The sequence below is a fragment of the Eurytemora carolleeae genome, unplaced genomic scaffold (assembly GCF_000591075.1).
Source record: "Eurytemora carolleeae unplaced genomic scaffold, Eaff_2.0 scaffold698, whole genome shotgun sequence".
Taxonomy (NCBI): domain Eukaryota; kingdom Metazoa; phylum Arthropoda; class Copepoda; order Calanoida; family Temoridae; genus Eurytemora; species Eurytemora carolleeae.
This window is the reverse complement of record NW_019396861.1, coordinates 8283-152461: the sequence shown is the minus strand read 5'-3', so window position 1 is coordinate 152461 and position 144179 is coordinate 8283. Positions and strand designations below refer to the sequence as shown.

The 144179-nt window shown below is 31.6% G+C and overlaps 9 protein-coding genes across 13 annotated transcripts in view; 3 read left to right on the top strand and 6 right to left on the bottom strand.

Annotated features, from left to right (window-relative positions):
* Positions 1-2190, top strand: part of LOC111709485 (uncharacterized) — a 24927-nt gene extending 22737 nt beyond the window's left edge. The window contains exons 17-18 of the mRNA XM_023483154.1: positions 1659-1708; positions 1980-2190. Coding sequence (XP_023338922.1) covers positions 1659-1708; positions 1980-2175 — 246 coding nt within the window. The 3' untranslated portion in view covers positions 2176-2190. The remainder of the gene's footprint in view (positions 1-1658; positions 1709-1979) is intronic.
* A 788-nt stretch (positions 2191-2978) lies between these two features.
* LOC111709484 (uncharacterized) lies at positions 2979-5819 on the top strand. 4 transcript variants are annotated; one of them, XR_002766871.1, is made up of 6 exons: positions 2979-3160; positions 3433-3559; positions 3888-3951; positions 4173-4257; positions 4465-4682; positions 5503-5819. XR_002766871.1 is itself a non-coding variant. In XM_023483153.1 (5 exons), exons 1-5 carry the CDS (start codon positions 2994-2996, stop codon positions 4571-4573), a joined length of 552 nt encoding a protein of 183 aa, XP_023338921.1. In that variant the 5' UTR covers positions 2979-2993; the 3' UTR covers positions 4574-5819. The 4 variants fall into 4 exon arrangements, 1 of the variants encoding a protein (XP_023338921.1); XR_002766870.1 differs by having other exon boundaries at positions 5393-5819; XR_002766869.1 differs by having other exon boundaries at positions 4465-5175; positions 5393-5819.
* A 2661-nt stretch (positions 5820-8480) lies between these two features.
* On the bottom strand, positions 8481-32993 carry LOC111709483 (monocarboxylate transporter 14). Its single transcript, XM_023483152.1, has 26 exons — positions 32900-32993; positions 28814-28959; positions 28370-28437; positions 27606-27702; positions 26022-26092; positions 25454-25510; positions 24791-24889; positions 23381-23449; positions 22790-22914; positions 20944-21051; positions 20701-20757; positions 20384-20455; positions 19438-19485; positions 17469-17582; positions 17014-17099; positions 14479-14530; positions 13599-13745; positions 13462-13520; positions 13335-13367; positions 13137-13243; positions 11759-11811; positions 11338-11433; positions 10907-11008; positions 10210-10333; positions 9221-9346; positions 8481-8786 (listed from the first exon to the last, which is right to left on the bottom strand). The coding sequence occupies exons 2-26, from the start codon at positions 28921-28923 to the stop codon at positions 8641-8643; spliced, it is 2226 nt and encodes a 741-aa protein (XP_023338920.1). The 5' UTR covers positions 28924-28959; positions 32900-32993; the 3' UTR covers positions 8481-8640.
* Positions 32994-36555: 3562 nt separating this feature from the next.
* LOC111709481 (cilia- and flagella-associated protein 251) lies at positions 36556-43329 on the bottom strand. Its single transcript, XM_023483148.1, has 6 exons — positions 43246-43329; positions 42458-42522; positions 42324-42363; positions 41756-41802; positions 38244-38264; positions 36556-37873 (listed from the first exon to the last, which is right to left on the bottom strand). Exon 6 carries the CDS (start codon positions 37773-37775, stop codon positions 37194-37196), a length of 582 nt encoding a protein of 193 aa, XP_023338916.1. The 5' UTR covers positions 37776-37873; positions 38244-38264; positions 41756-41802; positions 42324-42363; positions 42458-42522; positions 43246-43329; the 3' UTR covers positions 36556-37193.
* Positions 43330-46998: 3669 nt separating this feature from the next.
* Positions 46999-49926, bottom strand: LOC111709489 (uncharacterized). The gene is made up of 4 exons (XM_023483159.1): positions 49862-49926; positions 49152-49298; positions 47918-48032; positions 46999-47817 (listed from the first exon to the last, which is right to left on the bottom strand). The coding sequence occupies exons 2-4, from the start codon at positions 49272-49274 to the stop codon at positions 47285-47287; spliced, it is 771 nt and encodes a 256-aa protein (XP_023338927.1). The 5' UTR covers positions 49275-49298; positions 49862-49926; the 3' UTR covers positions 46999-47284.
* Positions 49927-63255: 13329 nt separating this feature from the next.
* On the bottom strand, positions 63256-71909 carry LOC111709490 (coadhesin). Its single transcript, XM_023483160.1, has 13 exons — positions 71827-71909; positions 70689-70736; positions 70139-70229; positions 69171-69276; positions 68181-68231; positions 67065-67170; positions 66453-66520; positions 66003-66046; positions 65522-65568; positions 64957-65032; positions 64057-64134; positions 63635-63669; positions 63256-63373 (listed from the first exon to the last, which is right to left on the bottom strand). Exons 1-13 carry the CDS (start codon positions 71903-71905, stop codon positions 63342-63344), a joined length of 861 nt encoding a protein of 286 aa, XP_023338928.1. The 5' UTR covers positions 71906-71909; the 3' UTR covers positions 63256-63341.
* Positions 71910-73355: 1446 nt separating this feature from the next.
* On the bottom strand, positions 73356-87198 carry LOC111709491 (coadhesin). The gene is made up of 20 exons (XM_023483161.1): positions 87105-87198; positions 86931-86951; positions 85950-86311; positions 85209-85283; positions 84712-84811; positions 84382-84449; positions 83223-83284; positions 82616-82689; positions 81810-81877; positions 81197-81261; positions 79473-79546; positions 78365-78432; positions 77786-77847; positions 77251-77324; positions 77001-77068; positions 76653-76714; positions 76181-76248; positions 74938-75016; positions 74650-74709; positions 73356-73464 (listed from the first exon to the last, which is right to left on the bottom strand). Exons 1-20 carry the CDS (start codon positions 87178-87180, stop codon positions 73407-73409), a joined length of 1644 nt encoding a protein of 547 aa, XP_023338929.1. The 5' UTR covers positions 87181-87198; the 3' UTR covers positions 73356-73406.
* A 4066-nt stretch (positions 87199-91264) lies between these two features.
* LOC111709482 (uncharacterized) lies at positions 91265-107240 on the bottom strand. 2 transcript variants are annotated; one of them, XM_023483150.1, is made up of 26 exons: positions 107131-107240; positions 106401-106486; positions 105841-105896; positions 105095-105273; positions 104414-104461; positions 103793-103879; positions 103512-103571; positions 103165-103251; positions 102850-102932; positions 102573-102627; positions 102427-102464; positions 101099-101172; positions 100846-100947; positions 99892-99978; positions 99257-99361; positions 98804-98847; positions 98541-98597; positions 97361-97432; positions 96678-96734; positions 96345-96438; positions 95867-96004; positions 94987-95082; positions 94655-94696; positions 93947-94010; positions 93284-93377; positions 91265-93217 (listed from the first exon to the last, which is right to left on the bottom strand). In XM_023483150.1, the coding sequence occupies exons 1-26, from the start codon at positions 107148-107150 to the stop codon at positions 92944-92946; spliced, it is 2199 nt and encodes a 732-aa protein (XP_023338918.1). In that variant the 5' UTR covers positions 107151-107240; the 3' UTR covers positions 91265-92943. The 2 variants fall into 2 exon arrangements, with proteins under 2 accessions (XP_023338918.1, XP_023338919.1); XM_023483151.1 differs by having other exon boundaries at positions 99257-99355.
* A 1854-nt stretch (positions 107241-109094) lies between these two features.
* On the top strand, positions 109095-140548 carry LOC111709480 (uncharacterized). Its single transcript, XM_023483147.1, has 41 exons — positions 109095-109179; positions 109525-109566; positions 109807-109880; positions 110415-110528; positions 110804-110865; positions 111131-111244; positions 111737-111821; positions 112299-112365; positions 112683-112735; positions 112860-113011; positions 113406-113538; positions 114072-114145; positions 114676-114748; positions 115671-115766; positions 116921-117009; positions 117134-117316; positions 117549-117686; positions 118307-118461; positions 118562-118667; positions 118889-119026; positions 119220-119334; positions 119748-119814; positions 120581-120687; positions 120740-120827; positions 122624-122734; positions 123441-123638; positions 124925-125041; positions 125610-125672; positions 127289-127350; positions 127739-127826; positions 130237-130304; positions 130517-130578; positions 130847-130969; positions 131535-131660; positions 133829-133939; positions 134775-134858; positions 135043-135212; positions 135479-135553; positions 136572-136640; positions 140111-140189; positions 140465-140548. Exons 3-41 carry the CDS (start codon positions 109865-109867, stop codon positions 140546-140548), a joined length of 3915 nt encoding a protein of 1304 aa, XP_023338915.1. The 5' UTR covers positions 109095-109179; positions 109525-109566; positions 109807-109864.
* Positions 140549-144179: the final 3631 nt, after the last annotated feature.

Sequence of the window (144179 nt, the reverse complement as noted above, 5' to 3'; positions counted from 1 at the left end):
ACACATTGAACTCATCATTCCCCTTGAAATGGTCAAATATGTGACCAAGATCATTCACACAATTTTTCTTCCGAGAAAAGCTTGATGGATGTAATTCACATAGATTCCATATTGTCATGAAATGTTGCATCAATTTTTAAGACTGTGTCGAGCAACCCCCCGCAATACCCCGATGGTCGCATAATTTCTGATAAAAGTTCACCCCGCCGCCATAAGGGGTAAATATTTTAACTTGAAATAGCAAAACTTGCAACGCTTTGTCTTTGATTTCACATCTCTAACTCACTTGTACTTTTTTTAGTCCTAGACATTCACATTTTTTAACTATAAAGCACTAGCATTAGTTTCAAAGAAGTAATTTGCAAAATTCTCAACGATCATTGTGTAAGACCTGGCAATCTTTGAATCACGGTGCTATTAGAGCAGCGACAACTGGCTCTGGCTCGGCGCTTCTTAAAGTAGACAGGGATACAGGGTGAGAGAGAGAAAATGGCAAGCTAGAGAAACTTTAGCCAGGAGTGTATAACCCCGTACACACCCCTCCACACAAATGGAAAAGAAATAAATGGAACTACAAGAAACATTGAAACACTGTATTAACCTGAAGAATGGAGGTTTTTTACCTAGCTGGATCCAGATTTTGCTACTGGCAGCTTTAAATGTATTCCTTAATAACAAGCCTATTTAGCTGTTATTAAGTATCTGAACTCGTCGGAAGACGTTAATTCTTTCGATTGAATATGCTTCTCTGTGTAAGCATCAAGGGAGCTCAGAACAGTAAGGTTCTTATACAACTCTCCAGTTTCTTGTGGCTAAACAGAACCCTGTGTGGAATAACATGGCAGTACCCCATACTTGGGAAAAAAAGAAGATAATTGTGCAGAGAGGGGGGGGGGGCGTTCTCTTATCCTCTTCCCCTTCCCTCTTGCCAGAAACAAGGAAAATGGAAACTTATAAAGTAGAATCCTCTTAGGTTGTACACCATGCAATATGATACGGGTTTATACTCTGCCGGCTGTAAGGAAAGGATTGCTGTAGACATGGCAGTTTTCTGAAGCACTGTTTCCGAGATGAACTTTCAAGAAGCAAGATTTGTTTGTCAAAAATATCCACTCCTTTCCTAACCATTGTTATTCCATTTGTCATTATTAAGGCAGGATTCTGACACAGAATCTCCTCAGAATTTTCAAACCCCGCTTGGTGCAGTGACATTTTTTCAACCAGCAAGAAAATGGAGGAAACTTAGTTTGAAGTAACTTTCAAATGATGCTGAAAAAAAAAATATTGAAAATTGTAAATTATTCTGATATCTACTCCTCACAAACAGTAACTTTCTGTTTTACTTAATTTGATATTTTTGGCGCCAAGATATCAAATTAGATAATAGTATGAATCAAAAATATTTGTCAAAATGCATTTTCCCCTTATCTACAAGAGAATAGAATGCGTAGATCTAAAAGAGATGAACACAAAACAGATGTATGATCAGATAAAAAAAATATAACGGTCGGAGAAAAAAATATCACTTCTCTTTTTAAATTTTGTTATAAAAAAATTTTAAATTAAAAATAAATTGTTAAAGAAAACAGTGAACCTTTGGAACACGATCATTGAAATCTCGTCAATACTTTCTTTCTCTAATTTTTCTACATATTTAGACGACGGCACCCACCTACACATCAAAAATAAAACTACAAAATATGTTGAGGTAAAACAACATATTTATTTTTTTAACTTTAATTATCAAAGTTTGATACTAATACTGCATATGTAGAGGGAAAAGCTACAAATGGGGATTTTTAAAACATTTTAAAAGAAAGTGTTCTCATGAAAAATAGCATAAGGCTTTTGCTGAAAACAGGAAAGTTTTAGTATTTTAAACTTATTTTTGTGTTAATGTTTAAAAATAATTCAATTGTGATTTGGGGTGCTTTGTGTTATATAAATACTATTGTGCTGATGTTTTTATGTAATTTTAGCAAAATGTACCTGGAGGAATTAGATCCTGATCTCAAGGTTGGACCCTGGACAGAAGAAGAAGATAAATGTTTACTCTTCCTTCATAAACTATTCTACCAGGTTTACTCTTCCTTCATATACTATTCTACCAGGTTTACTCTTCCTTCATATACTATTCTACCAGGTTTACTCTTCCTTCATAATTTATTTTACTAGGTTTAATCTTCCTTCATATACTATTCTACCATTTTTACTCTTCCTTCATAAACTATTCTATACCATGTTTACTCTTCCATCATATACTATTCTACCATGTTTACTCTTCCTTCATAAACTATTCTACCATGTTTACTCTTCCTTCATAAACTATTCTTTCATGTTTACTCTTCCTTCATATACTATTTTACCATGTTTACTCTTCATAAATTATTCATAAGTTTTTTGGTATTATATAAGGTAAAACATTTTAAATCATCAAACAAATAAAACTTAAATACTCATTTACAATGCCCCCCCTCGAATTAATACTAAATCATCTAGAGTTCCAGCTGAAATATATCTTGTAAAACCGAGTGGCGATGTGCGCTTGCTTGTAAGTACCAATAGCCGGCCAAACTGTAATACTGTTCACACCTCCCCCCTGGTAGCCGGCCAAACTGTAATACTGTACACCCCCCCTGGTAGCCGGCCAAACTGTAATACTGTTCACACCTCCCCCCTGGTAGCAGGATAAATGGCCTAGACTTACCCCTCAGATTAACTGTTAAAACACTGACGGTCTCTTTCAATGCCGAGTGATAAAAAATAAGTCTGCGGGATAAGGACAACCACGTAAAGACTTATGGGCACAGGCAACGTCTGGTACTTATTCTACTAACTAATAAAAGAGACTGTAAACATAATATGACCCTCTAAATGTAGAGTGACATGTCCGATTTATAACGAAGAGCTTTGTCTGATCAAGAATGAATTTGATTTCCATGAATTAACTTTTTTAAATGGTTATTTTCTAATAAAGTATCGTTGTGAATGTGATGCGGTTGATCAGATATACTGAAGACTTCCTTTTATTAATAATTATACAGGAGGATGTTCCATCTCTGTTCTACTACAATGACTCCCATGTTTTTGGTTTGAGTGTTATACCAAAGAACGAATCCAACGAACATGATATACCAACCAAACTGCAGTTAGAGAACAGGTTAGCTTCTTATCCCATCCTTAAGATTGGTAGCTGGTACCCTTTTATAGAGGATATATAACTTATCCTCCCCTATATTTAGATTTTTGGTAGNATTTACCTTACCCTATATTTAGATTCTTGGTGGCTGGCACCCTAGAGGAGATATTTATCTTACCCTATATTTAGATTCTTGGTAGCTGGTACCCTAGAGGAGACAGTTATCCTACCCTATATTTAGATTCTTGTTAGCTGGCACCCTAGAGGAGATATTTACTTTACCCAATATTTAGATTCTTGGTGGCTGGTACCCTAGAGGAGATATTTATCTTACCCTGCAAGGAAACTGCTCTACGATGCTCCCATCAAGGAATTACAACAATGAACTTTACATATAACCCTGCCAAACCAGCCACTCAGGTATTTACTTAAATTCACCTACCCCCTTCCCCAACCCCATTCCTATTAAGATATACCCTTCCAACACTCAAACTCCTTTAAACTTAAACCCAAATTTGTTCTCATTTTTTTTCGTATTCAACCGATTAACCAGTCGTTTGCAGCTAATATTTAAAGGACTATTACATGTTTAACTGACCCTGGATTTAAATTGTTACACTCTTAATTCATAACAGACTCTTTAGTTCATCGGATTAACAATCTGTAAGAAAATATGTATATTTTTTATATACCGAAATAATGAATTTTGTAAAATAATGTCCAGTGAACAATCCCTTTTTAATTGTAGTTTGAGACCTATTTAAAGCTGACGTTTACCAACCAGATGAAGAGAGTTGGATTACTTGACGAAGGAATCATTTTCATTTGACAATTTTTTTCGCCATAGCAGAATACATTAGATTAGATTAGATTAGACTTCTCTGATTTCGGATGTTTTTAGTCTTTTTTTTAGTTTTTTTTACGTTAGAGCTGATATTAGGGAAAAACTTCCTGAATGATTTATTTATAAGGCTTTTACAGGGTACTTAATAAAGCAGTCATTTTTTTTGATAAAAACAAAATGGATTCCTAGAAATGGCCGCGGATTTTAACTTCACCCAGATAAAATACAATGGGAGAGGAATTCATGAGATAATCTCCAAACTGGAAAGTGAGAGGTAATAAAGGAACGCTTCAGATGCATGATTATTTTCTTAGGCTTGATTTCCAAATAAATGTCATCTGATATTTTATTGAAACGTAAAAAGGAAATAATTCAGTATTCAACAATCTGATATTCTCGTTTTTTTTTGTTTTTTTTAATGCAAACTTGAATTTGCAGCTTTTCTAGTTGTTTAAGTAAACTTAAGTCTTGTTATTTTTAGGTTTATTTTGCCTCGTGATATTTTCCTTGAGTTGAACACCAAGGAAGACGAGCAGATTACGGGAGGAAAACGCGGGTTTGTAAATGAGAAAATCTACCAGGACGAATAAGCCAAACCCAACCTTGCGCAATTTCGCCATTTTAATATAAACCGCGATTTCAGTCTACTATTGTATCAAATCTTGTTCATTAAGGACAATTTTATGTGGTAACATAATGGTTAGGACAGATCTGATGTTTTTGTGTCATTGTCTTTTACAACAATTAACGGCCATCTTTAAAATGACTTTTCTAGATGAAATTGTCTAAAACAACTCTCAGTTTTCAAGTCTTGTTAATAAACAAGAAATAAGTCACATGTCAGTTCTAGTCCACTACAATCATGTCGAGTACATGAAATATAGCAAAGTATCTACATCTACAGGCTTTGTATGATGTGTTGTATTGTGTTATTGTCAGGTTATTTGTTAAAATCAGTTTGTACAATTTTTTTGTGTGGTGCATTGAATACATTGTAAGCTTGTAATTAATGTTTAAGTTTTTCTTTTTTATCTTTTCTAATTTGTACTGATGAATTGAACCTTTAAATGTATTGAACAGGACACAAGTTATTTTTTCTTCTGGATTCCATATTTGTAACTAATTAAAGTGTATCAACGCTGAAGTTTTTGTGTGCAGTTTAGAGCAGTACACACTTAGAGCTTAGTTTACGGTACAGTGAAAACCAGAAAACTGAAGACGCAATTAAAGCAATAATTAAGTGTGTTTGATGTTGTTACAACGCAAATAGCTTTAGTATTTATTTAATATATCACTTATTGCTATGTCTCATGTTAATTGGATTATTTAGAATCATACATTGAGTCTAAAAGTCGTCTTCCTATTCCAGCGTTTTATGGTTGTCACTGTAATATAATCTGTTTATATAGTCGGACAAGTAGGATCCATAAATGGCGTTACAAGACGCTCGTCTACACTATACAGAATGCTTTTTAAATAGACACAAGATTTATTTTAATTTCTTCTTCATTTTCCATAGTTTTATGGATTGAACCCTGTTCAGTTCCCTCTCTTACAAAGATGTAACGGGAAAGTTTCTATCGACACAGTCGGACGCTTTTCATTTTAGTCATTTAGAAGTTGTTTTTTTATAATCCGCCTAAATTTGTAATTTTAAAAATGTCGGAAAACTTAACAGTCAAGATTTAATAGATTTCAACTGTTTGGTTTATTGTGAATTTATTTCACATTCAGCATTGTAATATAACTAGATATTATTAACTAAATACTTAGTTGACATTTCTACCTATGTGTTAAATATTGTTATGATACTCATTCAATAAAAAGAGAACAATATTTTTTTTGTCACGGAAAGTTTAGTAAGGGTATTATTAATTGGCCAAATTCTAATTGATTCTTGTTAGCATGAGACCTATTAATCACAGTTTCATACTAGTAAACATGTGGTTGTTTCGCCTATGAAAAACGACGAAGAAAAAACGAAAAATGAAACTCTCGTTTTTAATGAAGACCGTTTTTTTTAGTTACAGTTCTTCGTTTCGTTTATAATTTTTGACAATCGTTAACGACCTTTTCATACAAAAAAAAAACATTTTTTTGTCGGAAACCCCTTAGATCAGAAAAAGAAATTAGGTCAGAAAACATTTCAGGTTATTTTTTTCGATGATAAAAAACACAAACAACACTCGTAAATATATCATTCTGAAAAACCGAAATTAATTGTCATAAAACTCAGATTCATTTGCGAAAATGTTTTCATCAACTATCGTTTTTTTAATAAACGATCGTTTTTTTTCAGAGTTCAAGACGAGTGGTTTGTTCGCTGTGACCCATCGTTCTCAAAAACAATTAACAACCCTAAAAGTATTATGCAAAAAGAATAAATCTGAAAAAATTCCCCACAGTTGTATCTAAACTAGCATAATTGACAACCCCTGTTAAACAGCTTAAGATTTGGATTTCTATTTTCTGGATAAAATAATTAAAAGCGTTTGTCATGATTTATTTAACTTCTACTTAAGCTACAGGGTAACCCACAAAGGATGAGACTTCAGAGACGATTCTACGGAATTTACTCTGTTTGTTTCCTTATATTAATAACTCCCTAGTCCCTACATCTGTAAACAGGTTTCGCTCTTAGCCAAATCATTAAATAAGCCCTTAAAAGACAAAGTTCATGGAAGAAGATTTAATTCAGATTAGTAATCGTCATATTTTGATAGTTTCAGGTCGTCTTTATAGGCTCATTCTTTGTGGGTAACCCTGTATTGAATATGGGACGCAGTATGGTTTAAATGTTTACGCTAGAATGCTACTACTATACATAATTCATGTTAAAAGTTAAAACAATTCATCAACATATTATGTACATTGTATACAATCCATTGTGAGAACAAGAAAACTGGAATAGGAATATGGTAATCTTAATGTTTTAATATATTTTTGTTTTAAAGCGAATAGTTATACTAATGGCTCAAAAATGTATTGTAATTGGGTCTGCCCAAGTAATGCGTCTTATGTTTACTAGACTATTTGAAATCATTACTTGAGTTTAAAAGTCGTCTTTCCTATTCTAGTTTTCTGGTTCTCCTTTTACATACAGCTCACTCCAAGCAAACATGCAAGGTAATTAAGGTAACGACATATAAATTCATATTTGACAGTTAATGCATGAAAAACTGATGATTGAAAGGATTGAAATAATGGAAATATATTCACAATATTTTTAACAAATTATGAACGGAACAATTTGCTTGATTTCAACAGGATTATACACAAAGGATGAGACTTCAAAGACGATTGTACGGAATTTATACTGTTTGTTTTCTTTATATTCACAATTGCCTACAACTTTAAAATAGTTTGTTTCTTTTCCAATTTATTAAAGGATCATCCTTTGTGGGTAAACCTGTATATAATTTGCTTGTCTCTTTTTCCGTCTGTGTGTATGCAATGAACGGCTAAACCGATCAGTCCCAATTTTTTGCGGCAACTCACAGTCACCCCTGGGAAAGTTAAATTAAAAAATTTAGCTAGGACAAAATATGAACTTTTTATTTGAGAATCCACCAATTAAAACAGAAAAATCCGCGAATATTTTTTTGGAGTACAACAACAGATGCTTTTGTACGACAAATAAAAAAGATACGATGAAATAAAGTCAAAAGTTAGATATTGCTAGGATTTTATTAAAGCAATTTAATAAGTGAATAAGCTTAAATATGGACTATGGCAACCTTTCAATTATTAAATATTTAACTATTGGCTCTCCTTTACAGTGTGAGCTTCATCACAATAAATTTCTCTAAATATTCACAACCACATTATAAGAATTATGTATTTTCTGCTATATTATTTTCTAGAAAAAAAACAATCTAGTTTTTTGTTCTATTTTTTTTTCTTCTGAAAAGTGGTTTTATGCCGTAAGTAATTCTACATTTTTAAAAAATGTTCAACATGTTGAATGTTTAAAACAAATGTAATCAAATATAAAGCCAGACAGGCCGACACTATACAGACTTACCAACAAAGGATAAGACTTTAAAGGCGATCTCTTTAATTTCGAAGATATTATGTTAAAATATGGTCTTTGATTTTGGATAAAGTATTTTATAGGAGAACTGAATAATTTACCGTTGTAAGCAAAACGTTTAAATCCATAGGAAAACATTAATTTAAGAAAGACAGAGTAAATCCCGGAAATCGTCTATAAAGTCTCATGCCTTGTGGGTAACCCTGTAGCATATCTATTTTAGCAAAAAAAAAATACTTGTAAACGTATCGGAATTTGTATTTACGGCAAAATGTACGGTTTTTAAATGTCGTTTATTAAATAATTAGATTTTTCACAACACGAAGATATTCCATTTTTTAAAAAGCTTATTTATTTAGTCTTCTCTTAGTTTTAACATAAGGTTGAAATATTTTTTTTATTTTTCTTCCAAGCCCAGCCCTTCTAGACCTAGTTTATTTTTTTTAAACAAAATAAGAATTTGATTGAAAGGATACTTGATATATTTTATTACTTTATTTTTTGTATATGTCCATTCTTATGAGACTAAAACCTTCTGGACTTTTAACTAAAAATCCTTTATTTAACATGTTTTTTTCTTGAAATCTAGAACTCTCATAATTTTGCGCTGGAATCCGTGAGATTTTATTCTTCCGATTTCTGGTTGAGTTTCTTCTGTTTTCTTCTCTTAAGTACATCAACCAAACAGCTGATGAGCGCTGCGATTAGGAGAAATCCGCCAGATGCGTAGAAACTTATGTCGAAACTTTTTGTGGCTTCAAAGACCATACCTGGAATTATTGAAATCTTCTAACCTACCTTTTAATATTTTTCTTTAAACGTCATTTAATTAAGAAAATACATTTTTTGGTGAATTTTCTTAATTATACACTGATTACCAGAAAACTGTGGCAAGGATTTTGTAATTGATTTAACGGAAAAATTTCTCTTAATGTCCAAGGCAACATAAAAATTAAAAATCCTTGGCGACATTTTATAACGAAAAGACGAAAAAGACGTGAATTCTGCTGTATTTTAGTTCTAACTTTATACATCGATTTCAAGATAAATCAATCGACTTCGACAGTAGAAAGGGGACAACTGTATTCAACGGTTCGTCATGGTAAAGTGATCCTTTAATTAAACAACTGCGCCCTTAAAAGGTTTCTATCATCAGTTAAAAATTGGAATTTAAATTTTATAATTATAAACGAGGTCAAATTACCGTTGATTGGAGGACCAATCATAGAGGAAGAACCTCTGAATAAAGTAAGGAGGCCAAATGCTGAGGTCAGATTATCTATCCCACACAGTTCTACCAACACTATACTGGTTAGGGAGATGTACGCAGCTAGAAAATATTATTATTATTATTATTATTATTGTTATTTTTTTCAATACAATCATTTTAAATATTTTCATTGTCATTATTAAAACTATAACTATGAATAATGATATAAACGACTGGACCAAATTGGGAGTAGGGGTGGATCGCTTCCACTGTTTTGAAAAAACAATCTTTTCGTTTCAAAAACGACGAAGAAAAAATGAAAAACGAAACGATTGTTTTTAGCAACGATCGCCTTTTTGATTTAAATATCGTTTATTAAAAACTGTCGTTTTTCGTTTTTTAAAAAATGATCGTTTTCAAAAATGATCGCTTTTAAAAACGATCGTTTTTTAAAAAGACCCTTCGTTAACGACCGTCAGCGACGAACCTTCGTTAACGACCGATAGCGACGACCCTTTGTAAACGACCGTCAACGACGACCTTTCTTGAACGGCCTTTAAGAGAGAAAATATATAATTTAGTCGGAAAATCCGGGGTCAGAAAACAACAACAAAAACATTTAAGACAACATTCATAACCTTATCTTCCCAAAAAAAAATTAAATAAATTGTAATAAAACTCAAATTCTTTTGCGAAAACGATCGTTTTTAAAACAATAGTTTTTCGTTTTTTGAAAGTTCAAAACGCTTGGTTCATTTTCAAAAAACGATCATTTCTAAAATAAATCGAACGTTTTTTTGAAAAAAATTTAAACGAAACGAAAAATGATTGGTTTTAAATACGAATAACATAATTTGGGGTAACTTTTTTGAATTTCATTTTTTCATAGGGGTTTAAAAATCCTACGTTGAAACCCGAGCACTTTAAGTTAGTTAATAATATATTTACCTACGAATAGACCAGTTAGTTAATAATATAGTTACCTACGAATAGACCGAAAAGTAGTGCAAGAATAACGAATGAAGTGTAGCTGGCACAGAAAGGGAATAAGAAAACTGAAACTGCAGACAGAACCAGAGCTATGTTTGTTACAACCATAGAGTTAACCTGAAATTGAAATGATATTAAAGTGATTGTTGACGCTATAGTGATCTTCCCTGTAAAACGTAATAAAAACTGATTAATAACGTCAACAGTATTCTTTATGCTTTTATCTGATAAAAATTTTAAAATACATATCCGCGTTTTTCAATCTGAAAATTGATACTTATTGATTTCACATTCGTTGTTACTCAGTTAAAGGATTTTTAATCCTACCATTTAAATCAGTCATGTTATAACTCGATCTTTTACTGAGAATCTCATGAGTTAACTTAGATTGTCCCTTTAAAATAGCTTAACTGTAAAACCTCCGCGGCTTTATTATCAGGGTTACTTACAAAAGTGAGACCTCAAAGTACAAAAACTTGTTCTTGTGCACGCTCAGTTTTCCAACTTATTTGATAAAAACTTGTTTAATTGTAGACCTAATTTTAAGAACCACTTTCAATTGGTACTTTAAGTAACCGGAGATTTCTGTGGGTTTATAGAGTGCCATTGTGAATTGGAGAATCCACTCTACCAATGACAGTTTACGTGAGATTACGTCGCTAGTCTCTTTAAGTTATAATATTAAGTTACCCATGGTAAATCTGAGATCCAACCACTAAGAACCCTGCCGAGTGTATTGGAAATACCGATAACAGAGATTAGGAAGGAAGCATCTTCAACTGATATATCCTCCTGGAATTGTTTAATTAAATTATTATAAAAAATTGACAAACTAATCTTTATCTCAAGCTTATTCAAACTAATCTACTATCTGTACTATGTTGATTGCATTAATGTCATTCTGATTTGTGCGCCGACATAAATTAGATAGAAAGTTTTTTGTTTTTTTGTTTGTAGTGCCTTAACGTTACGCATGATGTTTTTTTTTAAATGTACCTCTGATGATACTTTGATATCTTGATTTTATGGATGCTTAAAACGTCAAGACAATTTTTTTCATTGTTTAATTTTCACGCTGTGAAAAAAAAAGATTTTCATCCTTAAAACATTTTTAAACTTACATACTGTGCTGCCATATTAGGAAGATAGACGAAAGGTGTATAGAATCCCATCATTCCGAAGAAATTTGAAACTCCAATCAAAAAGAACAATGGATCCTAAAAAGATTTTTTAAAATCCTTTATTCTGTTGATGCGCAATAATGTTATACTTTATCCATCAAAAAAATTAAAAAGTAAAATTGTTTAACTAAATTATGATATTTTGTATTGCTTTAATATGTTTCATTGAGATATGCAATGTGATGGTTTGTATGAATTGTGTGTTAATTCTTTTTATAACAGTTTTATGAGGATGATTATAACTACATATAGATAAGTTTACTCACAATCTCAACTTGTGCAAAAAATCCCTTTAAAAATTGAAAGACTAATTTCTAGAATCAGAATAGAATAAGTTTAGATGTTGAAACAACAAAGTTACCTTTAAAAGTTTGAAGTTCATCATTTCTTTTAAAGCCACCAGCATGCCACCATCTGAAAGAAATCAAGATTGATCTCGTTTAAACGTTTTTTTATCTTAACAAGTTTGAACTTTTTATTCTTGTCAACTTATGCAGTGATCGATCCAAAGTGAATAAATACTAAAGTGGAACAGACTAAGGCAACGACGACAGGTTGGGCCATAAGGTTTTAATTGGTTTGGAAATAATTGCATGAAAAATAGACTTAAGAGCCACGTAAATGTCGTCTTCAGTTAGAACTTAATATTTTTCATAATTAAAAATCAATAAATTTTGAATTTTGTATATAGTTTTTATGTAAATGTACTAAACTAGCCTTAGAGGGCGCTTCGCGCCCATCTTCTAAATTAATTGTGAACATGTTCTCTTTGTGTACATAGTAAAACAAAACAAAAATAATTCGCGGATTTTCACAAAAAATTTCGTGGATTTTCAAAATTTTCAAAAATTTAATGAAGATCGAATTTTGATGGAGACAAATATTTGAAATTTTGATCAATTCATAAACCTTCCCTGTGGTGACGTGTCGAGGTCCCACAAAAAATTTGGGCCCGATCGGTTCAGCCGTTTTGACGTTTATTGGATACAAACAAACAAACAAACAGACAGACAAGCAAAATTTATATATAGATAGTCGCTTAATCAATTCATTGATTTTACCTGGCACTTCTAATTCTATAAGAATTTATCTCAAACTACTTAGTTTTGTTCTTTCAAATCTCACTCCTTTTTTCCATTTTTGTAAATTTCTTAAACACATCTATTTGGGGGGTTTTGGCCTAAATACGACTCTCTTAATATCTTTAAAACTATGTCTAGTTATCAAAGACTCATAAATCTGTCAAAATACAAAAGTGAAGACTAAGAGATATATTTCGAAGATCATCATTTTTCGGTATCGCAAATTCTGCATTACTTGTTTTACAGATTATGCATGCAGGCATTATTGTGCTGTCTGAAATATATTATTGTGCAGTAAAATGTCTAAAATTAACATCTGAAATCTTAATTTACGTTAATCTATATTTAAGTTAAATAGAAATTCTAAGTCTGTGTTTGTAAACTAAGAGAGTCCAGTTTCTGTTGTAAACTGTTTAATCAAGTTAAATTCAAATTCTAAGTCAGTGTTTGTAAACAAAGGGAGTCCAGTTTCTGTTGTACTGTACACTCCGCGTACAGACCAATTTATATATATGTATTATTTTTAAGTACTTGGGACATAAAATGAGTTTGGCCCACTTAAGTATTTAATCACTTTGTTATCGATCCCCCTCTTTTACTTCATTGTTTTATTAATTTACAATTGATCAAAACTCTTTTATTTGGTTTAAACCTGACCTGGTTCAATAATGATTTCTGATTGGGTTGACCGAACACTAAAACTGGTTCGACGTTTTCCCTCAACAATGGTTGGTAGAGCTAAGCTGCTGTTTACTAGGCTTCCTCTGTTTCATAATAATCATTATTATCATTATTATTATTATTATTATTATTATTATTATTATTATTATTATTATTATTACTTTTATCCATTACCTATGTATACTGAGAAAACTCTGTTTGTTAGATCTAGAAATATTCGTCGTTTATAAAAACAAAGTTCATGAGTTTAGTATTTTTTTTTTAATGTTTCATTACTTTTAGAAAATAAAGGACGACTTTCCTTAGACCAGAAATAGAGGCATAACTCTGTTTATTTCCCTTCAAACCCTTGAAGGAAGCCTGAAAAGAGAAATATTAAAAATCTGCTCCAAAAACACCAAATCAAGAATTAAGACGGAAAAGCTGAGAAATATTCACCTGAGATTTACTGTTAGTAAACCTGCCGTCCTGTTCCTCCTGTTCGTCCTGCAGGGCCATCACGGATCCAGTGTAAAAAATATCCTTCCGGGCCATTGGCCTCACCGCCAGCTTTGTGGTGCTCCGCCTAACATCTACCCCGGTCATCTAAATTTAATAGAAATCAACTCGGGTTACAAATATAATTCATCCGCTTCAGTCATCAACAAGTAATGAACATCTGCTTCGAACATCTACGGCTAATAAACAGAAATTAGCATACGTCCCAAGTAATAAACATCTGATATATCGTCTATTTAACACATATTAAACATTCGGGATCGAATTTAATGAATTCGAGCTACGTCACTGAACTACCAACGGCCGGTTCAAATTTGAACCTACGATTTAAAGTTAAAGATTAAGGAGGATTTGAATTGGTTATTCAAATTTGAACCATCGACGGTAGACAGTTCAAATTCATTAAATTCGGTCCCTGTACGCTTGATTTTAAAAGTGTTTAATACAAAATAAAACATTCAAGCTAAGCTTTTTTTATCAAGCTTCGTTCACTACCTTTCGCACAAACAGATTAAAACAGGTTTTCACAACAGTGTTCATAGCCTTTTATCTGCTCATGGATGAATAATATATTCTTATTTGTCTCTCTGAAAAGCAATAATTTTCAATCTTTGCTTCTTTGACAATCAGATAGATTTTTGCAACAGAAATGATGTAGGAAACTGTCAGAATAAAGCATGATTTAAGATAGAAAATCATATTTTCCTCATGTTTTTTCTCAGATAGAGGGTTAACGGGTATTTTTTTTAATAGAACACGGCACTCTGTAAATTCACATGAAACTCCGTTAGCAGTCCCTTTATTAATGCTATGATCTTACTTGTGAAATAGATCCTGAACCTGTTGAAGAATATCCAGCTTGAGATCCAACCCTGGAAATATATTCAGGTAAAGTTAGTTCAGAACAAGATCATGGGTATTGGGTATAGTGTCAAATTTATTGGTGAGATTAATAGAATCAGTTTAGTCTCAGAGTTTAGGTTCAGAGTTCAGAGTTATGGTTTAGAGTTTAGGTTTACAGTTTAGGTTCAGTGATATCCGCCATCTCCTTGATGCAGAGAAGTTGGTATCTAATGCTTTTTCCCGTCCTGGTCCTGATCCAGATACAGTTGAGGTTCTATCTACACTGTCTCTGCCTACTCTGCTTTAAGTTCCAGGAATATCCTATGTAGAAATGTCCAAACGTCAACAGTCTTGTCCTAAAGTCAAAGACTGTTGAAGTCCTCCGCGCTGAAGATTGTCTCCATTCCGTCTCTGGCTTGCCTGGGTTACTCTGTGATGTCTCTACAGGTGTCCACCGTCCCCTTGTTCCAGAGCCTAGGAGAAGAGCAATGTTTGACTCCGTCCACCAAGTTTCTTATCCGGGTAAATGTGCTTTCCGAAGACTGGTTTCCTGGGGTAATGTCCAGAGTCATGTGATTGTGAAGTCTCCAGTTCATTTTGGTGCCTGGACGGAGGTTCTCTCATATTCATGGGGACTTGGTTGGGTTCTCCAACCTCTTACCCTTCATTGATCGTTCAACCAGATGGCCAGCGGCAGTTCCTCTTCACTTAACTACAGCAAAAGATTGTGCTAAAGTCCTCCTATGCTCGTGAATTCCTCTGTTCAGAGTACCATTAGTGATTATCTCTGATCGCGGAGCCCAGTTCACAAGCTCTGTAAAGTCTGCACTTTGTAAGTTCCTTGGAATAACTCACTCTCCTACTCCTACTACTTCCTTCCATCCTCAATCTGACGGAATTGTGGAGAGGTTCCATCATCAACTCAAGGTTTCCCTCCATGCTCAACTTGCTGGGTCTGATTGTTTCCATCATCTTCATCCGGTTCTACTTGGCCTTCTAAGTGTTCCCAGAGAAGATTCGTCAATTTCTCCGTCTGAAGCTGTGTTTGGTTCTCCAATAGTTCTACCATACGAGTTCATGGATAGTCCTGAGCTCCCTTCTCCAGAGTATCTTCAATGAATCCAACAGATTACAAAGAATAATCCTGTTGATCCGCCTCATCACCATATCAGCTCCTCCATGTTCAGCTCCTCCATGTTCAGTTCCTCCATGTTCAGTTCCTCCATGTTCAGTTCCTCCATGTTCAGCTCCTCCATGTTCAGCTCCTCCATGTTCAGCTCCTCCATGTTCAGTTCCTCCATGTTCAGCTCCTCCATGTTCAGTTCCTCCAAGTTCAGTTCCTCCAAGTTTGCTCCGGTCAACCCATTTTTTAGTCAGATAAGACACTTCTAAACCTCATTTGTCTCTGCTCTACAGAGGTCCACACCTGGCGATTTCTTGGACTTCTGTTTATTTATATCGTTCTTTCTTGCTAAAGTACTGTATATATTGTATTACCTGGGTAGTTGAATGAATGTTGTACGGTATATATTGTATAACCTGGGTAGTATTGTGGAGTTAATGTTGTACTGTATATTGTATAACCAGAGCCCAAAATTTAAAAGAGTATCGTTGAACAAAACTCCCGGGTTTCCTTTTTGGGGTCTTATTATTTGTGTAGATTTTGATTTAATAGATTAGAAAAAAATGGTAAAATATGAAGAAACTAAATAAAATAATATTTCAAAACAAAAATATCGATATCTACAAAACTGGGTAAACCCATTTGTGAAACCCAGGTTCCAAAACTGGTTTTCATAACGATACCCTGTCTTAAGTTTTGGGCTCTGGGAAGTATAGTGGAGAGAATGTTGTACATGTAAATATTGTATAACCTGGGTAGTGAAGTGAATGTTGTACTGTATATATTGTATAACCTGGGTAGCATAGTGGAGTAAATGTTGTACATGTAAATATTGTATAACCTGGGTAGTGAAGTGAATGTTGTACTGTATATATTGTATAACCTGGGTAGTATAGTGGAGTGAATGTTGTACTGTAAATATTGTATAACCTGGGTAATGAAGTGAATGTTGTACTGTATATATTGTATAACCTGTGTAGTATAGTGGAGTGAATGTTGTACTGTAAATATTGTATAACCTGGGTAGTGAGTGAATGTTGTACGGTATATATTGTATAACCTGGGTAGTATAGTGGAGTGAATGTTGTACTGTATATATTGTATAACCTGGGTAGTATAGTGGAGTGAATGTTGTACTGTGTATATTGTATAACCTGGGTAGTATAGTGGAGTGAATGTTGTACTGTATATATTGTATAACCTGGGTAGCATAGTGGAGTAAATGTTGTACATGTAAATATTGTATAACCTGGGTAGTACATAGTGGAGTGAATGTTGTACATGTAAATATTGTATAACCTGGGAAGTGGAGTGAATGTTGTACGGTATATATTGTATAACCTGGGTAGCATAGTGGAGTGAATGTTGTACATGTAAATATTGTATAACCTGGGTAGTGGAGTGAATGTTGTACTGTAGTTACGATGAGTAATCATAAAATGTGGCGCGGACTGGTTTCTTGTCATTTTAGTTTCCTAGATAAAATAAAAGTGTTATTATCATTATTAAATGTTTATTTCGTACACTATTATTAGAATTAATACAGGATTTATGAAATTCAGTGATGACAACTAAACGAGTCATGGAAATTAGTATTAAGATTTTTACCAAAAAAAATATGGAGATAAATATTGTTGAAAATGTCTCAGAGATCAATTCTGTTAATTCTAAAAATATTCTTTATTCAATCTTTTAAAAAGTGTACTTTTTAAATTTTAATTTTAAAATATGCAAATTGTTTTTGTGTTGTAAGCAATTGTTACAAATTAAAGACATTCAAGGCGTCAATAAGGGTTTAAAAAAAGGTTTTTGTGTTCTTACTGTTTTTAAGGACGAATTCTAACCTTTTCTTTTGTCGGCGATTTAACCGCCGAGACCACAAACTTTTGAGTTGTGGATTCCGAGGTTGTTCTAACTCTAGATCTTTTCCTAGCCGGCAGCTTACTCGGAAAGACGTCCTGAATACATTAAAAGTCTTCCTTTCAGTCGCGGCATTAACTCTTTGTTTTCTTTGAATTGATAGAAAAATGAAGAGTTTTGTCCAAAAAAATTATTACTCTCCACTCCAGTTTGCTAATCCTTATAGTATTGCAGCCCTAAATCTTTATTATTTCAAATAATATGAATACTTCTAGATTAAATTATGAAAATGCTTATCATCAAGTTGCAAAGATATAAGGATGGGAAAATAAAAAACCTTAACAATATTTTTTCATTTGCAAAGCAGATATTTAAAGACATATATTGGGACTTAATTTCCATTTACAATTTAAATTGAAGAATTGCCGAATTCTATGCCATAAAAGGACTTTATTACTCTTTTCTTTGAAAAAAGATCTATGAGTATGTTATCAAAAACGAAAAGAATGTTTGGTCTAAATATTTGTTTGCTGTGGGAAATGGTTTTGTATTTGTATGTGTTACTTGGGTTGTCACATTGTGATTTGTGTGTGAGTATATCAAATTATTAGTGTTGTTTTATTTTTGGTGAAAGCGATTAATTTCCCCCTCCCATGCAAGTTTTACATTTCTTTCCAAAGTAAATACGTTTCAATTTCTTGTGTTTTATAAACTTCCTTGAATTGATCAAACAGAAAGTATGAAATCCTCTGAGTTAAATAAAGCGTTGAAATTACTCCAATCTCTTATCTATCTATCTTTATACTCCACGATCTATCTATCTTCGATATCTATATAATTAACTATCTATCTAACTATGTTTTGTTTAACAGAAACCTTTAGTTTCCTTTGGGCTTCAGGCTTAGGGCAAAATACAAACCACGCCACTATAATTTTGCTAAGGCTAGAGAGGGAGGTGTAAAGAGGGGAGGTTGATTTTTGTTAGCGAGATTTTGCTGGTAATGGTTGAATTTTAGAACATGTATCAAGTTTTTAGATATTAGTTTCTATAGTCTCTAGGCTTTAATATCTAGTATTAGTATCCAAACTCTAGTCTTCAGTATCTAGTTTTTAGTCTTTAACTTTTATTGTATAGTCTCTAGCCTTTAGTATTTAGCCCCTAGCCTTTAATATCTAGTCTATAGCCTTTAGTATCTAGTTTCTAGCCTTTAGTATCTAGTCTCTAGCCTTTAGTACCTAGTCTCTAGCCTTTAATATCTAGTATCTAGCCTTTAGTATCTAGTCTCTAGCCTTTACCATCTAGTCTCTAGTCTTTGGTATCTAGTCTCTAGCCTTTAGTATCTAGTCTCTAGCCTTTAATATCTAGTCTCTAGCCTTTAGTATCTAGTATCTAGCCTTTAATATCTAGTCTCTAGCCTTTAGTATCTAGTCTCTAGCCTTTAATATCTAGTCTCTAGCATTTAATATCTAGTCTCTAGCCTTTAGTATCTAGTCTCTAGCCTTTAGTATCTAGTCTCTAACCTTTAGTATCTAGTCTCTAGCCTTTAGTATCTCGTCTCTAGCCTTTAGTATCTAGTCTCTAGCCTTTAGTAGTCGCTAGTCTCTAATCTCTGGTCTACAGTCTCCTCTAGTCTCCTGTCTCCTTTAGTCTCTAATCTCCTCTAGTCTCCAGTCTCCTCTGTTCTACAGTATCCTCTGGTCTCAATTAACTAGTCTTTATTCTCTAGCCTCTAATCTATAATCTTTGATTTCTAGTCTTTAGTCAATGTATTTAGTATATGTAGTCTAGGATAGTAGGTCTAAAGGCCTGAATTTATGTTTTGCAAGAATGCACAATGATTAATGATTAACACATTTCTTCACAGACAAATCTAGATGGTCGAGAGTGTTTATAACGTAGAAAGGGAATGTGAAGATTTGGGGGCCGGGATGAGTGTTGGGGGAGGGATGTACCTGTACCGACTTGTAGTCTTCTGTAGTCGTTGTATTAGCTGTGACGGACTAATATAAAGGATACACGTCATAATTAAGATTAAGATTAAGATTAAGATTAAGATTAAGATTAAGATTAAGATTAAGATTAAGATGAAAATCAAAAATAAGATTAAGATAAGATTAAAATGAAGATAGAAATTAAGAATAAGATTAAGATCAAGATTAAGATTAAGATTAAGGTTAAGATTAAGATTAAGATCAAGTTTAAGATTAAGATTAAGATAAAGATTAAGATTAAGATTAAGGTTGAGATTAAGATTAAGATTAAGAATACGATTAAGATTACAATTAAGATTAAGATTAAGATTAAGATTAAAATTAAGAATTAAGATTAAGATTAAGATTAAGATTAAGATTAAGATTAAGATTAAGATTAAGATTAAAATTAAGATAAAGATAAAGATAAAGATAAAGATAAGGATAAAGATGAAGATAAAGATAAAGATAAAGATAAAAATTAAGATTAAGATTAAGATTAAGATTAAGATTAATGTGAAGATGAAGATTAAGATTAAGATTAAGATTAAGATTCAGATTAAGATTAAGATTAAAATTAAGAATTAAGATTAAGATTAAGATTAAGATTAAGATAAAGACTAAAATTAAGATAAAAATAAAGATAACGATAAAGATAAAGATAAAGATAAAAATTAAGATTAAGAATAAGATTAAGATTAAGATGAAGATTAACATTAAGATTAAGATTTAGATTAAGATTAAGATTAAGATTAAGATTAAGGATAAGATTAAGATTAGAATTAAAATTAAGAATAAGATCAAAGATAAGATTAAGATTGGAATTAAGATTAAGATTAGAATTAAGATTAAGAATAAGATCAAGGATAAGATTAAGATTAGAATTAAGATTAAGAATAAGATTAAGATAAAGAATATTAAGATTAACCTGTTCCGCTATGGTTGGTAGTTCAATCATGGTTAGGGGTAGAAGTCTATGGGATGGTGAGGAAGTGATGGCCTGGTTAAGGTCAATTTAAACATTTTTAAAAATATCAATAAAAATGTTAACAAAAAAGCTTTTAAAAACTATCTAAAACTATTTAAGGCGTAAAAAAGGTTGATTTAATATTATTTGTATAATCAAATACAGATCTTTTTCTCCAATGTAAGACATTTGACAATTTAGACACTAAATTTAAGAAGGTCCAATGTTCTAACTTTGGGTTTAATTGATTTTTTATTTAAACATGTTATGTTTTTAACCTGGTCGATATGGAGGGATGGCACAGTACTCACTTCCCCATCATCTTTCATGGCAGTCTAACATTATTATGATTAAGATTATAAAAATATTATAGTATAACAATAATAATACTTATAATAATAATAATAATAATAATAATAATAATAATAATAATAATAATAATAATAATAATAATAGTAAAAATAATATTAATTAGAATAGTAGTAATAATAATAATGTAATAATGATAGGATAATAATTACATGGTTTTGACTACTTCCGTCTGGAAGGTTCAGTGTGAATTTTTCCTCTGCGTCCTGTTCATCCATCTGTACTGTTAGCTGAAGAGGACGCATCAAAGCTCCAAATACCTGAATTAAGTTAGAATTATTTTTGAGATCTTGAACAATGTTTTAGAGGCTTTGATATTATCTTACTTTAATCTATAGGAACAGACTGAACACCATTTTAGTACCAAGTCCAACCGCTGCGCTCCTCGAGCGCTGCAACCAGGCCAGGGGGCAGCCATTACAGTTTGTACAAACGAAGCTAAATTTAAGCTCCGTTCTTTTCGCGCTCCCGCCCTCCTCCCTTTCACAAGATATCTTTCAGAAGAGGGGAAAAGACCCTCTCTTCACTTTGGGTCCTTCAGGTTGCTATACCCAGGGCCGGTGAACAGGGTTCACCGGCCAGGGGGAACCAGGTTGACCGGCTGACGACAAACTATTAAGAGCCGGTCAGCAGAGTTGACCGACTTAACCTAGCAGATAGCAAGACAGGTAGGTCAACCAGGTCGACCAGCCTACCTGAAAACTATTCTTACAAAAGTCAGAGGTACCGTCACAGGCTGGTCGACCTCAGGAGGCAAGTATTCAGATCCACCAGGGTAAGGGAAAACCATACAGTTTGGTAGAGGAATACATACTTAATCCTTTCGCCAAATTCAACTACAGGTAAGGAGGACAGAGGCGGGCAGAGTCAGAAGCGACCTGGCCTTGAGTGTTCATAGATGAGGTAAGATAATATCAAAATACATTAAATATAAATAAACAGAGCAATTGATTTTTTGGCAATGAGAGGACTTCCTCTAAAAACAAATTTAGAACAAAATAATAAAACAAAAATATGATGATCAATAAAATAAAATAACTGACAGGTTGATGAGCGCTGAAAACGATGAGAAACACTATTAAACTCAGGTTTTGACTTTAAATACTGCAACCCAATTGTTGATTTTCAATTAAATGGTACAACTATTTGCTTTATAATAGCATCAAATACTCATAAAATTGCTAAAATATAGTCTTTCTACATGTTAATAACAGTTTTATAGGACTCACTGTAGTTAAATTGGCGTGAACTAGCAAATGACCAAAAAGAACTTTAAACAAACACTTTTTATTGGTGTCTTAGTTTTATATTTGCTTTTAATAAACATTCCTATTTTGGCCAAGTTCTGAAATGAAAAACAATTATTTCAACAACTATTTTAAAACGGAAAATCTAGATTTTTTTAAAATCAGAAACTAAATTTAAATTAAATTTTTGTGTTCATACACGAACTATGTTTGTGCTTAAATCGTCTGTCTGTTCGTCTACACCCTTGTTTATTTTAAACCTTCTGTTCATGATCGTCTTTTTAGTTCGTCTGTACCCTAAGTTGTTGGTTTATAACCATCTGACTGTTCGTTTTTAAGTTCTTCAATGTAATATGTTTTGTTTCTGTTAGCATTCTTCCAATATTTCGTTGAGTAAGCACAAGAAAACTCTGGAACAGGAAGACGGCATTTAGACCCCTAAGTTATTACTTAATGATTACTTAATAAGTTCAATAAAAAAGTGTGTAGTGTAAACAGAACAATTTCACTTAATAAGTCACTAGTAAAACTGTATACCCGAACTTTCTTCGAATGTTCGTCTTAATTCATTTAATGATTATTCAATATATAGAATATAAGTTCTGTTTAATCCTTCAAATGGTCGTTTTTACATATGAGCATTAGTGCTTACTGTTATCAAGATAAATTTTTAAAGGATAAAACGCGCATGTAACTTTTTAAATGAAAAGTCATTTAATTTCACGTATACAGTCCCTTTAAATCCACCTACCGCACACTGGAAGCATAAAGCAGCAAAGATAAGGTTTGCTCCTCTCCACCCGTAGGTGTCTAGGAGGAAAGAAGCAAGCGGAGCAAATATAAAGGTTCCTACTCCAGATCCACACACAGATATACCTTTATATTCAGAATTATAATTCAATGAGCTTATTTTAATATTAAAATATTTAAAATTTTAAGTTTTTTTTAACTTATGAAATAAACTTTTTAGAACTACCCACTTTCAAATCGAATTTCCATGTATAAAGTATACATTTTGTTTAAACTGTTTAAAAACTATCCATTTTTATCGCCCGTTTGAAAAATAATTCCTATTTACCTACCTAAAATACTTTCCAATTTATACCCGCTTTAAAATGAATCTCTTTAAATCCACCTAAAAAAGTATCCCTTTAGGAATCCTAAAAAAGTACCTCTAGCTTTAGGAATCCTAAAAATTATCCCTTTAGGAATTCTAGAAAGCTATTCCTTTAGGAATTCTAGAAAGCTATTCCTTTAGGAATTCTAGAAAGCTATTCCTTTAGGAATTCTAGAAAGCTATTCCTTTAAACACACATGAAAAGTTTCCCCACTATAAACCAACCTGTAGCGAGAGCACGTTTCTTTTCAAAATAATATCCAACAGCAACTACCGCAGGTAGGTAAACCAAACCTAAAACAGTAATTAGAATATAATTATTAAGATTAATTTATTTAAAAAAGTTAAATTACTTTTAGTGATCAGGCAGTCAGCTTATTTGATTTATTATTGATGTATTCATTTGATTTCTGAGAGTAAAACGTGGATGTTTTAAATTTGTAATATACAATCTCCAATGAAAAGATTGGGGTCTTCAATTATAAGCTATGAAAATCTAGGGTCTCCGATGAAAAGCTTAAGGTCTCCAATGAAAATCTGGGGACTCCAATGAAAATCTGGGAGTATCCGATAGGACTCTGATGATAAAGATTTTTTCCCAAACTCCGTGAGTGAGAACTTCTCCTGAAGAATGGAGTAAAACCTCAATTTAAAAGTTTATCCACTGGATATGGAATTTCCTTGGAGCTAAGCTAGATCCAAAACAAATGTTTGTATCCTTAGATATGTCTAACTAAATTTGTGAAGTAATTCTAACTAATTTCTTAAAACTATTGTATTTTAAACTTATTTGTCTAAGGTATTCTCTTTCAACTGTTCCAGGATCTATTTTGCAGATTAACTAGAAACCTTAATCTCAGAGAAATAACAATAACAGTTCTTTCAAGAGAAATCATAAAATCTCAGTTCTTACAAATATCTAGATTAAGCAATGAATAGACACACTTTGTAAAATATACTTAGGCCAGTTTTATAGAAAGAACGACAAAACCGCACCGTAGAATCTTTACTGTAGAAACCAACCGTACTGTAGAATCTTTATTAAATCAACTGTACTGTAAAATCTTTATGTAGAAACTGTGCTTTAAAATATAAACTGTAGAAACTTTACTATAGAGTCTTTACTGTAGAAACTGTTATGTAGAATCTTTACTGTAGAAACTGTACTGTAGAATATAGAATGTAGAAAGTGTACTGTAGAATCTTTACTGTAGAAACTGTAATGTAGAATCTTTACTGTAAAAACTGTACTGTAGATATAGAGTATAGAAACTGTACTGTAGAATATGAACTGCAGAAACTGTACTCTAGAATATATACTATAGAAACTGTACTGCAGAATTTGTACTGCTGAAACTGTAGTTCACAATCTAGATTTGTACAGCAGAAGTCACCAAGTTTTGTAATGGAAACCCGCCCAAAATCATCAAAGTCTCATGCCGAAAGCAATCAAAAAGTGTCCATGGGCTTTCGCCTGAAATAGATCCGTAGTAATGAGGTACCTTTATCACCATAGTTTAAAACCCGCACGTTTTCTAGTCTAAGTATAATCGCCGGTAATTTTCTCTAACCATAGTCGTAAACCGCCGAACTTTTCCCCGATAAACCATAAACCAGGTTAATAAACGATCTTACCTAATCCAAAACCGCCGAAAACTCCGTATAACACCATCAGAGTCGGAACATTAGGGGCAAAGATAGAGATAGCAAATGATGTTCCGGCGATTAAACTTCCTGAAATGTTCAGGGGTTAATCCAGATTCTACACAAACAAATCTAAAAGCTAATCGCGAAAAAGCTAATTGTGAACCAACATCTGCAACGTTTGCCGAGTATTTATCAAAAGTATTTCCAGAAATTACCTCTGTGCAGTATTAAAATAGGATAATCTGATTAAATAAGTGAGGTGAATAAAAAGGCGAATGTGTCACCGCATTTTAAAGTTGATCCGACAGTAAAATTTAATGCACAACTTTCGTAGCCAAGGTTGAACTTCTGCGAAGGAATTTTGCAGGGATCCAAGTAGTAAACATTCGACCTTAATATCATTCGGTAGTACTACTGAAATGTTGTCAACTTTGTTAAAAATTCGAAGTTGCAGAGAAATTTTAGTTTCCAGACAAAGCTGGGCGTCGAAGATATTTCTGAGTACCCTAAAAACTAAAAAACTTAAATATTTAAAATAACGGAAAGATTGAGCTGCCTGTGCTTTAGTTTCAAAAAGGAAATTTGTAAAATTATCATAAATTTTTGCGCGAGACCAATTGCAACCTTTGGATCATTGTGAACTTTGTTTACCTGCTATACAGACTGGTCTGCAGCCGTACTTATTCACTAACCCTCCAACAATTGGTCCTAGAAAAAGATTTTTAGAATATTTTTCAAATTTGTATTGGCCATCTTTCTGAATTGATTTTTGATAAACATTTTTTTAAAGTTTCTACTTGACTCTAGCTTGGTCCTATATTTTTGAAAAACTTTCATATTACACATTCTCGATCTAGACTTTGACATTGACCTTGAACTAGACCTTGACATTGACCTTGACATTGACCTTGATCTAGACCTTGATATTAACCTTGATCTAGACCTTGACATTGACCTTGATCTAGACCTTAATATTGACCTTGATTTAGACCTTGACATTGACCTTGATCTAGACCTTGACATTGACCTTGATCTATACCTTTACGTTGACCTTAATCTAGACCTTGAAATTGACCTTAAGACCTTATCATTGACCTTGATCTAGACCTTGACATTGACCTTGATCTAGACCTTGACATTGACCTTGATCTAGCCCTTAACATTGACCTTAACAGTTAACTGTAATTTCAGTTTTGACCCTTTTTATCCTTGTAAATACCTGACATAAGATAAACTCCACAAAGAATACTTCCAACCCAGGATACAGTTGAAGCATCAGAATCAAAATATCTAAATCAAAGATTAGTAACATTACAGATGGAACACTAGATGTCGTCTTTTAAGGTTTAGGGTTATTTCGTTTACAATAACCCTGAGGCAGAAGCCCTGAGGAGTTACGCGCATGCCGCGTTGAATTACAAGACAGAGAGAGCGCATGCTCGTAACTCCTTTGGACTTCTGCCTCAGGGTTATTGTGAACGAAAACCCTCAAAATCTTGAAAAGACGACAGCAAGTGTTTTATCTGTACTGCATGATCTAAATATGTAAATATGTATACACGGTTAGATAAAACCTAAGAATATCTCAAACGACCAATGGTATTTCAAAAAAGCGAATATTTTGCTAAAACGTTAGAACAAAATGTCGGGGATAACATAACAGTGCCCAGAAAAATTGTTGCAAAAGTTATCTTTAAAAAATTTAAATTGCGTAGTAATGTTCTCATATTGCAATATATTCCGTAGTAATGTTCTCATATTGCAATATATTCCGTAGTAATGTTCTCATATTGCAATATATTCCATAGTAATGTTCTCATATTGCAATATATTCCATAGTAATGTTCTCATATTGCAATATATTCCATAGTAATGTTCTCATATTGCAATATATTCCGCGGGATTTTACTATTTTGGTATACTAAAGATGGAATGTTCTTCACCCGAAACCTCCCCTATGATTTTGCATTCATTGAAAAAATACACCTCTAATTTAGGGTCAGGATGCTAGGAAGGTTTTAAAAATTAAAAAATTACGTGGGAAAATGGTCAAAAAATTTGTATTTCTATTTTTGAGAAATAATAAAAAATGTGTTAAAAACGGTACTTTTTAAATCTATATATAATATATATATGAAATTTTCAGTGGCCACACAAATATTGACTTTGCCCTGTTTATTTTGCAGATATGATTAATTAATTAAATTTTGCAAAGATAATTATTTCTCTTAAAAATCCCGCCATATTTGCATAGTTTTGCAGGAAATATGATAATCTTAAGCATACAAAAATAATTTTGGAGGAGAGGGGGGAGAGATGCATTGAAAGCATAAAAGCATATATAATTGGTGAAATTATCACGGGGTTTTGGGACATGACCATAATCTTTAAATTAAGCGTATCTTAAATTTATATTTCTTGGTCTAATTAAACCATTCGCGGTCTGAAACACCAATCTGGAGAAAGGAAAATAAACAAATCCAAAAAAGGAATTGAGTCCTTACCACAAACTCTGAATCTTTAATACCTTTATCTTTGCAGCCAAATGACGTAGACCTGAGAAATATAAGTTTGCAAATATACAGGGATTAGAAAATTTTAGTTTATTGCAAAGATTTATTCCTTTTTACGGGGGACGGTAAAATAATTTTAATAAACTCAACATTAAGATTTAACGACTAAACAATACAATGTTTCCATATTTTGAAAACCAAGAGGTTTACAGGATCGATATTGCCAAATTTAGTGAAAGAAAAATATCGTATAAAACATCATCAACTTAAAACATGGGACAATTACTTACTTGACCAAGGGTCCCAGTAAGACTCCGAATGAATATGCTATACCGTCCAGGATGAGGTTACAGAAAAAACTGGCGAAACAGATTACCCACCCCCAGCCTAAAGAAGATTATTATTTTTATTATTATTATTATTATCTATATAGTAAAACAAGACATTCGTATTCATATATATATATGATGCTAGACTGATTGGGATGAAAGTTTTTGTGGACACTCATGCGTGGCCGGGGGGTGTTATAGGCTAAAAAAAATTAGAAATTTTTTTTTTCAAAATCTTTTTTTCAAATTTTTTTCACGGGCAATGACTTTGACATCCACCATTAGCAAAGGGTGTGAACCCATTCTTGTTGACTGTAGTAGACTTTGACATCCACCATTAGCAAAGGGTGTGAACCCATACTCGTTGACTGTAGTAGACTTTGACATCCACCATTAGCAAAGGGTGTGAACCCATACTCATTGACTGTAGTAGACGTTGACATCTACCATTAGCAAAGGGTATGCACCCATACTCGTTGACTATAGTAGACTTTGACATCTACCATTAGCAAATGTTGTGAACCCGTACTATTTGTCTGTAGTAGACTTTGACATCTACCATTAGAAATGGTTGTGAACCCATACTCGTTGACTGTAGTAGACTTTGACATCCACCATTAGCAAAGGGTGTAAACCCATTCTTGTTGACTATTATTATTATTATTATTATTATTATTATTATTATTATTATTATTATTATTACTATTATAATTTTTTTCATCTACCTCCGTCAGGAGGAGCTGGAACTAGAACCTCAGCGAAATCATCCTCATCAAGATTTTCCAGTTCAGCTCTAGAGAGATAGATAGTAGTATAGATAGATAGATAGATAGATATATAGATAGATATATACAAGGAACGTCTAACTCAAATTTGTATACTGTACTTTCAGGGAGCATCGATAAACTTCTAAAGGGGGAGTATCAAAGCTTTGATAAATGTCTTTTGTTTACTTAAACAAGTGCTATGACAAACAACTTCCTATAAAACACTCGTTGATAAAGTTAGTTTAATTAATTATTCAAATATGTTTGTGGCTCTCCTCAGATCAATATGGAAAATTCTGTTTTTTTTAAGCGAGAACAATAAAAAATAGTAATAGTATTAGAAATGTCTTCATGGTCAAATAAATTATGTTTTGCCCCTAAATTCTTTTTTTTTATATCTACCTTAGCTTGAGAGGGGAATTGAGATCACTGTCCTCATCATCATCATCCTCCCCCTCCTCCTCATCATGGATATCGTCCTCCTCGTAGAACTTGCCAGTCGAGCTCCGCATCCTGGTATTCTAGGTTTCAACCAACCAATCTGAAATCTGCTCAGATATGTTAAAAATGGCGTAAATACACAACGCGTAATTTCGATATCAAGAAATAAATGCTTGATTCATCAATTTTAGTTACACCCAAGGAACTATATACAGGAACGCCCAACTCAGATCTACGCATATTATGTACTGTACACTGTAGGAGGAATGTAAACAATCTAGTGCTCCCACAGAAGTTGAAGGGAAAGGACTGCAGCTCTGATGTGATATTACAGTCCAACAAAAAACAAGTTATAAATATATCAAGTTAGAGCAAATACTTATGATTTTTGATTTCTGGTCAATATGGAAAATACAATAGAAATATATTCTTATTCCACCCCTTGGGCCCTTTTCCCTCAAAAATGATGCGTTGCCCCTGAATTCTTTGTTTTGATCTCCTCCCACTGCAGTACACAGATTTTACGCATCAGATATGGCGGTTCCTGGTCTATATATTTCTTGGTTACACCTGCAGGGTACGATCCCCGGGGGATGACTAAAACTTATCCGTTTGCACAAAAAGGAGATGAATGCACTCGACATTCTTTGCTGTTAATTCGGGGGTAATTAACAGCAAACCAATTCTGACCTCTCGGTTACACTCTTAGTAAGTAACCATCAACCATGGTTAGATTGGTCATGTATATACGTAGTATAATTTTTCTTCGATTTTTTGGCAATATGCCAGAAGCAAATTGTCACAAAATTTTAGATATTTACTTTATGTGTAGTACTTGTCAGTAAAATATTTGTACTTGTATGAGGGCAAGATGACTTTTTTTAGATTTTATTCCTCACTTATTACTTCATCATTAAAGTTTCTTCACAACATATATTTACAAAAATAAAAAAGTTTAAATTGAAATTTATAATTTAACCTATTTTTGAAAACTTTAAATGTATATATAATTCCGGAGTTTACAGTGCATAGTATTTCACAATCAGTTTCTCAAACATTTTTATACTTCATCAAAAATAATTGTTTAGAATTTCCTTGTAAAAAATCATGTGTAGTTTGGGAGAAAAAAGGAAACCGGCAATACATGTTTCTTATTATGAATGTTTCATTTTCTTAATTTAATGTTTTTTCCACTATCCTATATTATGTAGCCTCAATATTAACAAGGAACCGTCAATGTTCCTCGTAATGAAGCTAACAACAATATTTTTAATATAAAAAACTCGCTCCCATGCATGTTTATGTGAAAACATGCACAACAGTTATTTGTCGCATATTCCTATAAGCGATAACACACACCGTGTATGTCTTATTTCTAAGAAAAATCGCGTACAAGTATGCTATCTTATTATATATCATGTAGTTTTTTCTCTTGAACTGCTGTTTCGTCAATACTTGAATAGATAATGATGTTCTTTAAATTTCACAAAATCTAGCTATAAAAAAGAGACCTCTTTTCTTAACATTTCTAAAAATTCCATAGTCCAAAATTCCAGAAAAAGTTTTTCTATCTTGTAAGAATAAGAATGTAACATTAATTTTGGAAAGAGAAAATGAAAAAATGTATCCGTAAACTAAAGGATTTTTTCTTGATTAATTTACAAATGTATATACATGCCACTATCGTAAAATAGTTTTTTTGTAAAATCAATATAAACAATTTTGTATCTTTAATATAATCTCGATACGGAGATAATAAACATCTAGATCTTAAATAAATATTTCATTTTGCATTTCTCAATCATGTACTTTTTAACAGATTTAGCAGTTCACATTTTATATTTAATTGTTTATTAAGGTCAATAGTAAAACCTTTATATCAGGAATTTCTTGGTTCGTTGAACCCATCAATTTCAACATATTACATTGTGATGTTTTGATTAAAATAACATTTTTAGCTGACACCTTTAACGGACAAACCCTTAACTTAGACAGACAAACATTCACATATTTAATCTCTGTCATTAACTTATTTTTTTGTATAAACAATTTCAGCACACGCCGCCACATTATCTTATCTTTAACTAGACCAGGGTGTCCCAAAAAAAACAGAATTTTTTTCCAGAAACTTAGTTTGTGTGATTCATGTTGGATGTTGGTTTAACATGTTTTCTTTAAAAACAATTAAGTTAGCATGAATTTTTTCCAATTGTAAATTGACAAAATTTTAGCAAAAAGTACAACATTTTTTTAATATGTCAAATATATCCGATTTGATTTCGACATATTTGTATATTTTGATTTTACTTTCTTCGATTTGCGTTTTAAGAAATATGAATGTAGTACAAAATAGTCATATGACACATTTATATAAAGTTAAACGAATCTTGTTTATTTTTAAAAAAGATTATTTTACTGATAAATAGATGTTTTTTATCTAATTATTGTGCTACTTTCGTTTGATAAAAATGTGTAATGAACTTGAGGATAAAATTTTTAAAACAATTAAAAGTTTTAATGGAGTTGACATTGAATGGTTACTCATTATTTAAGTCCCATTAAGGACTTTTATTCGATTATGAATTTAATTAAACTTTATTAGATATTTTTATCTATATAATAAAACAAGACATTCGTATTTATATATGTTGCGTATAGTCGGCCAAACTGCTGAACCGATTGGGCTGAATTTGTTTGTGGACACTCATGAGTGGCCGGGGAGTGTAATAGGCAATACAAAATCGAAATTTGTTTTTAAAATATTTTTTTACATTTTTTTTTTCTTCACGGGCAACGTCGGGCCCTTCAGCTATATAATTATTTTGAAAAGATGCCGGTGTAAATTTCAATTTTTGGTTCTTCTGACAGCTTTTAATGCTTCCTTATTTTTAACACTTAATTGAAAAGTGCTTGGTTTTTAAGTTTTAAAACTTTCTGTCATCTTAAATAAAAAGATAAATAAACTTTCTTTTTTAAATTTCTTGAATGGACTACTACTACAAAATCTTAAAGGTTTAAATTGAAGGTCCATATTAAAATAAATGATGCCTTGCACTTGAATAGGTTTAATGTTGAAACAGAGTTGATTCTCTGATAAAAGTACATTTGATCATTCGGAATTTGCAGTTCTAGCAGAATTGCACCATTGTCGTAAAAACTCTTCGTAAAACTTTTCTTATTTATTAAAGTCACTCACATCTGAACTATCACAATCACTTTCAAGTTATCCAGAAAAAAAGGGATTTAACGATATTTTTTGTTTAAATTTTGAAACACAGAAAGTAAGGAATATCCTTTATCGAGATTTTTATCGAAATCAAACAATTTTAAACATCAAAGCTAAATTTTTTGTAAATATTTAAGTTACAAAAATCCAAGCGTGTCGTTTCATGAATTTCACTGTTCCCAGAAAATATATGAAAATTCTAGAATGCTGAAGATTTTTACAAATTTAAGGCAAAAGCCAATAAAAACCTGGACAAACGTGCCTGAGGGTTAAGGGGGTACGTATTCGGGTAAGACTTTTATTGTATTGAAAAGGATGTGGAGTGGGGGGAGGGGTGAAATGCATAGGGGCTTGAGGCTTGGTGGGTGCGACCGTGTGAGAGAAGGGGCGAAAATGGCAAGGGTACAGTATTTTTATCTAAAACTTATCTTAGAAATGTTCCATTCCGTAGAAAGAGTAACGTTAGGTAGAGAACATGACGCACAGCAATAAGAAAAATTAAGGAGTGGGATAGGGTATAGGGGTATTTTTTGGGAAAGGGGAGAGAGGGTAATTTGTCAAAAAAGGGAGGAGAGGGTACTGATGAGAAAAGGTAAGAAGGGGAGGAGGATATTGATAGAAAAAGAGGAAGCCAAGGACAAGGAATGGGGAGAAGAGGATTGAATTATATGGAGAGAGTATGTTTTGGTTTAACTACTAGGAAAGACCGGACCCGACTGATCACACGGAACCGGAGAAAACAAGCTCGCTGGCTAGTGGCTCAAAACGTACACCGTAGTTTAACACTAGTATTCATTTTACTACATGAAGTACAGGGTTACCTAGTTACAGTAGTAGAAGTATAGGGGTCCTTTGTTCATGCAGAGTACTATGAGTTCAGGTTTCTCTCGTTCAAACACAGTACAGGTTTTCCTTGTTAAAGTAACTATAGAAGTACAGGATTCCCTTGTTCTTAGGAGCAGAGGGTTACCATGTTCCAGAGGAGTACAGGGTTTCCTTGTTCAAGCACAGTACAGGTTTTCCTTGTTACAGTACTATAGCAGTACAGGGTTCCCTTGTTCCTAGGAGCAGAGGGTTACCATGTTCCAGTGCTAGGAGTACATGGTTCCCTTATTCCAGCACTAGAAGTGCAGGGTTCTCTTGTTCCAGTACTAGGATTTCAGGGTTCCTTGTTCTAATATAATAGGTACAGGGTTCCCTTGTTCTAGTACTTGTAGCACAAATTACCTTGTTACAGTGCTTGGAGTACAGGGTTCCTATGTACTATGATTACAGAGTTTCCTTTTTACAGTACTCTCAGTACAGGGTTCCCTTGTACTGAGAGTACATGGAAACCTTGTTGAGAGATTCATCAAATAGAACAAGTCACTTTTAAAAGAAAGAAGGATAAATGACTATACTAATGGATACCAGAATGTATGTTACATGATAAAGGCTTTAGATATGATGCAAATCGAACAGTTGTTCAAAGATTTAAACCTTTCATCTAAATAGTAGTCTAAAATTGTATCAACAATCCCTTCAGCAATCCTAGCCAGAAATGCACACAAAGTGTTATTTTTATATTTGAAAAAAATTAAGTAAACTATTCAAATCAAATAAATTTAAATCAAGTCTAAAGATCAAGTGTTAAAAGTTTAAATCTGTTTTTACTGAATATAATATTAATACGATTAAGAATTAATTTAAATTAAAATCTAAGATGACTTATACATATGTAATTTTACTAATATGAGATGAAGAAAAACAACCAATTTTATCAAATAAATGTGGTTTCATTTAAATTTAATGTTTAAATCCATCAGTTTAATATGTTTCAGATTTTAAACTAATTCAGTGATTTTATAAAATCAATAATATTATTATTGAGTCAAATATTTTATGAAATTATTATACAAAAAGAATGTTAGAAATATTTTTAGATTGTTTAAGTTCCGTATAAAAATTAACAACCATACGATTTATGAAATAAACGATACTTAAAATACCTGCTCTAGTAGTTTTAAATATGCATACTTATTTTATCTCCTTATGTTTGATATTTCATATATTTTATCATTACCACAGAAATATATTATTTAATTTAAACATTAATAAAAAAAATTTTAAAAATCCTAAATAATGTAAATTTCATATAATTCCAATTGGCTTTCAAAAAACGTCAAACTAATACTTCTGTATTGATGAATTTTAATAATTCCAACACATCCACAAAATTAAAATAAACTGGATCAGCTGGAACAGAATGGACAGATATTTTGTACCTTTTACATTAATTCACCGGGTTTCGTGGATTTGTTACAAAAAGCGAATAAATGAAAAAGAGGCAAAAACTTTATTCTGTTGAAATTAAGAATGGCTTAACTGTATATTTCATATTTTTAAATCCGTTAACGAAATATTGATGATAAATTAAATGCTATAAAATATATATAATCTGCCGGAATGAGTAGGCGAACTGAACTCTCTCTCTGTTTATTACTTGAACGGGAGAAAGCTCTTGACTTTCTCCCTTTCATGTAATCTCGAATTCCCGCTCAACCAAAACACACCCTTCGTCCGTACTTTCAACTCAGATTATACCAACTGATCTACTCCACCCCCTACCCTCTCCCCTAACTTCCCCCACTTCCTACCTCCCCCAACCTTCCCCTACCTCTACCCAACCTCAACCTCCCTCCCTCCTTCCTTATTTAGATTGCCACAGTCATTTTTTAAATTTGGTTTTCCATTTTATCAATAACCAGACTTCCCCTTATTTCTTCTTATTTAAGTTAATTTTGTTAAAAGACGCTCAGAGATTAAGTGAGGCAGTAAGGTAAAAAAGCCAAGCTTTTGGTTTAAAGTGAGGGCCATATGCGTTGGCTAGAAAAGTAAAAAAAATATCAACAGCTTTTAACCAATACTTTTTGGGGGAAATGTCAAAGGGGTCTCTGGGAAGTAGGAATATGGTGAAAGAGTTTCAGCTTATCATCATTAAAGTCGCATCCTTTATGGTTAACCCTTATAGATATATATTTGTAAAGTAGTAACCTCTGTGCGTTTGATTATTTGTTTGGATGACCGATCATAACTCTTGAACCCCTGTCCGATTTGTTTGAAATTTTTATTGGGAATGCTCTTAGCTAGGTTTTAAGGTTCTAAGTTGAATGGGTCGTCTTTAAAAGAGAAGCAAAGCAAAATTCATGACTTTCGGGTAAACGGCGGGAGTAACAGTAAGCAACCTGGACAGCGCCGAGTTCCCCAAGCTACTAGATACATAGAAAAGATTGCTGATGCTAATGTAAAAGTTACTTAAGAAAAACAAACATTTCCCCTCCCCTATCAAATTATCCATCCCCCCCTCTCGACCCTGAGTCCTAAAACAATACATATATACTGCCTCATTTTACCTGTACTAGACTAAATCTATATTTAGACCTACTTTCAGTCATTTTATTTCAAATATCTTTAGCTCTTTTGAAAGCTAACAAAAGCAGATTGAACATTTTTGTAAAGAAAATTTGCAACGTTTTTGCACAGACACTTATAAATGGAATTTGCACATGTTAGCTTTCTTCAATACACTCCAAGCTTATACAAAATTTTGCATTCGTTGGGTCAAGAGAATTTCAAAAAAATTTATCTCTCATATTTCACCAAGTCACAAAAAATCGCAAGAAATATTTGGATTTTTGAAAATTTAGATTTTTTGAAGGGCTTTCCACAAGTTGATGAAAAGCTAAAGGTTAGCTTCAGAATAGGAAAAAAGAGGGGGGGTGTTAATCACATCCTGACTCCAATTTTCAACGTGAGAGTCAAAAGATGTAAAATAATATTCAAACCCTGAAAGATTAATTCTGATTTCCGGCCAATTTTTATAAAAAAAAATATTTAAAGTGGCATTCTTATCAAAATTTCAGTTTAATGATTAAAAAATTTCCTTAATTTTCCCCCCCAAAAATTTCATTGATATTTTCATTTTTTAAATTTATGCTATATATTCTTATTCAAAAATCTTACAACAACAATTTTGAAAATGATTGAATTGAGGCTGAAAAAAGAGTCAAAACAAGGCTATTTTTTTAATTAAAAAAGTTTTTATGCTTTTACTTATTCATTTTCAGTTAGGGTTTGCAGCGGAAAGGAAAAATGGTTTCGCGAAATTTTCGCATTTCGCTCGCTCACGAAAAATTCGACAATTTTTGCTTTTTCCGCGAAAATTCACTTAAATTTGTTTCACGAAAAAATACAGAATTTTAAAAAATGCAAAACTTTTGCAAAAATTCATCAAAAAGATAGAAAATTTTTCGCGAAAAAGTTTGCGAAATGCGAACGAAAATTTTCGAATTTTTAGCGATTTTTCGCGAAACGTTTCGTTCGCTGCAAACACTATGCACAATGTGGTTTAAAAAACAGAGCAACATTGCATGTTTTAAAGATGTAATAAGAGCAGATTCTGAGATACATTAATTTACGTTTATTAACATATATTCATTACTTATCATTAAACCGGGTTATATAGTTATATCACAAAGTATTTTTTCCCGTTCTTACGAGCAAAAAAAATACAAAACAATTACGGTGAATGTCTATAAGTAGCTTTAAATAAATTTTGAGGCGGAAACATAGGGTGGAAAATCCATAAAAACTTATTTAATAACTTTTTTATTTGAAATTATACAACATTTGAGGATGGGTCTTCCCTCCCTGAAATATTTTTTTTAAATTATTTGTTATTGTATTCAACACAAATAATATTGTATCAATATTATGTTTCACGCTATGCAATCTTCCTATATATAGAATCAGGGGACATTAAATAAAGCCAGAAAAATACCCAGTACATTTTGTAGACACTATGATTCATCTCTTTTTTAAAAATGTGTTAAATGCAACAATGAAAAATAAGTGCCTAAATTTAAAATTGACGATCTGCAATTTGTGAATTTAAAAATTTTTTTAAATTATGTTTTTTTCTTTATTCCATACATGTCATGAGGTTAAAAGAGGGAGAAATAGACTAATATATATCATTAAAAAATAAATGGGAAAATTTATATAATCCAGAATTCATGAATAGTTTAGAAAGTATATTGTTTTGTTTTTTTTGGTTTTTACTCTATTTTTCTGTACTTATTCTTGTTCTTGATATTGCTCTAGTTTCTGCTTTTTCTCTTCTAGAATTTGCTCTGGTTCCTCTACTTCTTCTTGTCTTTGTTTTGGTGCTTGCTTTTTTGATTTTCCATGTCTCTGATTTTTCTCTTCTTCCTCTTGTTTTTTATTGTGATCTTGTGTTGGTCCTTGTTTTTGTTGTTGCTCTTGGATCCATTCAAATTCATTCTCAGGTTCTTTGTCTAAGTTCTTAATTTTAATTTCAAGATATTTTTGGTTATTTTCCAGTTCTTGTGTTTTCTTATAATTTTTTTCTTGTTCTTGTTTTATGTCGTGTTTTTCTTTTTCCATTTCTTTTTCAAAATTTTCGTTTTGTTCTTTTCTTAATGAGTTTTCATTTATACTTAGCAGCACTGTAGGACATCCGGAGAGATCTAGGCATCCTCTCTGGAAACGAGATTTTCTAAGATGTATTTGGAATCCGGATTGATCAGTACAATCCTCAAATCCGACTGGGTCCATATCTTCCTTGAGTCCGGGTACATCCATAAATCCTTTGAATCCGGCTGGATCCGTGCATCCCTTAAATTCGGCTTGATCCATGCACCCCTTGAATCCGACTGGATCTATACAACCCTGAAATCCGGGATTATCAAAATATCCTTCCTTTTGCTGAGATACACTTCGTGCCAAGGACCGATCTGAAAGCACATATTTTTCAGAAATAAAATTGTTTCAAAAATAACGGATTCAAATTTCTGCATTTTTATATGTTACTATACAAGGTTACTCACGAAGGATGATAACGTAAAGACAACCTGAAACTCTTTCAATATGCCAATTTTATGACCTTTTAAATTTACAGTTTACAGTTGCAGGGAATCATATATATGTAAGGAAACAGACAGCATAAATTTCGTATAGTCGTCTTTGAAATCTTATCCTTTTTGGCCGTAGGTAACCCTGTAGAAATGTGTGTTTTTTTGTTATCTATTAAATTTTAATTTTTAACGTTTTGCTTTTTTATCTATATAATTATTTTGAGTCTATTCAAATATGTTGATGCAGTACCTGTATACTTGTAACAAACCCCTTCAAACATTCATTGTTTTTACCATGAAACCCACAAAACTGTGAAAAAGGAAGACGACATTTAATTTATCTTTAATGTGTATTTCATGTTGCTGAAAAGCAAATGAATTTGCCAGTAGCTCTACTACAACATATTAATTAAATTGGGGCAGTGCAGGTACACTGCACAATTACTTTGTTTCCTATTCATTGAATCTTAAAAATTATGGCAAACAATTGTCTTCCTATTCCATAGTTTTATAGGTATTTATTATAAAGAAATGGGTCCAAAATTCTGTTAGACGGAATAAGCTTCAGATTTTGTTGAGCCACTTAATTTCTAGTGACGTTCCATTGAAAGAGAGGCATGATTGATTTACAACTGTAAACATTTGAAAATTCGTGAAAGCAAAACTGATGACGACATCATTATTACTTTTTATCTAAAAAATATAATTTTCCAGCATTAATTTCCTGTCAAACTGCATGAAATTTTCGGAATAGCATACTTAACAATTTCTAAAAAAATCTTACTTTCTAAAATTAACAGGAAAAAAGGCTTCTTTTAGGTCATTTTAGACCTTTTCGGACCAGCCGAAATAGTTTTTGACCAAATAACAACATGACTAAATAACAACATGACTATGAATAAATATTTCTATACTTTATTCTTTCACAAAATATGCTAAATTTTATTAAGCAATGAATCAACAAAATATTTAGTTAAACTGCTTACTTTCAAAACACGCATTACCATATTATACATTTTTAGTGTGGGATTACTGATGAATAAGTAAGGTTGTTAACCATAAATCTACTTTCTAACCCCCACCCCACCAACCACGCAATGTCGTCTTTAACCAACCCCTCCTCTCAGAGAAAATCCAAATCAAAGCAATACTCAGGCAATTTACCTATACTCCAACACAAGGAAAACACCAAATAGTGAAACTTTTAGCCAGAGAACAATCAAATCCACAAATAACTTTGCAATCAATAATAAATTCCACTAAAACAACGGGGTTCATATTTTTAGAAGTATTTACAAATGCTTTAAAATACTCCTTTAAACCTTCCTTATCATCCTGACACAGCTAAATAGTAAGATATATAATCAAACCTTCAATAACATTTATACATTGACATTTATTTTACAATTACTATATTTTTTTGTAGGTTTGAAATATATCCGTTTACCTGATTATTTGCAACTTTGTGTCCTAGTTGAGGAGCCTAACCAACTAGCCATATTACCAACTAACCAACCTAACATCTAATTATCGACGCCCCGTCTAAGTTTCAGCTAAGGTAATGAATAGCCTGCTAGTAGGTCGCATTAAAATCCATGTGTTAAAGGGAGTGTTCACGAAAAATGAAATGGGCTATAGGCTTTATGCGATAAAAAAGCGCTTTTGATCGCTACTAATCTTACTTCTATCTGTTGCGTCTATAAGGGGAAAATTGATAAAGACGTCTCATACCTAAGAGCGTAGCGCCCATACAAATTGAGGAAATTGGAACATACGACTTAGACCGTAAAAAAATCAAATTAATATCGAACAAATCATTCAGATATTACAACCTGTAGTCATCGATTATCTTTCGCCACATTTGTATATATTTGATATTTCATACTAGTTTTGATTTTGTTTTTTAAAATAATATTTAGCTTACAACTTGTTTTTATGAGACGTCTTTAACAATTTTCTCCTTATAGACGCAACAGATAGAAGTAAGATTAGTAGCGATCAAAAGCGCTTTTTTATCGCATTAAGCCTATACCCCCTTTCATTTTTCGCGAACACTCCCTTTAAGATCGAAGTTAATCATACACACATTAGCAATACCAGAGGGCAGAGCTACCCTTAAAGGATAAGATTTCAATTTCAACATTACTTTCTTAATTCAACTACTCAAATTCAATGTTTCGAGTAAAGAAATTTAAGAGATATACGGTCTCTCCGCGACAAGGCAGAAAAGTCATTTGCCTGTAACCCTACATGAAATATAAGAAAAAATAAAACAATTTTAGAAATCAGCAATAAATTAACTTGTCTATATATAGAGGGGGTTTTCATTTCTTCTTCCATATATAAAATATTGATCAGGATTTTTTGGGACACACACACATTAAAAACTTTTATCAACATTGTATAATCAAGGGGAAGAATAGAGACGACAATGACTCTACTATTTTATGGTTACCTCTGTATCAAAACCTCTCTTGTATTCTATGAAATGTCCTATTCATGGTATGTTCTCATTATGCAAAGTTAATCTATAAATATCTGTCAATAAAATTTTCCACCACTTTTAGTCTCACTCTTTATGGGTAACCCTGTATGGTGAATATGATGTGACAAAAAAAAAAGTTCAGCTGCACCGTACGATGATTGCAAATCGTATAAACTTTACTGTAGACTCATCCTTCCTGGATAAACCTTTAAATAGGATTACCATAAGCATAAAAAGGCATCCTAAATTCTTACAGTCATCTCTGAAGTCTCATCTTTTGTGGGCAACCTTGTACATAAAATAACTTTTTTTTAATAATAAGTTTTTAAATATATATAAAAAGAGAAAAAGTTAGACGTCGTAGGTAGAATATATATTTTCGGAAAAATTTATATATTTTCTATGAAAAGTCCTAATTCATTGACCTAAACAACCGAATAAAATCTCGTGCTACAGTAAACATGTTAGGCTATAAGGAATAGAAAGGTTTATGACGAAAAACTATGCTCCTATAAGGAAATTAATTTACCAAATATCATATTGATTTTATTGTTCGAAAACGACCGAATTGTCACTAATTTAGACATCAGTGTGACTTAAACATTAATTTATCTTTAATGTCAGACATCAGTGTTATTAGTTATCAGTGTCACTAAGATATCAGTGTTACTAAACTAGACATCAGTGATACTTATATATCTGTGTTAGAAAGACATCAGTGTTACTGAGATATCAGGGTTACTTAGATATCAGTGTTACTTAGACATCAGTGTTACTTATATATCTGTGTTAGAAAGACATCAGTGTTACTGAGATATCAGGGTTACTTAGATATCAGTGTTTCTTAGACATCAATGTTACTTAGATATCAGTGTTACTTAGACATCCGTGTTACTTAGACATCCGTGTTACTTAGACATCCGTGTTACTTAGACATTAATTTATCTTAAAAATCAGACAGCAGTGTTACAAAGCTAAAAATCAGTGTTACTTAGACATCAGTGTTACATATATATCTGTGTTAGAAAGACATCAGTGTTACTGAGATATCAGGTTTACTTAGATATCAGTGTTATTTAGAAATAAGTATATTATAGATATAGGTTTAGATTACCGTTTTAAACATGTGAATCAAGAATCAAGAACTATTAAAATGGGATGTCTCTTGAAATTACGCCGACAGACAGACCCTTTTAAAAACAAATATAATTTTAAGGTTTAATGTTTCTAAATTTCTTTTTCTAATTGTTTACGAAATGTATTACAAACAAGAATGCCTGAAAGAGAAAATGGACTTCCATGAACTATCTCCTTCTCAGGTCCTCTTAAACAAAAATAAATTTTACGTTATTATAATAATTAATATTAATTCTTTTATTATTTGGTATTAAAGTTAAAACTTCAGCTTTAAAGCTAAAAAAGTATTATTAAACGTTATCGTTTTCCGCTTGAAGAAAAACTAATTTTTCTTTTTGGATCCTTGAATAGAAATTTAAAAAAAATGTCTTAATTGTTTTGTTGGGGTTGTCTGTTTGTTGACCACAGGCCCAGGGACAGTTGATATTAAAAAAATTTGCTTAGAAGAAACTTTTTGTCGAATTATCGAACAGCAAATCCGCGAATTTTTCAATATTATGAAGTACGACGAAATCGGCTTTTAAATCAACAAATAACAGCTAAAAATTTTAACTAGAAAAGTTGATTTTGTTTTTCTCAACATATAAACAAACAGATTTTCTAAGGAAGGAGATCATTATCTCAAAATTTGGAAGCTAAAGATGTTTATTGTGTAATCTAAAAATTTAAAATAAATATTTACACATTTTTTGAATAAAAAAAATATACCTGAAGCATTTCGAATCAACATCTATCTGTTTACAATCACCTACACAAAATAATACAAAAAAATACTGTTTTATTATTTAATATTGTATTCCAGATTCTAAGTAAAAGTAATTTTGTGTAAAAATGTATTTTACCTTTCTTCTTTAATTTGCTTATCGTGATCTCCCAAACTACCCCATAGAAGTTTGAGAAACAAATTCTAAATTTTATTATTTGTTAAAACTGTTTGTTTTTTATTTATTAATTTTGGAAACAAAAACAAAACAAAAACAAAAAAACAAGAGAAGTCTAAAATATTTAAAACCCAAAATAAAATTTTCTTTTTTAAGGATCTGAAGGTTGAATTTTCTTGATTTAGGGGCGTTTTTAATGATTTATAAATTGATTTTGCAATGGAGCAAGTCGGATTACAGAAAAAGAATTTTTTTTAGTTTATATTTTTTTATTAACGTTTTATTTTGACTGAAATCACTCAAGTTCAAATTAAAAATCATGTTTAATTGAAATCTAGGAAAGCTTTAGAGAAGCACTAAACAACTCTTAAAAGCTACGAGGTCAAAAAGTGATACCGTACGTTACCAGTATTTTTTTTTAATTTGTATTTTTAATATGTCTAGATTGGAATGAAATATTTGTAATTTATTATATTTAAAGTGTATTTCAAACCAAATCTAAATTTGAAAAAGAAGGAAGATAATTCCAACCTAAACTTTTGTGCGCAATATCGAACTTTCAAAACCATTTGAAAAATGCCGACATTTTTCCCAAAATTTCGAACAGTTTAAGAAATTTGTCTCCCCCTAAAACTCTGCTTATTATTTTGAACAAAATGTTTCAAATTTGTGATGGCTTTTGAGTATAGAGTATTACTCTATGCTTTTGAGACGTTTGATATTACTGTGAAAATAAATTTTTTTTTTACCTGGATACACAGTAAAGGAAACCAAGTATAAGTATGCATCCTCCTAGTATAACAGATAGTGTAACAACATAAAAAGTTAAAGCAACTTAAAAGTTTTTTTTATAATCTGGGCACTTTTGTCGTTCATCTTCATAATCCATGATTAAAGCAGCTTATACAAAAAATCTCTTATTATACAAATCCCCAAATTTTTTTTAATGGCGCTTCTTATGTCTAAATATTTTAGAGGTTTTGACTACATTTTATAACTATCTGTTAATTTAAATTGGATTAAGAAATAAGTAGTAGCTAAAAGACAACTTGTTGCATTTCATCATATCCGTTAACAGTTTTGGTTCATATAATTTTGTATACGATTTGCTGTCTGTTTATCTGTTTATCTCCTGTAAGAATCAGAGAAATATATACATCGTCTTCCATCTTCTCTTTAAACTCAAAATAACGTAATTTCAACAATTGGTAAATGTTTAATAATATATGGTTTTTTTACAATTTTGATGCTTTTTTCGGAACTTTGTTATCATTTATCAATGAATAAAAGAAAATTGGGATGGGATGAAAACTTAGGATTGAAGGTTGGAATGTAAGTTTCAGATAAAAGGTTGGAATGAAAGGTTGGGATAAAATGTTGGGATGAAAGGTTGGGAAGGAAGGTTGGGATGACAAGTTTGGATGAAATGTTGGGATTAAACTCTGGAAAAACAAGTTTGGATGAAAGGTTTAAATGAAAGTTTGGGATGAAAGGTTGGAATGAAAGGTTGGAATAAAAGGTTTGACTAAAGACTGCGACAAAAGATTTGGATGGAAGGTTTGGGATGAATGGTTGTGATAAAAGGTTGGGATGAAAGTTTGGGATGAAAGGTTGGGATTTAAGGTTGGGATAAAAGTTGGGATGAAAGGTTGGGATGAAAGGTTAGGATGAAAGGTTGGGATGAAAGGTTGGGATGAAAGGTTAGGATGAAATGTTGGGATGAAAGGTTGGGATGAAAGGTTGGGATAAAAGGTTGGGATAAAAGATTGGGATAAAAGGTTGGTATACAAGGTTGGGTTAAAAGGTTTGGATGTAAGGTTGGGATAAAAGGTTGGTATGAAAGGTTGAGATAAAAGGTTTGGATGACAGGTTGGGATAAACTGAATGAATATTTGATCTATGTTTTAAGCTGTGACCAGGGCTTTCAGGGACAATTATATTTTACATTTTTCCCCAAAACTTTCCAAATTTGACAGTGCGCATTTTTTTTAAACAAGGTCGCACATTCTAACGTAAGCCTTTGTTCGACCTGTCCGATCAATATTTTATGTTACAGGGCATGCAATCTTTAATTAAAATCTGTAAAAATCTATAAATATAATAGTCAATGTCATGAAAAAGTCTGTGCAGTAGAAACTTTGGAAAGTTCAAAAGAAGCAGAAATCAAATTATTCTTTTTAATTGTTTAAAAACACAATTCCTTTGATTTTTCATTGTCCAAGCAAAATATAAGAATGAAACTATTGGCTTTAAATTATGAACCATGAAAAATCGATTTATTGATTTCGCGAGTCGCGACTTCCGTTAATATTTAATTTACAATATTTCCCTCCATCTCCTTTGTTTGAATCCCAGTCTTTGACCCATAAAATAAGTTGTGTCAATTATTCGTCAACCTACTTGCATGCATGATTTTTGAAACGATACTCACAAACAATTAAGAATTTATGAAACAAACTAAAATTGGAGAAATCTTTACATCTCCGATAATATTACAAAAAAGGCAGACGACATTTTAGAAATGCCTGGAAAAGGAGAATTTTGTGAGTACTAACTAAGAAATTTTAAATCAGGCTTATAAATTAGTGCCGCAAATTATTAACAATTTTCGTGGGACACCCTTTATTTGAGGAAAGGCATAAGTTTGAGGTCAGTATTTAAATATCGCGTTTTATTTTACTTTTTTAAAGTGGTTTCACAACATTCTGAGGTGTTTATTTTCTTTTAAATTGTTTGTTTGATAAGTTTGCTTTCATTACATTTGACAAAATATTTACTCTGACCACAGATATAAACTAAAACAATTAATAAAATCGTTTTAAAAAAAGTTTTGCATAATTTATCAAAAGCAAACTTATAGAGAATTGAAATTGCTATTTGCAAAGCATTTTAAAGCACCTTCATTTATTTCACTATAAAGGGACTATAAAGGAAAATGAAAAGGGGTATAGGCTGAAAGCTGAGCACTTTAGCTCTTGATCGCGACTCATAAAAGTTATATCTGATGTTCCTGTCTCGAGAAATTGATATAAAACTTGAATATATAAATCTTTATCTGTACTTGAAGAACATTAAACATTTTCATATTTGGAATTTGAAAATTGAATCCTAAATATTGAGAATAAGTTTTTTTTCAAAGCAATAATTGAAACAATTAAATCTTGATTTATACTTGGAAAACTTTTAACATTTTGGAATTTATTTTATTTTAAAAAATTAAATCCTAAAACTTAATATGCCGGTGATTGACAATTCAAAGTCCACCAATCTTGAAATTGTTCACAAGAAATGGTTTAAATGGTCAATCAGCCTGCTGTGCTGCCCATTTTGGTATCTACTTTTTTGGTAGCGGCCAAACTCTGTTACTCGCAAATACCACAATGAATTATAAGAAGAGAGAGATCAGTATATATTTTAGGGTTAGGTTAGGTTTAGACACTTTCTGGGCCGAGCACTGCAGCTAGGACAGGCTAGGGGGCCAAGAACCGCGGCTAGGACAGCCCTCTCCCTGTCTTATAATCATTTGCGGCATTCGCGAGTAACACAGTTTGACCGCTGCCGACTTTTTTGGACAATGCGGGAGGGGAGGATAAAACCGTTTGGAGATATCCCCAAAAAAGTCGAAGTCTAATATTAGTTTTGATGATTTTTTGTATCTAGTTTATTTAAGTTGGTAAATTTTAAAATTTAAATAATGAATTTAAAAAATTTTACTTCCGCTGGCCCTAATTTGAATCTCCGATTTGAATCCTTCCTTAATCTTTAACTTTGAATTGGTGGGTAAGTGACGTAGCTCAAATTTATAAAAATCAGTTCAAGAAAACTAAAAATTACAGAAGAATAAACATGTCAAAAAAATATTTTAGGCTTCTAGGTTTATAGACATTAACAATACCCAATCAATGAATTCAGGAACCAAATTTAATTAATTGTAAAGGTATTTGAACTGGTGGTAGGTAGTTCAGCGACCTCTCTTTAATTCATTATACAATACATACATTTATAAAAACTTACAAACATCCTTTTACATGTAAAATTTGATTCTTAGATGTATTGTTAAGAAGAAAATGCATGAGATGAAAAAATGTGATAAGTAAAATCCGTTGAAACCTTTAAAAAAAAATTACTAACTTAAAATTGATGTTATAAAAATCAGAAAAATTCTGTTTGTTTTTTCGACCTAACCTGGAATTTACAATTTGTTCTTCAAAAAATCTTTTTGGATTTGAACTGGTTTCTTAAGGTGCGAAGAAAACTAAAGGTTTTATTTCACACTTAAGAACAATTAAAGGACATCGAAATCTATAAAATTCTACAGAAACAAACGTTAGATAGTTTCTTTCAATAACAATAGACAACACACAACAATATCAAATACTTGTCATGGTTTTTGTTAAATAATTTTTAAATGAAACGGCACCCTTTACACAAAATATTGTTAAAAATGATATTCATGTTGAGATATTAGGTATTTTATCATGAGACATTTAATTACCCTAGTGCTACCTCTAAGCCTTAGAAATTTAATTCACCAACTCACATTTTTGTAATCCTAGCATAAGCATTTTAAAATTTCAACATGCTTGTTTCACCAGAAAGATCTTTCTGTAGTCCAGTGTCCATTCAGTATAGTTTTCATATTCAATATTCATTCACAGTATGCTTATGCCACTAATAAATGTTTGTAAGGTTTTTAGAAATTTCTGTTACACTTTATAATGCAATGAAGGCTTAGACTTAATTCACTGAAAAAGTGATGAAATTAAAGTTGTATCTGCCACTGTCTATTTATCCCACAAAAATGCCACCATCATCTTGAGGATTGATTGATTGAACATTTATGCGTAGTGTGTTTGGATTTGCCACTAATTGAATTGGTGGCTCAGGGACTACTTGAGTAGGCATGCACCCAATAAGGGTTTGAATCCTTAGAATTTGTGACTTCACATAGGGCAAGGTGAATTCTTTCTCCTTCACTACATGTAACAGGAGTCCAGCAACTGGAAAGCTGAAGGACATATAGAGGGAGATATTTCCATATAACTCTACAGATGGCTTGTTGTTTAGCAGTACTATCAAACCAATAAACCCTAGGACTACTAGACTTCCAATTGTAATGGTTTTACTTAATGAGCATTGAACATATTGCTGGCAGGAGAAGTTGAGTCCATCTTGATGGTTGGAATAGCATCTAATGATGAGGTTAGATATAAGGAATACTGCTAGATTTAGAAGGAATATGGTCATGTTGAATATTGTGCAGTAATCATCACCCTCAGGGGTACAGTTGCTGAAATAGGCCTCTGTTTCTTGAAAAGAACCTGAACAGAAAATTTAGTATCAAAGGAAATATGCTTTTTTTTCAATGCAATTCTATTTAAAAGGGTTTGATATGTTCCTTTGCACTGAAATATGTGTTACCTCTGTGTATGTTTATAAAGTAGAATACCGAATAGATTATTCCACTCATGATAGTTACTGTAAAGTAGGAACCACGCTTCAATCCCTCCTGGTCTAACTCCATCATCTTTTCAAACTGAAACAGGAGACCTTAGTGAAATAAGTTTAAAAATTCAACTCTATCAAATCATGGAATGTCAAGCTCCATCAAATGTTAAAGGAGACTATTACATGATAAACTTAGTTCAATTCTGTCTCAAAACCAACTGGGACATGAAAGTGATCATTATAAATTTACAAAATCTTTTAAATATTATTTTATTGTACCAACTGGCCACTTACATATAAATTTTATATTAAAATCGTCAATTTTAATGAAAACTGTTAAAGATCGTTGTTTCAGTTGATCCGTTTCTTATCTATATATATTTATACTTTACTTGTCTGTCCGCTTGTATCCAATATATATCAAAACGTTGATTGCAAAATTTTGATAATGTGTGAAAAAAAACTTTATTCGCTAACTTTTTGTTGTACTTGTTTTTTTAAGTACAGTAGATAAAAAATCTGTTTGTCGACTAAACTATTTTTTACTCTGTTTCTAACACAAGACCTGGATTACTATCTTTTAATTATATTTTTCTTTAATTACAAAGAATAAGACTACTGCAGGTCAAAAGTGTATAGGACTATAGTCTGAATAAAGTTATTTACGATTTGTTTCTTATAAATTATCATGTTTTAAAATATAGCTTTTTAACATGAGATATTCTTCTTCAAATTATCATGCATTAAAAATGTCCTCTCTCAAATGAAATATGTAAACACTACACATGTGTCATCAAACATGGAATAAATATTTCCGTGATGTTATTTTTTATTATCCTAACTTCAAATACACAGTACTTAATCTTACTTTATTTTTTAAATTGATATCCGTAACTCATTTAAAATGTTATACATGTAAAACCAATTATGTAACACAATTGTAAACATTTAACAAGAAACGGAAAATATAAATAATTACCTTTTAAAATAAGTTTTTTATTGTACAAAGAGAAAAGGCTCACAGATAGAGACACAATCAAAAATTGAAACAGAAGAAGGGCGCGAAGCGCCATACAGGTCTAATGTTCCAAAACTCCTGCTAGTTAATTAAAAGTGCAATTATTCTCTTATTGCAACGCCCACCATTTCTTATTCGGTGATATGATGAAAAATGCATTATGCATGGTAATTATAGTTTAACGTTTACCTCTACAATGAGGCAGAGTTTGAAGATTGAAGCCGCTTGGTAGAGGAGGCATATACAGAGGAAAAAGTATATGTACAGGTATCTTGTAAGCATGGCAATGTAGATTGGAACACCAAAGAACATGTTTCGACAACAGCCCACTCCAACCTTTTAAAAAAAATGTACATAGTTTTGATTTAGAATTATATTGGAACACATATGCATACTACATGCTTAAATAAAGTGTTTTTGATATACAGTATTGATTAGGTTCCAAAAGGACATATTTGGGAAAAGGCTAGAAATGTATTCTCAGATAACAATAATAAATTTTCATCATGTTATTTCTCAAATGGGAATAAAAAAAAAATCTCACATGTATTCTTCACTGGCACGAATTTCTTTTTTTATGATAATAGATTAATTAATATGAAAAACTATATTTACAAATAGGTAAGGTACGGCATCATTAGTCATCATTGGAAAATGGTTGATTGGATTAGTGAAGGAGAATTAAAATTGTATCTTTCATTGATTAATTAAATATTAATATTATAATAAGATATTAATTCTTGGCAGATAATGAAATTGATTGTGATACTATAGGTCTTGGAATCAATTATTTCTATATTTTAAAGACCTGTTGATACAAAATAATATTAAGTACGTTAAACTAAAAAGCTGTAAAATGGGATAACAATACAAAGGTTCCAACCACAAATGTAACTTACAATGATCTGTGCTGTGATGGGAGAAGGCGACCCACACCTATCTCACCTTTGACCTAAATATGACGTAAAAAAATGGTATCTGCAGCATGTGCTTACTCATATAGACTCCGACCCACTCCCGTTACCCGTCCGTCAAAAAGCCTTTACTTATGTATGCTAATTAAAGATTAATTCAGCATTAATTTAAACATCTGCTGACAATATTCTTCTCAAATTAAGTTTTGGAACACTAACAAAAAATTAATTTTTAGAGAAAATGTTTCCTTTTGGCGTGCAATTCAGTTAAAGAATATGTTATAAACATATGACGTTTGTGGGTCGGAGGTAAATTGGGTGTGGGTTAATGTATAACTATACTTAAACTGAAAGGCACACCTTTATTATTTTATGCAAATATTATTGTGAGCCCCTATAACTTTAAGGTATTTATAGATTAAGAGTAAAATATAAAAAACGCACTTTTTATAGTGGATTTTCACAACCATTGCTTCCCTCAGTCAAAATATCTTCTTCTGTTACCAAAAAATATTACAATTAAGTTTATTATATGATATATCATATATATCATCTACAGATCCCATGACGTCTCTAAAAATCTAAACTAATACTGCATTTGTCTATAATTGGCATACAAAGACTTTTTTACGAAAGGGACTACAGGAGTGTGTAGGAATCTATATGGGTAAGCGCATGCCTCAAATACCATTTTGTGACGTCATTTGTGGATCGGAAGTTAAACGGGTGTAGGTCGCCTTCCTCATAACGTCCTGTGGTTTCCAGCTCAGCAGAATGGAAAAATTATGGCTAGTTTTCAATGAACAACTAGTGTATAATGTAGATGCAGACAGATAGACAGAGCATTTTATTCACTTCATCAAATAATGAATAGGATAATGATAAAGGAAGAAAAATTTAATGTATAATGCAACAAAACTTCAAGTTCTGAATAAAACACATTTGCAAAGATAAGAATGGGGACTTCTTGAAGTTTACTTTTTTACCTATTCTCCGAAAGATTAAATTGAAGCATCAGTGAGTTGCTCCAACAAAAATATTTAATTATGTAAGGTTTGCACTTGCCTCCGAAAAAAATATTTTTTCACAAAACTTTGCAATTCAGTGTGTGTAATTTTACATTCTGCCCGACCTATATATATTGGCAAATTTAATCTAGAAAATGTCAAAAGAAACAAATTCTTCTAAAATAATTACTATAGGTAGCAGCATTCCCAGGTAGAAGTAGAAGAGGTCTTCATTGATCAGAACAATGAAGTTCTTTGCTTGATCTGCTGTACTCAGCTTGTGCTTCAGCAGTAAATATCCAAATAACAAAGCAAGAATTAAACAACTTAAAATGAAAAGGAAAATGAAAACATTGTTTCCAAAATCTATGCGAACTTTGAAAGGAAGAAGGCAAGATTGTGAGCTGTTGGTTTTATTCATTTTATTTATTTAAAGAATTTATAAGTGACTTTTAAACTCTTGTAAAGTTTATCCTCAACTGGTACTCTTCCTACTCCACTTCCAGAAATAGTCTCCTCTAACAGAGAAATTGATCAGAGGCGGAATCTTTTGCTTAGAATATTAACTAAAGTTGATATCAACAGCTCAAACTTTTGAATTAAAGGATTTTAGTTTTGTTCCATGTGTTGTGTATACATTAAAATATACCAAGAGATACTTCAAAAACGAATCAAAAAAAATTAGACAACTTAAATAAACCCACCAGTTGGTAAAAGGAGCGTACAAGGAGGGGAGGGCAACCCCCCGGCCGCTCCTGAAGGGGGGGGGGGCTCTTTTAATATTACATCTGCTTGCATTTCCCTTTCTCAAGCAATCTACAATCTACATTGTACATCCCATTGCATTTCACTCACCAAGTCACCCAAACTAAAAGATTAAGAAAAGAAATAAAATTTATTCTGATTCACAATAAAAACATTTTTTGAACATCCTATTTATATATATGTAACTGTAACTATTTATTTATATGTAACTGTAAGTATATAATATAATGTTTGGTTTGAGTACCACAACTTTTAACCTAGCTGTCAATTTGATTTGTCCAGTGTAGCCGAAATATTAATTTACCAAGTGAGATTTTACAACGCTAGTTAAAAGAGGATAATCTAGGGTTTTACATTTTGATTCAAAGTTAAAGAGCTTTTAACTTTTAAGTAAAATGAAAATAACACTAAAAACTACTGACTTCTACAGTTCATTTGAAAGGACAGATGTTCAATAGATGGCAACACATATAATGCGTACACTTTCAGTAAAGCTGTATTTACATCATAAGTGTCAACTCAAATTCTCTGTCTGAAAAAAACTATAAATAATCTAATCTAATCGAGGATAAACCCCCAGATATGGGGAAAATACAGGCAACAAGAAAAGGTAATTTTCTAATGAAATGTTGTCTTCTCAGGATATTAATTTTTTTTCTCACAAATGTCGTATTTTACAATTTTTGGGAACACATAAGAAATATATAAAATTTTAAAAAGTGCCTGAATTATGAAATCAATGGAAAATTTTTGTAGATATATATTAATACAGTGTGTCCAAACAAACATTTGCAGTAGGAGTATTGGGTTCCGAGGCAACAATTTTATTTAAATTTTCACAGTCATGGAAACATTAGAAAGCTTTATATTTCAGATATTTCAAGGCATTCTGTTTATATTACAATTACTTCTTTAAGTATGAAGTATATGAGCTAAAAAATTGATTTCTCGTATTTATCAAATTTAGATTTTTTACATATAATTTTCATTTGTTCATACATAACCTAAAATTGACAAATTTTCGTACATTTTAAGTAAGCTGTTGGTTTGATATTTCTTTAAAAGCCAAAATTTTAGATCTTAAAAATGTTTCGTGGGACAACTTGTATATTATATTTGAATTTCGCCAAATAGATTGTCAAGTACAAAAGATGGCAACAGAAAATTCGACCTACTGCGCACAACGTCACAAGTGTCAAATGTAAAAAGAAAGACTACATGTCCTCTAAATAGTTGATATGATTTCCAAGATTCAGCGTAGATAAATGTCTTCTTTGTTGGAATATGTAAAAAAATATTTACAACTCAAAATTACATATAGTATATTTACTATCGTTTGGTGGCCTGATTATTTTTTTTCTCTCTGTAAACTAAATAGTCTAAGGGACTGAGTGGGGGAAGGGGTGGGGGGGGTTGGCGTCCAGGTGCCAACTCTCTAAGGAAGTAGCATTAAAGTAAATGTTTCTATGTGTATTATAGGTTTACTGTTCAATTTCTAAAGCCAGTTAATTTTTTAAAGAAATAATGAGATTGACAAAAAAAAATCTGAAATAATTTTTTATTAAATTCCAAACATGACAAGCAAAACTATTTACAGATTTGACAGTTTTTATTGTGAATAATCAATTTGCATTCCATACAGTAATATTGTTTTTAAGTCACATATAATATGTCGCATCTGTCGAATGTCATATCTGTAAATTGATTTTCTTTAAAAATGTCTCATCCATAAAATTGTCTCAAATGTCACAAGTCACATCTGAAAAATGTCAACAAAAAAAATTATGAAGTTTACAAATATCCAAAATCATTTTTAATTAAATTTGCATTACAAACGTAAAGAATAACATAATTTTAAAAATTAAATTTGGGCAGGAATTTTTATTTTTTAATTTAATATATGAAGGTATTTATGTCAAGATTTTTACTTGAAGATACGATTTGCTACTGAATTATGAAAAAGTAAAAAGTTTTCCTTGTGAATAATTAAATTTGCATTCCATACTAATAATACTTTTGAAGAACATATTTTTATGGTAATGTTATTTTTATGTCATATGTCATATGTTGCATCTGTCAAATGTAACATCTATGAAATGTCAAAAAAAAAATTTTTACCTATATTTGCTTTCCGTACTTGAGTATTTTTTATGTCATATGTCGCATACTTAGAAAATATAAATTTTTTGTATTTTATAATTTTGTATTTTCATGTAACATTTGACGCTTATATGACATAAAATAAACACTCCCTAAGATAAAATTATCTTCAAAATTATGAAATTTACATAACAAAACCTTTAAATATTTAAATATATATTTTTTTCATGTAAGGAATTTAAATTTTGTAAATCACTCATAAAAACACTCCCGTAAAAAAGTTTTCTCCAAAATTATGTTTTTCTTTTTGTATGGAATGCAAATTTGATCAAAAAATTATTTCTGCTTTTGGTAAATTTCATTGTTTTTTAGACATTTGAAAGATACGATTTATGACATGTGTTATATTTCTTGGATGAGACTTTCTTCAAGTAAAACAATTTACAGATATGATATTTAACAGAAGCGTCATATAACATATCATATAAAATAACATTACATAAAAAATGCTCTTCAAAAATATAAATTTTCTTTTTATAAGGAGTGCAATTTGATTATTCACAAGAAAAACTTCTTATTTTTCAATTATCCAGTAGAAAATCATATCTTCCTTCTTGTAAAAACTTGACATAAAACACTTTCATAAATTAAATTTTAAAAAAATCTCAAAATATTAATTTCTTTAAAATAATGTTTGTTTTTTTTCTATTAATTCACATTAATTCGTATTTTTCTTTAAATGAAAAATTTTAAATAAAACACCTTCGCCAAAATTAATTTCAATAACGTTTTTTTACTGCATGGAATGCAAATTTGATTGAAAATTAATTTCTGTTTTTTGTAACTTTCATTATTTCTTAGACTTTTGACAGATGTGATTTATGACAGATGTGATAATTTTTTAGATGAGACATTTGACAAGTAAAACAATTATGACACTTGAGAGATATGACAAATGATGTATGTATGACAAAAAACCTCCTGTAATAAATTTCTTGAAAATTAAAATTTGCGAAAAATTAAATTCTTTAAAATCATGTTTTTCTTTTATTTATGAAATGAAAATTTAATGACTCTGATTTTTTTGTAGATTTCATATTTTATTAGACATGTAACAAATGATGCCACTTAGGACATGTGCGACAATTTTATGACATAAAAAATTATTTTTATTTTATGTATGGAATCCAAATTTAATTTTTCACAAGGAAACCTTCATATTTTCATTAATTCTATAGAAAATCTTATCTTTCTTCAAATTAAAAATGACACTTATGACATGTGTGACAACTTTATGAATGAGACATTTGACAAATAAAAATTTGCAGAAATGACATTTGACAGATGCAACAAATGAAAACTTCCGTATTTTTCATTAATTCTGTAGAAAATTGTATCTTCTTTCAAGTAAAAACTTGACATAAAACTCCTTCATATATTAAATTAAAAAATAAAAATTTCAGCACAATTTGTTTTTCAAAATTAAGTCTTCTTCATGTTTAGAATGCAAATTTATTTAAATGTATGGATTTTCGGTGATATGCATAATATCTGAAATCTCAAATTGAACTAAAAACTGATGCTTATGATTAAAAGAACAAAATTTTCAATGAATGTTTCATAAAAGTTGAATTGGTTAAATTTCTCAGCTTCTTTATTTTATTGACTGTAAGGGAAAAAACGGAACGGACAGCAAGTAACCAGGAGCTGAACTTTCAATGTAATTTTCTTTTCGTTAATAATGTTGCCATTCAATCTCGAGTGGATATGGGATTTTATTTTTATAAAATACTAATATCTACGTTCTAAAACTAAAAAATTAGAAATTTGAAGTTATTCAAAAAATGATCCGTTCGTTGTTTTTCATTTTCTTTTCATTTATTTTTCATTAAAGTTGTTGGTTGTAATAATAGGGTGTTAAATGTATAATTTTTAGCCCTTGGTAGATTTGTGGATCAACATGTTGATTGGACATTGGACAACTAAGATGGACAAAAAATAACATGACTGATGGGACACATATCGTTTAAAAGATTAAAGACAGAGACTCATTGCTAGGGCTGGGCGCGTTCCTGGTGGAACTATCATTCTTTCCCAAGAACGAACGGAACGATCAAGAACGATCGCATCGTTCTGAAAAAAACGAACGCTTAGAACGCGTTCTTAAAAATGTTGAAACGAATAGTAAAAGAACGGAACGGAACAGGAATTGCTTGAAAAGAACGGTTAAAATTGTTAACACGTTCTTGTTATCAAGAACGCGTTCTAAGTTGGGAATGCATTTTAAATCAGGAATGTGTTCTAAATCATCTAGAAATAGTTAAAGATTTTTTGATTTAATCACCTGACCCCTGGCCCTATATCTTTTCAATCCTATGTTGTAGACCTTAAATATTTCAAACTATGAATTCTGTTGGATGAAATGATTTAAAATATCGAAAGCTTTCACCATCAGGTTGAAAAGTTACAGTGATGAGAAAATTTAAGTTAGTGGCCATGACTCAATTCCTCGTATTAATCAACAATATATGTGCAGAAAATTTGCACGTTTTGCACAAGTGTTGTTTTATTGCACATTGCACAGGATCTGGTGGGAGCAACTTTCCAGATTCATCTCTCTCTGAACCTAAATTTCAAATACAAGGCAAATATCAGGGATTAGAAATTCAGAAATTTTTCCATATACAGCTGTTCTTTCTACTGAAATGGCAATGGGGATGGAAAAGTTCTTTGACTAAGAAAGGAACGAGAGGGATGGAACCGTTCTTTAAAAAAGAACACCAAGAACGGAATGGAACGGGAAGACCGTTCTTCTACTCAGAAAGGAACAGAACGGGATGGAACGGAACGATAAAAAAGGAACAAGAACGGAACAATTTTATAGCTGAAGGCCCTCGTTCTAGAACAGAACGTAACAATTTTAAAAAATTCGGAACGTGCCCAGCCCTACATTACAACTTTATCAAAAACAGTGCCAAAATGTACAGTAAAAAAATAAAAATGGGAACCTAGAGTTGGAGAAAGGAGAAAAAATTCAAAGAAAAAAGAAATAGCAAAGATTGTTAAAAAAGATTATTTTTTGGAATAAGTCAGTGCAAGGGAAACTTAATAACTTAACTTAATAACTTAATAACTTAATATTCTGGTTCAACTTTCAAAGTATGATTGTTAGGAAGAATAGATTAAAACTTGATTATTTGTTCAGACTAACTACAATTTAACTACAGTTTAAATTGGTTAATACCTTGAAAATACATTGCTGTGTTTTCTATCGAAAAACATTAGTTTTTAGCTGTTGCTTTTCTAATAACTTTTTTTATTGTATTCTGCAAAAAATAAATTTTTCTTTTTAAATTTATGGACTTTAAAAATTATAAATGTCGTCTCTTTTCAAATGAGTTGTCACAAACAAAAATTGGGTCTGATCCGTTCACACTGACAGCTGTAGTCTGCTATCTCAGTTTTAAAAAAGTTTAGTTAATATTTGTGTGCTTATCTGTAAACTGTAAACTGTAAACTTAGATTAAATCAAAGAATTTAAGACAGATTTATATTATACTATCTCGGAAACCCAGGGCTGCCAAAGTTACTTCCTCCATTTACCTGCACTTGCTCGATATTACCGGGCTGGAAACTAAATTTTCACTACTAAATTTGACCAACTCAACTAAGAATCTTAAAACCAAGCTAAGGAAATTCCTATGGGCTCCCGAGTTCCCCAATCAAATTTTAAGGCAAATCGACCCAGGGGTTCATGAGTTTTAATCGGACAATCAAACTGAGATTACAACCATATATATAGATGAGCTTCTTTTTGGGCTCAGAATTATAAGATATGATATATAATAATGTAATGTAATATAATATATAATAACAAAACATATGATATAAGTAACTTAAGATATAAAGAAAAAATATGTAAGTTACAAAAAATAAATAGAAAGGATAAGGTTACAAAATATATAATGTTCTAATTAGCCCATATTCCATTGTATTAAACACAAAAGTGGTTCAAATGGATCATAAATTAGTTTTCAATTGTGGTTCAGTAAAACTATTTTTATGTTCATTTGAATCTAAAGCCGCAGCACTCGGCAGGCCTAGCCCGTCCTACCCAGAGCACCCAGATGTCTTAACTAGGCTTAATCCTGAAATCATACAACCTCTTGTCCAAATGAGCATGAAAATAGTTCAAATGTATATGTATTATTTAAGGGTTATGTTTGGTTAGGATACTTACTGGGCCGAGCACTGGGCTAGGAGTACATAAAAAATAGTTCAAATTGACCAAAAAAAAAGTCTAAATGAAATGTTCAAATGAAAAACTCTCTGTAACTGTTTTTATAGATTTTGTTATTTATATTTTGTAACTTTTAACATAAATATTTCGTAATTATATGTTTTGTTATTATATGCTTTGTAATTATATCTCATGTTACTTAGCCTCTCTTTGTTCATCAGGGTTACAAGAAATTACACGAACAGAGCCTGCAATTAAAAAATAAAATGTCAACCATGTGGTTAAGGATTTAAAACCTGGATTGAAGCTTTTAAATTGTTGGCTCTGTTCATGTAATCTAGGCTTATTTTATTCCAGGATTATACCAGACCAGAGATTTATTTTCTCTCAAAATTTTAGAGAGAAACAATTACGCTTAATGTGTAAGTGTATCAGTTGAAAAATAAACTTGCATCAGCTAAAAGCCAATTTTAGAATACTTTTTAATTAAAGATGAACAAAACATATACCCAACAGTCTTGCCTTCTTCCATTCAAAGTTCAATTGGATTTTGGAAATGATCTTCTTATTTTCCTTTTCATTTTAACTTGCTTGATACTTGCTTTGTTATTTGGATATTTACTGCTGAAACACAAGCAGAGTACAGCAGATCAAGCCAAGAACTTAATAGTTCTAATCAATGAAGACATCTTCTACCTTTACCTTGGAATGTTGCTGCCTACAGTAAGTTTTTGATTCATTAGAATCCGGATTCGGATTGTGAAATTATGTTGATCTAGAGATCATCCATAAAGTGAGAACCAGCAAACTTTGGTATAGGAAAACAAAGTTCTTAGTTTCAATTGATTTTCATTTAAAAGGGGCATCCGTGACGTCATCTGCATTTTCTTCACAAAGTACGCTAACACATACACTGTAACTTTGAGACCGGCTTTTCATTCAACATTTAATAGATATACAGTTCTCTGTCCTCAATGATCAGTCAAAGGTTCATAGGGTACCTGTGTGAATCAGGAATGTCTATTTCTTTTCTCTCCTTTCAATAATTCCACTAAAAAACGGGGGTTGAAGACGAAAATTTACAATAGAAAAACTTTATGTTTTTTATGATTTGAATTTGATTTTTATTGTAATCTTTTTTAAAAGATTTTTGAGCAAAAGCACTATTTATGATCTTTTTTTCCCTAATTTTCCATATATCTTTTTCACCTAATTTCGTGTATTGATATTTCAAAATAATTTCTGCTATTTTACATTAATGATCATAAAAACCACTGATGTCTCCAGTTCAGCGTTTTTTACTTTATAGGAACTACTCACTTCATGAAGTGAGCGGTTTACTCCTTTTAAAATCCTTTCTAAGCCAAGAAAATATCTTATAACTTTAAATGCTTTAGGTTTGCGTTGGTTGTTGGAGAACAGTTCTATTTCCGATTCCAGTGTACATTGCCATGCTTGCCAGATATATGTACATATATTTATTCTTCTGTATATGCCTTCTCTATCAAACTTCTTCTATCTTTAAACTCTGTCTCATTGTAGAGGTAAATGTTTAAATAATAATTGTTCAGTTAATTGTCCACAAAAAAAATTAATCTTGGTCTTAAAAATCATATCCTTACAAGGTGAAAAATTGGGTGTGACCATTTATCTACAAAACTTGAGCTTGATGTTACCTGTGACAGCTTTAAAATTGAGACATAAGAACTCGGTCCCTCGATATCAATTAATTATCTCTGGGATTTACAACACAAAATTTCCAAATATTATGACTTGAATTTTAAGCTAAACATGTTTCAAAATTACAAAGTAGTTTTTACCATGGACTTAATTATTTTTTAATAGCTATACTTTTCTGAAGAAAAAACTAAAAACTGCATCTTTATCTTAAGCAACATTATGTTGCGATATTAAACACTTTTGTTTAAGTATGAAAGGATAATGGAGTTTGACCAGGAGAGACTGAAGCGTAGTTCCTTCTTCACAATAACTATCATGGGTCTATACTGTATTCTACTGTATAAACATACACAGAGGTACTGTTTTTATTAAAATATGAAATATGAAAAATACAAACGAAAAGCATTGTAAAGTTCAGCAAATTCTGAATTAATCCTAATCTACTAATGTTTAGGTATATTTACAAGAACTGAGGCCTATTTGGGAAACTGTAACCCTGGCGAGGGATTCGATTACTGTTTGATATTCAACATGATCATATTCCTTCTAAACCTAGCAGTATTCCTTATATCTAACCTAATCGTTAGATGCTATTCCAACCATCAAGATGGACTCAACTTCTCCTGCCTGCAATATATTCAATGCTCATTAAGTAAAACGGTTACAATTGGAAGCTTTGCAGTCCTAGGGTTTATTGGTTTGTTAGTTCTAGTTAATGAAAAACCATCTGTAGAGTTATATGGTAATGTCATCATTTACTTCACCTTCAGCTTTCCAGTTGCTGGACTCCTGTTACATGTAGTGAAGGAGAAAGAATTCACCTTGCCCTATGTGAAGTCACAGATTCTAAGGATTCAAACCCTTATTGGGTGCATGCCTACTCAAGTAGTCCCTGAGCTACCAATTCAATTAGTGGCAAATCCAAACACACTTCGCATAAATGTTCAATCAATCAATCCTCAAGATGATGGTGGCATATTTGTGGGATAGGCATTGTCAAATATTCATTGGTGATAAGTTGCACTTCAATTGTTTAGCAAATGAAACATTTCATTGGATAAATGATGGTACTGCAGTATAGTACAGATCCAATTATTTTACAGCTATAGAATTCAATTTAATAAACAATGCCAAAGCTCCTTTGGATGGACAGGGACAAAAAGTTTACTAAATTAACAGTTCTAAAGTTCCATTAAACAAACAATGCTGAATTAAATAACACTAAAGTGATTAAAGTTTCATTGAGTTAACAGCTCTAACACTAGGATTTCCACCGGAAAACCGGGTTATTTTACGTACGGAAATTCCCAAGTGGACCCCAAGGCATCCGTAGGGGCCTTGATTAGGCTTCAAGGTGTAGGGTTTCCACGCCCTGAAGCCAGAGATATATGAGGCATTAAATACATTTAAACGTCATCTTTAAAAACTATACTTTATATGCTATTTTAAACTCACTTCTTTCAGAAATGGACGTGCAGTTTTGGCTCTGACTTTATCAGGTTTCTTTTGTGCCTAAATTACAAATTCTACTTAAATTTTTTTCGAATTCTCATGGTTTGATTTAGGGTTTCCATTCGCAAAACTTTTGCGCAATTTTGGCGGAACGTAACGCAATATTTTTCTTTCTTTGCCCATCAATTTTGCGCAAAAAAACAACAATTTGCGCAATCATTCGCAAAAGTCATTTCGCGCAAAATTGCCCTATTCCGCTTTTGCGAAACTCAAGTTTTGCGCTATTCCGCAACAAGAGTTTTGCGCAAATCCGCAATTTCGTAAAAATCAAACGGTTGGTGACGGTGTGTGTTTCTTGGAATTCAATTCTGGAAAAATCTTGTTTTGGAATGTCTTCCTATTGGTAACTTTTACATAATTGACCAATGACAATTAAGAAGAGTTCAAATCTCACAATTTTCTCGACAATTTTAGTTTTGGACATGCATATTTCCTAAAAGTGGATTCTTCAGGCATTGGTTACAGTCTTGCATTATTTTTTATGAGATTAAAAAGATTTCAGAAATTTGATTAAAAAAATTTAAGAATACAATTCATACTCATGATTAAGCAAAGCTTTTAAGGCCGGGTCACTTGAAATTATTTAATAGGATTATAATATTGCCAAGTTTCACACTCTCTAATTTCTATTTTATTAATTTTGGTCCCTTAATTTAAACTTTTTGTAACTGGAAGTAACCAATTGAGTGTAGTATAATCGTTATCATACTCGTATGTTAATATTTTTTTTGTATTTAATTCTAAGCTTAGAATATCAATTTTTGACAATGTGCCTAAAAAGTTACATTTTGCGTAAAACTTGCGGTTTTGCGCAAAAAAAATTGTGCAAAACTAAAATTCCGTTTCATGCGCAACTTTCGCAAAAAATATTTCCGGTTTTGCGCAAATTGCGCAAAAAAAATAACGCAAAACTCATTGCGTTTCATGCGCAAAAATAGCGCAAAAGTTCGCAAAAATAAAATTTGCGCGAAAATAGCGCATATTTTGCGCAAAAGATTTAGCCATTTCGTGGAAACCCTAGGTTCTTTAAATAAATAGATATAATAATGTAAACACTAATCAGCTGTACATTCATATGGTTTAAAATTACAAGTATATCTTACATCAGGAGATTCAATAAAGCCTGAAGTTACAAGCTCCTGCTTGAGCCTTCTTTCTTTCAGAGAAGAGGAGCTTTGTTGTTTCCTTTTTTTATTTTGGAACAGGTTACTAAAATAAAATTTTAAAAAAAAATCTCCAGTTTTGCATTGTTGCCGTACCCCAGCAGTCCAGCCCATGTCCATAAGAAACTCCTCTCACGTCGAGCACCTCCGGGAAGTTTTCTCCTCTGTCGTGAGTCATTGTAATTTCTGGGCCGAGCAATGTATATTTTTTTGTGAAGCTGGGGGGAGGGGCAGGGGTCATAAAATTCTTAAAATGTATGATATAGATTTTTTTTTTTTAACATTAGATAAAAAGTCTCCTTTTTCGGTTATTTTTGAGATTTTTTCGTTTTTTTAACATCAGATAAAAAGTCTCCTTTTTTCGGTTATTTTTGAGATTTTTTTTTTTTAACATCAGATGAAAAGTCTTTTTGCGGCTTTCTGGTTTTATATGTCTTTTAGTTTGCTTTTATAGTTATATATTCATATAAGTGTAAAGTCATTTCATTGCACCTACGTTATAAATTAAAGATGAAAAGTCTGCAACTTCGCTTGCAAAATTATTATTCGATAATGTTTTTGATTAGACCATAATCATTGGAAAGCTCTGCGAAAAGCAGTATATTACAGCAATGATACGAAGTTATAATGAGAAAATTTTTCTCTCCACTTTTTGCAAATGATATATACTATTGTTCATTTGTTCTTTTAGTATTGAATAAAGTTGTTAAGAAGAAGTTTAAACCTTGCGGTCACTCTGGTCCAGTGTGTATGATTTTCTAGTCAAATAATGAGAAAATTTAAACAATGACTCATGTATGTTGCTTGAAGTCTTTTCTCCGGCAAGATTGAGGCCTGATGAAGATTTAATGCCATCAAGTTACCAAAGAAGAATAACACCATCAATTTTAGTATAATATTCAAAATCTTGAATGTATATTTTAAAGATTTATTTAAAAGATAGTATATTTAATTTTGATAAAAGATATATGTTTTCACGAGTTAATTTTTCCAACAGTCTACTTTCTTCTGCCCCATTTTGGTGCTTCAGCTAAAAATATAAAAAAATGAATTGTTATTACTCCGATCTATACATAAGGAATGAGATCAAATTCATGAAGAGTTACTGGAACGTTTTTTTGACCTCGATCCAAGAGTGATTAGTTGTTTTTGTTTAAAAACATTAATATTCGTATCAAGGGTTTTCAGAAAAAGAATTTATAGTTGAAAGCAAACCAAATTTTTATCTGTATTGTATGCCCCTCTCTCTCAAGAATGCAAATAAATAATCTATAAAACTAATTCAACTTACTTGGACAAGGGCCACCATCGCATTGCCCATTCTCACTGAAAATTAATTTTTGATTTACAATTATCAATTAAGTTTTTAAGGAGTGCAATGACACTAATTACTTGCCGTAAAATACAAATATCAAATATTAAAATATCAAAGTTCTGTAACATCAGGTTGCAAAGAAAAAAGGACTGTGAAATCATATGCTGAGGCAAGTGTTTGGTTCCTTTAAATTAAATTTACAAATCATGTCTAAAATTTGTAAACAAAATATTTCATAGTATTGATTTTTTTCTTAATAAATTAAGTTAAACAGAATTTATATTTGAAATAGTTATGACCTTTGGTTGCAAAGATACAGGAATCATAAAATCAGAGTTGTTAGGAAAGTCTCAATTCCTTTGTTTAAAATGTAATTTGGATAAATTGTATTGGCTGACCTAGTAGGTCCAGTACATTTGTCCGGACTACAGTTAGCACCATATCCAGCAGCTGCAGTTGGTTTACATTCACGGGTTCTAAAGATATATGTATTAAAGAGAAAGAATTTTTTCATCCTTTTTAAAATAAATCGTTGACGTATTTTTAAGTTACATCACGGGCAGCCGTAGTACATTTGAATTTCCGAGCCAGGTCAACATTTCCGGTCCCAGTTTGTACTGTACCTAGCTCTATGGACAGGACTAGCCGGTGCAACAAGGTTGACGCGGTCAGACTTTATGCTTCATATAGGTTAAATTTACTTTTACTAAAGGGGCAGAGGTGCGTGACATTCCATTAAAATAGGGGAATGACCGATGCACAACGGTGCCTTCATTTTCAAGTTTGGTTAGAGCAAAAATGGTGATATATGTCTTTAAGTTAATAATTTTAAATTGCGGTTTCTCTGTAAAAATGACTGAAGCAGATCTTATGCATCACAAACGACGAACGCAAATTACTGAATTAAAGACTTTTTAAGACAGTAAAATGATGCTGTATTTTTTAAATAGTACAGTTGGTACTCGGACATACGACGTTTAAAATATCAATTGACATTACATTCACAGTCCCTTAAAGAAAAAAATGATTAAACTTAAAACTCGGCATTTACAAAAATAATAGCTGTAGTCTAGATTGAATGCTAAAAATGTTATACAGGGTTAATCATAAAGGATTCGACTCCTTACATTCGTGGTTTGCAAAATTTAAATTTACAGCTTTCATTGCTAAATCATTTTATACATGAATAAAGTCAATATTTAAGTCCGAAGACCCTTTGTGAATAATCCTACATCATCTGTAAATATTCTTAAATAAAAAATTATTTCTTTAAAATAAAACTCAATTTATTCACTAACTTTGATTTTGTGCCCGGACCACATGTAACTGAACATGGCCCCTCCTTCCATGGACTCAACTCACAACAGTTTTCAGCTAGTAAGTAAGTAAGTAATTATTTATTTATGAAATATAACAAAACATACAAAATTAAGTGTTTCAGGAAAAAATATTTTAAAAAAAGTTGCAGGAAAGGAAATTTATTTTTTACATCACATTTGATATAAAATATTATTGCTCGTGCATTCATAAGTCCAAGGTGGTTCTTTTCATGTATAAAAGATCATTGAAAACTCTATATCAGCTGTCAGAAAAGTTTTTAGAACGATTTTAATCAGTGCAGTGTTATAAATTGAAAAACAAACTGGTTGGTACAAATCGATGTTCCTTTTTACTCCTTTCCAAGGAATAAACTAAGAACTTGCATTGATTTGTTTACAAAAAATGTACAGCAGTTTCTGGGAGGAACGTGAATCTTCCTTCCTTATTTGTAAACAAAGTTTCATGAGAGTTCCTGATATATATTCCTCGAATTCCCCTCCGAAAGTTAATGAATGAAATCTAGAATTATAAACTGGATTCTACCTGGAATATCTTTTGTTTCCTCTAAAGGTTGTCCACAATCACAAGGGCTATTAAAACGTTAATAGATAATTTTACGATGTAAGGTTTCCAAACGGTATTTTCGAGCTCAATTTTGCTCGGATTAGCATTTTTTAATTTCTATATCTATGAAACCTGATGTTGTAGACTTTTGATATTTCAAACTAAGATAACTTAATGCAACAGAATTCATAGTTTGAAATATCTAAGGTTCACGACATTCGGTTGCAGAGATATAGGAATTAGAAAATCAGAGTTTGTGTAAAAGACTCAATTCCTTTACGTATGGATCTCTAATTGGATTATAAGATTTGATTATATAAATATTTGCAACTTCAAAATTTGCAGAGATATTAAAAACTCTATCCAGATTCTAATTTATTGAATGACAACGAAATATTTCAAATGTTTGATATCTCCAACAAGGTTGAAGATACATAAAAGGCAGACCGCATTTGCTTACCCTGAATATCCAGCTGCAGGCTTGCATTCTCTTGAACGCTTTGACTAAAATACATTCATTTTAATATAAATGGAAAGAAGCTGATTGCCTGAGAATGAAATAACGACTAAAAAACTCAGTTCAAGTCTTCTTGGGTTATGTCTATTTTGCAAATATCCCAACAAACGATGAAATATCTTTTTTTATGAACCGTGATTTTAATAATTCAAACAGATTAAAATCTGTAAAAACTTATCATTTTTTAATCACTTTTAATCATCTTTGCAGGGACATAAAAGGATTAAATTTGTTTAAATTTTTCGTATTTTAAAACTGTAGAAAGAGATCTATAATATTCACAAAGATGTTGATGAACCGTGCGATTGGGATTAGCTCGATCAATGGGATGTTGACTTTAAATCTAAAAATCTGTATGCCTCCCATCGAATAAAAATGGAGCTATGCACTTACTTGGAAGGGTTGGCACTTGTTTGGAGTAGGAGGGAATTCACTCCATGGACCCAGGGTACAACAAGGTTCTAAAATATAGCTCGGATAAGAAATTGAGTCCAATGTTACGTTAAATTGATAGCTTCCATGTTTTTACTCTGTGACTCCTTGTATTTAAGAGATATTGAGAAGAACATAAATGTTTTGAATTTAGAATATGGAGCTTAATAAATTTATTTTTCCCATACTTCTGTGTAAAGTACGAACAGAGCAATAAGATCATACAGTATTTAACGTAGTGGATTCTGCATTGAAATACCTTAATTAGCTAGTTTTTTTTAACTATTGAACTATGATTGAACATGATACCTGGTACAAAGAGTAGACAAGAAGAAGGGATTAAAACGGCAAAATAATTCTTGTATTATAGTATGTTGTCTATTTTCTTTTGTTCCATATTTTCCGTTTGGTTGTCAAATTGATTTACAAAGCTAGTTTCACTTGTTGCCAAACAATTGTTTCAGAATCTGAAGGCTCTAAACCTTTTAGCTTTAATATTTTAATCGGAGATCTTTGTACAACACAGAGTTGATAGTTTGAAGTGCCAAAGGTTTACAACATGAAATATTTTACCCAAAGTTTTTGTTTTTTCTTCGTTTGGCTCTCCTGAGCATTGAGCTCCTTTGACACAAGGGCCTCCATCGGCTTCTTTACATTCTCTATTCCTTTTCTCTGTTACCTTCAAATATGATTTATTAGTAAAGTTTAGAATAAAAATGTTAAATTAAAGAGTTTGTCAATACAATAAAGGGTTCGACTCTCCATTAGATTGTACAGTAAACTATGGAATTTAAAGACGACTTTAAGACTCAATTTGGGTTATATGTTAGTTCAATGAACATGAGACACGTCAATTGTACAGTCCCATGTATTAAAAATTAGTTGATTTGCATACCTTTGGTAAATCTATTTGCTTTGTAACAACATCAAATAATGTGGTAGGAGTTTATATCGATACAAGGATAACGACTTTATGTTTAAGCTCTGATTTCTAACAAGCTTTATTTCATGACATCAATTCGATCGAGTTATTGTAATAAGTATACTAAAAGATCAAGAAAATAAGGTTATTTGTTTATTTAGATGCGATTTCAAACACAGCTCTACAAAATGGGAAGCTGTGTTCTCCAGAAAGCTTTTTTTAAAATGAAAACAGAAATTAAAAGATGTCGATCCTCATTTTATTGATATAAACGCCAATTTACCCATTCACTATCTTTATCGAATCATTATTGTAAAATCGGGAATTGGAAAAATCTGCTCTTTAACTATGTTAAGGAGTTCCTTATCAGCTTCTGAAGTGAATTAAACAAAAAAAGTTAGATCCAGTTTACATTTGAATTAACATAAGTGAAACTGACTAAATATTTAAAGCATCAGACTTTTTGTAAGATATAAAAACTGTAGAAACGTTTTTAAGATCATGAGCATTGAGCAAAACAATATTATTTTTATAGCAAATAAGCCTTTCTCAAACTTAAACAAACTCAAATGTTCTGATTCCTATATCTTTGCAACCTCATGGTGTGAAAATTTGATACTTTAAAACTTTGATGACTTGATCCGACAGAATTCCTAGTTTGAAATTATCTAAGCTCTACGTCATTGGGTTGCAAATATATAGGGAATAAAAAACAGAGTTTGTGGCAAAGACTCGAATTCCATTATAATATTTGAACCAAACCCAACCTCGCCACAAGTTCCACCGGGCACCCAGGTGTTCCATGGAGACCATGCACACTAAAAATTTGAAAAATATTAGTTGTTAAGTTAATAAAAAACAGTTGAAGAGCCATCACCTCCTCTCTGAAAGCGAGCATGAAAAGTTTTGAGAGTATGGGTTTATACATTTTGCTATGACGTCAAAGTCTGCAACATCCAACAAGTATGGGTTCACACCCTTTTCTTATGTTAGGTGTCAAAGTCTACTACAGTGAACGAGTACGGGTTCTCACCCTTTGCTAATGATATATGTCAAAGTCTACTACAGTCAACGAGTATGGGTTCACACCCTTTGCGAATGGTGGATGTCAAAGTCTACTACAGTCAACGGGTATGGGTTGACGCCCTTTGCTAATGGTAGATATCAAAGTCTAATATAGTCTACAAGAATGGGTTTTACACCCTTTTCCAATAGTGGATGTCAAAGACTCCCATAGTTTACAGTCCACGAGAATACTTTTACTGAAAATGTTCTGTTTATTTGAGAGCTGATTATTTCCTTGTTTGTGCATAGTGGATCTATATTAAGTTGTAATTGAAAAGTCCTATTATTTGTATGTACCACTGTATAATGTGTATAATGAAAGTGTTATAATTAAAGTATAATTAAACCAGCCCATCCAAACACGTCATTAATGGTATTATTATAATTATTCATGAAAACTGTACATTTTAAACATAAACTTTGTGAAGGTCGCCTGCTACTTACTAGGGCTAGGGTTAATACAAAATTGCTAGAATCAACCCTAACAGTTTGTTCATTATATCGATCTACCGAAAGCCTCTCGAAAACACAAAAAAATTTGTTTCAAGAGAATGTAAGGGATATCTATCAAATGATTATGTTCATAGCATCCTGTCCGAAATGCTTCATTAAGTTCGATTTTACGAACGAAATGTGAGGGTTTATTCTAACAGCACGATCAAGATCATTCTTATAACTAACAAAATGCTTACAGGTGGTGGAGTTGTTGTGGTGGTTACCCACTCCGTAGTTGTTGTTGTGGTCCAAGCTGTTGTTGTCGTTGTGGTTGTTGTAGTTGGTTGACCCCAGCCGGCACCACTGAGTAGGGTTTGGTTAAGGTTGATATTGTACAAGGTTACTCAGACATGACTGAGACTATAACGACGATCCCAAACTCATGAAATAGGAAGATTCGGAGATTTAATTCGATGAATGCATAGATTAATAACAATACAGGTAGAACAAGAGATGTCGTCTTTTCAAGATTTAGGGGGTTTTTCGTACAAAAAACCCTGAGTCAGAAGCCCAAAAGAGTTACGCGCATGCCGCGTTGAACGTTAATAGATTGTCAAGTACAATAGATGGCAACGTAGAATTAGTACACTCTCAGTACATCTGTATTCTTACGTCATAATTGTCAACAATTGTATGTTTTCGACAAAATTATTAATAATATTGATAATGAAGTGCTTATCTTATTGTAAAATAAGTTCAATTTTGTGTTCTTTATTTTCCTGTTTTACACTTTTTTTATTTAATCTTGGAAAACATGTCAACTAAACGGAGAAAATATTGTACTCCTTGTTATATTTGACACTTGTGATGTAATGCATAATTAATCCATTTCTCTGCTGCCACCTACTGTACTTGATAATCTATTTAGTTAAATGACAAGAATGATATGTGCTTAACGCCTTTTGGCTTCTGCCTCAGGGTTATTGTGAACGAAAACCCCCTAAATCTTAAAAAATCTAGTGTTTTATCTGTATTGTTATTAATCTATGTATAAATGTAAAAAATAACTCAACAAATAATGAACAGTCGTCTCTGAAGTCGCATCTTTCTTGGACATGCCTGTGTACACCGAAGACAGGTTTCTTGTTGGTGAATAAAAGTTTCTTTGAAAGAAGTGTTGCCAAAATAAAAGTATCTAGAAAAGTACTGTATGCATATTGTATACCCATTATCACTGTAATCCTCTCCAGGTTCTTCTGATTCCCCATCATCACTGTAATCATTTCCTGGTTCTGGCTTTGCAGGTTCTCCAGGGGCTAAAACGGTTCTTGGTTTCTTAGATCTTACTAATTACGTACGCGTCTAACATTGGGCTATCTTAAAGTTTTTTTTTCAAAATTCATTAATTTTCACATAAAAACAAAAAACTTTAAATATTCAGGAGTAAAGGGACTACAGACGTAACTTCAAGTGACTCCAATTTATAAAGCGCCATGTTAGATTCACAACATTATCCGTAATACCTTTATTTGGCCATTTCTACCTTGAAATGTATTTAGTACTGAGAATTTCTGCCACTTTATAGAGAAACCACAATTTAAAATAATTAATTTTCAAAATGACAATGATGTAAACCTCATGCATTCTAGATCAGACAAAGCTTTTAGGAGCCGTGGTGGATAAAACACGCCACTACTTTAACAATAAATGTCGGAAAATTACATCTGCAGTCCCTTTTAACAAACAACAAACATATTTCTTTATTTCTTTGTTACCTACTGAATAGCCTACTGGTTCAGGAGAAGGGGGTTCAGATCCCTTTCCTTTCAACAAATTTCTTTTTCTTAAATACAGCTTTTTAAAAATAAGTTATAAAAATAAATTTTAGAAAACAATTTCTGTCGACCTGAATCTCCCTGGAGAGGGGGGGGGGGACAGGTTTATCTCATAACGGAATTCTATCAGATTCCTGGATAAAAAGTCTCCTTTTTCAGTTATTTTTGAGATTTTTTTTTTTTTAACATTAGATAAAAAGTCTCCTTTTTCGGTTATTTTTGAGTTTTTTCGTTTTTTTAACATCAGATAAAAAGTCTCCTTTATTCAGTTATTTTTGAGATTTTTTTTTTTTAACATTAGATAAAAAGTCTCCTTTTTTCGTGCTTTAAAAATGATCTTCAATCTTTAAATTCCGTATATAAAATGAGAGAATGGTTGAAAAAAGTTATTTAAATTCTATAATTCAACCAAACAAATTTCCTTTTTTTAATTTTAGTGTAAAATGAAAAAGTTATTAAAGAATATTACAAGAATAATACAAGAACCTGCACCTTTTAAGAAAGGAAGGGAAGGAAAAAGTAGGAAATATTTACATAAATTTTTTATTTACAGAGTTGTAAACAAATTATAAGAATTTAAAGACTACCTCCATTGACTTATTTTTTTGTAAAAGCTAAGTAATGATGTGATAAAGTAAGGAATTAAAAGTATCAAACTTTGTCCGAAGCAGATTATTGATCAAACCCATGTAACTTTGTAGTCTTATTTTCAGTTAGACGTTTACTGTACAACATATCAAAATAGTGCCTAAAATGGCAGGTTTAAATTTCTTTGAAAGTCTTTGATGTCCGCCATTAACCCCTCTTTCCTCCCAATAAGCCCTGTGTACGTAAGTAACTCGTTTAAATTATGGTAAAATAGAAATAACAATGAACACTTGCCTCAAACTTCTATATTCGTATCTTCATATCTTTGCAGCCTAGTTGTCGTAGACATTCGATATTTAAACATTTTGGTTTTGTCAAAGTTTGAAATACGAAATATACTATTGGTTTGCAAGGACATAAGAAATACTAAATTAGATTATGAAGGTGTGTGATTTTAACTCTTTTGAAAAATAAAAAAAAGAATTTTTTCCTTTTGTTTCCACTAAATAAAACTTTGAAGAGGCAACATTCAACAATGTAAAGAACAAAAACCATATCATCCCTAACATATCTCTGCAAATAATGGACAACATTATGATTTAAACAGAAAAAAAATATGAACTTTTTTGGACATATTGCGTCCCACAAGTCCTTAAAGTCCTTAATATGTTTTGATTTTATTTTTAAAATAATATTTAGCTTGCAACTTGTTTTCGAACATTCCTGGAAAATATGAAAATGTCGTCTTCATTACCAAAAATCCTCGAATAAATGTTTTTAAAAGTAACTCTCAGATCATAACAATTAAGACATATTATGAAAAATCAACTGTATACAAATGTGGCGAAAAATAATCGATGACTATAGGGTGTAATATCTGAATGATTTGTTCGAAATTAAATTGATTTATTTACGGTCTTTGTCGTATGTTGCATCTTTCTGAATTTGTATGGACACTACGTTCTTCGGTATTAGTCGTTTTTAACAATTTTCTTCTTATAGACGCAACAGATAGAAGTAAGATTAGTAGCGATCAAAAGCCTATACCCTCTTTCATTTTTCGCGAACACTCCCTTTAAAAACTCATCTTTACATTAAGTTTGTGAAACATTTTCTTCAAGATCCACGGTTTGATGAAGATTGAACTTTCTTTACTTTTCACTTACCAATTTTTTACATCAAAGGTACAATACACTCGCTCCAGTCATTGATTTTTAGATTCTTATATCTGTGCAATCTTTGATATTTCAAACTTTGGTTTTTTGATCCAACAGAATTGATTGTTTGAAAATCAAAGTTCTAAGACTTCAGGTTGCAAAGGTACAGTGATAATAAAAAAGTGGATTTGTTAACGTCGTTTTTTGAAAATTTTGTACTTTTCGATTTGATAAATTTGGTAAAATCTGCTATATCGATAATTATAAACACAAATATTCTAAAAATTTGAAAGATTAAAAGAAAGAAAAAAAACGACAATTATTAAAAAATATACTGGCTCCTTCTGTATCAGGAATAACGGATTAGCGTACATGAAGAGAGTTATCAGTTCCATTAAAAAACTACGCTAAAATCTATTTTGCGTAATCGTCTTTTGTTGACAACTTTTTTTGTCAAATATTGTATCAACTTTTGTTTGCGAACAGTCAGTGGAAAAGTTATTTTTTTCTTTTACTTTGTATTCAATTCACTTCTATGCTACCTCTGGTATGCTTCCAAGATTGCACTAATCTAGAAACAGAGGAATCAAATATCTAATTCATAAAGTAAGAAAATTAGTTTAATTGCCAATTATGAGTAAAATTAATTGTTTGATGTTTATTCATGAAAAATAATAATTAATAAGGGTTTATATTTCAATACTTTTATTTCGAATTTTTATCAAAAATTTCACTGAAAAAATTTAACTTAAATTTTCTGTTGGTAACTTTTAATCTGCATGTTATCTTAAGGTCTGATTAATTGATTATCTTTTAATCCATTCAGAAGTCTTTAACGACTTAATAAAAGTGTTGTCGAAAATATGGATTTAATAGATAAATGTATTTCATAAATATAAATAATACAATTATTCTACTTTCTACCATAACCAGAAGCAGGACAGGCTGACTTTTTGCAGGGATAGTTCATTCTGAAAGAAACCCCGTCTTAAAAGGAATTTTAAGTGTTATTTATAAACGGCTTTTTTAAAGCAACTCGTTGTTTTTTTTCAATACAAAAGCCAAATCTCCGTAACTGTTAATCAATTATAGATTACCAGATATGAAAGTTATTAATAGCACTCCTGAAAGATCGCTAGGATTAAGAAATGATCCTTAAACTAAATAAATAATTGCCGTTCGCAAGAAAAAATGTTGCGGATCTATTTATACGGAACCTTACCCAGGAAAGAATTGATCAACCTAGAAATACAACATCAAAAAATATTTTATTTTTTTAAATGCAAAAGTTAAAATTTTTTTTTTAAGTTAGTAAAATTACAGAAATATTTATGAACTTGATCCTTATCAATTTTCACAAAACTGATCCAAGATCCGGGACAGAATTTAGAGAACTGCCATATCGCCGATTCAAATTTAAATCAACGATTCAAATCCTTCCTGAATCTTTAACTTTAAATCGGTGGTTCAAATTTTAACTGGTAGTTGGCAGTTCAGCGACGTTGCCATAGAGAATAGAATATATAAATTAGAGGGGAATCTAAAGAATCTCTCGGTATGAATTTTTTCAATCCCTTTCAGCCTGAAACGGAGTTCAAAGTGTACAAATCATGTAAATGTTGACAAATTATATGCAGTAGAGTAAATTAATACAGTATGTTCCCTAGACTATTCATTTCAATTTCGAATTTTTAAAGCTGTTAAATAAACTTTATAAAATGAATTTGGTCAATAAAAAACATCAAATTTGATTTATATTTACAACGGAAAATCAGCATTTGTAAAGTGGAAGGCATAGAGTCTATTTGAAATGATCATTGGTCAATTATGGAACTAGCCTATTTCATAATTTGATATTCCAGGGCCCAAAAGGTTATATAGCATAATTATGTGTATTGTACACCTGCAGTGTGGAAACAGTACAACAAAATGGCCGTTTTACACTTTTTTCTAGTAAATTCCCATCTAATATATATTCTATTCTCTTTGGACGTTGCTCAAATTTAGTAAATGTGTGCCCCAGGTTAAAATAGATTGGGATTAAGAAAAAGATCTATAAATTGGCGTGAAATATAGAAAGCTAAGTTCATGTTATTCATAGAAAATGTGAAAGAAAACAATAAATAAATGAATATATATATATAAAGTAAACTTACTGATTTGTCCCCTGACAGGACTGCAGGGTACAGTAGTTTCCACCTTGACATTCTCTAACCCTTCATTATTAACTATATTATGCAATTTTTATAATTTTTTTTCTATTTCTATTTATTTTAATTGAAATAAACTAATGTGAATAGCATAATCATAAATTATTTGTTTCTAAGAACTAAGAAATCTATCAATACAGCAAAGTCTCAGATCTTAACTGTTTTATTATTTACGAAAAAGGGTTTGTTTGAATATTGAAAAGCTAAGATTATTTAGAAAGAAATAATTGAAACCTTTTTTGTGCTCCTGTCCCACACGATACATTGCATGGTCCAACATTAACCCAACTACTCCATGTACAACAGTTTACTCCTATTTATAAAAGTAATGAGATTTAAATGACGTTTTTCCGTCTAACGGTCAAAGCAACTTTAAGTGAATTATCATTCTCTAACGCATTGAGGTTCTGATGTGGTTTTTTATATAAATTTAGGAGTACTATTGAAAACCAACATGGACGTCTCGTTGGAGACCCTCTTTCATTTGAGATTCCATTGGACGTTTCGTTGGAGACCTCAAGATTCTTGTTGGAGACCCCATATTTTCATTTGAGACCCCCAAATTCTCTTGAGAGACCCCCGTATTTTCATTGAAGACCCCCATATTTTCATTTGAGACCCAATATTTTTTTGTTGGACACCCCATATTATCGTGAGAGACCCAAATATTTTCATCTGATCTCCAACGAAAATTTAGGGTCTCCAATGAAAATATGGAGGTCTCGAATAGATTCTCACCAACAAAAATATGGGGTCTCCAACGATAATCTGGGGGTCTCCAACGAGACGTCCATAGGGGTCTCCAATGAAAGGGGGCCTCCAATAGTACTCCAATGATGATGATTTCTTTACAGACTCTAAATAGAGAGTGAAATTTTCACGAAAAAAAGGCATGACATGGAATCATTAGTTACTTATTTTGTTGCCCTTTAATGTATATAAATCTTTCTACTATACAGAATTCAGCAAAAGTGAACGATCAAAACTTTGTGCTTGCATCTTGCATATTGGATAATATTTTTAAAATATAGGTAACTGTTAAAAAACATTATACAAAATTATTTTAAACATTTTAGAAACCCCTGAATTACAACTAAGGTTATTATTTTCCTTATTGTTTTCAGTATATTATTAGTACTACTTAAAGATAAATATTATTTGTTTTGACAGCTTCAAAATAGATCATATTATTTCTTTTTTTTCTTATCTTGGTATTAAATGAAGTAATTCTTTATTTGAAAAGATAATTTAATTAGACTGGAAAAAATCAAAGCATGAATTTTAAACAAAAACTTTCATTAAATTGCAAAAACTGAAAGTAATTGTTTTCGAAATAGTTTCTTTTAGTTTTGTTTACTTTGTGTTTTGTTTTCGAACATAAAGTGTTAATTTGATTTTTTACATTTTCTAACGACACTTGTTGTTATTTCCGCATTTACAAACTAGAGATTTTGCCCCCACCCATGAACTGTTTTACCTGTAACTATTTTAGTTTCCCGATCTAAAAGTTTGCTATGCTGCTGACAGAATTCAGCAGGACACATTCTAAACGGAGATATTGAAAGTTGTTGCTAAGAACGAGAATGTGCATTTTTTTGTGAATTTAACGGTTATTTTCGATACTAGTTTGAATGAAATAGACAGAAAGTTGTGCATACAGGAAGGCCTTTGGGTTGGTTGTGCCCAAAATAAAATATATGGTTTTTTTGAAATAGTTCGCATGAAATAGTTGAACAATCCCTTTAAAGAAAAATAATTTTAATTTGCATATATGTACCTCTCAACCCTTGTTACAGGAGAATTAGTTTATTGTAAATTCTAAATAATGATATTATGTATTAACTTGTTGGATGATTAAAAGAATAACATTTTATATGTATTCAAGTTTCATGCTAAAGATTTGTTTAATTTCAAAGAAAAACAATAAAACAATCGTTAAAACAACATACTCTGGACTTCTGGAGTGAGCATTAGATAAAGAAGATTTTACACACTCTCTTTTTCTCTTTATCTAAGAAAAATATTAAATGAAATGAATGAAGTAGAACTAAAATGTGCTTTTCAATAATAAAATAATTTCATTTTTAACAAAAAAAAATGTTGTGGCTATATGCAACCCGACGTAATCGTGAATTGTAAAGGACCAGAGGTAGGAATTAATGAATAACTAGGTACGATGGTATAAATGCATCTCTTGTGTGACTGAGAGTGCACAAGTAAATTAGTTCAACTAGCTTGCCCACCAAATTAACTGCATCTCGCTATTTCTCAAATTCCTAGTATTGAATTTGTATTACCTCTGAATCCACACATTTGTCCTGAGGAGTCGACCATTCTTCCCAGCTAGACCAGTTGCAACATGGAACTATACAGGAGTCAAACTTTTAATTGATTCTGCAATTAAACACCTATCTTCGCATTTTTGTTGCTTGTTTTATCATTTAAAGCCTCTTATGTTAGCAATACATGCAATGATGGCTATACATTGGAAAAGAGGGTCAATTAAAATTAGGTTTACAGTAATTATTTAAATCTCATTTAACTCACCAGCTTTAACCTCTTTAGTTTCAGCATCAACTGGAGGATTAAATCCTTCTTTACAATCATCAACAGTACATGAACTTGTAGAAAAAGAGGTAGTTTAAATAATAGTTATAATATGTCAAAGCGTCATGATTTTAGATTCAATTGTATGTCAACATTTTCTATTTGAATACATTGTAAAACAATAAAAAAAATTTGGCGGATTTTATAAAAAATTTCGTAAATTTTTAAAATTTAATTAAAACCGAATTTTGATGGAGGCTATTTTTGAAATTTCGATCATGCATCTTTAAACCTTTCCCTGGGTCATGCCAGGTCCGACACAAACTTTTGGCCCGATCGGTTAAGCCATTTTGACGTTTATTAAACAAACAGACAGACAAGCAAAGTCTAGATTATTGGGGCCTACAATCATATTTATGTGCTTTAGAACATCATTGACCCATGCTCAATATAACAAGGTAAATCATAACTTTGTCTTAGAAAACAAGGTAAAGGCTAAATGGTTGCCCTTAATCATTAGTTGGTTTGAACTTACACTTGAGCTGCCGAGAATTTTGATTTATTGGCTGAACTCAAACAATTTCGTTTTCTCTTCACCTGATAAATCAATTAATCAATACACCAAAAAGTCAGTTTTCATATACCAATCATCTGACATTAAAAATATCAACCTACCAATTTATCAATTTATCAATTTATTATTAATCAAATTATAACTAAGTCAGATAATCAATCAGGGTATTGATCAATTAGTCAATAAGTTCACATTAATGAATTATTCAATTAATCAATTAATCGTTAAAGTCATTAATGAATTATTCAATAAATCAATTAATCATTAAATTCATTAATTTGTCAATTAATTAGTAAAAAATTAATCAATAAATTAAAAAAATCAATTAATTAAAAAATCAATTAGTCAATGCTGTTCTGTTTCTGTTAATTTCTGTTAAAATTTCTTTATAATAACTTAATTTTCTCACACGCACACTGAATTTCTGACCTGATCCGAGATCGGATTCAATAAATAACGAACAGTGGGTAAGGATAGTTGAACTACTATTCTAGAGAATAAGTTCAACCTGCCACACCTATTCAAACTACTGAATATTACCTGTGAGTCTACACATGTATCTGCTGGAGTTGACCAGTCTCCCCAAGTTGACCAGCCACAACAAGACACTTTAAGACAAAAAAAATATAACAACTAATCATTTCTAGGCAGACACTTTGAAATAAATGCCTCCAAGCTTTGGAAAGAAGGGAAAATAATGTTTCAACCGAGAAGAAGAAAAACCTCTTTTAAATACTTTTGTTCTACAAAATTAGATCCCCCCTAACCGTCTTTTGTTTTCAAGTTCATATATTCTTTACTAAGGCCGTAAAAAATGTTAAAAAACGACGAAAAAGTGAAAATTGGAAGAGGTTTGATTTGAAAGATAACTTTCATGTTTAGAATAAAAATGAGATTTTGAGCTAAAATCAATTTCAAGATTTAAAATAGCTTCAGGAGAAGATTTAAGCGAAATATATAAAATTCAGATTATCATCATAGTATCAATTTCAAAAAGCACCATTTAGCTTGAAATTAATCAGAAAAATCTTCTAAATTTACGAATTAGAATTCAAATTAATAAAAAACCTCTAAATATATTGCTATTCAGAGGCAATGTTATTGTTAAGAGTTTTGCAAAATAATAGTTTTTCTTCTATATTTATTCTAATACTATAATCTATGGAAAGTAAAAGACCAATTTCGAAATTGTTGTCTTAAAAAACTGTAAAAAGCGAGAGCGAAAACATAAAAGATATGATATATCAAAACTTTCTCTGTAATTCTTTCATAAGAACAACAAAAACACTTTCATTAGCTTCAATTTTCATGGATTGTTTTCTGGTTTAGAAATTAGGATGCTTAAAAAAGAGTTGTTCCCACGTTTTTAAAAGTGCTTTTATCCAACAGACCTTTCGGTGTTGGGACATTTCATAGAAAGATATTTTTCTAGAGAATCAACAATTCTCAAAGACGAGGTCTTTTTTTCTTTTTATAGAAATTATTTTCACCCTGCTTATGAATGTCTTATCTTTTAAATGTCATACCTATATGAAATGTCTTTATCTATGAAAATATCCTGTCTCATGGTTTTATTGTCTATAATATGTCCAATGTCCATGTCCATGTCCTAACACCGTTTTTCACTAGTCAAAATCTAATCAACAACCTCCTACAATTTCTTTCGTCTCTGTATCCTGTGCTGCTCCGTGACCTTGGTTACAAGACTCCAGAGTGCATATCCTAGATAATAAAGGAAATCAAGACTTTTTGTTGTACCAACCCTGGGGCTTTTTTTTTCTAAAACTACTTGTCTCTGCGAAACTAAGGAGCTATAAAACCAAATTCTCATAAGGAAATTCTTAAAATACATCTATTTTTAGAATTTGTAAAGAATTAAGGCAATAATTGATGAGAAGAAATGCAAACTGTATAGATATTTTATTTTGCATTGTTTTTTTTTTCTTGGATCTGTTTTCAATTTCAAGATCAATTTCAGATCTTTAATCTGATCGGCCATTTTATCTCAACCCCTTAAAAAGGGGGAAGGATTTCTAGTTAGAAATATAAATTTCAGATTAAACTGGAAAATATGTGATAAATATGCTGTCATTTTTCGTGTAGCTTTTCCAATTTTGGTCTTAATATGAATAAATCCTCAAAAAGCTTTAAGATTGTTAATTCTCTCTTGAAAATTTCAATTTTTGATAGTACCATCCTAAAGTGGTGTTATTTAACAAAATGAGTTAAAAAATAAAATTCCCCGTTAAAAATAAAATCTTGCATTAAGTGTAGTTTTTAAAACAATTTTAAAGAGTTAAAAAATGTCTAAAACATTTAATAACACCTGACTTTTCCTTTTAATATCTTTATTTCTCTAAGGCTTTAAATAATGAAAAGCATGCCAAAAACGAGGATTTTGATAATACTGGAATTCTCCAGCAATAGGATTTATGCCCTAATTCGTTTCTAATTCCAAAGACCGATTTATTTAAAAAATCCCCATAGAAAAGTTTGGTTTTGCTATGCAGTTTTAGAAAAAAATTGTCCCCGGGTTAAAAACACACAAATTACTGAAACTAGTCTAGGATAGTTGAACTATTTATCTGTTGTGGCCGTGAGTGCAGAAAAGAACTATAGTTGAACTGGTTGTAACCATGGTTGTTAAATATCATATTTTCATAAAGAAAAAGAGAAATTGGATGGAGGGGAGGAGGATTAAAGAAAACAAATTAGTCTTAAATATTTTAGAACTTTTTTAGAGAAATCGTGTTCTTCAATCGAAAAAATAATTAAAATACAACATTAAATGTAACAAATATGTAACAAACGTGGTCAACCTTTTGGACATACATAATCAATAAATAATTTAAAGAATAAATTTATTTACATTGGAACTAATACTTTTCATTGAATTTTTTCCTATCTGTTAAATATCAGCAAGATAAATTATTTATTTTAAACCAAAGGAATTGAGTTTTGCCATGAATTCAATCTTCTAATCCCTATATCTTTGCAATTTGACGGTGTAAATCCTTGATTTTTGAAATTTAAATGTTATGATCACACAGAATTCATAGTTTGAAATATCTAAGTTCTACGACATATGGTTGCAAAAAAAGAAATTAAAAAATCAGAGTTTTAGTGCGGAGACTCAATTCCTTTAAATGACACGAAAGATAAAACGATCTGCAAAAATGGTCGGTTTTTCTATTTTTTTTTGCACGTCTTCGCGGTTTTTAAAGTCAAAACTGAATGTTGCAAATTATACTATAAATGTTTCCAAAATCTATTTCTAAGCGAAGGCAAAAAATGTGTATAAAAACAAAGCGTGAAAAGTCAAACAAATTATGCTTGAACTCCTTTCAGTGTTCCTTTGTTATGTTTACTTACATACGATTTGCTGCGTACGGACTTGCAGATTTTGCTGTGCTCTCACATACCCGCTTTCTTGTAACCTTAGAACAAAAATTACATGTGCAGGGTTAACCACAAAGGATGAGACTCTGATGACGACTTTAAAGATAACTTTAGAATGATTCGCCTTTTTTGTAATTAATTATACAAACATTTTCACTTGATTTTGGTGAGAAGGACAGTTCAATGCATAGTTTCACGTAACCATGATTTTAGTAAGGACAGTTCATGCATTGCTTCACGTAACCATGATTTCAAGTTTGAAGGCTTTGTAAATTTCATGCAGTCATCTCTAAAGTCTCATCCTTAGGGGATTATCCAGTGACAACATATTTTTTTGATCCATTATTTATTAGAAGATACTTGTTCAGATAATGTTAATGTTCAGAAAAAATTTAAAAAATTTGAATAAATTTTAAGAATTAAAGTCTTTTGGTGTTATTAAATTGTAATAAATGTATTTGTTTTTAAACAGAAATGCTATACATACGTTGAACTGCAAGTGGAGTAGGAAGACGACCGTAAGAGTCAAGTTCAAAAATTTTTATTTGAAATTAATAAGTTGAATTTTAAGAAATGATTTTGGTACCTGTGAGCTTACGCAGATATTGTTCGGTGTAGACCATTCCATCCAGGTAGACCAGGCACAGCAGGGGACTTAACACCATAAATTATTTTACATAAATAAACAAACCGGCATAATCAGAGGAGAATTCAAGGAAGGGGGCTATGGAGCTAAGCCCCCCCCCCTGGATCAGTGACATGCATGGTTCTAGCGAATTTGTGGGCTCTAAAGGATCTATGTTGTGTGTCTGTATGTTTGTATAATGTGCTAGTTTGAAACCTGGCATATCCCTTAGATTAACTATTTCGGCGACGAGGGTTTGACGATTTTTGAAATTCCTCATTTAAACGCCAGGCACTGCCAGCCAAATGTAACGCTATTAAAAATGTAATACAAATTAAAAATGTTACATTTGTTCCTCTTGGTAACAAATAGTTTTTAGGTGGCGATGTTTGCATAATTTTTTTGTGAAGATTCAATAAATCTCATAAAACTCATTAACTTGTAAACGTAATTTGATTAACGTCTTGTTTGTTTTCAAAATAAAACAATCGTTATAAGTTAAAAAAAATGTGTCGTTCAGATAGGCGGTGGGGGAAACACCCCCCCCCCACTCTCTATGATAAATTTGGGGGACGTCCCGATCCCTGTACAAATTTTTGGGCAAAACAATAGAAAGTAGGCAAATTCTAGTCGGTTTTATTTTTAACACTAAATTTAATCACCCATCGCCTGAAAATATTGTGTCGCCTCTGATTACGTTTTACTAAACAAAGACAATGCTCAGCTGTTTTTACAATCCTTATTTCTGATCATTGGATGATTGATACCTCCTGGCATTATTTTAGTTTCAGTATCATCCAGGGGACCTGGGCCTTTTCTACAGTCCTCAATTGTACATTTTCTATAAAAAAAATGTTTGAAAAATATTCAAATGATATAATAATTAAAATTTTTAAGTCAAAAAACTGAATTCGTTTTTTTCAGTCTAGTCTTTCTAATTTAGAGAGGAATTAAGTCTTCGCCACAAACTTAAATGTCAAACCCTTTATCTTTGCAACCTGATATGGTCTAAACCTTTGATACGTCAAACTTAGATCATTTTAAATTAAAATTTTGTCGAAAACTTGTTTTCACAGCTGTTGCTGATTTTCGATCATTCCTAGAAAATATGAAAATTTCGTCTTCGTTACATAAAATCCTCGAATTTTTATAAATGCATATTTTCAAATGTAACGCTCGGATCAAATAGCGTTAAAAATATTATGAAATATCAACTATACACAAATGCATCAATTTGAATTCGACATTTATAGGTTGTAATTTCTGAGATCCTTATATACGTAACAGAAAAAAAAAATTAGTACCGATCGATATCTAATTCTATTCAATTGGATAACAGAATATACTCCATTTCGTTTTTCGCAAAATACTTACGCTAACATGCTGTAAAACCCAGAAGATGCATCAGAATTCTTACAAACTCTCTTTCTCTGAACCTGCAAAAATCAATACATTTCAATTTTGGCAAACAAGATGACTCTAGATGTAGTTTTATGTGACCCTCCATTTGTATCATCAAGGATCTGGAAACTGATTACTAGAATTTTGGTTTCTGTAATAGTCACTTTTGGATTTATGACAGCAATGAAGAAAATTGAGAAAATGCAACATGTTATAAGAAAGGACATCTTGTATTGTATAACCAGTTTTAAACTGTATTGCGTCGGCCCGAAACAGTTAGTTTAGATAGAATATATATATTATCGCAACGTTGATTATTTACTGTAAAGTGTTTTGAGGACCAATGTGGTAAGAATCTTATATTTATTATTTTTATGATATCGATATTTATCCCAAATATTATAATCTTTGCTACAGTTTTTAATTTTAATTTTTAATTTGTTGATGTGAAAGTAAAATTTGATAAATGTTAGCTCGCTTAATGCTTTTTCTGTGGCTTATAATACTTTTTCGATCTATATTCATTGTTAAATTTATAGATTGAACTGTGTAATACAACTTGAAGACGTATCATGAGCTTTTTTATGGAAAGATCGTCAGGCAGAGCAGCTTCCGGTCAGATCCATAGGAACACCACACGGTATACCTATACTGAAATTTAGGGCAACTGGTATAGTTGCGAAACAACAGGAACTACCCGTGAATAAATAAACTACCTGTAGTAAATAAACTATTGAGTACATGAACTACCTGTGAGTAAATGAACCACCTGTATGTAAATGAAATACCTGTGACTTGTGAGTAAACTACCTGTGAGTAAAAACTTGTGAAGTAAATAAACTGTCTATGAGTAAAAAAGATATCTGTAAAAAAATAAACTATAGAGAACAAAACTACCTGTGAGGAAATAAAAACCTGTAAGTAGCCAAAGTATTTGAGATTGCTATACATATTTTGTTGTTTTTGAGATAACCTAAACTTGATATAGGACGCAGCTGTCACACATGGCTCCAATCGTTGCATGGTCCGGTCTACTGTAATTGTACTATATATACATTCAATCGTACCGACCAGTCTAGACTACACGGTGTAAAGTCAACCCAGCCCAAATGTAGGCTCTGAGGATCTGTACCTGTGAATCTACACATTTATGTTCTGGTAGCGACCATTCAGCCCAGGCACCCCAGTTACAGCAGGTACCTTAAAAACAGACCAATTTTTTCAACCATAAACTTTGCAATACAGTTATTGCCCCAAACTTAAAATGCCTCATCACTTTATTTTTGCAACCTATTGGTGAACACCTTTGATATTTCACGACTATATGATCTAACAGATTTCATAGTTTGAAATATCTAAGATATACAACATCGGGTCGCATAGATTAAAAAATCCGAGTTTGTGGCAAGAGCTCGGTTTCTTTGTGGAAAAGTCTTAAATGGTGAATGTTTTACAACCTTACTTGGTTTGCTCTGGAATTCTTTCAGTTTCTTATTCCCACATCGAACAGGGGGGCACGATTTTCTTCCTTGTTTACATTTTCTTTTTCGGTACTCCTTTTTCTAAATTTAAAAAACATTTCAAAGTTTTCCGTATACAACAAGGACTTAGAGAATAGATGTAATTTCAGGTGACCTTCTAGTTACTTGCAAACCTCTGTCTGATCTATGATAAATAAGAAATACTTAATTTTCTAAGTGAAAATTAGTTCTTTCTAACTCTGGGTTCTCTGTAAAAGTGATTTAAGAATTTATGCTATCAAAGACAATGAAGTAAATTGTTAGATTTTATCACTTCATTGAAACGAAAAATTACTCATTCTTATTTAGATAAAGGAAACCAATGTGAATCGGACATGCCACTCATTAAATTGGGGTTCTGTGAAAATTACATATACTTGAGATTTCGACACAAACAGAAATATTAAATTCAGCTTATTGTTCTTTTTTAAGATGAGACCTGTGAACAACTTGGTGAATTGCTGGCTTGTGCCCAGGGGGACCAGCTGGTTAAACTACAAGCAGAACTTCGGCCCTAAATATTTAAACATTTATATTATTTATAGCTCTGTTCCATAATTAGGAATTTTTGAACCGAATTTGTTTAAGTCTCAAGTTTTAAAGGGAGTGCTCGCAAAGAATGAAAGGGGGTTTAGGCTTACGGCGAAAATATTTCATAATTTTTGTTATTTGTTTTATATACAATGCACTTAAAACGACTTTTTTCCGCTAGGTGTCTCTGCCACGTCAAAGCATTGTCAAAACCAATATTAAATATTAACTATATATGAATGCATCGAAAAATAATCGATGACTATTGTTTGTAATATCTGAATGATTTGTTTGAAATTAAATTGATTTTTTACGATACGAATCGCATATTGCAACTTTCTGAATTTGTATGGACGCTACGTTCTTCAGTATAAGTCGTTTTTAACAATTTTCTCCTTATAGACGCAACAATTAGAAGTAAGATTAGTAACGATCAAAAGCGATTATTTTTTCGCTGTTTGCCTATACCTTTCTTTCATTTTTCGCCAACATTCCCTTTAATGCCATTTTTAAAGTTTTAAAACAAAAAGTCCATCCCGTCAATTTTAGATAAAAATGTCTCTACCGTCGATTCTGATATTGAAGTTTTCAAAAAAGCGTTGTGAATCGTTTCTGGAACTCGTTTAATGAAACTAAAAATTAGTTAAACCTCTTTATAATTCTTAAATCCAACTCCTTTGCGTTGAAGCCAAGAGGGGTGTGCACTGTAATCTTCTCCTTCATGTCCGTTCCCTTCTTTTTCATTCACAACACCCCCTTTTTCTTTCCCTCCTTCTTCCTCTTCTCCTCCTCCTTCTTTTCCTTCTTCTTCGTCATTATCTTCGTTTCCATCTCCATCCTCACCTCCTTCTTCCTTCTCTTCTTGTCTTCCAATCCCTCCGTCTTTCTTCCCTTCTTCTCCTCCGATCTCTTCTTCCACATTTTCTTCTTCTCTTCCAATCCCTTCTCCTTGCTCCTCATTTTCTCCTTTATCACTTCCAACATAGGAGTGTTCTCCGTATCCACTGATACCTGAAATTAAGTTTAAAAAAAGATTAATACAAATATCTACATAAATATTGAAATCAGTGAAATGTCAGAATTAACGGTTTTGTTAAATTTTGAGAGATTTTGTATCGTATTTTACTGAAAGAAGTTTTTTTTTGTGTTTCAGTAAAAACTAATTGTTCTCAATATTTTCGGTACTTCTATAATGTAAACATAGTGAGTTTGTCTCTTTATATATTCGATTATAATTTGTGAACCTCTTGATCGATTTGTCATATATTTTAATTAGGTAACTCGTTAGTAGAACCAAGGGAACACCGCACTGTTTGGTTTTAAAAAATGTTTATATCTTGCTGGGTTTTTAAGCGTTAAAACACAAAAAAATTACTTTTTTAATGAATTTTAATTTAAATACAAGTAACGGTCTTTTTCAAGAATTTTAGGGTTCCTCTGTATATTCGATCGTATATAATATACAAGGTTCATTAATATCATTAATTTGAATTAAAACATGTATATATATTATATATATAACCACCTTGTGTTATCATATGGGAAAATTAATTGTAATTTTTAATTTATTCAAACTATCAAGAAAATGTAAATCCTTCGATTAAAAACCATAGTTTTTTTCAATATGTACCTGTTGTACTATTTTCCATTTCTGAGAAAATGCAATTATTTATTAAAATTTTCAAAAAAAGAGGAATTTATAATTGTATAAAAAAATTATTGCGTTGAAAAAAAAATATTTTTCTGGTTTTTGAAAAAACTGAAAAAAATGTATTTGGAATGATTAAAAATAAATTTGATTTTCCTAGCGTTTCAATCAAATATTTCTTGGTTTCAACATGCATAAAAAAGGCTCCTACAAGGATAAAAGGAAGAATCATCTTATCTAAAACAATATTTAATATGTGTTAGTTCACACCAGATTAAGATAGTTGGAAAAATGAGTGGCATGTTGGATTCACGACGATACTCCGAAAATCTTAGTCTGAATTAATGAGATATCAAGCTTTATAAAATCATAATTTTGAATTGTTGTTTTTCTACATTACAGCTGCAACACGTCAAACTATGTTTTAACATAACTCCTCTTATTGAAGAGCTATTGAGAAGAACAAAATGTTTTGAATTTATAATATGTATCCGAATAAATTAGCTTATCTTACACATGTGCGTAAAATCAGAACTAGAGGAGCAACGAAGTCACTAAGCCGTGACAGTATCAATTGAATTTGACCTTCTCCTCGTGGTTAGTTTGCAGGGGCAAAATTCAAGCCAAACAACTTTTAAAAGGTTTACAAAATGTAAAAAAAAATAATAAAAAAATGTCCGTACTTTTGATCCTGAATTCTGGATTTTAAGTATCAAAAGATATATGTGCAGAAAAAATTCTATGTTCCACAAAAGATGTTCAGTTCATAAAACGATTAATTTACAAAATAAATTGACTTTTCTAAAACATATCATATTACTTCAAGGGGTATTAATAATGTTGTACTTTGACTAGTAACAAAGAGATAGAAACCTTTTTAGGATCTAATTATTCCCTTTCCCATTGTTTCTATTTATTTTTTAATCAATGCAATGTTTAAAAATGTGCGCATTGCATTCACTCATATGACATTTTCATAGCTTATTTTATAAAATTCCTAATTTGCAAGGTCCGTATTGAAGAATCTTAAAAATAAAATACCTTTGTTTTCTACCCTTAATAAATAAAAAAATATTTATTTACATTATTTAAAAAATCAAAAAATCTAAATTTTTAAGTTGTTATTTTTTAAACCTAAAATCTTTTGAACTTAGATGGTCCATACCCTGAAGTCAGAACCGTTATACTAGTATAGGAATTTCGGAATCGAGCATTGGTCGCAATATATTATACTTGGGGTAAAATCTAAAAAAAAAGTTTTTCATCAAAACAAAACATATCGTCGCTCAAGGTTGTACGTAAGGGGAGGGGGGCAAAGGGGACAACGCGCCCCCAGACCAGCCCCCCCCCCCTAGAACTCAGAGCTATAAAACTTTTAAAATCTGAAACTGAAGAGTGAAGAGTGAGGAGCGTGAAAAAATTAATTTTCTGTTTTTTCTGCTAGTTTTTTTTGAAGGAGAGGTAAAGTAGTACCTGCTAGGTAATTGGACTGTATTTGACCTGTGTACCTTTAAAATATCCAAGAAGCAAAATGTTTCGAGTTTATAGTTCAAAAAAAATTTTCGCTTCGCGCTTATTTGCCCCCCCCCCCAGACTTATTTATGTGTACGCCCTTGTGACGTCGCTTTGTTTTTATAAAGCTTAAAACTTTCACTTCATTGGTTTTAGCTTTTTAAAAAAAAAACAAGGGTTTGTTCGTTTTTGAAAAAAACAACGTTCATCCTTACAATTTGTATTACCCTTGGTTTTTGAAACAGTAATATCTTATTATCCAAAGTAGTATGTATGTACGTATTTATGTCACGCTTGTGTGTGTCTTGACTGCATAGCACTCATTGTGCGTCCTTATTTATTGGCGTATTATTAATAGTGCATTATTGTTGTATTCAAATAAGTGCAATAAGTACAACATAAATTGTTTAGAAAGGTTGTTTTGTGTTGTTAATCATGGGATCAAGCCTTTATTATTGATTAGATTTAAAACTCGTCGATATCCTGTGGTGGTTATACAATGCAGGGTCTGGGGATAACTTTAATCGGGGAATCAAACTCTGATTCTCTAGTTTATAAGTGCCGGCTTAGGATCAATCATTCAAAATTGATGATACCCTGCAGAAAAAGGTCAAACTTCAAATGAGGGCATGTTTGGTCTCTAATCCCAAACGAAAAAAGATAAATTCAATAAATTAAGTTCCGAGTATAGGTAGCAACATCATTTAATTTATCTATTTATATATTTAGCTGGATGTCTGTTTGTCATGGCACGATTGTGAATGTGTTAGCTTTTCAGTTCTTTTTAAATTTGATAAACATAAATTTAGTAAATCTAGTTTTTAATAAAACATACATTTAGTAAATCTAGTTTAATAAAACATACATTTAGTAAATCTAGTTATTAATAAAACATACATTTAGTAAATATAGTTATTAATAAAACATAAATTTAGTAAATATAGTTATTAATACAATGCATGCATTTAGTAAATATAGTTATTGATAAAACATACATTTAGTAAATCTAGTTATTAATAACACATACATTTAGTAAATCTAGTTATTAATAAAACTTACATTTAGTAAATCTAGTTATAATAATAAAACAAACATTTTGTAAATATAGTTATTAATAAAACATACATTTTGTAAATCTAGCTATTATTAAAACATACATTTAGTAAATATAGTTATTAATAAAACATACATTTAGTAAATAAGGTTATTAAGTCAAACATATTAGGCCTTTTGAAATCATAGAAGGCGGAAAAGAAAAGGCTGTCCAGATTTTATTAGATTACGCGGTGTAATGTTTTTAATTAATGCCTCTTTATAAAACATTTCGGCACTCATTTCCCGTGATTTTATTAGATTACGCGATGTAATGTTTTTAATTAATGCCTCTATATAAAACATTTCGGCACTCATTTCCCGTGATTTTATTAGATTACGCGGTGTAATGTTTTTAATTAATGCCTCTTTCGGCACTCATTTCCCGTGATTTTATTAGATTACGCGATGTAATGTTTTTAATTAATGCCTCTTTATAAAACATTTCGGCACTCATTTCCCGTAATTGTTATCATTTCCCTGGAATAGATAATTTGAACTGTAAACTATAAAATAAAGATTTTGTGTTCCACTTGAGACAAATATGAACTGATACAAAGCATGATGTTTATATCCCAATATCATAAAATAAATGGCCTTTGATATATAATCCTTTTCTTATTCTAATACATATATTATCTACAGTTAAACGTTTTCGATACAATTCATCGCTAGGACTGGGAGCCGTTACTGGGGAACGTTTTTTAATTATCGAATGGAATTTTCCGTTAAAGATTGTTTAAAATTGAAATTAAGATCAGAAATTAGCAAATTAGGTGCGAACGGTTTTAGGATGAAAAAAACGATCTTTTCTTGTTGACGATCATCACTTGATGACGACCAAAAACGTGCGTAAAATTCAAGAAAATGTCCAGCCCTTTGGTAATTATCGGATATTTGTTTAATTTGATAAATCCAAAAAAACTGATATTAGGGTGTAATGCTAATTGATAACAGGTTTATTTTTTTTCTAGAATCCTCTTTGGCTGTATAGTGTATGCTCGTAGTCGTCGTTGATTTCTCGGGATTTTCCTGACTCTGTAAATCCTTAAATTCAGAAATTTAATGTTTTTAATGAAATTTGAAACTTACATAACAACGTGTCTTTATTATGAGACTGGTGGGCCAAAAAAAGTTTCACAGATATTAAAAAAACATCAATTTAGTTTTGCACATGTTATTGTTTTTTAACAAAGATGTAAGAAAAATTAGCATAGACCTTTTCTAGAGTGCAGTGAAAATTACATTCTCCTTAAAAAGAGTGTCAACGTAGTTTCACTTTTTAAAATAACCTCTTGTTTATTTGCATCCCAAAATCACAAGTGTGCACTTTACAATTTTATCAATAATTATAATTAGGTAGATAGTTTTATTTTCTTAAAGTGTTAAATTCTGTTTTTCATCTCTGACTGATCTTCTGCATAAATCCGCAAGTAACTCAGACAGAAAAACTACAATTTTTAAATAGAAGAACAAACAAATCCTCCTCTTTTTTGGTCTAATGCCGTTTTGTGATTAGGGCATATAAAGCGTCAAACAGTCCCATTTTAATGCAAATGGCTCTAACATATACGACATGTTTTTAAGTACTGCTGAAGCCTCAGGGTCAATAGAAATTGTATTGTCAGTCCCCTAGTTTCTGTTAATTGAATTATTTTTGCAAATATTAATTATTGCTAAGAAGCAGAAGAAATCAAATTGAAAATAATTGATATGTTTTGCTTAAATATATATTTCACGGATGTAGAACAATTAGATAGCTGATATAATATAATAATGCATTAATCCACAGATTATACAAGTGTAAAGAGACTGTAGGCGTGATTTCAAGTGTCCCTCTATTTGTAGAGTTAAATGTTCGATTAAGAAAGGTAACCTTAGAAGCTTTGGCTGATCAAGAATGTACGAGATATCTGACATATTCTGTTTGAAAAAATGGTTATTTTCTACTGTGGTTTCTGTATGAAGTAAATTGCGCATTTCAGCTTTAGAAACAATAGAGAAAATTACTGGAATTTAACACTTTTAAAGCTAGAAAAAACAATGTCTTCCACATTCTTGATCAGATAAAGATTTATAGTTGTTAATCAGTTATGCCACTATTCAAATGGAGGGTCACTTGTAATTGCACGTACCCATTAAACAACTTTTCTAGAAGAAAACCTTTAAGCTTACATTTCAATTAATCGGAATCATCGGATTGTATTCAGTTCTTTTTTTACTTTAAAACTTTCACGTTCTGTGGATTTTCTAACATGTATTCTATGTATAAGAAGGGGTCTAGAAATAAAGCAAGATCTACTGTATGCATAATCAATTAAACAACTTAAATTTTACGTTTGTACAAAGATGTTCTTCTGTTGTCAGTATACTGTAGTGTACACTGTACAATGTACATAAATTCTTTGGTAATCTTATATCAAGCAAGCAAAACACATTAGACCTTTCTTCAAGAATATATACACATATATTTTTGTAAATACAGCTCTTTTATTTTTGAAGAAGGAATTTTTTTAATGCCTATCATATCAAGTATTATTATTTTAAAGAAGAATGATTAAATGACATGCGGGGGAAATGGGGGATTGTTTTCTTTGTATTCTTCTTTATAAAACCGACAGAGCTGTGTATAAACACTGACAACAAATTTTAAAAATAAATATTGTCCGCATCACAAATAGGTAAGCAAACTCGTCGCACAATGCTTAAAATTAGTCCAATTAAAATAGATTTAAAACAACAATATGATTCCTAAATAAAAAAGCTTGGCTTTATTCTTTAATTTATGCAAATTTGTTACGGATTGTTCAGTCAACTTTTGAAATCTTAAAAGATTTTAAAATTTTAAGTAGATAGATAAAAATAAAATTCGAATTGTTTAGTTTTTGTAATTACAATTATATCAGAGAAAAAAATGTCTAAGTATCAAGTATCTATCAATGCACATTTACGGTTTAATACTAGTAGATAAATGTAAATATTACATATGGCAAATACAATTAATATATATTTTATATATTTTAAATAAATAAAGCCCAACAAATCCGTTTCCAAATGATGTTCTTCCTTCCAACCGTTTTTAACCAGTATAGTATTTTTTTGACAAGAAATTCACAGGGAAAAGAAATCGGTAGTAATATAAATTTTCAGCGAATGACTAAATATAATTTTATTTCGCTTGAAATACGAATTTTCTGACAAATCACTGTATGACTTACTGGGCTTTCTAAGCCTATCAGGTCAAAAATTTTAAAAGTGCTCTGAAAAATGAACTGAAATTGGACCCAAATAGCTAAATTTTAGCACTAACATTAAGTATTTTACTAAACTATAACTCACACATGGATAAATATGACACCTGTAAATATAAGGTTGACTATGTTAACATTGTCTATAAATGAGACTGGGCCTTAATAGTAATACTTGGTGCTTCCCTGCGAAAATGCCGCGGAAAGTTGTTACTAGCGAATTCTGACCGGAACGCGCTAACTCCAGATGGCCCGGGAATTGAACAGTCTCCCGCGTTTTCCACGATGATGGCCCCATTGCACTCTCTAGACTCTAAACTGGTGGAAGCAGGATTTCTGTTCAAACTCCTGTTCATGATTTTCAGCCCGTACACCTTCGCTCTTTGGTATGCTGTCACAGTATTTAGACCCAGAAACCTTGAACAATTTTGAATTAAAATATCTAATTTTTCTTTTTCTCCATCAAACTGTTAGAAAGCTTACCTGAGACAAATATATTGGACAAGAAGTGCTAAACCAACCGCTAAACATTTTATCCATGCTTCTGAATATATCTGTACTGCAGCCCAACAACCCCCTTTAAATTAATCAATCAATCAATGCGCTATCATTTATTGTATATTTGCACCGTTAAGGATATTTCGTCAAGAATCTTTTGAAAAAGATAATTTCGTAAAGAATGTTTAGTTGTTCGAACGTAAAGAAATTGGGGGACAGCATTGTGCTTTATCGTACCCTACAAAGAAGAAAGCTATGCACCTGAGTGTCGGAATAATTGATTCTTTCTGTAAAAAAGTTGGAAGTATTTCGTCATTTTTATTCGGTATCATTATCTTGATAACAACTTTTAACTGAAGGGTTTTTCTCAAAATATACCACGTATTTTTGCAGTAAGGAAGTCAAAATTTGAAAATAAGTGCAAGAAATGAAAAATTCAATATAATGATGAAAAAGAACTTGAAGTTCTTTTGTATCTTGAAAAACAACTAATTTCAATTCTTAAATTGACTTTAAATCACTGGTTTAACGGTTTGGGTAGATTTATTGAAAATTAAATGATAAATTTAATTCTTTTAATGAAAAGTTTACATCATAGGAAACAAGCATGGTCGTATAATGCGTAATGTGTATTAATAGATTGAATTCCTGCAGCAAGCATCATAACGAAGACGACACCAGCTGTGCCGATCCAATGCCGTGTTGTAAATCCCTAGAAAGTTATAGATGAAACCTTATTGTCCTTCGGTAGAAATAACATTGGTGCCGTATGTTGTAGCAACGGCTCAGTTTCATTTGCCATAATATTTTTGCCATAAATATTTTTGCCATAATTACATTTGCCATAATACGTTTGCCATTATAGCCAGTGTAATTATGGCAAGTGTAACCATTTTGGCAAGTGTTACTTATGGCAAAAGTATTATGTCAAGTGTAATTATGGCAAAAATATTATGGCAAATGAAACTGAGCCGTAGCAACCATCCAAGCGACCAGATGAGAAATTACTTTCCGAAGTATAGAGTGGAACGTCCCCCCCCCCTCTCGTTTCATTAATATTCAATTGTGCTTTCAAAGGGCTCCACAAAAATCTACGTAGTCTTCAGTATTCAAATTTTAACTTTTTATTAGTTTGCTTTTATGAAATTATGGAAACTAATGAATAAAAAACGATGCTCAACTTTCTATATGCAATATGTATCAATAGTACTATAACTCCAGAACTGGATGCTAATATTTGATCAATTATTTGATGCTTTTAGTAAACTTAACCTTAGTCCATATATTTTTATAGGCTTAAAGCAGTTTTGGAGCTTGTGATTAACTGTAATTAATCATTTAGAGACAATGAAATACCTGCGAGAGGGAAAATTGACTTCCTCTTTCCACCTCATACGCCTATAGCAAAAAATGTCGTAAAGGAATCGAGTCTTTGTCACAAACTCTGATTTTCTAATTCCTATATCTTTGCAGTCCAATGTTGTAGACAATTGACATTTCAAACTATGACTTCTGTTATAATCAAATATTACAAGTTTGAAATATCAAAGGTTTACGACATAGGGTTCAAAAGATAAAGGATTTAAAAAATCTGAATTTGTGGCAAGGACTCAGCTCCTTTCAAGACCCAATTACATTTTTTTCTCAAATTTAATTTCAGTTTAATAAGGAAAATAAATAGATTAAACCTGTTTACAAACTTTGCAGACTAAACTCTCCGGATTGTCTGAGCTTTCAACCAACCATCTTCTCAGGCAATCATGGTGGACAGCAGCCATATCTCCCTAAATCAAAATTTTATCAACCTTTAATCTTAAACACAAACAAAAACTGTTCTACTTCAAATGCATAATTTTGAAAGATCAGAAGACCTATCAACAGTGCTTAGGATCCGGATCCTGATCCGTTGGATCCGCAAGATTTTGGCTTCCTGGATCCGGATCCCGAAAAATATGCGGATCCACGAATCTGGATCTAAGGGGCAAAATATCAACCAAAAACTGCAAGAAAATAATTTTACTCTCAAAACCCAAATCTGAACTATTGAAAAAAGAGATATTAGAAAAATTTCCTGATTTCTGAATGGTTCATCAAGTTTTGGCATAAAAATAAGGCAACAAATTTGAAAATTCTGTTTTGTTAAAAAAATTCAGTAAATTTTATAAAAATAACCTGGATCCGGATCTGCATCAAAATTAAATGGATCCTAAGCACTGACTATCAGTATAACTTTCTTGCATAGGATTAAATAAAGAAATTAGTATCCGTCCTGTCGGTATCCGTCCTGTCGGTATCCGTCTTGTCGGTATCTAACCTTTCTTCCCTGAACAGGTTTAACAAGAAGAGTAAGTATCCGTCTTATCAGTTTCTATCCTACCTTGTATGCACAGGGTTGAATAAGAGAAACAGTATCCGTCATGTCGGTATCTAACATAACTTTCATGGACATGGCTGAATAAGAGAACCAGAGATGGAATTTAAAGAATTTGAGCCCCGGCTTAAATTTAAACCGCCGCTCAAATTCTTTAAATTCGGCCACAGTATTCGTTCTGTCAGTATCTATCCTACCTTGCATGCACATGGCTGAATAAGAGACCCAGCATCAGTCCTGTCGGTATCATAACAGATCCAACACTCTGCTCCCTCCTCCGACCCTGTACTCCGGGCAGTAGAGGAGTCACGAGAAGATGAAGCATGCTCATCCTCCTGAAAACGGACCGGTTAACAATGATTTTTCTTATCTTAAAGTAATTTAAAAATGTAATTTAAGCAACCCTTTCTTGTTAAAAAAGATGCCATAAAAACACCAGAACTTTTTTAACCTTTTATATGGTATGAAGATGGTTTAGAACATGATTGACAACAAATGAAACAAAATTTGAACCATTCTTCGTATTCTTAGAAAAAGATTTGAAAGATATCATTGGGCAAATTGGGAACCATTATTTTCATTCTTTAGCATACATTGATAATTTCTTAAAAGATAAAAAATGTAATTTTTTAAAATAAAAAAGACATGTTCTAGCTTATGATTAAACAATTGAACCTGGTCAAGTATTTCTGTTGTCCCTTCTATCTTATCCTTACTCTTGAAGGTTGTGATCAGTTTTTTAGGATTTAAGATCCAGAGCTGCTCAGGTCTACATTAAAGACAAAATTTATTTAATTTAATTTACTTTTCAATCCATTAAAAATCACAGGCTGCACATATTGTTCACAAATATTTGTGTGACTTTTATATATTTCTCTTCCCTGTTTGGCCAAATTTTGATTTATTTCCCTCCCTTCTCAGGGGGGGGGGGTGAGAATACCTATACAGTATTTACCCCTTCAAAAGTATAAGCCTCAGATTCCATAAATGATTAAATAATTCCCCCACCTTATACAATTCCACAGTACACATGGAAACCACAGAGCAATACCAATCTCCATCACTCTAAACAATAAAACTTTGAAAGGACTGTTGTGGAGAATTCAAGTAAGGCTCTGTTAATAGAGGGGGAAGTCCGATGAACAACGATTCCCTTTATACCTTTAGGCTTTATATGATAAATAATGTGGGACATATCGTCGTTTTTCCAGCTTTTTCAAGCATTGATTCTACAAGAAAAATGCGCTGGTCACGTTTGTAGAGAAGCCACAATCGAAAACGATGAAATTTCAAGAGATAAACATACATATCTAATTTATTCTTGATAAGACAAATTTTTCACGGGTAGCGGTGTGAATCGGACGAGTTTATTCAGCTACTAACTGAAGTTGCCCGTGGAAAAATAAAAAATTTGGAAAAAAATATATAAAAAAATTTTTGATTTTTTTTTTGCCGTCAGAACTTTCAACAAAATGTTAATTCTAGATCAAATTAAATCGGACATTGCCATCTTTGCATGGACGGTGACTTGAAACTACTACGCGTACACAGTCAAGTCAATGTCCTAGCCCTAGAAATTCAGATTTTGCATTAAAATCGATACTCCATGTAATACTCTAAACATGTCGGAAATATATAAGCAATAAAAAAATATTCCTAAGAGGAGGGGTGGAAGGGGAGGGGGGTTGTACCTGAAGATAACAACATGGGTATTTCTAGATGACAAGTCCACTTTCAGTTTCCAAAATTCAGATAAAGTTTCACTTAAATAAATAAATAACTAAATATATGGTTAGGATTGTCAGTGAGAAGTGTATGTGAAAAGAGGTGCCTGTCTAGTGTCCCATAAATGTTTCGATCAGGTACCTATAAAGTTTCAGATTTACACGAAATTTATTAATTATAGAAACTGAGTTTTTCACAGGGAGTAAGGAATAGAAGGGAGAGACAACTGACGCGGTTCGCCCTACCATATGATTATACATGCTTTGCAGACGGTACTCCATTTTATATCGAGCTGTTTGGTTTCTTTAGTAGGGCCCCACAGGAAAAATATGTATTGGCGAAACTGGTGAAAGAAAATTGAGCCAATACATATTTTTCCTGTGGGGCCCTACTAAAGAAACCAAACAGCTCGATATAAAATGGAGTACCGTCTGCAAAGCATGTATAATCATATGGTAGGGCGAACCGCGTCAGTTGTCTCTCCCTTCTATTCCTTACTCCCTGGTTTTTCACCACAAATTCAAATATTTTAGTCTAACATTTTATCAAACAGAAGTCATAGTTTGAAATATCAAAGGTCTACGACATAGGGTTGCAAAGACATAGGGACTAAAACATCAGAGTTACTTTGCAATTATATCTACAGGGTGTAATTGCATCTGCATCATGCATATGCTTTCCTAAAGTTTTTTTTTTTCTTTTTAACATTTACAATTTTAGAGTTCTGGAAAAAATTTAAATCTGGACAAAGGAATTGAGTCTTTGCCACAAACTAAAATTTGTAATCCCTATATCTTTGCAACCTGATGTTGTAAATCTTTGAGATTTCAAACTTTGATTAATAGATCTAACAGAAATCATAGTTTGAAACATGTAAGGTTTACGACATTGGGTTTGTAAAGATATAGGTATTAGAAAATCAGAGTTTATGGCAAAGACTCAATTACTTTCACTATTTCTTCGTCAATTTTGGAGGTAGAAATAGTAGACACATTTTTGAAATCCCAAGACTAGAAGTTCGATCTGAACTATTCTAATTGTATTATTCACGAATAAATACTGTGCAGATCATAAAAAGTCATAACTTAAATTCTATGTTCATTTTTATTGGGAATACAAAAAGTTGATTTAATTTTTTATGCTGACCTGAAAAGAAACCCAATAGTCACCATCATCATCAAAGCTTGAGCCAGCAATCCGAATCTAAAAAAACTATTGCTTTAAAAAAACGTGTCTAAGTTGTTTTTTTTACTAAGACGATCGCCGAGAATAGTTAAATTAGAACAAGGACAAGACAAACATGAAATGCAATTTAAGGAGTCTAAAATTGAAGGGTTGGGTAAATGAACTGATAAATCGTTGTAATCAAAACAAACACCAAAAATTTCGTAGTCGAATTTTTTGCTTACCTTGACTGGTGTAGCTGAGATGTATTGATGGAAGGAGTGACACCCTGTAATAATTTTCATAAAATTTAAATATGATGTAATTGTAAACAATAAAATGGAGTTTTCCCTGTAATTGCGTAAAACCCTGAAAAAAAACTAATAGTAATCCAAGTAAAAATTAGTTTAAAATAAATATATTAAACATGTATGATGTGTGTTGTGTATAAAAATATATAGTTTTTCATTCAATTTTCTTAAGTAAGGTTGATTAAAAAAAATATCGATTTGGTCTGTCAAGATTACAGGAAACCTGACCTTAAACGATTTTATATGAACAATCGCTTCGTTTTGTGATGGTCCGTTAAATCCGGATCAGCACTTCGTGACTAAACTAACCTATATTTTATCAGCTATGTCTGTAGTGTATCAGACTATCTGTATTTTATCAGCTGTACATGTATTTTATATACTGACCTGTATTTTATCAGCTGGGCTGATTGCAGCAGTTGACTGGATCATTCCGCAGAATTTAGTTTCAACCATTGGTTTCTGTTCGTCAATCTGTTCATCAACCTGCAACTATACATTCTATATTAAAACACCAACTAAACCAAATTACCCTTTCATATTTGGACCCTTGATGTCCAAAAATTATAAATGTCTAATTTTAGATTACAAATTACGCTCACAAAAAGAAAAATGTTGTTTATCAAAATCTCAGTAAATATTGAATTTGATCTACAAATCAATCTTTAAAGAAGAAAAAGATGAATTTTGGTTAAACGATTTTTCAACACATTCAAATTCAATTAATAGATAATTCAAAAAGTATTTTTAAACAATAATGAAATACTAATTCAAATAGATTTTCTGAATAATTTTTACAATTCCATCTATTAAATATTAAAGGCCTAAAGAAATACATGGGGTTTTTTATGAAAATGTACAAATACAGCCTAATTTAAAATTTCAATTTGTTTATTCATAAGATAAAAATTTTTTCTTTTGAAAAAACTAAATGTGGCGTTAGTGCTATAATAATAATAATAATAATGATGATGATGATATAATAATAATAATAATATTAATAATAATAATAATAATAATACCTGTTTTGATGACTGTCTTCTTTTCACTGGAGATCTCCTTGAGTTTATAATCTTTGGAACATTTCGTACAGTAAATCCTCCCCTCACCTTTACAGTGCATTTTTAACAAATACATATAATCACAAATATTTCCCATAAATCAACAAATTATTCTACTTTTTGATATACACATATTCTTATTTGAAATATTCTAATATGTTGACTCTTACTTTATGCAGAAATCAAAAGGCCTGAGTGGGACATTTTTTTGAAAAATAAATACCCCTATAATTGTCTAATGAGCCTGTTATCAACAAATTTTGTTGTTAATGTCGTGTATTTTCTTAAAATTCATCTTCAAACCTAGGACCCCAGTCCCCTAAAGTAAGCTTTCGGTGGCAGTACACTGACCACCACCGAATAAATAGTGGGTTATAGCTAGAGATGGGCATTGTTTTTTGAACGATAGAACGTTCAGAGAAATGAAAAAATTATCATTTGTAAACACGAACGAAATAAAACAAATGATTAAAAATCTTTATAACGAATTTAAAGAAACTATAGTTTTTTACCAAAAGAAAGATGTTTTTGAACAAATTTTAAAAACACGATAGTTTTTTACTGAACAAATGATTTTTCCAACAAATTTTTGAAAAAAAACTATCGTTTTTTACGGAACGACCGAATTTACTGAACGAATCTTCAGTGAGAAAACGAACAAAAAGATGGAAAATGAAAGATAACTTTAAGAACACACGAATCAATATTTTTTAACGATTGCAATAAAACGAACAAAATGGGTTGTACACAAACGATGAACGAAAGAAATAAAAATAAGTCGAACGTGCAAATATAGTCTCAAATTGTTTTTTTTGACACTGAACTATTAATTCTGGAGGAAATAAATAATTAGATATAACTTCCAATTTCCTCCCAAAAGCATTTAAATTTCTCCAAATTTCTACAAATACCGACCTTAAAGAATACTTCAACTCCGTAGATGAGAAAGAAGACGACAACAATAAACATGAGTCCGGCATAGCAGCCATTGAAGATGTGAGTGTAGTACTGAACATCCTTCACAAAAATTTAAGAAATAAGTATAGTTCTTGACATTATACTCAAAAATTGGTACGTTTATGATTTAGAGTGTAGTATATTTTGCATAATATTTATTTGTATAAAATGTGCATTTAAAATCAAATCATAAAAAAGCCCAATTTTATACCTCGTATCCAAACCAAAGCATAAGTAGTTCAGCAATAAGCAGAGAATATGTTATTATGTTGAATGTCACAAATCCTAAAATTATTCTTATTATTTACTTAATATAATATTTGAGTACTTCTTCATTTTAAACAAAAATATAATTTTAATTCCTCATTAATTTATATTTCTGCATTTAGCTGATTTTATCCAGAAAACCCCTTGCATCAACTTCAAGACAAGTACACAAACTATTACTTATAACATTTTTAATTTGTCACGACGCACGCATTTTACGGGGTCAGGGGGGGGGTGAGTGGTTTTTTGTCACAACACTCCCCTGAAAATGTTACCCTTTTCCCGTTCATATACTTATCCTTAAATGGATCCTGTAAACCCACAATTTATTTGGATGTCGTCTTTGTTAAAGCGAACTTTTTCGAGGGAAAACATATGGTTAATATTGTTTTTACACAAAATTACAACGGATTTAGGGTAATCTAGGTAATAAATAGATTCCAACAACCATTATTAAAAGATGAGGGGGGGGGGCCGCAAGCACGCCTAAGTATTTTTCAACTCAACATTAATACTACAACAAAGAAACTTCTCTCAAACAAAAAAAAACTCCATATTACTGAACCCCCCCCCCCCCAACGAAGAAATTTAATCTTAAAAGGCAAGATAGAGAGACAATTTTCTTTTTAAAACTTCAATGCCCTGCAAACCAAAATAAAAGAGTTTAAATAACTATTAGTGTTAATACTTTAGACGTTGTTATGTATTAGTGATTAGTATTTACTAATTTGTGTAGAAGTATTTATTCCGAAAAGTTTCAATTTCAAGATATCTCCCCCCCCCCCATTCCCCCAATAAAAGGTATGAAATGTTTTCATTCGCAACATTCAATATAGAGAATGTCTATTTTATTAAAATATAAAAATTTTTAATTAAATAATTGCATATCATATTTCCATTATTAAAGTATTCGATAAGGAGAAATAAAAAAGAAATCTAGAAAAGTTGGGAAAACGAATCGTTGTCGTAACAACTCCAGTGATAATTTGAAGTGATCATGTTGTTGATGCTTATCAAAATATTTGAAATGAATTCCTGCATATTGAAGTTTTCTTAAATATTTACACACTATATTGTTTTTAACTCCATTTCCCTTTTTACGTGGAGCAAAATTTCCCCACCTTTATCAAAGCCGACTTATTTGTATTTACAGCCTATGTTGTTTTCAATTTCTTTTCCCTGGTTACGTGGGGCAAATTATCCCACCCTTCATTAAACTTGACTTATGTGAAACTTCTGATGACATCTGGGGCAAAATCAAATCGATCTTACCCAAAAAAGATTTTGAGAGAAATCTTGGTCTGTCCCATCTGAAATATAAATTATATATCTATATGTTTAAAATACAAACCATTAACTAGACATTTCTCAGTTGCTTTTTAAATTACAATCTTACTGTAAGGCTTTGCCTGAATTACCTGATCGATTCAAGATGGAACACTTCAGCCCAAAAGCAGACGACAAGGGAGGCCCCTATAGAATATCAATTCTTGATATAATTCATTAACATCTTTATATTGTAATTTTAGTTAGGTTAGATGAATTAAATTGTAATTTAAATGTAAATCTAAATTCCCAATTACCTTAATAAATTTTGGTCAAGAAAAATAATCATAATAATAATAATAATAATAATAATAATAATAATAATAATAATAATAACATCATAATAATAAAGGATAGTAAATATAATACCTGAGAGTAGTACAGGATAGTATGCTGACATAAGACTAGCTGATAGACTAGAATCAAGCTTGGGAGACGCAAAATAAAGTGCTCTGAAATATACAAATTATGTATTTATTATAAATTGGATAAATTCTAAATGTTTCTTTTATGGGTATTTATTTTGCTGAAAAATCATCACACAAATCATAAATGTAATAATAACCATGATGATCATTATGACAAGAATGGTATTAATCATTCTGCTAAGGCCAGGGGAGGGGGGAGGGAGGGCAGTGAAAAAATATATGCAACTGTCGAACTTCGAAATACGAAATATCCTACCTGAGACTCGAAGCTAGAAACACGAGAAAATAAAGAAGTTTTTGAGTTGTAATTCTCAATGCTTTGCAGAAGGATGGAGACTTTTGCCTGAAACAGTCGAAATTATTCATCTAATGATAAAATAATTTCAAGTCTACTTCTTGTCCGATTGTGTCTAACTGTCTGTCCGTTTGTCTTCTATGTTTTCTAGAATGATTCTCGATAGTAATACATAGTATATAGATGGAATTTTTTTTTTACAAACTTCCATTTGACAATAAATGCGGAGTCTACGCAATACTGGCATGTATGATTTTTTTGAAGTGTGAGGTAGGGAAATCCCATAAAACTGTGCGAAGGATTTGCACCTGAGGTATTCAGCATGAATACACATCCCCAACTGTATTAGAGAGGTTAGAGCCATCAAACTAAACATAAAATTAAAATGTTATAATTTAATATCTATTTTTAAAGGATTCGTGGCTTTGGCTTTTAGGAGTTTAGCACAATGAACAGAACATACCTATCTTTTATCAAATAAATTACAGATCTAAAAAGAATGTACAATCTCTAAAACAAACAAATGAAAATAATAAAAAAAACTCTAATTTTCCAATCTATATCTTTGGGACTAATTTCGATGACCAACCTGAATATTGATGTGAACGCCACGTGATATGAAAAATTAGCAATATCACACTGCAGACCTTCATATTGGATCATACAGTAACAGGAACTAAAATATTAGCAATATCACACTGCAGACCTTCATATTGGATCATACAGTAACAGGAACTAAAATATTAGCAATATCACACTGCAGACCTTCATATTGGATCATACAGTAACAGGAACTAAAATATTAGCAATATCACACTGCAGACCTTCATATTGGATCATACAGTAACAGGAACTAAAATTAATAAAAAAAACATATTATAAAAAATTTTGATTGTAATCATAATAATCATTTATATTTTAATAATATAATGACAATTATGACATTAATGACAATCAAAACGTAAAGATAATAATAATACTTATATATCTAAATATTAATTAAACATCATATTGATGATAACCATAAAAAATAATCTATGTTTATGATCAATAATCATGATAGCACAGATGATGAAATTATATAAATTTAATAAAACATAAAATATAGAAAACTCAAAATATAATCGTTTATCTCTATAATTTACATTTTGTAATAAGACATCTGGGAAAAATATGAAAAGGTTTACATCAAAGAATAAGCTAATTATACCCGTTGAGACATTCTCCATGGCCCGAGCAATTATCCTGACACGGCATTCTAAATCAATAAGAAGAAATTAAACAATCATTGTTATACTTTATTAAAATAATGTTTAATTATAAATTAACTTATTTTCAAAGCTTTCATGGTTTGCGATTATCAAAACTTTGTTTGAAAAATCTACTTGCAATTGTACTATATTTCAATATTTCAATTACAACTTTATATCAATATAAAACATAATAAAACTTTGTTTGAAAAATCTACTTGCAATTGTATTATATTTCAATATTTCAATTAAACTTTATATCAATATAAAACATAATAAAACTTTGTTTGATAAATCTACTTGCAATTGTATTATATTTCAATATTTCAATTACAACTTTATATCAATATAAAACATAATAAAACTTTTTCATATTAACTTAAAATTAAAAATATTAGATGATCTAAACTAACACGTTAATAAAATTAATTTTTGATGCTTTGGGAAAAGTTAAAAATGACTAGTGATATTTTTCATTCTTTTGATACTTTAACCCTATAACAACCCCCCTCCCCTCCAATTCAGTGAAAAGAAACCCTAAAAACATACATCATTGGGGGGGGGGGGGGGGGGAGATAGTTGTCAAAATAAGGGTTGTGGAAAAAATTATTTTTCAAGAAAATACGTATCCTTGTACTAACCTGGAGTAGTAGTAGTTAGACTGTCTACTGGAGTATCCTAGAAGATGTCTAAGACCAGCGTGAAGACCTTCCTCGTCATTCCCTCCTCCTCCTTCTTCTCCCTGCACCTCCCCCACGCCAAGGATACCAAGGCGCTCCGTCCCTCTCAGATCTCCACTGATCTTTTCTCCGAGAAACTTCTAGAAAACAGGATTTCAAACAAAAGCATCTCTTAAAATCTGTTTAATATCTATAGCAGAAAAAAAACATTAAGATAAAATTATTGAACAATTTTTTTAAAACTCCGAATCGTACGATATATACCGGGTGATGTCTAGAAGAAATTGAAAATGTTGGCAAAATTTACAGTTATCCATTTATACACCTTTTCAAATATTCCCAACACAGGGGGCCCGGCCAGATGGGAATGGAAATCTAAACTACATGTTTGAAATAATTGATTTGATAATATACATTTATAAACGTCAATTTGTTTGCTGGGTCTCACATGACCCCAGGGAAGGTGTGTGGATTGCTAGATATAAAGAAAATTTCTGAATATATAGAATTTGGAAGTGTTTCCCATAAAAAACACAATATTATAAAGTTATAGAGCATAGGGAAACATTTGTGTGTAGAGGGAAGGTGGAAGGAAAGGGATGTGTGTAGAGGGAAGGTGGAAGGAAAGGGGTGTGTGTAGAGGGAAGGTGGAAGGAAAGGGGTGTGTGTAGAGGGAAGGTGGGATATTTGAGGCAAAGGAATCTAACCTGTAAAATGATGTCCAGTCCTCCAGCAATTCCTTCTGTCAGTCTAGGTCCAAGATCTAAGCAAAAACTAATTAATTTTTAATTTTGTCTTTTTGGGGCAAAAGTTAACTTTGATATTTAAAAAAAATTGCTCTGAACTTTTTATTTAAAAATATTTATCTAAACATTTCATTATTTTTTTGATTTATGAGATATTCTGGAATACCTTTTGACCTTAAAGGGACTATTGCGGAATATCCTTTTCAAAGAGAAAAACATAGGTCACCCATTTATTATCATATTGTGACTCGGACATGTCACATGGTCAAATAAAATAACCTCAACATGTCCCTTAAAGTTTCTTTAAAATAGATTAAAAAACTAGAGATGGAATTTAAAGAAAATGAGCCGCGGTTTAAATCCGCCAAAATCCGCCAAAACCCGGTTTAAATTTAGCGCCGGCTTAAATCTTGAAACATTTGATACAATTTTTAAGTGGAACCAACCATATTTAAGCCGCGGCTTAAATTTAAACCGCCGCTCAAATTCTTTAAATTCGGCCATTGGCCTCATTAATGAACCTGACAAGCTCGGCTTATTGAAGAAATCTCTTGTCATCATATATTTCTCCACTTCTCCTCCTTCACCACTGCTTCCATCTTTATCCCTGAAAATAATATATCGATTATCCAAAACAAAATCAGGGTTTATATTCTCCTTATTTTGGTTCAAATAAGGAACAAATTAATTTGATTGGCAATATTTCTTTAATCTAAATAAAGAGCAAGCTAGATTTAAAAAAATGTAAATTTATTTCCTAAAAAAAGTTAAAACAAATAAAAAAGTCTAAATTCAATAGTTAGAAAATATTAAAGTAATTTGAGTAATGAGTATCTTTTTAAAAAAAGAACATGTAAGATTTTGTACAATGTCACTTTTAAATTAGTTTATTAATTCTTCATCCAGAAAAATATTATTTTCTATTACGGGTAAGTGGTAACGATTTAACTCATCTACCCACCAAGGCGATTAGTAGATATAGATTCATAAAAATGTTTTGGTAAATAATAGACAAAATCATGGTTTATTCCACTTTTTCAATCTCTACCCTCCTGGAAACAATAGCATAGCAGCCGTTTTTCAATGGAGGGCTTAGAACCATAAATAGTGCGGTAGTTAGTTACAAAGAGAATAGAATATATATTATCTTTGGTTAGTTATCATAAAATGTTAAGTTTTTTATGTCAAACTGAAAAAGCGAAATAACTGTGCTTATACTTGCAAATATTTGTTAAAGCAATAAATTCTCACCAAATCTTACTGAGGTCCATTGAATTCCAACTGATAAGATTTTATTTCAAACCTTATCAATTCGAAATGTAAATAGACAGAAGATTAAAACATGTTTGTCTGTCGAAATAGTGTATTTAATCATGCTGTAATCAAAATAATTAGCTTTTCGTTTGTAAAGTCAAAAAAACATGTCATTTTTTGGTAACTTCAATCGTTTTATTTTCTGAACAACATCATCAACATTGTGAAATATGTTGTTGTTAATCATCACAAAGAGGCCGAAAAATATTCAATTGATTTTTTTTTCTGACGTTTCTGTCAGCTGACCAGATTGAAGTACTGTGATTGGACGGGAGTAATCATGTGACTTTATATCAGCTGTGTAAATCCACCAAACAGCTTTGCGTCAATAATCAGCCATTTACAGCCTTTTAAATTTTGCCCGCCTTTAAAGCCCATAATCAAAACTAACAAAAAGTCATAAATACGGAACTGACAGTAAGGTTTTACGTTACTGAAAACATAGTTTTGTGAGTGTGTGAAAGGGACTGTCAATCGTAATTTTCCGAGACCCTCCTATCAAGGGGCGATATCCAATTTTCACACAATTCGCGGTAGTGCACCATGTGATCAAATATTTGAAGATTACGTTTTTTTTATTTTGGCTAGAAAAGTGTTCAATTCTGATAATTTCTGCTTTTTTTCTGAAGCAAAAGTTAGATATAATTCCTTAAATTATATTCTTTCAACCTTAAATGCAATATGCGGGGGCGTACTGGGGTAATCAGGGCGGACTGTGGACCAGTGAAATGTCCCTTGGCTCTTGCATAGTATTAATACCAATCCAAGTTCGACAGATAAATAAATTACACTCGATAAACAACTTTCAACGATATTCGCCGCGGGTATTTTTCTCTGATCTCACATCAACACAAGAAGATCAAAATGTTCTTTATATGCGGCTAATATATGACTCTGTAAATTTTCCAACAAACATGGCGCATTTCAATTTACACAATTTTACTAATAAACCGACAATGTTTTTGTATTTATCTGTAACTATGATGAGTTTATTTGTTTCTAAATAATATTGATTTGATCGTTTCATTAATTTTATTCCAGATGGAGTAGAGAATTGTTGAAAACAACTAGGGCTGGTTTAGCTCCTGTTATCCAGAAACGGCCACAACATTTTCAAAATGTTTTTCTACATTTTCCCCCTCTTCATCCTTATACCCCTTGTCTACGCCATACCGGGGACCAAGGTATTGTTCGAGAGAGATAATTAAACATAAACAGTTAGATTTCCCGGAGAAAATTGGTTTTACAAAAAATATAATAATTGATATAATCAGGGCCGGGGGGCGGGGAGGCTAAAGCATCATCATGTCTGGCCGGGTCTTCATAAATGAACAAGAATATGATAACATCTGAAATAAAATTAATATATAAATCCAAAACAAAATATAATGAATTTATTTTGGTTAAATAAATCGTCCAAAAAGTAAATTGAATCATTTAATTTATAAATCCCAGCCGATTTCAACATTCAATTAACCGTAAAATTTGCGAGTTATTACTTATTAGTATGTTTGAAATCGTTTACTTTGAACTTTAAATGCAAAATGTCTGATATTTATATAAAATAGCATATCAGATCTGTGAAAGATATAGAGTGAGAATGAAAGAGGTCGAATTGAAAGAAAGATATAAATAAATAAAATTTACAATACGAAAACTTGCTACTTTATATTTTATTTATAATCCTTAATCAGAAATGTAACATTCTTAAATTTAAAAAAAATCTTTTTAACTTCTCTTCTAATTTCTTGTGTTAAAAGATAATATTAAGTGAGGATAGAGATAACTATTTTTAGGTCTCAGAGGTAAAAACTTCAATAAATGAATCTAATTCGGCGGTTGATCTTAATTCATTCGACGATTATCAATATGAAGAATATCAGGTGAAAACTTATCCAGATTTCCCTCTGATACAGAGATACACTCTGATCCCCAGTTTCCTGTGTATTCAAACTGGCAGAGAGCTGATGATCTTGGGCAACCCAGGTAGGTCAACCCAGACGACCCCCCTCCCCCATCTTCCGTGTCGATTCTGTCTGAAAAAGTATCCAGCCCTGTAAATAAAGCATAAATGAAATATTATGTAAATACGTTCCATTGATCATATTCATGCACCGCTTGGCCCATAGCCTGTTCTGGTTTTTTTTTGTTGCGGGGGGCTCAACCAGTCTAGGACCCACAAAACTATTTAATTTTTTCAAAAATTAAATTACAGAAATATTAAATCTGGCATATCATTTTTAACCAGGGAGATATAGTTTTTAGGGAGAGATTTAGGGGAAAATGGTTTTGTAAACATCTTTACTTTTATTTAACACGAATATTTTCTAGGTTGAATAGTCCCAGAAAAAACGATGAAGACAAATATATTAGGGATATAAAATGGATTATTTAAAATTTATATAATTGAAAAAGAAGACAAAAGTTCCTTACAAAAAAAAATAAAGTATCGATGCACCGTTTTGTTAAAGAGAAAAAATTAAGCCAAATTTACCAAATGGAATTCAAAAGCCCCATGAAAATGGAAAAAAGTGATTATTAAACAGTAATTAGACTAAGATCAAAGAATAAATTTTGATTGAAGTTTTGATATCTATTTTGTTTTATGAACAGTGTTAAACTACCAAATGATATTCTTCAACACTTTGGTTATGGAGCTGGAAATGATCACATGAGCAACATTTTAGGTAAATGATTTCTTTCAAAAAACAAGGAGTGGTCACATTTAAGACAGATCCCCCCGCCTCCAACCCTTCCTTCTTTTCAAAATATTCCAGAATTCTATTGTTGTTTGTTCCATGTTCTAAAAATATAATAAATGCATATTTATATATAATAAATATAATAATATATAATAAATCAGGTAGCGAGAGGTAATTGTAAAAAATAAAAATATGTGCCCGTTCCTATTCAAATCAATGTTGATTGGACGATAACCCTTTTTTAAAAAATCACATAGACACTAAAAAAGAATGTTTTTTATATAGACAGTTTACACATAACATTGGAAACTTTGGAGACCTTACATCATAATGTTATGTATAGCTAGTAACTTTTTTTAATCTTTATGTCTAAAATTTGAAGGTTAATTGTGAAAAAGTAAACTTTTAAAAGTGTTGTTCAGTTGGGTAATTCTTGAAAATATATCAAATAAAACTGACTTTCAAAGTAAGAAGAAATGTCAGTCATTTTGTTAAATTTAGTATAAAGCTAAATATTAGGAGTATCTGCTGCTGATCTACCAACCCTGCACAATGACATGGATCCACCTAGTCCTCCTAGATCTCCTCCTAGAACACCGGCTAGAACTACTACACTTAAACCTGTCGTACAAGGTAGACAACACACAATTTTTAAAGAAAATAGGAATAGCTTGCCTTTTCAAAGTTTTTTTTTAATGCCATTCCGGAATTGGTCATTTGTCATTGTTTATAAGAAGTGTACTGCATTTTTGAAAATTAATAAACACTTTGCTCAGATATTATAATCTTGTTTTGAAGGGGCTGATTCATTTGGTGCACTGGACGCCTTATATAATCTGAATGACTTTTGTGTACTGTACAGACTGCTTTAGCTACTTTGTTGGGAGTTTTCAAGTTTGTTTGTTCAGATAAACGGAGGAAAGATCAGGATGATCTTCTAGCAGACTACCAGGATCATTACAGGGAACAGGTGAACATAACAAAAAATAAGCAGTTTAGACAAAAGTTTTTCTTGAATTCAATGATCCGTTTGTCAAGTTAATTTCTACTTTGAAAAGTAATCCCTTTATTTTGAATATACCATAATCGAATTACCAAGGAAATAAAACCGGCCTGAGTAAAAAAAGATATCTTCGTTTTTGTAAAAAAAAACTATTTGATGCTGCAAACCCGATTCATTCCATCCCAAACGGGAAACAAAATTCTTGGAGAATAACGCGGTGTATCCCTTTAAGGAACCTCCAAGGAAGGTTGACAGTGTCCGTAGGACCGAGGAGGAGTATTATAACAAGAAGGATTTACTTCCTAAACTTACTAAACCTCAAGATCAAGTTGAAGGGGAGAAAAAGGTAAAATATATTGAAAAAACAGATTTTCAAGTCAATCCGTGTTCGAGAATTTACATCCCCAATTTTCGGGGCAATAACGGGGGTTGAAGCGAATTAAAGGTAAAATAAGTGCTTTTTTAATGTATAATAGGGTCATGGCGGGGGGGGGGGGGGGGGGGGGGGCTGTGTGCCAATCTAAAAAAACATTGATCTGGAGCCCCCCATAAACACGTAATGCCTTTAATAAATTACGAAATACAAAACATTCTTACATCATTATTCATTCTCATTATGTTGGGTTTTTATTTAGATTTATATCCATTTAGATAAATTTTATGTTGCTAATCACTAAGGAGTGTCGTTGCAAAATACATTTTCAAAAAACCCAGAAAAAACTTGTGTATAAGGAAAACAAAAATTTAATCTTCTTTAAAATGAAGAGTAAAAATGTAATAAAATCTTTTATTAACTGAGTCTGAGACCTCTAGTGCTAATATTTTTAACTATTTTTAGCCTGCAGTATCCCCTGATGGTGTTGGGTCAAGTAAGAGTAAGAGTATGTGGAGTATGGCTTGGCAGGCTCATATCTATTTCTCAGGAACTAAAAATAAATAAGTTAATTGGACATGTTTTAAGAACAATTTTTGTTTTTATAATATTGTAAAATAGAAAAACAAAACATCAGAAATAAGAAATGTATTTTTTGTCAGTTATATAATAAAACAAAACATCCCTATATGTATATGTTGCGTATTGCCGGCCAAACGGCTGGACCAATTGTTGTTCTGAAATTTTTATAGGCTAAAAAAATTCTATTTTTTTTTCTCAAATTTTTTTCTTTCTTTTTTTCTTCAACATTTTTTTCTACGGGCAACGCCGGCCCTTTCAGCTAGTTTTAAATGAAATACATTTGATCTTAAAGATTTGTAAATATACTGCAGGGTTATTTTAAGTAAAACATAAAGTGGACGTTTATATTTCTCTTTTTCTATCTACGGAAGAGTTTTTTGATGTTTTTTTTTTTATTTATGGAAATAATTATTTTTCTTCCAATTTATTATTGTTTATCTTGAAGGTGTACTGTTTGTACTTCTGGCTCTGTACTGCACAATTAGTATTTGTAGGCTCAATCTTTTCTCTAGGTATTCATCAAAATTTGTTCAAATAAAATTATTTGGATTAGATTGGTCTCGACGTCAATTAACTGTTGAATAACTGATCAATGATTAATAATTTGATTAAATATTTGTTTGATTAAATGATTGCTTGATTGACCGCTTGATTGGTTGATTTTATTAAATAATTCATTAATTTTAATAACTGATTGATTGATTGGTTGTAGTTTGGTTGGTTAATTGATTGTTTGATTGATTGATGTATTGATTGATTGTTTGTTGGATTCGTGAAGTGATAAATACGTGAGTAAGTGACAGAAATTTAAATGTTGATGAATATTAAGATTATTCTCTCGTGGATTTTTTCTCTCTCTAAACCTGTGTATGCTAGTCGTAGGTAATTTCATTAAAAAAATCATTCAATCTTGTCCAACAAAGCTTACAACAAAACTATTACAGAATTTTTTTCCCATTGCAAATTAAAAATCTCTTGACCTTTATTTTAAAAATGTCCGTTGCAGGTGTTTCCCGTGGCGTATTTCTGCTTTGGGATGCATATAATGAGGCTGGAAGCCTGTACGCACCTATTGCGTATATTTTATTGAATATAGGATACCCTTGTATAACATCATCCTTTGCAATACTCTTTCTAGCACTACTGAGAGTTACACAGGTATTTTTTGGAATATAAAAGAAAAAAGGGGGCAGGGGGAGGGGTTTGTACACTTTTAATTCTTTTGCAATTTTAAATGTTTAATTAACCGTAAAGCTATATAGTCTATATTATGATAATGATAAAGAAAAAATGAAGATAAACCTTTCTCTCTCGTGCGATGTGGACTTTTCGGAAGTAATAGAGCTATGTCACCCGGTTTTATTTGATAGCACGTCAACTGTTTCTCTTCACACAGAAGAACATGAATTTATTTTATATCATTCCTAAAATCTAATGCCTTAACGCCATTGTTGGAAGCTCTTACTTTTTTCATGAAATACTACCTTTAATTAAAAAGTTCAGAATTAAGATAAACCCATGGGACTGATTAAAATCTTTTTTTTTTGTTCAGGTTGAACTGTTGAGTCCTTCAGTGCAGACCCCCAGAGCTCTGAGTATATTCTGCTGTGTTCATCTTCTAATCTCTATATCATTAGATATTACAGTTGGTCTAGTTACTAAACTACAATACCTTCTCCTCTTAGGTCAGTTATACTAGAAGATCATTTTAACCCCCCCCCCCTTTCACTAAGAAAATTAAAAGTTTATCTTAAAATGTTCACACTTTTGACAGGTTCTGGATTTATTTATTTTTGTTTACTTCTGAAACATCTAATTCAAGAAATAAATATTATAACAAATTGTTTAGGACAAGGAATATTTATTTTGTGGAGTCTACTCCTATCTGCAGGATACTTCTATATCTACTCTACAATGTTTAGGACAAGGAATATTTATTGTGTGGAGTCTACTCCTATCTGCAGGATACTTCTATCTATATCTACTCTACAATGTTTAGGACAAGGAATATTTATTGTGTGGAGTCTACTCCTATCTGCAGGATACTTCTATATCTACTCTACAATGTTTAGGACAAGGAATATTTATTGTGTGGAGTCTACTCCTATCTGCAGGATACTTCTATATCTACTCTACAATGTTTAGGACAAGGAATATTTATTGTGTGGAGTCTACTCCTATCTACAGGATACTTCTATATCTACTCTACAATGTTTAGGACAAGGAATATTTATTGTGTGGAGTTTACTCCTATCTGCAGGATACTTCTATATCTACTCTACAATGAAAAAGGTAACAATTTAAAATTTCCTCTAATTAGTGTATAAACTATTTTGCATATGATAAATTTGCACCCTGATCTCTAATCGTTCTCCTTAAATCTATTTAATTGAAATATTTTGTTATTATTACTAAAATTTAGGTGGAAAAAATAATCAAAACAGCCAAGAGCTATTTTCCACCTAATTGCTTTATACTTGTACTGTTAATATAATCATCAATTTTGTGATTGTAAACTCTATCTGTATACAGATACATTTATTTTAGCAATAAACTTTATCTTATCTTATCTTATATTTTGTTCTAATTCATCTATCTTTGCAACCTGATTACATTATCCTTTGTTTTCTTATTTTGACCATTCGATCAAATAGAATTTATAGAATTTGAGGCGAGTAAACAGTTCCTTTACATTAGAATTACTCTCGCTTTTTAGAGAGCAAAAATGACCAAGAAACAGTGGGGAAAAATTAAACATTTTTTTCCAGAAATAAAACATTAAAAATCAAAATACTTCTTAAAATAAAATTTACTTATTTTAGGTTGTGTCTCGGCAGCAGTGTGAAATGAACAGATCTGTTTATCCAAAGCTTATGTACGACCAAACCGGTTCCGGTATGTACTAGCTTTTTTTACTACATTCTCTTTGCTAACTGCATACAATTTTATTACATTTATTTATGTATCTGCCTCAATAAATACATTTCCCAAGGTGATAAATGGTTTGAAATAAATTAAACACCTAAGTCAATTTAATGAAAAAATATCTATGATTCTTAATATATGATCTATTATTCGTATCCTATTCGTAGGTGCCTACTCTAAATATATGATCAATTATATGTTTCCTAGCCTCATAGGTGCCTACTCTTATTTGTATCCCAGGTGCCTACTCTGAATATATAAAACAATATTTGTATCCTAGGTGCCCACTCTTAATATATGATCTATTATTTGTATCCTTGGTGCCTACTCCTAAATATATGATCTCTTATGTGTATCCTTGGTGCCTACTCTTAATATATGATCCATTATTTGTATCCTATAGGTGCCTACTCTAAATATTTAATTCACTATTTGTATCCTAGGTGCCTACTATAAATATATGTTCCATTGTTTGTATCCTAGGTGCCTACTCTATATCTATTATTCGTATCCTAGGTGCCTACTCTAAATATATGATCTGACATTTGTATTCTAGGTGCCTACTCTAAATCTATTATTTGTATCCTAGGTGCCTACTTTAAATATATAATCTGATATTTGTATCCTAGGTGCCTACTCTAAATATATAATCTGATATTTGTATCCTAGGTGCCTACTCTAAATATATGATCCATTATTTGTATCCTAGGTGCCTACTCTAAATATATAATTCACTATTTGTATCCTAGGTGCCTACTCTAAATATATGATCCATTGTTTGTATCCTAGGTGCATCTNTATTTGTATCCTAGGTGCCTACTCTAAATATATGATCTGATATTTGTATCCTAGGTGCCTACTCTAAATATATAATCTGATATTTGTATCCTAGGTGCCTACTCTATGCGATTACCAACAACCCACTCCAACCCTCTCTCCAGAGCTGTAAATCTGACTCTGGGAGTTGCTGTTCTAGGAAGTCTTATAGGTAGGTCAAGTCAGTTTAAGGAAAGATGTGAAATCAGGAATAGGATTGTGGATTAAGTTGGGATTCACTATCATGTTAATTTTGATAAGAATCTGGAATCTGTCCCCGCCATAAACAAATAGAGGCCCTGCACATTTTTTTTTACAATTAGTGAAATCTTAAAAAAATTAAGCATTAAAAAATATTTTCGCTTAAGTGATTTTGCTAAAATTTACTAACTATTCAGAGATTAGATATTATTAAAACAATCGCTCAATTTTCCACAGTTGAGATTGGTGTTTTGAGAGCAAACTGATTTTTATCAGGTTTTAGTTAATATTTGCCCCTTCGCGTCGGTCCGGATCCGTGGATCCACTTTTTTTGCGGATCCGGATCCAGGAAGTTAAACGGATTCCGATCATAAGCGTTAATTAAAAGTAATTGAGTCTTTGTCACAAACTTAAATTTTCAAATCCCAATAGCTTTGCAGCTTGATGGTGTAAACTTTTGATATTTCAAAATTGTATTATTTTATCGGACAGATTTACATAATTCACTATTGGAAATGTAAACAGGGGGCGGAAACGTCGTGTGTACGTGTCTGTACCAAAAGAATGTGTGTAAGGAATACCAAACCGAAGGTGTGTACTGTAGGTATATACAGTACATAAGAATCTCGGTATTTGTACAGTCTAGGAGAGTACAGTTTTTTTTTCTTATTTAATTACTTAAAACTAAGTTTAATATACATGTAATATATTATTTACATATTTAAGTCAACACTATAAAGCCAAATTTTCATGCAAAGAATATAATTTGATTAAAGTTTACAATAAACTACTCGTTATTCAAGTTTAATTATAATTGACGACATTGTTCTGCAATTTACTTGACTGTAATCATGTTGTGTGTCTGTACCAAAAGAGTGTGTGTAAGGGATACCGAACTCGTCTGCAAAGCAGTGCGACTGGCTTTTCATGCCAGACCAGCGCAATTTCCTTTCCCTTTATTCCTATTCCCTGGTTGCAAATATATGTGGATTAAAAAATCTGATTTTGCGGTAAAGACTTAATTCATTTAGAGTTCAGCATAAAAAATGTATAAGTTATTTATTGTTTATTTTCAAAGATAAGATATGTGTTACTTTGTGTTACAAATGCGGGAAATGATTTCAGGCGGTGTACAGCTGTACGGTATGATCGGTATGCACGGGTTATTACGGACTGATCCTAGGGATATACCAGACCCATGGTATGGATACCAGGTTAGACATATTTACTCATTTCGTACATTCAAAAGTTCCCGGTTCAGAGAGGCAAAACTTAAAACATTTTGTTGATAATTGTTAACCGGTTAATAGAGCTGCTATTTTAACCCTAACTCTCTAGGTTGCTCTACGAGTACTAGAGATTTTGATCTGCTTCCTGTTGGCCCTGGTTGCAACTACTCCTTTAAGACAGGATGGATCAGCTCCTCCAGGGCGGGGCTGCAGCTCCTGCTCTCCCCTCCTATGCTGCAGTGGGGAGGGTAACTGTCAGAAATGCGGAGTTGGAGAAAATCCGCCTACTCAAGTAACTTTTTCATTTGTTTCTTTTTATCATTTTCAATTTTTTGAAGAAAAAGAAAGAAATGCTTGGGGGTAATACGGAATATTCAGAAGAGAAATTTGTTATTTCCTATTCTTTCGCAAAAAAACCTTATATTAAAATTAATTTTTAAAATATTTTTCGTTTGAAAGGTATGATTTGATGTTTAACAGATCTTAATAAAATATTTCTAACTTTAACTCTGTATTCTCTATAGTTGGATGAAGAAATTTACACAGAAATCTGTTCTAACAACCACGCTGTTCGAGTTCTGAACCCTGCAGACAGCTACAACCAGACACTGACCAGTTACAACCAGATATCCAACAGTCTTTCTCTAACAGAACAGAACCAGGGGGGTTTAATCATTTATACCTTTAATTTTACGTTTATTTATCCTTTCATTTATGATTGAATTCTTTTACATACTTTTGATCGCCGTTTATTTTTCGTTTGTTCATAATTTGGTTTAATATTTTGATTGATTTAAGAACATTCATTTATTCATAATTCTTGGTACAATTCATTCATATATTCCTTAATTAATCGATCTATTGTATTAATTATTCTAATTTATAATTGTTGTTTTCATTATATTTCTGTTAATTATTATTAACATGACTTTTTGGCGTAATTTTACGTGGCCCTCGATTTATAAAGTGGCATGTCCATTGTCCATTCACAACGGTTCCCTCCTAAGATTAAATCGTCGTCAAAGCAAAAATTATAAAGATCTCTTTGTTTTTTCGAAAATTCATTATTTTGAATCGGGGTTTCCTCAAGAGATGACTTGCAGATTTATGCAGCAAGAAACAAAGAAGGAAATTGACAAAACAAAATTTGATGTAAAGAAATGCGAAAAAGGTGTAACGAGTACCCGTGTTTATCGGGCATGCAACTCTTTAGAATAGTTTTGACGGTACCATATTCTCTTTAAAAATGAGAATTGAGAGAATAAATGAATTGCCCTGGCAGAACGTTCACTGTACTGCTACACTTGCACTTTCCGCTAGTGGACAACATTTAACAAACACGTTGGCCCGTAGGCGGGGACAGGCCGGTCAGCGGTCTAGTCAACACAGCGGAGATACTAGCGCCACCATGGACACCGCCTTGTACACAAATCTCAGGTGGATTATTATTATTATTATTATTATTATTATTATTATTATTATTATTATTATTATTATTATTATTATCAGCATTAGTATTTTACTTAATTAATTAAAGATCTCGGCCCTCCTCGATGCTGTTTAATGATGCTGGATTTGTGAGGTTCAGGCTTGGTAATGATCCTTCTCTTGCACAAACAGATGTTCTTAGTCAGAGTTCTCAGGTAAAATATCAAAATAAAAAAGTTCATATCTTCACTGAAATCCATTATCTGCAAGGGTATGTATTTTCATGAAAAATCATTCCCTTTTTTAAAACTTTTAAACCAGTAAAAAGTCAAAAAATAATTTATTATTGAAAGTATTTTTATTAATAAGTGTGTCCATTGGAAATCGAGTTCAGTCGCCGAAGCTAGAATCGATATCTCAAACTAAAGTATTTTAGGATTTGGCGGAGTCCAGAGGCCCTGAGGCTGGTCAGGGTGCTGAGGCCCTAAGGGAGAGTATTCGAGGTTCAAGAAGCTTTGATGAAGGTCTTCTTACGGAAATTAAGAAGAACTTTCAGGATAAGAAGATTCAAGGGGTAAATATTTTTTTGTCTACCCCCCCCCTTAAAAAATGTAAACGTTTTTAATAATTAAGTTGTATGAAAAATGTAAAATTATGTTGCCTTTTTCTTCCCTGATATTGTCAAAAGTTATATTTTACTAAGATTGCTAAGTTATATACTTTCAAAAATTTTATCCATTTTTTTTAAAACTCATGTTTGTTTTCAGGTTTCTCCACTAGAAAGGCCTCAATCCAACCTTTCCTATTCATTTAAACAAAATCAAGCAGACTCAAGGCAGATCAAGTCAGAGCTATGCAGTCCTGACGTAGAGGGTATCCCAGGTCAGCAGTTTATGTTTAATCAATCATGCAATGGCCAATGCAGTTCTAAGGTACCTGGAACCCGGTGTACCGAGAAAAGTTCAAGCATCATAGAGCTTTCAGCCAATATCTGAAGTAATTTGTAACTCTATTGAAATTTTAAAGCGATATATTAATTGATTCACGCATAGCGAAATTGTGTTGGTATTTTGAAAGTTAAGTTTAAAGAAACTGACATTGACCATATGCACTGTTGATGAATTATTAAAATCTACTATGAAAATACTCCCATTTGTCTTCGGTCTGGTGGTGGGTCATTTTATAGAAGGCATTACACTTTATAGACAGAGAAGATTTTCCTTTTCCAAAATTAACTTTTTTGATAAAATATTCAATATATCTTTAAATAACTGTTTCAATTTTTTTTTAAATAGGGCTTCCCCAGCGACCTGCGTCTAAGCTTACAACTCATAATAGAACAGCATCTCCTCTTTACAACAGGTAAACATGTAAACAATAGAACGGTATCTCCCCCCTTAACAACATTTAAACATGTAAGCATGTAAACAATAGAATTGAATTTCTCCTGTACAATATGTAAGCATGTAAACAATAGAATTGTATTCCTCCTGTACAATATGTAAGCATGTAAACAATAGAATTGTATTCCTCATGTAAGCATGTAAACAATAGAATTGAATTCCTCCTGTACAATATGTAAACATGTAAACAATAGAATTGTATTCCTCCTGTACAATATGTAAGCATGTAAACAATAGAATTGTATTCCTCTTGTACAATATGTAAGCATATAAACAATAGAATTGTATTCCTCTTGTACAATATGTAAACATGTAAACAATAGAATTGTATTCCTCTTTCACAGTATTTAGAACACTACCCCCTTATGAACGTGTAAACAATAGAACAGTACCCCCTTATCAACGTGCAACCAATTGAACAGTCACGGGCAGCCGTAGTACATTTGAATTTCCGAGCCGGATCAACCTTTCCGGTCCTAGTTTGTACTGTATCGCCCGGACATTGGGTAAATAAAGCAGACACTCAAATAGGACTAGCCGGTGAAAGGTTGACGCGGTCAGGGGTGCGTGCGGTATCCCCCACTTTACAACATGTAAATAATAGAGTTCAGTATCTATATATAGTTAAAATGGCATTTAAATCTCAAATTTGACAATTAAAGTAAACCCGAATCGGAAGTGGTTAAGCCAATTGTATATTCATATATAATTTTTATTGTGTTTAGGAATACTGAATCTGATACAGATGTTGGGGAGCAGTATGAAGCTCCAGCTGGTCTTATTCTTACAGAAGCTACTAAAAGTTTAGCAGCTCAAGTTAGAAGCGTTGTAGGTAAACTGTATATTGATTATTATTTTATGATAATAATTATCTGTATACCCAGGGTATAGTGAATCTGACCTATCTAGCCTAGACCCGGTATATGCGGGGGGTAAATCTATTTATGGATATGCCTCTAGAGCTCCCTCCAGGTATTTTATTTTAAAACTAAATTTGATCAAAATAACTTTTAGTGAAATATCTATTTTTGATATTTTTATGTTAAAACGCGATGACGTAATTTCGATGCAATTTTATATGAAGGTATTTTCATTAGTTCTATAGAAAATAGAGTGGTAGGTGCTAGCAAACCTTCTAACCGTATAATATTCTGTTTTAAAGAAACATTACTAATTAACTAACTAATTACTCCAGCGGAGGGACATAAATTTCTCCATCGGAGGGGTGGTAATTAATACTCAGGACACTGATTACTCCAGCGGAGGGATTGTAATTAACACTCAGGACTCTAATTACTCCAGCGGAGGGATGATAATTAACTCTCAGGACACTTATAACTCCACATAATTAACACTCCGGACATTGATTACTCCACCGGAGGGATGTTAATTAACACTCAAGACACTAATAACTCCATTAACACTAAGGACACTAAGTACTGCAAGCGGGGAGGGATGATAATTTGGACACTAATTACTCCAGCGAAGGGATTGCAATTATCACTCAGGATACATCAAAGGGATGGTAATTAACACTCAGAACACTAATTAATACCTAAATATCTCCGATGGAGTAATTAGTGTTCTGGTGTTAATTAGCATCCCCCCGATGGAGTAATTAGTGTCCAGAGTGTTAATTACCACACCACCGGTGGAGTAATTGGTGTTCTGAGTGTTAATTACCATCCCTGTGCTGGAGTAACTAGTTTCCTCAGTGTTAATTACCATCCCTCCGATGGAGTAATTAGTGTCTTGAGTGTTTATTACCATTCCTCCAATGGAATAGTTAGTGTCCTGAGTGTTAATTACCATCCCTTCGGTGGAGTATTAATTACCATCCCTCCGTACCACCAGTGTTAATTACCATCCCTCCGTTGGAGTATTTAGTATCGAATCATAATTGTGCATTACCTTCGCTGAAAATAATCTCCCTCGGCCTCCGGTGGCTTCCGCTCCAGCGGAGGGATTCCAATATGCTGCTGCAAACTTCAATCCCTCCCTTTCACAACCGTGTTTAACACAAGAATGTAATGATTGTTTTCAGAAATATTTGTGTCATGTATGTTTCACTTCAACTACACTTTACAATTCACGTTTTTGGTTAAAAATGGTTTTTTGCCTAACTAGTGATTATATATAAAAATCAAAGTCAATTTTCCATCTCTTTTCCTTATCAGACAAGATGCTTGATTTTTCTATACACTCTACTGCCCAGATGCTCTAACCTATTTAACCTATACTTCCTAGATACTCTAATCTACCTAACCTATTCTTTCTAGATGCTCTAACCTATTTAACCTATACTTCCTAGATACTCTAATCTACCTAACCTATTTTTTCTAGATGCTCTAACCTATTTAACCTATACTTCCTAGATACTCTAATCTACCTAACCTATTCTTTCTAGATGCTCCTGCCTATTTAACCTAAACTTCCTAGATACTCTAATCTACCTAACATATACTGACTAGATTCTCTAACCTATCTAACCTATACTGGCTAGATGCTCTAGCCTAAATTAACCTATACTGCCATGATGCTCAAATCTACAACTGCCTAGATGCTCTAACCTATCTAACATATTCTGCCTAGATGCTCTAACCTATTAACCTTTTTCTGCCTAGATGATCTAATCTACAACTGTCTAGATGCTCTAACCTGCCTAACCTATACTGCCTAGATGCTCGAACCTATGTAATATATTCTGGCTAGATGCTCTTACCTTTTTTAACTTATACAGCTTAGATGCTCTAATCTACACTGCCTAGATGCTCGAGTATATCTGCGACCCAGAGTTTTGATATGAGAGTCTACGGAAGAACAGGACCTAGTGGAGCAGCTACACTAGGCAGGCCGGTCAAACCGAAACTAGAAAATAAGTGAGTTAATTATCTTCCTTCAAAAAATGTATATTAAAATGAAGTTCTTTGATTGGATGACTTTTTTCGGCTTAATTGGTCATTAAATATTTTCCTATGTGATAAATACAATGGAATAAAGCTTTCAGGATAACCCTCATATAAATATGCTGTTTTCTATTTTATTTTTCTCTCATCTACGCATGTATATATTGTTCAAAACATGTATCAACATTGTGGTTTATGCTATGCAATCTTCAGGATATATACATATATATATATAATATATATGTATATATATATGATATATATGATATATAATATATATGATTACCCATGTTTTTTGACTGTAAAGAAGCAAACATAAACAATTAATAAATATAAAAACTGAGACTGATCTGGTTGATTACTTTATAGTTATATATATAATATCTAGAAATAAGTGGAAATATAACAATCTTTTACAACATTTTAGTCATATATATAAAGAGATGTATTTCAATTTTTAAACTTCACATTTTATTAAAAAAGAATTATACTAAACATAATGTTTCACGTCTCATGACGATCCTCAGGAGTCAAAATTCTTTGAACAACTCTATATGTATATTATAATCATCTTCCTATCGATATGATTGATTATACTAAAGGCGGCCAACGTACATAACACATTTTGTCGGCAATTATCTGTATGCATTTGCCTATATCTATCTATCTATATATTTAGATTCTATTATTATGGTTCCACGCGAGGACAGAAGAAATCTAGTCATAAAGAAACCCTGACCCCTCGTCCCCTTCTTCCCTCCCAGCGAGTTCTAGGTGGGGAGACGAGGCTAGGCCCTTCTCCTCTTCCTCCGAAAGGAGCACCATCTCCTAACAATCCTTCACAGTCTCTTTACGATCAGATTATGGGAAATCAGAGGTAAACCCATCATTAAAGGAGTAAACGTACATTTTTGTATGTTTAGAAATAAAATGTGTTAAAAACCGTAAAACTATGATATCACCGGTTAAAGTGTTACATTGTGACATAAACGATTAAAGTTTAACATCAAGGATAAAAGTGTGGCCATCAACGAATGATGCGTGATTTGAACGATTAACTAAAAAGTGCTTCATTAACGATTAAATTGTTTATCATCGGTTAAAGTTTGTCAACAAAGGGTTTAATTGTAGCATAAACAATAAAACTGTTTCCTCATTGTTAGAACTTTATCTATTTTTTACTGTGTCAATTGTAGATGGCACTCAAATATTGAACGCTCTCTTTAATTAACTGGGTTTGATTCATTTACATCTTGTTTTGATTCTAATTGAAACATAAAAGTACACTAGATGATTTAGCAGAAATAATAAATCTAGAGTTCGGTGGAGAGAATAAAGATAAGAATAAATTAGGTTTAAATGGAACTGAGTATCTACTTGTTTTTAATGGATTGACCCCCCCCCCCTCTTGGATTTTTTTTCAGACGATATGAGAAGCCCGAAATTTTGTTTAGGATTTTATTCGCTGATTTGAGAAAAATAAGTCAAATTGTTTGATACCAAGGATCAAAAAGAGCTGAGAGTTTGTTTATTTTTTTTTTACTACTGGGAGGGGCCGGGGGGGGGGAGGGATTCTGAAACAAAAAATACCTCTGTATTACTGCGTATCAATAGTATACTAGTTGAAAGGCCCGGCGTTGCACGTGGAAAAAATTTGAGAAAAAAAAATTCCAGCCTATAACACTCTTCGGCCTCCCATGAGTGTTCACAAAAAATTTCAGCCCAATCGGTCCAGCCGTTTGGCCGGCTATAGGCAACATATATATATATATATATATATATATATATATATATATATATATATATATTTCCTTTTTTAACTTCACATTTTTTATAAAAAAGAATTATACTAAACATAAGGTTTCACGTCTATCATATATATATATATACATATATTTCCTTTTTTAACTTCACATTTTTTATAAAAAAGAATTATACTAAACATAAGGTTTCACGTATATCATGACGATCCTCAGCAGTTACAATTCATATATATATATGTCTTGTTTTATTATATAGATATCCATTACCATCGGCTAATTGGAATATTATTGACAAGTAATATCTTTCATATTAGTTTGGAATTGCGGGTGTAAGGAATACAATTGACGATTAGAACTTGATATATCCATATTTAAGGGATGTACTTAGTCCATATTTCAGGGATGTATCTAGTCCATATTTCAGGGATGTATCTAGTCCATCATCTCTAGCAATCCAACGATCTAGATCTCTAGGGAGGGATGCTCCTCCTCCTACCTCTTCCAATCTTCCCCCAAGGTTATTTTTTTATTTCAGTGAATCTAAAATATTTAAAGATAATAATTATTTTACTTTACAGGGAAGTTACGCGAATTTTACTTTCCCAAGGGTTTCCAAGACCAATTTTGTCTACAAAACAAAAATTCCCTTAACCTCCCTTGAAAGTATTTGTATGCAATTTTATCGTCTTTTGAGAAGAAAATGCGTGAATTTTTTCCTGAAAACTTTGCAGAGCGGGTGGTTATTTTACATAACTGTCCAATGGACTTTGAGTAACTTAATCTCCCTCTGTTGGGGGAATCATAGTTCGGTAATGTAATTCGGAATAACAACCAGTAACAGCAAAACAGTGTGCTTAAAAAAAGCATATTGACATTGCACTTTTATATCAGATATGGACAGATGGATCGATGGAATTGAGAAATTAATGACAATTTTAGAGGGGTTTTAATATTTCATATAATTATTGATTATTTTTATTATTATTATTATTATTATTATTATTATTGTTATTGTTATTGTTATTGTTATTGTTCTTGTTACTGTTACTGTTATTTTTATTGTTATTGTTATTATTAATGTGTAGACCTCCTGGAGCTAGAACACCGACATCAGTTGCTAGAAAAGTCCTTGAGTCTGTGACTAAAAGGTAAAAAAAAATCACACATTTATCACATATATCTACATGTATGTTTTATGTATTCGTTATCACTAGCCCACAATCAAATCTAAAATATTAAGATTAAATTCTAAAAGAAAATTTAAGAAAAAGAGATTAAATCTTTTTCTATAGAAAGCATTCATTTTTAATTTCTACAGGTTTGCAAATACTTCAAAAGGGGAATTTTGAAATTTAAAAATATTTTCAAGAATGAATGTCTGTATGTTTATTTGTCCGATAATAACTGGGGAACCCCTTAACCGATTGTCTCAAATTTTGATTGAGGACTTGGGAGAACCACGAGAATGTTCTTAGCCTTGTTTTGAGATTTTAAGTTGAGTGGGTTGTTTTTAAAAGCGAAAATTTAGTTTCCCGGTAAAAGCGTTCAATTGCGGGTAAACGACGGGAGAAAATTTTCGTAACCTTGGCAGCGCTGGGTATCTTTAGAGGAAATGCATAAATGAATTTCCGGTTTTTGACATTTTCTGGAAAATTCATTTTACATCCAGTCAGAAAATTGTATTACATCAATAATTCTAAAATTGACGTTAAATAAAAATTCTCGCCGACATTAGCTGAATTGCCTTTTTCGGGTTTTATTTAAGTTATTGTTATGTTTTATTTAGTTGAGATTCAGTTAAATGTTAGTTGAGGTTCAGTTAAGTGTTAGTTGAGTGTTAGTTGAGTTTTAGTTGGGGTTCAGTTGAGTGTTTTAGCCATGCTTAATTTAGTTCTAGTTGGGTTATAGTAGTTGTGCTTAGTTGAGGATTTTTTCGGAGCCGGGTAGTTTGTGTCTTAGTTGAATTTTATTGGGTATTTAGCTGTGTCTTATTTGAGTTCTAGTTAGGATTTCAGTCGTGTCATAGTTGAGTTTTTGTTGGGTCTTAGTCGTAAATTAGTTTTAGTCAGAGATTTGGTAGGGGGTTGCAGGCGTTATCTGCATGTAAAAACTCCGATTTTTGTAGTAATATATCCTTGGTATTGATTATAAAAAAATTAAATAAGTAAAGTTTTGATTTAATTCGATTTTATTTGATTTAAACTAATATTAACTCAAGAATATTTAAATAACCTTCATAGCACTTTCTCAAATCACCAGTATTCGTTTTGCGTGTCCGTGGTCTGGGTTAAAAGTCATGATTCATCGAATTTAATACATTTATTCTATGTTTATAAATAAAAATTGTCTTACAGAATCTATTCACGTCATATTTACGTCAAACTAAATGATATTGACCCATTAAACTGCATTAAAATGCTAAAAGGAGTAAAAATTTACTTTATGCTAATGTATCTCATCATTTTATGTCAAATTAAACACATTTGTTTGTGAGGAAAATTTTATTTTTGGACAGAGGGATGAATATTTTCCTAAAAATCATTCCCTCCCCCCTCTTTAAAAAAAATCATTTTTTCTAAAAAAAAGTTATATATGTTTTTAGAGGTTTTTCGCTGAATTTGGGAAAATAAATGATTTTTTGGGCAAAAACTATCAAAAAGAAAGATTCATTCATCAAAAATCATTCCCCCCCGGTGGGGGTAATTCTGAAAAATATACACACCTGTCTTTAGAATAAAATGAAAACATATATTTTCCTGTCTAGACGGAGTAAAGAGAAGAGAGGAAGAAGAGGAGAGGATCCAGCCCAACAAAGTTTACTTGCAGGTCAGCTTGTTAATGGTATTAACATGATGACGCTTTGAGCATTATTTTTTCTTAACTCTATTGTGTAGGATCCATTTCTTAAATACCCGCATCAAATTATAATGGATGCCAAGCAGAAAATGCCAAGAAAATCAGATATTTCATAAAGTTTACATAATTTCTTTAAATAGAAACGAATTTCATCTTGATTTTCCCTTCAACGATTTGGAAGTTTTTAATGATCCCTGAGATCAATAAGTGATACGTTTGTATGTTTTTGGATCAACTTTTTTTCCTTTCGTTTTGGTTGAAATTTTATCACTTGGATCCAGGAAACTAAAATGTTTACAAGCAAGAAATTCTTTAAAATTTAAAACTAAATTTACAAGTTTACTATTTCTTGGTTCAGGACAACTAGTTCAGACAGCTGATGGTAGATTGGTGGCCGTAGGTCCGGGGAACACACTTGTAGAGGTTGGGACATTCATGGACCCCAGGTAAGTCCAGGGACCACACTTGTAGATGTTAGGATATTTATGGACCCCAGGTAAGTCCAGGGACCACACTTGTAGAGTTTGGGACATTCATGGACCCCAGGTAAGTCCAGGGACCACACTTGTTGAGGTTGGGACATTCATGGACCCCAGGTAAGTCCAGGGACCACACTTGTAGATGTTAGGACATTTATCGACCCCAGGAAGGTCCAGGATCAACACTTGTAGAGGTTAGGACATTTATGGACCCGAGGTAGGTCCAGGGACCACACTTGTAGATGTTAGGACATTTATGGACCCCAGGAAGGTCCAGGATCAACACTTGTAGAGGTTAGGACATTTATGGACCCGAGGTAGGTCCAAGCAATACACTTGTAGAGATTGGGACATTCGTGGACCCCAGGTAGGTCCAAGGACTTTCCTGAGGAGGTTGGGATATTTGTTAGATCCCGGGACATGTCAACGTCAAGGACATGTATGGAGTATGGACCCTTGATTTCAATCATATTGATAAACTAACATGTATATCAATCAGTTTTGTTTCAATTTATGTTATGGAGAATCAACTTTACGATGTGAAAATTATATGATTTTTAAACAGTGCCCTGTGAATTTAATATAAAATTAAATAAAAATGTTCGAATTCCAACTGTATGAATGGTCCAGAAAATTTAATATTGTTGATGAAAAGATTCAATTGAAATAGGAATTTTATTTGATATTTGCATTTCTGGAAAGAGAAAAAAAGAAATAAAATATATATTTTATTGAAGTATGTAACAAAAGAAAAGCTTACAAAGGATTACATTTTATGCCAGGGATAAATCTGCTTTCTATAAATCATTTCCCTCTTTTTTCGTCAATGGTCGTTGTTTTTTATCAAGTGGACATTTTGTTGAAATATTTGTCATTGCCTTTGTTAAATTCAATAACAGATATACTTCATAAATGTTGAAAGTAAATTTTAGATACAAATTGAGTATGAAATACAGTATCCTTAATAACATTTTTTTTTAAAGTAGGTTCAAAGATGCTAAGCATTCCTCTGTTTTCTAGAAATCACTAAAAAATAAGAAAATTAAATCCATTTCTGTCAATATATTGCCCTGTGTTCTCACTAAGATTATTAAAGTACTTTTATAAAATATGCACGGGGTGGGCTGGGNATTATTATTATTATTATTATTATTATTATTATTATTATTATTATTATTATTATTATTATTATTATTATTATTATTATTATTATTATTATTATTATTATTATTATTATTATTATTATTATTATTATTATTATTATTATTATTATTATTATTATTATTATTATTATTATTATTATTATTATTATTATTATTATTATTATTATTATTATTATTATTATTATTATTATTATTATTATTATTATTATTATTATCATTATTATTATTATTATTATTATTATTATTATTATTATTATTATTATTATTATTATTTTTATTATTATTATTATTATTATTATTATTTTTATTGTTATTATTATTGTTATTATTAGGGTAACCGGTTAGCTGGTGAGCTGCAGGCTGCCCGGCTTGCTGGTAATTTGGCTAGTCCTCCGTGGCGAGGGTCCAAGAGGAGAGATGAGGATTCTGATATTCAGTCTTCAATAGACAATACTCAGCATATGGTAAGCAGGCTTTGAGGGACTGTTGTTATTTCAAGGAACCCTCCATGAAAAGGCCATACTAGAAAAACGCTACACTCATTAAACGCTATCTTATAAAACGCTTGTAAAGAAAAAAACGCTACTTTATCAAAATATCATAATATTAGGTTTGATGATAAATTGTAATTTTTATATATTGTTACTGAAATTTTTGTAACTTGAATGTTAAAGGGAAAGGTTTACAGAGCCTGGAGGGGGGAGGTTGGACATGGTTAGTTAGAATACTTAAAAACATGCAAATATATAAATGACAAGAGTATCGTTTTTGTTTCTTTACTAGCGTTTTATCTGGTAGCGATGTATGAGTGAAGCGTTTTATGAGGTAGAATTTAATCCACGTAGCGTTTTCTAGGTACACACATGCAAAGAGGAAAATGCATGATTTACGGAACCATTTAAACCTTTGACTGATTATCAACGGAAGAGAACTACGTTCGTGTATCTCTAAAATGTTGTTCAAATTGGAGTATATGCGTGATGTGTGCTATAGGTCCTTGCATACGGCTAAGTCAGTCATCCTTGATAAGTCAACGGTTTAAATGGTACTGTTGTGAATCGGACACTCCACTATACAAAGTGAGGGTTCCTGAAAATTATATCTATTCCCTGCAATTTTAATGTTCCAAAGATGTTGGTTGTAATTCCGGTTTGAATTTTATTCTTAATATTTATTCCATAATTTATAATTTGTAATAAGCTTTTTTATTAAAGGGCGCGTGCACGTCAGATATCCCAAGATAGAGAGCAGATGTTGTATGGCGGAGGAGAGTTTGCACAAGGTTCCTTTAAAACTATTTTTTTTAAATCTTCTTCACGGTTTTTAGCTATTTAGTTTCATTATATTAGTTTTCAAAATGTTTCTTTTTCTAGAAAAGTTCCAATGTTAATTTTTCTTGCGTTCCTGCGTAAAAAAAAACAAGTCGGCAGAAATAAATTTTTTCAAACTTGAAACAAAATATTATTTTTTTGTTAGAATATATTCTTATTTAAGGAAATGCCAACGGTCGGGAAATTTATGGTCGTCTTCCGTTTAATGGTAGATTACAAGGAGAGGTGAGACAGATAATTAGTTGTCAAATAAAATTTTCTTTGGATAAATCAGTTAATCCTTGTATCTGTATCTGTATCTGTATCTGTATGATCCCTATTTTTTTGAAGACAAAAATTAACTCCGATATAAAGAGAATAACTAGTGAAAATTATGATTTTGTGTTCTGAAAATTAACTGTACTAGTTTTGGTGGATTTTAAAAGCTGATAATTAGTGTTTATTGAAAAATTAATTGATTTTTCTATGTTTACAAAATATAGAAAAAATTCAGGTACAAGGTACACCTCCTGCTTCTCGGGCTGGTAAAGTGGCGTGGCAGGGTCAGCCCACCTACCCTCAGCAGTCCTCCTACCAAGACCCTAACCTTGTATTCTCAGATAGCCAGCTCTTCCAGGTATAGGCCCAGTAGATATTATAATATAACCCCAAAAAGGAATGCGTCGGAGTGGTGTCTCTAAAAATGAACATTTACTTCTCAGAATCCAAAACACTGATTAGTGAATAATCCGGTTCTTGTTTGGCATAGAAATTTAGTTCTTGTCACAAACTCAAATTTGGCAATCCCTATATATTTGCAACTTGATGGTGTAAACCTTTATATTTGAAACTTAGTAATGACTTTTAGATTTTGCAGAATTTCTAGTAAATATCTAAGGATTACATGTTCAGATATTGTGATTAAAAATTAGAGTTTGTAGAAATAACTTCTTTAGCCTGTCAGAGGAACTGTCAATGGTGGATATTATTATTATATTCAACTATTATAATACAAACACATTATCAAAACATTTGACACTTTTTCGACCAAAACTTTATTTACTTCCCTTAATTAGAAGAGAAAAATTTCTAACGTTTTTTGGCATTCCGCCAAAACATATATTTAAAAGTTTTTTAAAAACATAAACATTAAACATACATTCGCGTTGATGCACTTATAAGAAATATTGTTTTATTTCCAGGATCAGTCTGGACAAATATATGCAGTTCAACCCTACCTGCCTGAACAGTACAATGGAGGCCCACCCTTCCACCCTACACAGTATAGAGATGATATTTATGATGATAAACAGTTTGATGAGTATGAGGTAGTTAATCTAAATTATTATTATTATTATTATTATTATTATTTCGTTTCAAACTGAAATCCCTATGTAAGAAATTCTTCAAGTAATTTTCAAGCTCTAAGTCACATGTACTTTAAGGGAACAAATAAACCTCATTAGCTTAGTTGTATTTTAATGCATGCTATTTCACACAAAATTGATATAGTCGCTTTGTAAAATTGCAAAACATATGCAAAAAAAGAAAGAGAAAATTAAAGAAGATATCTGCAGATTCAAAATTCTCTAGTATTTTAAGCATACGAAACATCTATGATTTAAGCATACGAAAAGCCTGAAAAAGTATCAAAATATGAAGAAAATAGTTGTTTTATTGAAAGATTACGGATTGATTATGATATTACATTTTTTCGGCTTGCACAAAAAGAATCTAGCGAAAACTCGCACAATTGTCATGAAATAATAAAACTGGAGTAGAAACTATCTAAAAATAGATTCTAATTCAATATACAATGAAATACACTTAGTAGAAAAAAAATCAGCGGGAGTTGTTGAGTTCTAGCCTAGCATCTACGCAGTCTAAAAATAAGAAATGCACCTTTTTTTCTTAAATTTTAGCTTTGTTCAACAGCTAAATTCGTACTTTTTTCGTTTACATTTTTATCCACTTCTTAAAACTTTTTAATTAGTTTAACCCCAGAGATTAAACAGTTTTTTGCTTTCAATCGCTGGGTTTTAGATTTTTCAACAACTTTTTGCTTTTAATTAATGGAACAAAGTTTTTCTCAAAATACTGCTGGGTTTAAGATTTGAATAATTTATTTTCTTTCAACCGCTGGTTTTAAGTTTTTTTTTTCAGCAACTTTTTTCTTTCAACCGCTAGGTCTAAGATTTTGTAGCAGCTGTTTAGCTTTCAACTACTGGTTTTATTTTTTTCTGTACCTTTTTTCTTTCAACCGCTGGGTTTAAGATGTTCAACAAATGTTCGCTTTCAATCAATGGAAAAAAGTTTTTCTTAAAATACTGCTGGGTTTAAGATTTGAAATAATTTTTTTCCTTCTCCCGCTGGGTTTAAAATTTTTCAGCAACGTTTTAGCTTTCAACCGCTAGTTTTAAGTTTTTCAGCAACTTTTTTTCTTTTAACCGCTTTCAAATCTTAAGAAAAAATTTTTTTTCATCGAATGAAAGCAAAAAATTTTTGAACATCTTAAACCCAGCGGTTGAAAGCTAAAAATTTGCCGAAAAATCTTAAACCTAGCAGTTGAAAAAAAAAGTTGCTGAAAAAACTTAAAACCAGCGGTTGAAAGCTGAATAGTTGCTGAAAAATTTAAACCCGCTAAGAACCTTCCCGTCGCTCTCCCGAGTTTCACAATCAACATTTGAGGCAAATCCGTCCAGGATTTCCTGTGTTATGATCGGACAAACAAACAAACAAACACCAAACAGAGATTACAGTTTTATACATATAGATAAGATATGGTCAAAAGTTTGTTAGACTGGGTATGATTTTCTTACATTTTGGTAAAGATTTATTTATTTTGGTGTGCTCTAAGTTACAACACGTTCCAATTAATAAGTTTTAGAATTTACTTATTTTTGGAAACAGTTTTGCATTTAATCTTCGTCTTATGTATGATGATGGTTTCACTGGAACTCTTTCAAAACTTTTCTCAATTAGTTCGTCTGAAGGATAAACATTAATTTCCAGGAACTAAATATGAAAGGGGATGGGGGGTGGAGTGAACACCAGTATCAGTTTTTTTTAATTTGATTTATTTCATGAGAAATTAGCCAATGTGCAATAAACAAGTTTTTTTGGCATGCAAACTTGCACATTCTAGATTTATAAAATTCGATAATGAGGAAAGAAAAAAAAATTTTTGTGTTAACAAGACTTTAAAATAAGGGGAATATTTTTATTTTCATTTTAAAGACTGAGACAACATTTTTCGTACTAGAAAGAAAAACATTTTGAAATAAAAATGAAAAAGTATTTTCTCGATTTATAAATCAGTTTAAAATTGACTTAAAAATAAGATGAAAAAGATTAATTGCATATGACAACTAGCTTTTATCAAAGAGAATTAGTATGAATTTTGAGTGCATGCCCTAAAGAAACTTTTCCCTGAAATGTAATTTTGCTTTACTTGTTTGTAATTGTGCTTGTGATCGTGATCGTGATCGTTATGCAGGGCATGGAGAGTGAGATAGATTCTGAACTCTCAAGCCTCTTCAGCTATGACAGGGATATCAAGAATCTACATCTCATTTCCCCTCTGGAATACGCTGCTATGCTCAAACAGGTTGGTGCAGGAGTCAGGACACCAGCTACCAGCGATATATATTAACCTGCAGTACACCAGCTATAAGGGATATATATTAACCTGCAGTACACCAGCTATAAGGGATATATATTACCCTGCAGTACACCAGCTACCAGGGATATATATTACCCTGCAGTACACCAGCTACCAGGGATATATATTACCCTACAGTACAACAGCTATAAGGGATATATATTAACCTGCAGTACACCAGCTATAAGGAATATATTTTAACCTGCAGTACACCAGCTACCAGGGATATATATTACCCTGCAGTACACCAGCTACCAGGGATATATATTACCCTGCAGTACACCAGCTACCAGGGATATGTATTACCCTGCAGTACACCAGCTATAAGGGATATATATTATCCTGCAGTACACTAGCTCCCAGGGATATGTATTACCCTGCACTACACTAGCTATCAGCTATAACCTTGCAGTACTGCAGCTACCAAGGATATATATAACCTTGCAGTACACTAGCTATCAGGGATATATTAGCTTGCAGCATACTATCTACCAGGAATATATTACTAGAGATATATATTCTTAAGGTATAAACAGAGAAAAATTTAAAATTTATATCCCTTCAACGTTATCGGTTTTTCATTAAAAACATGTTTATCCTTTTAACCTAAACAAACATTTGGTTTCAGGGGTATATATAGTTGAAATTCGCTAGCCCTCTACCTCCTGATTTTACAGTGTTTAGACAATAAATTGATCTTGATTTTACGTGCATGTTGCAGGAATAGGAAAATATAGATTTGCTTGTTTTTATAGAAGATATAAATCTATTTTCTTTTCAGCAATATACCGAACCCTCGGGGGTACTAGGGAAGGATATAACACCTGACTCAGGGGTTATCATGGACTCTAGGAACCATTCCAAGGTATTATACATTTAGCATTAAGTTTTAGAAACAAATAAAATTAAGAATATAGAAACAACTGTTTCCCTTTTTTGAAGAGTTAAAAACTATTTAAAAAAATATCAATTAAATATTTAAAAATTTAAAGTTTTTAAATTTGTATTTTTTCTTGATTTGATCATGATTAAAAGATCATTTTATAAAGGAACGAGACGCAAGGTCGCGACGGGATCATTTTAGCGGCGGAACACGAAACTTGAGGAACTCGGAACAGATACAACAGCTGGAAGAACAGCTTGGACAGCTTGGCGAACAGCTAGGTGAACAGCTGCGCCATCATGATTCCAGCTGCAGTGAAGACAGCTCTAGTGAGAGGTATATTTAATTTAATTTTTACATTCATACATACATACACTACCATCACAAAAATAGATCTAAACTTTAATCAGATACATAAATGATGGAAACGATTCATATTGCTTCTAAGCAGCGAACGGACAACGTAACAGCATATACTAAAATACTAAAATTTTATTCTAAAATGAAACTCTTTCAGGTCAACGCTGGTCACTCCTTGTAAGCTATTTGTTTCGTTTTGATTATTCCACTTTTTGTAACTATTGTATTCTTGTTTTGTTTAGGGAGGAGAGTAGTGGGATGGGGAATGAATCCTATTCTAGAGTTCCTCAACAGGATCAAGATCTACCAGACTCCAGGTAGGGACAATAGTATGAGTAGACAACTCTGTATATAGGTTTAGGAGTGGGAAACACTTTATATGTAGGTTTAAGAGTAGTGCTTTTGAAATTAGGTATTACAATGCTAATTCAAAACAAAGACGATATCGAATTCGTCACTGAATTCCCATGTTTTTTGGGACACCCTGTACAATTTACATTGAACATATAGGTTTAGGAAAAGGAAATTCTTTTTAAGAATAGGACGCTTTGTTTATAGGTTTATGAGTGGAAAACTCTGTTTATAGGTTTTGGGGTAGGAGACTCTCAAAATAGGTTAAAGATTAGGGAAATCCATTTCCAGGTTTAGAAGTAGGAAGCTTTGTTATATAGTTTAAGGAGTTGGGAACTCTACACAGGTTAGGAGTAGGTAATTAGTTTATGTAGGAGTATAAAATGTTTGAGATTAGGGAACTCTGAAAATATAGGTTTAGGAGTGAGACACTCAGTATATATATATATAGGTTCAGGAGTTGGAGACTCCGTATATATAGGTTTAGGAGTGAGACACTCAGTATATATAGGTTCAGGAGTTGGAGACTCCGTATATATATAGGTTCAGGAGTTGGAGACTCAGTATATATAGGTTCAGGAGTTGGAGACTCCGTATATATAGGTTTAGGAGTGGGAAACGCTATCCCAAAACTAAGCTTTGGTTCTTACTTCAGTGACCTGCAGGCTGCAGTATACACTAGCCGAATCGATAGCACGGGATATAGAGGTTTTTCGGTTTATGTCGAGGCTCATTAAATTTACGTAGGTTTTTGTGTAAAAAATTGTATCTAGAGGTAGATAGGCCCAGGAGTTAAAAAAACAAAAACAATATTTGTTAAGATTCTTAAGATGCGTACAGCAAACTTTAGACGCTAACTTCTTTTCTTTACTTCAATTCGTTGGAATGATATGCTTACTGAAACCTGCTGTATTCACAGTGTTTAAATCATCAGCGAGGTTAAAATGATTTTATATCTGTTTGACTGATAAATGTATTGTCTAGTGGTCCATATCTCTTCAAATGGGAGGGATCTTCTCTAGTACCAACCGACCCTAGAACTCTATCTAAAAGGCAAGAAAAGAAGAAAACTGAAATTTTTCTGAAAGTTTTCTATTGTGTCAGACCTCTAAATGATTTCCACTGTTCAATTAAATGTTCTTATAACCCTCCACTTTCAATTTACTTTACGTGATGGTTTGGTATAATTTCTGCAAACTTTAATAAAACTTTACATCAATGGTCCAAATCTAATATCTTTCCGCTTCCACTTCCTTTTTTACATGTTATACCTCTTTCCTCATACTCCCAAATGCCTTTTTAATTTTGCCTAATGATTAAAATCCACTGGAATCAACGACATTTTTGTTCTCTTGGTCCGGATTCAAATTGCCAAATTAACCAACATAAACTAGAAAAATTGTTTTGTTCACAAATTCTGAAATGCTAGCAAAGTGGAGATTGGCAAAACTTCCCTTATATCTTATTTATCAATTAATCAATTTAAATTTCTTTTGCCATCGCATCTTCCCTCTTTATTTTTTTTCGTTGATTCTCAATTCACAATTGAAATATTACCTCAAATCAAATATTTTTTATTCACACAAAACCATAAGTTTCGATAAGCTAGTAAGGTACTGAGAAAACGAATTTAGAAAACTTTACAAAAAATGAATAAAACTTTTTCGATCAAAAACCGAAAAAATAAATAAATAATCTCTCTAGTTAGAATGAAGGCTTCCGTTTACTTAATTAATGAGTTCTTTTCAGGAGTCTTCTTCATTCTTTACTTTTCTTTCATTTTTAATTGAAAAAATAATTACATGTTGCTCTAGCCAACTTTTCTTTGTCGTTGAAAACATGTTATTTATATAGAAATGTCTGCACCACTGCGGTTATTTATTAAGGAGGGGTATACACTTTATCCAATCCCAGGATGGGGGGTGAACAGACACAAGTTGACAAATATGAGATGACCTTTGTGTAAAAACACACTCAAAAAGATTTTTGCGGGTTCATATTATTATTGGGAAATATTTTCAAAGAAGGAAAGGGGAAAAAATGTTTGTTTTTTAGATTTTAACCCCTTTAATTGATATAAATGTACCCGGCTTTGGGTACTGGGATACTATCTATATTTCTCAGAAAATAAAGCAACAAAAAATTACTTTTTCCTATGACCTAAAAATAGAAGATCGCCCATACTCTACAGTGTTAATTTAGTTAATGTTCTTTAATTTGTACACCTTTAAGAGAATAAAAATAGAACATTTATTAGCTGGTTTCCGGCGAATCCTTTTATTTACCTGTTTTCGAAATTTTGTCCTCCACAATTTCTATGAACCTATATTGATGTTATGTTTGATCCCTATTCAAGTACTTAGAAATTTAACCACAAAGTTTAAACGAACTCCACTCCAAACTTCTCAACAAAATTTCAGTTTTCTCTCTGAATATGCTACATGTACACACAAAAATAGGGGGTTTATTTTGATACTCGCTTACAGACAAGGGATTAATGGTGTAGCTTCCATTCTAAATATTTATTTCTTTAGAACGTTAGAATGAAAAAATGATAAAAATTGTTCTAAGATAAATCCTTAAGTTTCGCATATACCGCAGTATTGGTATATTATTGCAAAAACACTAGATGAATAGAAATAGAAAATTTTGTCACTTGGAGATTTTAGGTTTCTCTGTTTAACATATTTTTCTCTTATTGTTTTTAATGTTTCTCCAATTTAATTCGGATCTCAAGGGTGCCAGATTTTAAAGCATAAGCACCTGTGGTAGAGTATATTCTTTATTAAACAATTTACACATCTGAAGAGTTGGAAATAAAATTTGTTGATTTTAAGGTTGGTCCAGGTAGAAATTTCTACTGTAACTGAAATACTTGAAAATATTTTTAAAACTGTATATTATCCAGCTCTTCAAAATTTAGAATAAGAACATATTCTTTAGAATACTTAGAAATACAAAATTTAATGTATATTATCCAGCTCTTCAAAATTTAGAATATGAACATATTCTTTAGAATATTTAGAAATACAAAATTTAAATAGTTAATAAAATATCTAGAGATCAGATTGATATTTAAACCTTTAATTTAATTGGATTCAATTCTGAGAAGAATTTGAATTTATTTCATATATTTTATAAAAATATAACATCGCATTAAAATTTGGAAGGTCGCCAATATTTTCATGCATGCTTTCTGGGACTCATTGTACTATATGGTTACATTATTTTTCAATATTTAATCATTTTATGACAAGTTCTTCTTATTTGCATGTGTTTTTTTATATAGTAGACCATTAAAAATCAGATTTCAGATGTGATTAAAAAATTTTTACCAGCCTATTAAATGACTCGAGCGCAGGTAAAACACAAGTCAGGATTGGTTCTGATCATATCAATGAGAAACTGCTTAGAAAGTTTTTGTCTGGAGCAGACAGATCAGCTGTGACAAGGAGATGTATTATAAGAATTCAAACTTTCGTAGACACACTATTTCATGATATGTTTATATTGTACCTTTGATCAAATTTGACACTACAAAAAATCCCAAAATTTTGAATGTACTAATATAGTAGGTTTTACGATATTTACGATCATCAGCTGCTGAAGACCCAAACCTTTAAGAGCAAAAAACCCAAAGTTGTTGGTTTTTAATAAACATAAGGCCATCCAAAACCACAGTCTTGAATTGAGTTTTACTTTTGTGTCTAAGTAAACGCTAAGACCGAGTTTTACTCGAGTTTAAAATCTCAGCTCTGGTAAAAACAAGCAAAAAAGATTTAGTTTATCTCTTTTTTAAAATAAACTTTATTTTATTTGTTATTTGCGGTTGTCTCTATTTACCTGTACCAGAGTATCAATAATCAGGGAGAAAAATTAAAAATTGAAAATGAACTGGCAAAGGTTTTTACCCAAAAAAAATATTTATTTTAATGAATTTATGGAATAAAACCTCACCCCACACCTCACTCTTCAAGAGGAGGTAGCAAAAATATAAATCTGCCTCTGTTTTGTATCAATTTATGAATAATATAAATATTACTAATTAGTGAAATTTAAGATCTTTACTGCCCTCTCCTAGCTGCATCACTAGGTCCACAGTAATTTTGACCACGTAGCTCTCACTCTAGCTGCAGCGCAAACAAATAATTGACAAAATATTTCTTGCATAATGTTTCAGGGGTATGTATTTTGAAGAATCCCCTCAATTATTTTCTTCCAATAAAGCAAGAGTAAAAACCCTTTAAAAACGTTCCTGAAGTAATAGAGGGAAGATTGTTATGAGAGGGTTGAATTTTATTTTTACTTTTTGAATGGTAAAAGAAAAATGTTTTTAAAAGTTACAGTTCTGCGAGGAAGTTGATCCTCAGAAACTTTTATTTTTTTTGATGGATATCTTGAACTTTATTTTCTTTTAAAGTTTAGGTGTTTCAAACTTATATTTAAACTTATATATTTTTGAGAGAAATTTACAGTGTGGATTTTTCTGAATATGTATATTTCCAATTATGTGTATTTATCAGGGTCCGTAAGATCTCAGTGGACTCCACCATGTCTGAGACTGAACCTTTATCAAAACAATTTTCACCAAGTTCAGAAAAGGTATTATTATTATTATTCATCAAATGGGTGTTAATATCGCGTGAGTGCAAAATTTGTTCTAAGGTTATATGCGCTGAATTAAGGAAATGAATTTTTGGATAAAAAGTATTAAAAAGGATGAAAAAGCTAGCCATTTTTAATTTCCTCCAGAGCATAAAAAAATATTTCCCCTTCCCATCCAACCCCCAAAAAAATATACTCCTAGCTGCATCATCATTCATCATCATTATCATTGTCAAATATTATGAAAGATTTTTATGATCTTATAAATTTAGGAAAGTACTGTTGAATCCTCTCCAGGGGTTGCTGGAGCAAAAATAGCAGATGTTTGTAATGAAATCAAAGCGAGGTTTCCATAAAGAAAAGTTGATCACAATTCATTGTTCCTACAGTAGAATTCATCACAACCCAGGTTTCCATAGACACAGATCATTACAAAATCCTTTAATTCTGACACTGTTTTGGGCGAAAAATGTGTAAATTTGAAGACATAATTGAATTAGTTTTTACATTAATGTAAACTGTAATTATACTTTTCACGTTTGTTTGTTAATTTTTTATATTAAAAATCTTTGTTTCTATTATCTATGATTTGCAGTATAATTACTAAACAAAATACGATAAATCACTTTAAATGACTTTTTTTTAAACAATAAAAATCAAAATTTGGTTAAATTATTGTTGTTGCTCTATACGAATTGTACATAAATCTTTGTATGAAATGTTTAAACATCTTTCTTTTGTAGAAATGGGGAGAATCAAAGCAGAGTTCAGATATTTACAATTTATTAAATCTTATTGGTTCAAAAGTTAGTATAAAGGAATTGATTTTTTGCCACAAACTTAGATTTTCTAATTCTAATAACTTAGCAACCCGTTTTCCTTTTATATTTCAAACTATTAATTCTGGTAGATCAAATAGTCTAAGTTTGAAATATCAAAGGTTTACACCATCAGGTTGCAAAGATATAGGGGTGAGAAAATTTAAGTTTGTGGCAAAAACTCAATTCCTTTGAATTGTAACAATATTTATGACTACCAATTTTACAAAATAAATATACAAGAAATCTCAGGAAACGTGTTCTTCATTTACTTTTCTCAGTTATCGCTCAAATCTTGCATTGTAATTTTTTTGTTACGTTGTACTGTGTACACTGTACACTGTACAGTTCACATGTTCTCAATATTATGTACCTTAGCATCATTTCCCATTTATAACCGTACTGTTAAACTTGAGTTACCATGTTGTACGTGTGTTTATGTACTTTGCACTGAAAAGTTTGCTATCTTCTCCCTAATTATTATAGTACAGTGTACAGTCTATAAACTATTTCAAATCTAGAAAATGTAAACGTAATAACTGTTGTGAAAATATGCAGTTTGCATTTATTAATTTTTTATCCTTTAACAAATTGAACCTCATAACCATTTCATAAACCACCCTTTATTATGTTATTTTTATTAATATTGAAGGAAGGGTCAGATTCACAACTGCATTAAAACCTTCCTCCAAGCAATTTGATTCCAAACCGAAAACAAAAGTTTAGATAATACTTAGATCTGATTCCCAAAATTATTTTTGATCTGAAGTTCTCAAAAACATAACAGATCTGATTCTTAGCTGTACCAAATCTAATTTTTATTATTTATTATTTTTCCCAACTCGCAATATTATTTTTAAATACTTAGTAAAATCTGATATTTAATAAAAATGAAATCGTATTCCTAACTGCAATATATATTGGGGAACCCAGCAACCAGTATGATTTTATTATTATAATTTAAGTTCTCTTAATCCTTGACATTCTAGTGAATCTGTAAGTAAATATGTAGAAATTTTAACTTCTCTTATTGTAATAAATATGATTAAAACAAAATATTAATTTCAAATAATATCAAGAATAAAATAAGAGATCTATTTTGTGGTCAGGGGAAACATTTTCTTTTTGATTTTTCTAAGAAATGTATTCAATTAAGAATTGAGTTTTTGCAACGAACTCAAATCTTTGCCACCTGATGGTGTAAACCTTATTGATTTCAAACAAAGATTATTTGATCAACAGAATCCATAGTTTGAAATATCCACGACATTGGAACTGAGCCGTAATTTAATAAAAATCGGCGTTCACGGACGAAAAAATGGTCTTTAAAATTCAAGATAAGTTCACAACAAGATAGGGATTATCATTAAGTTTAAAGACTTACCGAAAAAGTGTGGAGTTCGGAAACGATTGTCAATTTTTATTCTTTTTAAAAATCAACGTTTATGACTTTCTGGTAATGGAATATTAGGGTCTGTTCTAGAGAACGATTTTTGCCCCCCCCCCCCCATCCTATCAATTTTGTACATGACCACTATTTTTTCAGCAAAATTATTATTATTTATTCTTTATTATTTTAGGGTAAGGTTAAGTTAAGACAATTTCTGGTTCTGGACCGAGCGCTGCGGCCACATTACTAATTATATGCATGTGTTACATATGAGAGCCATGTACAAAATAAATTATTTCCCAACTTAATTTTTAAGTTCACAATAAATTCCAAAAACTTTAAGAAGGTAGTATTAACTGATTTACTGGTAAGAAATTAAAGATTCTTTTCTGTAAGTGTACTTAGAACTAGAAGTGTTCATATCTTCAAAGAATTCGCTATTATAAATTTTTTCTTGCTGGATTACATATACACTCTATTTTGGTAGTTGTTAAGTAGCAGTGTTGTGTTACGTTGCGTGTATGGGTCTCAGAATTCAGACAACACGTTTTCGATCATGTTTTTCATATAACTAAGTTTTTCTCTTATAAGATGCTTATATTGACATTTGTTTTAACTTCAAAGATTGGATTACTGATAGAATAAGTTAAACTTATCTTGTCCAGGAACTAAATTAAACGAATTTAAGCTAGGTCGCTGAACTACATACTGCCGTTTAAAATCTGAATCGCAGATTCAAAAAGATTCATAAAGATTAAATTGAGTTTAGCTACCCCTCTAATTCGTGTTATTCGGTCCCAGCTTCAGCTGTCAAATCCTAGGATATGTAAATCAGATTTTCATTATCGATAGTAGGTTTTATATTGTTAAAGCTTATGAGTATGGCGTCGTTCAGAAAAAAACGAACGATGTATGAACAATTGACGAAAGATTTGGATCGTTCAGAGAAATGAGAAAACGGTCGTTTCTTAAAAAAGAACCCCTGGCTCTATTTCTCGGAAATTTGCACTAATGATAATGGTGAAAAGATGAGAAAATAAATAAGAAATGCAAATATTAATTTTTAATTTTCAACCCTTCGTCATTATTAAAGTGAAATGATGCACAGTGCACACTCCCCCACCACTTGTAAATGTATGAGCTGCAGGACGAGGTAAATTTATAAGATTATGTCTGCACTGTCAACAAACCATAGAAAAACGCGAACTAGCAAGGAGATGGTCTTCCTCAAACGCCCATGAATTGCAACTTTTTTTCTTGATCTCTCTCTCTCCCGCCTTCAGAGTTGTGATTGACCAGAATCTCTAATGTATTAACATGATTTTAAAATATCTTGACCTGATCTCGAAATATATAAAGTTGATCTCAAAAAATATTAACCTAATTTTAAAATATATGTACTGACCTGGACCGAAGCGACACAAAAATTCTGAAGAATTTCATAATGAATAAATGTAAGATGTTAGTTATCTAACCATACCTACCTAGTTATAAATCCATCTCTCTCATGCTTCTGGCCGGCAATCTCTCTATCCATCTATCTATCAATCTATCTATCTTGGTCTCCTCGGAACCAGTAGATCTGGAACCGTAAAGAGAGCTCCAAGTTTAGTATCGGAAGTTGATTAATCAGAATAGTTTGTCCAAAAGTTTTTTAATTTAAACTTTTCCACGAAATTTTCTTCATGAAAACTAAATATATCTGAAAAAGTATGGATGGACGAGAAATACAACACTAACTGAACACTCAACTCAAACTCTAAACTTCTTATATTTGTC

Excerpts from the sequence above, each read along its gene's own strand:
- LOC111709484 (XM_023483153.1), top strand. The coding sequence starts at position 2,994 with ATGCGGTTGATCAGATATACTGAAGACTTCCTTTTATTAATAATTATA. Across the intron at positions 3,161-3,432 it reads AAACTGCAGTTAGAGAACAG|ATTCTTGGTGGCTGGTACCC; the intron begins GTTAGCTTCTTA and ends CCCAATATTTAG. Across the intron at positions 3,560-3,887 it reads CTGCCAAACCAGCCACTCAG|TTTGAGACCTATTTAAAGCT; the intron begins GTATTTACTTAA and ends TTTTAATTGTAG.
- LOC111709483 (XM_023483152.1), bottom strand. The coding sequence starts at position 28,923 with ATGCGGAGCTCGACTGGCAAGTTCTACGAGGAGGACGATATCCATGAT. Across the intron at positions 27,703-28,369 it reads TCCAGCTCCTCCTGACGGAG|GCTGGGGGTGGGTAATCTGT; the intron begins GTAGATGAAAAA and ends AATCTTCTTTAG. Across the intron at positions 17,583-19,437 it reads AAGACTACAAGTCGGTACAG|GACGTCTTTCCGAGTAAGCT; the intron begins GTACATCCCTCC and ends TAATGTATTCAG.
- LOC111709481 (XM_023483148.1), bottom strand. The coding sequence starts at position 37,775 with ATGGATCAAGCCGAATTTAAGGGATGCACGGATCCAGCCGGATTCAAA.
- LOC111709489 (XM_023483159.1), bottom strand. The coding sequence starts at position 49,274 with ATGTTCTTTGGTGTTCCAATCTACATTGCCATGCTTACAAGATACCTG. Across the intron at positions 48,033-49,151 it reads AACTCTGCCTCATTGTAGAG|TTTGAAAAGATGATGGAGTT; the intron begins GTAAACGTTAAA and ends CTCCTGTTTCAG. Across the intron at positions 47,818-47,917 it reads CTTTATAAACATACACAGAG|GTTCTTTTCAAGAAACAGAG; the intron begins GTAACACATATT and ends TTTTCTGTTCAG.
- LOC111709490 (XM_023483160.1), bottom strand. The coding sequence starts at position 71,905 with ATGTTAGGGATGATATGGTTTTTGTTCTTTACATTGTTGAATGTTGCC. Across the intron at positions 70,230-70,688 it reads ACCAGTAGGCTATTCAGTAG|CCCCTGGAGAACCTGCAAAG; the intron begins GTAACAAAGAAA and ends GAACCGTTTTAG. Across the intron at positions 66,521-67,064 it reads AGAAAAAACAAAAACTTTGG|AACCTTGTTGTACCCTGGGT; the intron begins GTAAAATATTTC and ends GCTATATTTTAG.
- LOC111709491 (XM_023483161.1), bottom strand. The coding sequence starts at position 87,180 with ATGATTCTTCCTTTTATCCTTGTAGGAGCCTTTTTTATGCATGTTGAA. Across the intron at positions 86,952-87,104 it reads ATATTTGATTGAAACGCTAG|AAATGGAAAATAGTACAACA; the intron begins GAAAATCAAATT and ends GCATTTTCTCAG. Across the intron at positions 77,848-78,364 it reads ATACATGTGTAGACTCACAG|GTGAAGAGAAAACGAAATTG; the intron begins GTAATATTCAGT and ends TTGATTTATCAG.
- LOC111709482 (XM_023483150.1), bottom strand. The coding sequence starts at position 107,150 with ATGGACCTCAGTAAGATTTG. Across the intron at positions 103,880-104,413 it reads CATGGAGAATGTCTCAACGG|TTCCTGTTACTGTATGATCC; the intron begins GTATAATTAGCT and ends CTAATATTTTAG. Across the intron at positions 99,979-100,845 it reads GAGTTGAAGTATTCTTTAAG|GTGAGGGGAGGATTTACTGT; the intron begins GTCGGTATTTGT and ends TGCACTGTAAAG.
- LOC111709480 (XM_023483147.1), top strand. Across the intron at positions 120,828-122,623 it reads GCCTCTAGAGCTCCCTCCAG|ATGCTCGAGTATATCTGCGA; the intron begins GTATTTTATTTT and ends TACACTGCCTAG. Across the intron at positions 127,351-127,738 it reads CCAACAAAGTTTACTTGCAG|GACAACTAGTTCAGACAGCT; the intron begins GTCAGCTTGTTA and ends TTCTTGGTTCAG.